At 40.2% G+C, this 121896-nt stretch overlaps 2 protein-coding genes across 7 annotated transcripts; one reads left to right on the top strand and one right to left on the bottom strand.

The window, feature by feature from the left end:
• Nucleotides 1–17266: 17266 nt before the first annotated feature.
• LOC119857343 (ras-related protein R-Ras-like) lies at nucleotides 17267–19554 on the bottom strand. The gene is given in 5 exon segments (XM_038406109.2): nucleotides 17267–17625; nucleotides 17628–17707; nucleotides 17822–17934; nucleotides 19146–19343; nucleotides 19456–19554. Coding segments are annotated over 5 exon segments (849 nt in total).
• On the top strand, nucleotides 18751–71411 carry PPM1A (protein phosphatase, Mg2+/Mn2+ dependent 1A). Of its 6 annotated transcripts, XM_038404665.2 has the most exons (7): nucleotides 18751–19217; nucleotides 48553–48573; nucleotides 49117–49970; nucleotides 52363–52480; nucleotides 57840–57948; nucleotides 63196–63253; nucleotides 66374–71411. In XM_038404665.2, exons 3-7 carry the CDS (start codon nucleotides 49137–49139, stop codon nucleotides 66419–66421), a joined length of 1167 nt encoding a protein of 388 aa, XP_038260593.1. In that variant the 5' UTR covers nucleotides 18751–19217; nucleotides 48553–48573; nucleotides 49117–49136; the 3' UTR covers nucleotides 66422–71411. The 6 variants fall into 6 exon arrangements, with proteins under 6 accessions (XP_038260593.1, XP_038260596.1, XP_038260599.1 ...); XM_038404668.2 differs by lacking the exon at nucleotides 48553–48573 and having other exon boundaries at nucleotides 18752–19217; XM_038404671.2 differs by lacking the exon at nucleotides 48553–48573 and having other exon boundaries at nucleotides 19095–19217; nucleotides 66449–71411.
• The last annotated feature ends 50485 nt before the right edge of the window (nucleotides 71412–121896 follow it).

The following is a 121896-nucleotide window of genomic DNA, read 5'->3' as shown; positions in this document are numbered from 1 at the left end:
GAAACAAAAAGGTAAAAAAAACAAAAAACAATTTCTTCTCTTTCTAAGAAGATGAGTTCTGAGACCCTTTATTTAGCTAGAATGGAACTTCTGGATGCATTTGCAAGTGCTAATATACTACTGGAAAAACTTGATCACTCAAAGCTGCATGAATTCATTCATCAGAATGTACAATATGCTGGTTGCTAACCAAGTGTGAATATGACAGGACTATCTTCCAAAGGTTTTGCAACACATTTTGAGGAGATGAGGTCTCTAACTCATGTGAATCTTTTGCAATTATTTCTGCTGAGTCCACTGATGAGCAAGACAACTATGTACTACATGTTCTGCTTGATTTTATTTCTGACCAGGCCAAAGATGTACAAACAGGAAAGATAACAACAGTGCCTGTCAACTGTATTTACCTGGATGCTGTTAACTCCACTACAGTTTCTCAAGTGATAATTAAAACTGTTTCAAAATACGGTGCAGACTTTGACAAAGTATCTGCTTTCACAAGCGAGGATGCAACTTACGTGACGAAATCTTTCAAATCAGTTCTCCAAGGTCTAATGCCAAATGCTCTCAATATTACGTGTAATGCACATATAATTTCTCTGGTCAATAAGGTATGGAGATGTGAGTTTGGTGAAGTTGATAAATTGGTCACTATATTAAAAAGATCTTTAAACACTGCCCTAGCCGCAAACTTCAATAGAGGCAGTACATTGCAAACGCAACTGAAACTAGAGAACAAAAAATTACACTTCCCCCAAAGCCAGTAATTACTCATTAGAATTCTTGGTTTTGAGCTGTACAATACCAAGCAGCTCACCTGACGTACTGCTGAGAGTTCATCTCAGAAGAGCTCACACTGACTCCGAAAACACAGGTTTTAACAGAACTTTCAACCCTTCTAAACAATGCTCAGCTGAATGAGGAAGTTCAGTTCATTGCCAAGAATGCCACAGGACTGATGGACTTAATCACTTGGTTTGAATCTTGACATGTCATAATCCATGAAGCTTACAACCAAGTAATGGATGTACTGTTCTGGACTGACGCTCGGTCAAATGAGAATCACTCTGACAACGCTGAGTTAAATGCCAGTCCTCAGCAAGTGTTTTCTTGCACGGACAATACTACTGCTATGGGGAAGAGTCAAGTGATGTAGCAAAAATGGCTCAAAAGTTTCAACAACCTGCAGTAGGGTTCCTAAAAGCTGTGCATATTTTTGACCCTGCATAAATGCACCTGTTCATGGGAGATTTAATCTCATTTAATGCAATTCCTGACTTTGACAAAAATTGTAGGTGCTTACAGAAATATCACAAAATCAGCAGACTGAACTTTGCCTGTGCTACAGTTTTGGATCTCAGTGGGAGGCAGAATCCCCCACCTTGCAAGGCTTGCTCAGCGCTGTCTGACAATTCCAATGTACTCCATGGGTGGAGAGAAAGCTGTGTTTAAACATGGACAGGTGTTTTCAGCACAGAGACAGGGAATGAAGAAAGACACAGTTGCAGGATGCTCCATGCTCACATTCAACTAATGACATTTGAAACCAGAACTTCTTTTTTCCTCACCTGCTTTTGTTAACTTAAGGGCTTTACATGATTATATTTTTGCTCTCTTTAAATACATAGGTTTCAGAGTAGCAGCCGTGTTGGTCTGTATCCGCAAAAAAAAAAGGAGTACTTGTGGCACCTTAGAGACTAACAAATTTATTTGAGCATAAGCAAGCTTATGCTCAAATAAATTTGTTAGTCTCTAAGGTGCCACAAGTACTCCTTTTCTCTTTAAATACATAGTCATGCTTTGTTACAACACTGTGAACTTTAAGATTTAAATATCTGAAACTGTGAAATTCAAGATTTTTAAATTGCTATTACTATGAAATTTACAAAAATGGACCATGAATTTGATAGGGCCATGCACATAAGGGTACACTTAACTATTAGCATGTGGTTAAGTCCCATTGGCTTCAATGGGACATGAACATGTACTTACTGTGAAGCATATGCTTAAATGCTTTACTGAATAAGAGCCTATAATTGTAATTCTGGGGAAGCTTTTTCAAATTAAGACTTAGTTTTGCTAGTAATAAGTTGTACATGGTTCTCAAGTACCAGGTGACTTTAGCAGAGTTCTATAGTCATAATATTAAGCCATAATTAGAAGTTGATTATAGTTTTGGAATTATAAAGAAATAACTTTTGACGGCTTTCCTATGATTGACTAAATTAGTTTTTATACCTCTTTTCTTGATCCACTGTTAACTTTTTCACACTTTCCTAAGGCTGTCTCTAGACATTTTAATATCTTCAGACAATGGCATCTTTGAATGCCTTAAGCAATCCTGGCTTGCTATGGTAACGGAAGTGATTCCTTTTGGGTAATGCCTTGCTAAGTAAACAAAAAGGACAGAGTCTTCAAACCTGGATGCCTAGAGTAAGGCTACTTAATGCACATTTAAGCACCTAAGTTAAAGTGGTCTGATTTTCAGAGGAGCAGAGCCATCCATATTCTGTTCTACTCTGATTTTTATAATATGCCAATCACCATTTCATTGAAGGCACCTGTCATTGTTTCACTGTAACTGGATCACTTTCTTTGTACAACAGATTATTACAATTCCAGACTTACGAAGGATGTTGCCCCAAGACCTTCTGACAGACGAGCAGGGCAGAATGTCCTTAATTTTGTTGGTTTATGAAATATTTTGCTATTAAATAGCACTTTCCATCTGAAGATCTCAAAGCACCTGACAAATGTTAATTAAACCTCACAACACCAATGCAAGGTAGGTAAGTATCTCTCTGCCTTCTTGTGTCTTGGCCTTTGCTAATTATTTTCAGGTTTCCTCTGGAATCCTTGTAACCCTGAATTGTTTTCCAGGGCTAGGACATTCCTTCAAATATGTTTGCTCCTTTGTTCAATCAGGAATGACCTTAAGTGCCACCAAGCTTTACTGCCCTGGGATATCCTGAGTTCCCAAGAGTGCTTCAATGGAAGTAAGTGTGATGCTGGCAGACCAGATGCCAACGCCCCAGCCCTCATCTGAACACTGACAAATGCATAGCTGGAAACCAGTCTGGCTCACCTGTGTGTTATTATTGGTAAAATAGTACTAGAGTTATAAAAATGTGTTTAGGCTTTGCGAAATGCTCGTAAATTGCTGCATGTATTAATCTCACTTCTAATATATGTATCCCAGGTTATAAGGTTATCTTAAGTGTTTGCATTGTAAACCTTTGTAATTGTGTAACTCACCAGCAGTCAGGAGGGAAGCATTACCTAGTGCACACGTTCTGTAGACACTCTTATTTCAGTTTAGCTTAAACCTGTTCCCAGTCAAGTTAAGCTACACCAATAAATAAATAAATACATAAATAAATAGACTCTTATCCCAAAATAAGTGTGTCCGCACAGAGGTTTGCACAGATTTAATTAATCCCACCTGTAATTAAACTGGTACAACTTTGTATGTAGATCAGGCCTTTTATGTTTTATCCTGGAGATAAATGTTAAATAGAAAAAGGAAAATAAAAAGATCTTGACAATCAACAAGATATAAAACAAGCATACAAAAATCAATAGAAAATATACAAATAATGATATATGTGCTAAATAGGCAGCCATGGATACTATAATGATAAATGCTTTATAAATGTCTATGGACACGTACAGAGAAACACCTGCTGCTTATTCGCTTGCTTTTTATTGCATTCCTTCTCCCATTTTTTGCCTGTATGTTGTATCATTAGCTTGTAAGCTGCTTAGGGCAGGGACCTTGTCTTTATTCTTGTGTGTGGAGAGTGCCTGGCATGCTTTTGATGTTATATAACTCATACTCTACAATTATTATTTCTATTATACAATGAGCTCATCTGGTTCACTCATTGAAGAGTGAAATTAACTCCCATGCAGAGGAACCAAACAAGGCTTATATACTGCTCCAGTCTGCCTTAAACCCTATTTTGAGGGCTTAAGTGGGACTCATGTAGTGCACGAGTATGCTTTGTGCAGGCCCTCTGCACAAGGGTGAATTTCACCTCGAGGTGAAGTTTAAAGCTCAGGCTCTTTTGACTCGCTAGCCTATGCTTATTTCTCCAGACTCCAGTGCCTTCTACTTTGTTCCTAGTTTGACATTCCATAAACTCTTGCCCTTGGTTATGAAAAAAATAACAATGCCTAGGAAAAGTCCAAGCATTTTTACAAGGGATGGATAATTTATGTAAAGATTAGGTTTGTTTAGGATACATAAGAGTGATGGAAACCAGGAGTTCTAAAGTTATATCATGCATTTGCTTGTCATAACATACTGTCATCAGTTTACATAAGGCTCTGACTAAACCATCTGTGTTTATATAAATGCTAAAAATACAGAACATATTCAGTTTATTGTGTAAAACTCCACCTGATTCTGATAGCATTTTGCTTGTGTCACAATATGGCAATATAATTGTTTATGATTCCGTCAATAAAATATTTAAATAGGTCAAGATACAAAAGTGTGATGGGCTTTTTCTTAATATGAGAATTGTCCCTTTTTTTCTCATGGGTATAACTAAAAGAAATTAGACTAGACCATATCTGGAATGATGGGAGAAAACAATATTTGCCCTCCTCTCATAAAACGTTCTTGTTTTCTAGGTCTGGGAGAGTTGTGTTGTATAAATAATAATAATCAAAAACTGGGAATTAAGATTTGTATATTTGATTCCCAGGACTGATGAGGAAATGCTCTGTGACTTTGGGCAAATTGTTATGGGCCTGATCCAAAGCCCAGTGAAGTCAGTGGAAAGTCTTTCTTGTACATCAATTTTCCTATCCACAAAATGGATATAACAATGATTAACGCAGCTCAAAGTTAATCATAAAATTCAGAAGGCACACTGACTGGAGTTCTCACCAGCTCTCCTAATCTTGCCCATTTTATAAGTATTGAGGAGGATACTGTTATGCAATTTGATTCTGAGTATGCATATGGTTAAAGGAACAATATCTGATAGTGCCAAGATTGTCAATAATTTCTCAAGGGAAATTTCTCAAGTTGAAGCCTCCTCTTGAGACATTTTAAACTAAATCGCATGAAATGATACTTTAGGGGACCAATCCCGTACTGGGTAGGGAGTCATGGCTGGAATTAGATGACTCAAAATGTCTTTCTCAACCCTAACATGTATTATACTTTTATGTATTATATATTTAAATCTTCATTGTTAGCAATGCCCTTCTGAAAGCCTATTAAAAATGTCTCTCGTGCCCAGTTTTTTTCCTTTAGTTTTCAATTATATATTCCCTTTTGTTTCTACTGGAACACTAAATTAAAGAGGCTTTCCTGTGTACTTCCTTTTTTGTGAACCAGTATCGTCAAGAATGCCAGCATAAATCTGGGTATATGGTTTGTTAGTTAACTTGTGCACCCTCTGCTGGCTCTTCCATCACAGAGCACAAAGCATCATAGATCCTTCATATATAGTGATAATAATGTGATTGGATTTTAACAGAAAAATCCATATTTTGAATCTACAAGAGTTTCACCACCAGATTATGAATTATAAGGAAGATCAAATTTGAGGTCTGAACTGGCCTTTTAAAAATAATACTTAATGGTGTAATGAACTCAGAAAATAATTATTTGGTCCTACATGTGAGCTTGTTGACGTTTGAGACAAGACATCAAAGAATGGATATAGTCTGAAAAGCTGAATGGGCTCTTAACAGAGTTCTAGAACTGTCATTTTAATGAAGAGGTCTGAATGAAACTCCAGAAGCATATATTGTAGGGATTCTTTTTCACGTTATCAAAGATTGCTGTTTTTCTCTGTATATCCCAACTAAAAACAGTAGTATGCGTAGGATGGGTAGACCAATATAAATCCCAGTAAGTACTTTGAAGGTGATAGACAAGAAAGGAAACTCTGATATGATGGAGAGATATTAGCAATCATTCCAGCTCCATAAAAAAGCAGAAAGTTGGCTTAAATAGCCAGCTGGAGAAATCCCTGAATGGCATGGAACAGGCATAGAGAGTGGTACAACATGTGCTCTTGGCCCCTCTGAAGTATGGAATGTGTGAGGATGGGAGGGTGTGGCTGGAGTACCTGGCATACAAGCATTCTTGCGGGTAGCATGGCCTGTCGGGAGCCATTCCAACTGACACAAGTTAAAGCAACCCTGAGGCTGTTATAACTTGCACCAGGGGCCATACTGGCTCCCTATTTCCTGAGGATCAATGGAGAGAAAGATGGCAGAGTCAGGTATGCCCTTCTTCTCAGGTGTGCTAAGCACAGATTAAGTGGATCTGAGGTTTTGACCCATCACCTGCAGTGACAGAGTCCCAGATTGTGAGCCCAATCCTGCAAGTATTCCACCTGTACAACTCCAGTTGACTTTATGGAGTACTTAGTGTTGGGATGGATTATTGTTGTTATTGGGAACCATTACAAGCAGCCCAGCGATCTACTTCATTACTATCAACTTTGTGTCTACAACTGCCTGTGTCATAACCTCTATGGGTTCAGTAAAGTTGCACAAAAGAATAAGGTTTTGCTTTGTATGACTTGAGCAGATCTGTTAGCGTTTTCTAATGATGTGAAAAAGCAGTTTATTCATTTCACAAAAAAATAAGAGTTTAATCATACTAGTCCCAAGTGTTTAAATAAAAACTTAATTTAGTCAGTATCCTGTTATCACTTGCTAATTATCTACATGATCATCCTACAAGTGACCCAGGCTATAGTGATGAAAGTCACCTTGTCACTTCTGCTGTTTTCCCTAAGCTAGTATGAAATATAGGCCTGATCCAACTCCAGTGAAGTCAACAGGAGTCTTTGATTCCAGCAGATGTGGATCATGCCCTTTAGGAATGGCTTTCAAAAGAGAAAATGAAATCTTCTTTTTCTAGCCTGCATTATTAAAATGTATTAGGTTTTTTTCCTCGTGTAATTCTCAGGTTACTTTTGCAGTCAGAACACAAAATGGAAGCTCTCCATTAACAATATCTCTAACTTTTCATGGTGTCAAGTATCAAGGGGTAGTTGTGTTAGTCTGTATCCACAAAAACTAAATTTTCACAAACTTTAACTAAACAGTAACTGACATAATGGTGTAAGAGTCTGCTTCATGTTTCAAGGATATGAATTACTTTGCTGTTATGGGTGCACATCTATTAAAATGTCCATTATTTTCTATCCGTTATCAGTAAGGAACCTTTCATCTCTAGACTGGGTCCCAGATCAACTTCAAGTCCAGACATTGTCTGTAATAAGCAAAAATTGTACCATCCAATGACAGTTTTATGACCTCCATGAAATGACTTAATAATGGTTTCAGTCCAGTTATCATGGATGGATGTCCACTTTACCACCTCACTTTTCTAAAGTAATTGTTTGTTTGTTTTCCCCACATATTATAGGGCAGAACTATATTTTTCTAATTTTTTTCTTTTAAAAAAAGATTATGTTCTTGGTTTTGAACACAGAATAAAACATTACAAAGGGGCAGTTAGAATACAGCATGACAAGTGTCGGGTATCAGTAAACAAAGTTACATTGAGGTACCATGCAAAGTAAAAAGGTAGAGGTATGCAAAAGAGAAATAAACATGGTATGTATATAAAGGAAGTAAGGATTGATAAACCTTATTTAATAAACATAAGAGTGGTAAATAATAAACTAATGAAAGGAGACAAAGAAAATACATTTTTAAATCCTTAGAGAAGCCATAGTCCCAAGCCTCTCTGGGTTTTTTGGTCTCTGTGTGTATGGGACTAACTGACATTTTTATTTTCTTGACGAGCGCCAGCCACTATCGGTTCTGTATGGAGAATCAGATTATTTCTCAGGGTGAGGATAGTTCTCTTGGCTACAAACAAACAGGGTCTGTGGTGGGTTTTTTTTTTTTGCTGTGATACAGAGCTGCACTACATTATAACTTGTCTGTGTTTGTGAAATGTGAAATGTTTTGACTCAGGTACAAGAATAGCATGTCCTGGGATATGAGGGTTTCCTCTTCTGATAGGTCACCTGCTCCTGGTATACTGAGTTTATACAGCTGTCTTAAGCACTTTCTCTTAATAATAGCCCTTATGCCTGGCTAATGTTTTGTTTCACTCCATCCGTAAAGAAACACATACTGATGTGGGTTACATAGCATATTTATTACTTAGAAAAACAGAGAGAAGCATAAAAATGCTAAGAACCCAAATTCCTGGCAACTGCAGTTCAATTTGATCCCAAAGCCATTTTCTGTCCACAATCCTCTTCTGCCCAGCAGGCATTAACAATGTTTTTATTTTTGGCAGCAGTCACACCACACCAGCACAAAAATAATTAGACTAAATTTAACCTCAGCAGTGTTGTCACTAGAGAAGGGCTTAGATGGCAAAAATCCAGTGGAATATTATTAACACCCCTCAATCCAAGACTATTAAGGAGTTTTGGTAAAGTCCCTTGTAAACACAGGGGCTGTTTGCAAAATATTGATCTAGGTTCAGATTTCAAATATCTCCAAATATTGAGTGTTTGAATCCAACATTTTGATTCCAGCTCATCTCTAGTTGTAACTGTTAATTTATGCAAAAAATGTCTTATTAGCTGTGTTGTAGCTCAGAGGCTTGCTAAACGAGAGCAGTGATTGATTAGATTTACATTAATGAATATGGCAAAAAATAAGTGTTTGAATGTACAAAGATGTGAACCAGATTCAGGTACTTAAAGGAGAAAACTAGTCATACAAGAGGCTTAACTTTAGTAAGCAGAAATCTCACCCTCTAGTCTGAACTAATCTGCTGCACTTTTGTGAATTCTTATCTTTATAAAATTTTGAAGTTTCTTGCTTTAATATTAACTTATCTCCAAAATACCTGAGAAGTTTGCAAGGCTCTTAATGACTCAATCTGAAGTATCTTCATGGGCCAGCAGGTTTATACAGCTATGATTGAACTAGAATCTGAGTTACTTTAGGCTAAATAAAATCCCTTGAAACAATCCTATGACGGGTTATAAAACTGGTTGGGACTACAGACATTTTACATCCTCAGATATCTTAGTGACTATGGACTTGATACTGTACCATTGAAAGCAATGGACACTTTTTTACTGAGTGTAGGATCCAGGCCTCCATGCACAGACTGCTGATAGCAGACAGTAAACAAAAATCAGTGGCTTATATAAACCCTCATTTCGATGACAGAAACACTATCAGATAAATTAAGTAAAGACTAAAGCTCTAATTGATAAAACATGTGAGTTGTTCCGTGGTGCACAACTCTTCTTGGGAAGTGGAATAATCTTCTGACCAGAATAAAACTTCTAGCAATTGTACATCCAGGCATTACAAATGCTCATCAATGAGAGTTCAGCATTCTGACAATTCTGGAAAATAGTATACATCCCTTTGTATCTGAATGAGAATCAGAAAGACAGCAGGTCAAAAAAGTAGTGTCACGCACTGAGTTTATCCCAGCCTTTATGGAAAAGTACTTCTAAATCCACCTAAACTGTTGAATAGTGTTGCTTTAAGATGTTAGATAGCTGCCATGCTTCACCCCATTGGTGGAACATGTCATGCAGATTTCCCACATGAGATCCAACTAAAAACAGTAAAAACCCATGTTATTGAGTATTTTGTATATGCCACATATCTCACAGAAAAAAAAAGATTTGAGAAATGTTTTTGGTGCTATTTTTGATATTCCTTTATATTTAGGGGAAAGAAACAAATATTTCTGGACATTCAGCTCTTTTATTACTATCAAAAGGAACCCTCTGAATAGACGGTGTTTTGCAGATGTTGGTGAACTGTCAAAACGCTGTTGTCAAACGGTATTCACCCTGTCTGAATTTGAGCCATATTATCTGTGCCTCTTGGGTTCAGCTGTAGAATTCTTACCTGGAAAACTGAATGGGAAGAAGACAGCACTTTTTCTCCTCTAGATCACCTGGTGCAGGCTAATAGTGACCAAAAGTCATCGCCATTTGACAGCTATTTAGTGTGGCTGCTCTGAAATAAATTGTAATTCTCTGTCCTTTTCCTACACAAGACCCAATCACACCAAAAAAAATCCCACAGCAAGGGTTCTTTATTGTTAGAAAATAATTCAAATGCTCCACAGACTGAACTAGCTGCCACCTTGCCCACAAAGGGGGAGGTTTCAGTGTTGGGTTTGCCCAGGCTCTAGCCCATGTGTTTCACTTTAACCCTTTCCCAACCACACAAAAAAACCTCTACCCTGAGCTTGAGAGTGCTTTAAGCCTGAGCTAGCAGGCATGGCTGAGGGTATAGGCTCGAACTTGGGTTTCGCTTCAGCCTGAGCAGGCAACCCACCAACTTTGCTGTGTGAACGCAAGCTAATCAAGCTGGGGTGCTGTTAGTCCTCCTGTCCTATTCCACAATTCCACCTGGGCTGTATTTCTTGTCTAACTCCTCCCTTATTCTGCACTATGTTTTAAACCTACATTTGCCTGCTCCATTTCTGTTGTACTTCCACAGCCGTTACAGAGATGCCATTCAATAAATCCCTCTCCTGTGCTGTCAGTTGGCCAGAAGCTGACACCAACCATGTGGTAAAACTGTGGCGTGACATCAGTAAGACCCACAAGAGCACTTCCCCAGGAACCCAAGAAGGACAGACAAGTTGTCCCCTGACACACTGCGAATGAATACACAGAGTGGCCCAATTAAATGTACTACTAAGAACTGTGAGTCATTCTGCTAGAAATCCAGCCCAGCAAGTTCAGCACCATTGTAGACACAATCACATGGCTCTGGCACAGGTAGGGCTTTGCAGTGGGGATGCTCCACTCATGCTAGGCTAGCCCAAGCTAACACTGCAGTGAAGACATACTCTAAAAGTGGCCCCTCCAGAATATAGTAAAAGCTCATTGGCAGAGCAGTGTGGGGAAGCTTGCCCCTCCTGTACCTTTTCTAGGACTTTCATTTCCAGAGCTATCAATCCAGCATCTTTACCAAGTATCATCTTAATTTTCAAAAAAGGAAAATGATGTTCTAGTTTTGCTATCACTACCTCCCTTTTGAATCTGATGTTCCTGAGCAGTTGCCAAATACTGGCTAATAACAATTGTGAGTTTGGAAAATGGGATCTAGAGTTAGCACATACCAAATCTGAATTCTGATTCCCTATAGCTTTAAACAAAGATCCCCTATCAAAGACAGTATTGGATGCATGAAGAACATCCAAGATGTTCTTACTATACTTTACTGCTTCTCATTTAGATATATGAATGTGAGTGATAAAGATGGTAAGTAATGGTTATTAACAACTGAAAAACCTACATATAAAATATAAATATTGTGAGGAATAAAACCAAACCAAACAACCCCCCCTCACCATCGCCACCATTCTAGCATAAACCCTCTGCTGGTACAAGTCTTCAAAGTAAAGGGTTTTCCATCCTTTTGAAATGTAGGTGCTTACTACATTTCAATTTTCTTGATTTTTTGAACTGTTGCTTACTTCCAGCAGAAAATTTTCACTAGAGAAATTCAAACATTGATAATTACTTTCTCTCATTCACAACTAAAGATAAAATAGGAAAATTGCTTTGTGAACCTCCTACTGAATTTGTGCATAATTAGTCAGACTTAAAGAGTCTTAGGTTAGTGACTGCTATTCTTAAAAAAAAAGTCACTACCACTCTGCACAACAAGGTATTTGTTTTATACGCAAAATACGCAAAAAATACTAGTAAAACACAAAGCTTGACCCAGAGTGGCCAGAGTGTGAGGTTGTGTGTAGTGTTTCTTAAAAAACTATATCGGGAAGACAAATTGTAATGGAGCTGGTACATTTCAAGAATGAAGAAAATGCATACCCAAGCTTTCCTCAAAAGGCCAAGCTCTTTATGAAATGCTTAAAGGAGAATCAGTTTGGGTGTGGATAAAGCACAGGCATGCAATCTAAACCATCTAATGACTTCTTCTTCACTACTGGCATTTTATGAAGTTTCCAAGTGTACAGCTGTTTCAGCAGATGCCTGCAGATATAAACTTGCCCGGGTGTTACTGAATTTACACTGAGATGATTGGAAGCATGTAGCATTTTGTTCCAGATGGCTTTTAGATTCCAAGACTAGGTATTCCCCTATAGAGAATATTTTGCAGTCTTATGGGCATGACGGCTTCACAAGATATTTGTAGGGTCTTAGCAATGTCAAGATCATGAGATCGCAAGCCCTGGGTATCATCAATAAAAAGTTTTAGACATGTTATCCCTGAAGCGCCAAGCGATTACTCATGTTTGATGAGATTTATACTTACAGCAGAGTATGGGCAATTTTTAGTGGTGGTTGACATCTTACCAAGAACCCTGTTAATCATTCATGTTTTCTAGAAGCTTAAGATGATCTAGAAGCACACCTGGGTGCCATTTTTAGTGGCCTTCCAGCCTCATCCTAAAAATCAGAACTGGTTAAAATGATCACCAGTGATGGTACACAACTGCAAAATGCATCTCAATTTATAACATAGCACAATTACTTAGCAGTAAGTCTCACATCCAGTCTGTGACTTCCATGCAATGATAGGGCAAAGCTCCAAAACTAGAGGACTGATTGCCATAAATATATTATACTGTAGTCCCACAAAGATGACATTGAAAAGGATACATAAGGGACACTTTTCAGAGTAGCAGCCGTGTTAGTCTGTATTCGCAAAAAGAAAAGGAGTGCTTGTGGCACCTTAGAGACTAACAAATTTATTAGAGCATAAGCTTTCGTGAGCTACAGCTCACTTTATCGGATGCATTTGGTGGAAAAAAACTTTTTTTTCCACCAAATGCATCCGATGAAGTGAGCTGTAGCTCACGAAAGCTTATGCTCTAATAAATTTGTTAGTCTCTAAGGTGTCACAAGTACTCCTTTTCTTTATAAGGGACACTGTGGCCTCACCAAGTGTCAAGAATCCAAATTGCAGTGTGGCAGAATGACCAGAAAGACACATTCTAAAAACCTCTCATGCCCAAAGCATTACCCTTGGAAAAGAAGCGCACTAGGTCTGTCTAAAGAAAGGAATATACTTAATTACTAGCCATTAACTATTTTTCTTATAAAAATATATATTCTAGTTCTCACTAGAACCAACAGCTCACAGGGAAATTAAAATATATCTTGTCTCATTCTGGCACCCAGAATGAATAGTCACTGACTACAGATCAGAGTTTGTCATCTTTTAATTTTAAGCTTTTGGGATATGGTGTAATTTCAAGCATATTACTTCCAGTTCCCATCATCCACTACTGGCAGATTGGAAGAGGTACCAATACAGATTACTAAGAGAAATCTACAACAAAAAGACTGTTTATTTGATTTGCTGACCTGTAGTCACTGGAGTAAATCCAGCTTAGCTACTTTTGGATCAATATATCAGAATGATGCCAATGTTATAGGTAAATTTCGCCCTCCTTAAGTAACATGAAACCAAATTTAAGAGATCTCAGGTTTTCTTCTTAACAATTGGAATGCAGCCCAAAATTTACCCATACTTTGACCAGGACCCCAAATCTAGCTAAGACTGGATGAGAGAAAATACTGGAAACCACCAACACACACAGATTCTACCTGATTAACACTGATCAAAATAGTCATTACAAAGGAAAGAAGTGGAATCTCCTGCTGGTTCCAAAACCCAGCTGAATTGCTACATGATCCTAGTATCGATGGTATTCAAACACACTCTTCATGAAGGGAGATAGTCTTGTTGAGAAAAATCCTAAACCTAATCAACATGTTTTTCCACCATTGCAATCTGAAAATCCAAGTGAATCAACTGGACAAAACCCACCTCATTGCTAATAGATAATTCATTGTGGAATGATGATGAAGCTGACAACTTGTCTTGAACTTTAAAATTTATTAAATATTCTTGTTAAATATGATGTATAGAAGATAGTTCCTTTAAAACTTTAGCAGGAAGCTAGGCAGGAGTAGGACTAGCAAAGGCTCTAAGGAGAAATTCTACAATGAAGCAGAGAGACAGACAGATATAGCAGCTTTAGGGATGTTTTCCTTTTTCCTTGTTCAGTGCCATGGAACAGTACTCATTCTGAATTCACTTTTGTCATATGACACATAGTACTGTGGAAGTTCTACAATGAAGCCTGGGCTGTCCTCCTTAATGTGGAGGTTCTGCCTCCAAAGACTATAGGTCCCCCCAGTCAATAGCTTATCTTGTTCTGAGCCTACATAGAGAATTGTGTGCTGGGAGCTGTAGTTTCTTCAGGCTACAAATATGTAGTAAAGAAGAGTGTAGCTACATAGCTCTATTTTATTCAAATTATTTGTGGTCCTTGAGTTTCTGGTAAACTGTTGCCAATGCCAATAAACTAGGTCTGACAAACTCAAAGTTACCCTTTAAGAATGTACTTTGGTTATTTGACTCTATCCCATTTGCAGATAAAAACATATAAATAGAAAATGACAACAGCAAAACTCTGTACCCATGCATTCCTGCAGCTTAAACCTAGGGCAGCACTGAAAAAGCTAAACCATACTTTTATTCAGCTTCTTAACATTTGCCGTCACATTTTAAAAAAATACAACCAAAAGCAGTAAATAATACTAATTCAAATCTAAACATTCATCATGATGATATATAATTCGAGGAATTAAAACAGATTCAGCAAAGTATTGTGTGTGTTCATGAGAGGAATTGAGGCCAAAGAATTTTCTGTGTGTTGATTTGGAGCCTTCGTTTGGAGAAATGTGTGTGTAGTTTTAGGGCCAATGTTTCTACAGATATGCATAAGCTCTCCCTTTTGAAAACATGATCCCACTGGCAGGGGTTCACAGCAATACACTTTTTCAACATCCTTTTTAAGGTCTGATAAAACCATTCAACCAGATCTTCAATTTGCAGACGATAGACATACATAGACAGTATTTTTATTTTTAATAGATCACAAACCTCCTTCAACAGATGAGATATGAAGTTGGTGCCTTGAATGGTGATGATCGTCATAGGTACCCCAACTCTGGAAATGATCTTTAGCAGTTCCGTTGCAATAATCTTTGCATGAGTGGGAGTGTAGCAGGATTGCCTCCAGATACTTGAAGGCCTAATCACTATTACTAATATGTACTCTTTTCTAAGGATCCAACTAGATCCATCCCCATTATTTCAAATGGGACACTTACCTCAGGGAGTGGAACTAGAGGGGCTTTGCCCAACCCTTAAGGTCCTATGAGTTGGCACTCAGGACACGGGCTGCAGAAGTCTTTGCCCTCTTGGTAAATCCTGATCCAGTAGAAGTGGTCCAGAATCTTGGCCAAGGTCTTCTCATGGCCACAGAAGGGAAAGCGTGGTCAGGCTGATGAAGCCAGGGAACAAGGACTTGCAATCAAGTTTCAACCATCCAACAATCTTTCTCCAGATGGTACAATTGCTCTGCCTGAAGCTCAAACTGAGGGTATTGCTCTGCTTGATGTGGGCCTATTACGTCACTGTTGACCACTGAGAGAGGGTCATAGGCTCATCTTAGGGTTTTGCCCTCCCTCTGATCCCTCATGAAGTCAGTCCCTTTAGTTATGATGCCCTCCCCCTTCAGGGTCCAATAGGGGTATCCAATATTGTTTCATCATTAGGGTGAACCTCTGTGGGAGATTCTGCTGGGCTGGACCCCAGTCTTCAGGGTCCAGCTCCTCACCTATACCTGCCAATATCCAGGCTCCACTTCCCAGAGTCTCCTCAGTTTACCCCTCTGAGGGCTTAAATTCTCCCAGTACCTCTGAGAAATGCTCCCAATCCCATCTCAAGATAATGGTGTAGGCTAGCATCTGGGGCAGCTCCACTATAAGGGACTTCATGTTTGCTGTCAATTGCATGTGAGCACTGGGATAACATTTAAAGTTCCCATGAATACATTGCAGAAAGATGGTCCCAAACCTCATAGCCCTGAGGGAAACTAAAGCATCCCAAATCAGGGTTTGATCACACCCAGAATCCACCAGGCCTTTCATCTCTGTCCCGTTTATCCAAATAGGGATAGTTAGTTTTGCCAGGGTCTGCTTATGGGCTTGACTTTCCATCATCTACATCTGTCCATAACCACACTCCATATGTGGCCAAGAGCGAGACAAGTGTCCTGTGTGCCCACACAAGAAGCAAACTCCCACAGCTGACATGCTGAGCTCCAGCCTTGTGCCTAATATTCAAGGTGACCCCTTCCTTTGTGACTTGTCTGCTCCCACCCCTTGTTTTCCTGAAGAAGAGACTGGGGTAGTCCCAGAAGCCTTTGTCTGGGCTGGGGCCCAGGGTGACAGGGTTTTCCACAGGGAGCCAATTCAGGGCCCTGTGGCCTGCTGTGTCCCCTAGGGATTGGCACTTCTGTGCCCAACACTGAACCATCAGGCTCTAAATTGCCCCAACTAGGTTCTCCTTTGAATAGAGGGACCGCAGTGGCTTCAGGTGGTCTCTGGTATGACACAGCAAAAGCCACTTCAGTAGCCAGATAGTTTTCCATAAGACAGACTACATTCGCTAGTGTCTCAGGACAGTGTCTGAGTACCGATCTCTACCCCCAGCCAGGAGTATGTGGGCAAAATGCTCCACCAAGATGAGTTTGGACACCTCGACTCCAGTCTGAGTCTCGGGCTGGGCTTTCAGTCATCAACTTCAGAAAATGCTCTAGGTCCATGTAGCCATTGTCTTACCAAACCAAACACTTAGGCCTTGGTTGTTCCCCATTTGGGTCAATCAGTCCTCCCACTTCTCCAGGGGTGGGAAAGTCATGCCCGCAGTGTCTACCATTTTGTCACTGATGTTTCTAAACACTAGGGCACCCGTAGGTCCTAAACCAGGCCCCAGAACTCATTTAGGCCTCTGCTCTGCAGTGACCAAGTGTTTCAGCACACCAGTCCAATCCTAAGAGGCTTAGCCCTCTGGCTGAGCCCAGATAGTCCACCCCTTCCAGAATGCTTCCCCCTGTTCCCCCAGAGTACTTCTGTAAAGCTGTGGGCCCAACTAGGTTACCTAGCTAAGATCAAGGTGCAGTTCCAATATAAGTTGATTCATCCTCCCTCCAGGGTTACTGTGCATCAATTGGCTGAGGAATCCTTGTCTTGCTTCATCCCAAAATATTAGCCGGGCTCCCATCATCTGCCTCCCCATAATATAGCTATTTGTAAATATATACACACACAGCTATAGAATATTTCACACCTCTCCCATTGGCCCCCCAGCCACCAGGAGAATTCAGGGTGGGCTTCTCTCTTCCTCCACAGTGTTGGGGTAAAGTGGTTGTGGGGGAGGAGCACCCCTCTCAGTAGAGGATGAAGCAGGGGCAGCTCTCAGACTTTTTATTTGGAGGGGTGCACTGTGTGAACAGGGGGTTCTCCAGCTCCTGAGAGCTCCTGAGGGCTCTGATGACCTTGTGGAAGGACTCATTCATGTTGAGGCAGTACCTTCCGTGTATGGGGATGCAATTCTCTTGGGCGAAGGCCAATGCCTCCTCTTTGGGCACCTGCTGCTGTAGGTCCAAGCTGACCTTGTTGCCCACAAGGATCATGGGAAACTAATCCTGATCTTTGATCTGCAGGGTTTGGGTGTGGAACTTGCTGATCTCATTGAAGCTGCTGTGGTCACTGATGGCACAAATGAGCAGGAAACCTTCCCTGGGCACATGTACTGCTTCCGCAGGCCCTGAAACTCCTCCTGCCCTGTCACGTCCAGGAAGTTTAGCTGGGTCGGGGTCCCATCAATGCTGCAAATCTTCACAAAAATAAAACAACGAAGAGTCCTTGTGGCACCTTTGAGACTTAGACACCATAAGGACTCCTCATGGTTTTTCCATGATACAGACTAACATGGCTACCACGTGAAGCAAATCTTCATGAACAAGTCCTCAGTTGTGGGATCATAGTCAGAGACAAAATAGAACTGGATGAACTCAGGACCTACTCTCCTCACTAGTTGGAGCTGAATTTCTCCCTTTTAAGCTCCTCCCTGCAATTCTGACATCTCTCACATGAGCCTTGGTGTAGGGCCACCTGAGCCCATATTAGCTTGTTAGCTCTGTTGGGGATTGTATATTTTATCTCAGGGAGATGTTACTGTGAGCAATGTGGGGGAGGGGGGAAAGGTGTTACTGGGAGTGGGGTGCTTGTGTACAGGGGTTGTTATTGAGCATGGTGTGCACGTGTGTGTGCATGTATCATTTCTGTGCACGTTACAGAGTACCTTCCCTGTGGGGATGGTGTATGTATCGAGCAGGATGTAGATTTTGCTGTGTGGTACAGTCTTTTTTTCCCCTCTGGGGACTGAGAAACGGTTTCCCCATGCATGTTACACTCAGTCCCCAGCCGCAGCCTCAAAGCAGGCGAGTATCGTGATCACATCAGTCTGAGCTGGCTACACCACACAGCAGCATAGGTCACTGATCCCCTGAGGGGCAGCATGTGTGTGTGTGGGGGGGGCGCTGTACAGTGTCTCTCCCCCATTTCCCGCCTGAGAGCATGCTGGTGGGAGGGGTTCTGTGTCCTGGCTGGCTGCTCCACACCGGCTAGAGCTGCTGTCTCCCCCGCCCAATGAGGGGGGCGGGTCTACCGCCCATCCCCCCACGCCCAGCGTCTCTCGCGCGCGCTCGCGCTCTCTCTCTCTCACACACACACACACCACCCTCCCCGCCAGAACCCCGGGCAGCACATGCGCAGTAGGGAGCCGGGGGGGGGGGTGATGTAATAGCTCAACAGTCTGTTCCCCCTCCCTTGCCGTTCTCCGAGCTCAACCAACATCCGGGCTCTTTACGCGGCGGCGGCAGCCGCAGCAGCAGCAGTCCTGAGCCCAGGCTTTAGAGAGGAGGAAGGAGCCGCGTGCACGCTGGCGAAGGGACGGCGGGGAGCGCGCGCCGCACACAGCGGGGTGGAAGGAGAGAGAGAGCGCGCGGCGGCGGCAGTAGTTCGGGAGCGCGCGTGTGCCGCTCAGGGAGGGGAGCGGGGTCTGCGCGAGTCGGCGGCGGGCGGCGCTGGGTTCGCCGCCGGGAGCGAGCGAGCGAGCGGGGTGGGGGCGGGAGCGGGAGCGGGAGGAGGGGATGAGCGCTTGGTTCCCCCTGGCCAGAGAGCCGCTCTCCGCAGCTGCCTGTGAATGAACTGAAGCGAGGCCGCCGGCCCGCCGGCCCAGCCCCGCCGCGGATCCCTCCCTACCCCGGCCCGCCCGGAGCGCGGGCCCTGCCCACTCCCCGGAGAGCCGGTGCCTTTGGCCGCCGCCGCCGCGGGGTAAGTAAGTGCTGCTGCGCAGTGCGGGGCTCGAGTGGGGAGGCGGGCCAGGCGGGCCGAGCGGGAGGCGGCGGGGCGGAGTACGCTAGGGCGCTGAGGGCCGCGCCGCCGCCTGGGCCCCGGGGCCTGTAAACAAGCGGAGGCGGCCCGCGCGGGGTTACGGAGGGAGGCGGGCGGGGTGTGTGACATCCCCCCTTCCGCCCCTCGCGGAGTTGCCATCGCGGGCAACAGCCGGTACCGAGGCGGGCTCTGCGAGCGAGTCTGCCCCTGCCTGGGATGCTGCATTTAAGGGGGTGAAGGTGACCAGGGGCTTGTCCCCAGGGCGCCAGCCCCGCATTGCGGAGTGGGGGGTAGCGGGGTGACACCCCCCCCCTTCCGCTCCCCTGGGTGAGAGCGGCCCCGGGCCTGCTGCAAGTAACCACCCAGCAGCGCTCCTAGCCAGCCGAGCTCCATTAATAATGGTTGGACACACACACGCATCCCCCCCCAGCCGCCGCACAGCACTTGGGGCAGGGCACCATTAAGAAACACATCTATTTATAAAGCACCCCACCCCACCAAGGGTCACTGCATAAACACTCCCAGACAGTGATTTCTTATTTTTATATTAGCCGCCGCCTCCTCCACGCTCGCCTCCCAAGGCAAACCGTTGAAACTCATTTCAAGTTAGAGTTACACCTTAAGGTCTTTAAAAACAATGTTGAGACCAAAGCATAGGTTACATAGATGAAGCATATGCTGTCTCATTTCCCATGTTAAGAGTGGGTGGGAGAGATTAGGCCCCTTGTAAAACTATTGCCCATTGACGTACTTGGTAATCTTGGCTGGTTTTGGTTTTTTAAATGTCAGAGATGTGGGCTGAGAATCTTTTTTTTTTTTTTTTTTTTTTTTTTTTTTTCCCTGCAACCAACATGAACTGTACTAGCCAGAGAGATGTTTAGGATGTGCTGCAAATTAATAGTTTTGAAAAAACTGATCTGATGAGCATTTCTTTGACATACATCCTGGTGAACAATAAGGGCTCCTCAACTTTGCTGTCTTGCTTATGAGGGACTAGTTTTACGGTTGGTATGTCCTTTGACAAGTTAGAAAGCCTGTTGCTTGCTGAGAATCACTATTGTGATAACATTACGGTTTAGGGCCCAGTATTGCCCACAAAGGAGTTATTCTTTGAAGCAGATGCCTATCTTAAAAGGAAAGACCGTTGAGGGCAGTAAGGCTTCAAGCTCCACACACCATTCACCAGTGATGAGGGGAAAGATTTCCCCAACATGGGGCCTAAGTCATCAGTGTCTTCAAAATTTAAGCTTTCATTTATAAAATAAGGTTTTATAATCTTATGACTGAGAAAGGGCCTTCCAAATGTGGACCCGTGCAGTATTTTTTGATGTCTTCAGAAAGATTGTTCCAATGCCTGTGCTGCTGCTGATCCAGGCTTTGCCAAGCCTTAGTAATGTGAAATTAACAAGGTTCGCTGCTGTTGAAACCTGTGGGAAGCAACTATCAAGAATTGTCGGTTTCACATTCCTCCTCCTGCTTGGGAAAGCTATGAACAGCAACAGAAGCAAGAACTGGAGAGTTATTCAGAGAAAAGAGGAGTGAGAAAATTGGGGTTGGGGGAGACATGAAGTAGCAGAGACCCTTCTTTAAGCTCCTGCTCCCTTCCAGCAGTTGGGGTGAGGAGGGATAGGAGCTTCGTGTTTAGTATCTGATTCTTCCTGTCAGCATCCATAAAGATGGAGCCCTTGAAGAAGAAAAACATTTTGGTAGAAATTTCAGCATCCTTCCCTGCAATAGGGATTAGGCATCTCACAAGTGTTTTGTCCCTGAATCTCGCTTGCTTTATGGGGTCTCCTCTAACCTGCCCCCTTGTTTCTTGTATCCAAGTCCTAGTGTACACTCAGTTTTGCTGGCATAGCTAGTGGACTGGAAAAAATCATGCCTTTAGCCAACACAGTTTTGCTGGCAAAAGCCCTAGGATAGATGCAGTTAGACTAGGGGAAAAAAGTCCTTTTGCTAGTATAACTTATTTTGTTGTTGTTTTTGTTGGGAACACTTTTGCTGGTATAAGATGCTTCTGGTATATACAGCTATACTGGCAAACCCTTTCTAATGTAGACAAGGCCTAACTCTTGCTAATAGGCTTAGTCCTCTGGAAAGTAGTTATCTGGTAAATCTTAGCTTTTTGTGGTCAGTATTCAGTGCTTTTATTCTTTTTTTAAAAGTAAATATATGGAAAACATAAGTATTTACTGGGCTTTCTGTGGCAAGGTTTGTAGAGATGTTTCAGTGGAAAACTCGGAAGAGGAGGATGGAGATATCAAGGGATTGGTGAGAGTTGGTTGAAGTTAACATGTCTGAACAGGCATTCACTTGATAGTTTGATGCAAATTCTATCACAAGCAGTATATTATACATAGCCCCCCCTCTCCCCCTGTGAAATCAAGCTGGTTGTTTCTTACCTAGAGTATAGTTTAAACACAGTTAAACTGAGTCACATTCTTGCTGAGACCAGCCTTTTAAAGCTGGCCCCAAAATACTTCTTAAAGATTTCAGTTGGGCGTGGTTTAATTTGTAAACTTATGCAATTTATATGTTTTAGACCGCAGCTGTCGATAAAAGGGAGATCTTATTACACTTTGCCCCTTTAGTGGAATTCAGATTATTAAGCATCTGCTTCCCAAAGATGAATTAAATACAAACTTTATATAACTATAATAACCATGATTGATTAAAAGTTAAAATCAGGCCTATTCTAATGTCATAAGATTTTTTTTGAGTTTATCGGTTCAGCAAAAGTTGTGTAAGAATTGGGTAAAACAAAGGTGTATCCATAACTTTTATTTAATTAGTTTATCACATTTTAAATGCCTTCTAACATCTTGGGAAGTACAGTCTTATTGCAACTGAATATACAGTATTTGTAACAAATGTTCATTCTTTTTATAAAATGAATCTGACTATTGTTTAAGTCAGGGGTTTACTGCCCTAGGTTTTTACTTGTGGAAATCTGCGTTCAAATTTGGGTCACAAATGAGAATAAGTTTACTTCCATCCTTGATGCTAGTGTCTGTTGATCCACACCATAAAAATGTTCACTTTGGCATGAGTTGCTGTTTTATAGAGACCAATTACTTGAATAACAAAGATGCCTTAGGTCAAGATGCTAGTGCCTTGGCAGAGCTGTGTAGGGAAGCTTGTGCAGCTCCTGCCATGTTATGAGTGGCCCTGGCAATTTAGTCCTCGGTTCACTGAAATCATCAGTGCTTTAAATGGAGACAGTCAACTTGAAATCTGGTTTATTTTTCATATGCAAAAGTCCCTCCGTTTTCTTGCAGATTTTTGTGGTTTTATGATCACATCTTCACATTTTTAAAAATGTTTTTCCTCCAACATCTTTCAGATATAATAATATAATATTATAAGTAAAAAAATCTCACATCTGTCAAGTTTAAGTTGACTGTCCCTTCAGTAAAGTGCCCATCACTGTAATAATTCCAGGGTACAAAGTGTAAAGCCTCCTTAAATATAGTATAGTGCCTGAAAGGATGTTGGTGGACTGAGAATGTTGGTTGGTTTGTTTGGCTGTAGGTCCATGAAATGCAGTTCACCAAGTGTTGCTGTATTTCATGATACCTAGACAATGCGTGTCACAGCTTCATAGGGAGATCGTCTTTCCATGGCTTCTCTGAGTAACGTGGTATAGATAGGATGGGATTTCATAAGCATTCATGATAAGGGGGCGAATTCTTGAATTCGTAAGACTAGCAAGAACATTTAAAAGGAGAGGGAACCAAAATGCGGGGAAGGGTGAGAAGTGCTATTGCACAACTGTACTGCCAAGTTGGAAGAGTCTCTGTCCCAAATAGTATACAGTCCAAAAATAATTCTAAAATTTCTGATCCAGTAAACTGGTAATGTAGATCGCTGTTTCAGCAGAAATTTGTAACTTATTTAACATATATTTTATCAGGTCCCTTATTGGTGTTTTTTTCAGTTGTTGGTGAATAGAAACCTGTTTTATAAAGTCTTCATTAAAAAGGATGTTTTCTGGCCTTGTTTTTTGGTTGATATATGAACAGTAGTTTTTAACGGGTATTTAAATTGATTGTTGAAATCTTCAGGGGAAAAGGACTATGCAAGTTCTCTCTAGTAGTAGGAAAGGGAAACTCGGGTTTTGTAAAAATAAAGTTTTGCCAAAACTAAACTTAGAGTCAAATTTGACCAAAGACAATAGAAGTGTTTTCTTGAAAGATGAGAGAATAATAATTCTAATGGGAGTTTTTAATCAAATAAGTACTCCCCTGTGTTTACAGTAAACATTTCAGTGGGGCTACTGAAAGGAGCACTCAAGGACAATAAGGCCATTGCGGAGAAACTAAATTAATTCTTTGCATCGTTTTTCACGATTTAGGATATGAGGGAGATTCCCAAACCTGAGCCATTCTTTTTAGGTGACAGGTCTGAGGAACTGTCCCAGATTAAGGTGTCATTACAGGAGGTTTTTGAACAAATTGATAAACTAAACAGTAATAAGACACCAGGACTTGATGGTATACATCCAAGAGTTCTGAAGGAATTGAAATATGAAATTGCAGGACTACTAACTGTAGTCTATAACCTATCATTTAAATTAGTTTCTGTACCAAATGACTGGAGGATGGCTAACGTGACGCCAATTTTTAAAAAGGGCTTCAATGGTGACCCTGGCAATTACAGGCTGGTAAGCCTCACTTCAGTGTCAGGTAAACTGGTTGAAACTATAGTAAAGAACAAAATTGTCAGAGACATAGATGAACATAATTTGATTGGGAATAGTCAACATGGTTTTTGTAAAGGGAAATCATGCCTCCCTAATCTATTAGAATTCTTTGAGGGGGGTCAACAAACGTGGACAAAGGGTTCCAGCGGATATACTGAATTTAGATTTTCAGAAAGCCTTTGACAGATGCCCTCAGTAAAGGCTTTTAAGCAAAGTAAGTGGTCCATGAGAGTAACGTCCCTCTTATCCCATGATCAGTAACTGGTTAAAAGATAGGAAACACGGTAGGAATAAATGGTCAGTTCTCAGAATGGAGAGAGGTGAATAATGGTGTCCATCGGGGTCTGTACTGGGCCTACTCCTATTCAGTATATTCATAAATGATCTGGAAAAAGGGGTAAACAGTGAGGTGGCAAAATTTGCAGCTAGCTAAGTCCCAGGCAGACTGCAAAGAGCTACAAAAGTATCTCTCAGAACTGGGTGACTAGGCAACAAAATGGCAGATGAAATTCAGTGTAGATAAATGGAAAGTAATGCACATTGGAAAACATAATCCCAACTATACATATCAAATGATGGGGTCTAAATTAGCTGTTACGACTCAGAAAAGAGATCTTGGAGTCATTGTGGATACTTCTCTGAAAACATCCACTCAGTGTGCAGTGGCAGTCAAAAAAGCAAACAATGTTGGGAATTATTAAGAAAGGAATAGATAAGACAGAAAATATCATATTGCCTTTATATAAATCCATGGTACACCCACATCTTGACTATTGCATGCAGATGTGGTTGCCCCATCTCAAAAAATATATATTGGAATTGGAAAAGGTACAGAAAAGGGCAACAAAAATTATTAGGGATATGGAATGGGTGCCATATGAGGAGAGATTAATAAGACTGGGACTTTTCAGCTTGGAAAAAAGATGACTGGTATGGAGAAAGTAAAGAAGGAAGTGTTGTTTACTCCTTCTCGTAACACAAGAACTAGGGGGTCACTAAATGGGTCACTAAATGAAATTAATAGGCAGCAGGTTTAAAACAAACAAAAGGAAGTATTTCTTCACACAACACACAATCAGTCTGTGGAACTCTTTGCCAGAGGATGTTGTGAAGGCCAAGATTATATAACAGGGTTGAAGAAGGAACTCAATAAATTCATGGAGGCTAGGTCCATCAATGGCTATTAGCCAGGATGGGCAGGTATGGTGTCCCTAGCCTCTGTTTACCAGAAACTGGGAATGGGTGATGAGATGGATCACTTGATGATTACCTGTTCTGTTCATTCCCTCTGGGGCACCTGGCATAGGCCACTGTTGGAAGACAGGATACCGGGCTAGATGGACCTTTGGTCTGATCCAGTATGACCATCCTTATGTTCCTTATGGTTTTAGTAATGAAAGGGTATCTGAAAATGAAATTGAATCAGATCTTAATATAAACAAAAGGAACAGTGACTAGTCTAGTTTCAGTGTTGGAGTTTAGAGAAATGCCAAAGTATGCAAAAATAGTAAAAAGTAAATTTGATTCTTAATTCTCAGTTTTACTAATTAAAGATGTTTACAATATCGGTAAGGAGGTCTTGATTTCTAAAAATGAATTTTAACCTGTTAAAATGCAGTTTTCATTATAAAACCCAGGAAGTTCAAATGTAAAGTGTCATTACATTCTGATAAGCAATTATGGCCTCTGTCCAGTAAAGCACGTAAGCATGTGCTTAATTTTAATCATGTGAGAAATCCAGTTGACTTCTGTTGGACTATTCACAGTCATAAAATTACTTATGTGCTTAAGTGCTTTACTGTATTGGGACCTAGAAGATGACATATGTATGCTTCCATGTTTCTGTGTCAGAAAGGAAAGATGGCCTTTTTATTAATTTGATGACCCTGCAAATTCAACCTGGAATCTATAGGTCAAATTGCTTTTCTGCCACATGAATCATGACTAATATATTAACTAAGCTCTGTGAAGATTATCTGTGTACTTGTGAAACAGAAAAGAAACTAGCTCACGTTTCTGTAGTTGAATTGGCTGTACAGTGCTAACAGGAGTGAAAAGTAAGTTGACTCTGAATATGTACAAGGAGAAGTTTATAGCTACTTTTTTGTACTCATTCTTGTAGACTTTACTGTTCTGGGCACTAAGTGTGGACATGGGCTCACAAGTCTGTCTTTTCAGTGCTGGACCAGTATCTAGCTTTTAGAGTATACAACTCTGTTCTCAGAAGATGTTGTTCTTGAGGATATGGAGTAAAAAAAAAAAAAGTTAGAAGTGTTTGATGTCAGTATTTTAAATTTAGTTAATGTAAAGTCTAAAGATGTAAACAAAGTTTAAAGATGATCTGTAAAGGTTTTTTAAAAGGCTTTTAAGGGTAACTTTTCTGATTTATACAGCAGTCCTGAAAAACTTTTTTTAATGGTTTTCTTTATGCTTGTCTTTTTTTACTTTAGAAATATCAGAAACAGTTCATTCTTCCCCAGTTTTGCCAGCTGGATTGTAGGTGTCAGAGATTTTGGGATATATAAACACTCACACATTAATTGAAGAGAACAGGGGTTAGTAATCTTTAACAGAAATGTTATTTCTCCAAAAGATTAGTCATTGCACTTAAACAGTCTTCATCTCTCAATTGGCTGAACTTTCACTCCTAGTTCTTGTGTTGTCTTCCAGGTTAGACATGCCCTGAGTTTCTAATGTAAAAAACAAACAGAATATAATGAAAGCCTTCTTTAGACATTGTAACAAAACAAAAAAGGGCACATATCCAATTATTTTCCTTCTGTAGGTCACCTTTAAAAAGATAATGTAACTTGAATTTGTTTGGTTTTTTTTACATCAAGATCGTTACATCTCAGAAGTATGCCAGTGATGCTTTCCCAAGATCTGTGGCTCATTGATGAGTTTTTCAGTGCCATAACAATATGTCCTAGCAAAACAGTATGCTCTACTGCTCCAAATATGTGTTTGAAGGTTAAAAAGCAAGGTCATGAATTGAAAATCCTTAGGCTTTGTTATGAAAATACAATAGAACCTCAGAGTTATGAACACCTCGGGAATGGAGGTTGTTCGTAATTCTGAACAAAATGTTATGGTGGTTCTTTCAAAAGTTTACAATTGAACATTGACTTAATACAGCTTTGAAACTTTACTAAGCAGAAGAAAAATAATGCTTTCTTTTTATTTTTTAGTAATTTGTTTAACACCGTATTGTACCGTTTGCCGTTTTTTTTTAAAATATCTTTGCTGCTGCCTGACTGCATACTTCCAGTTCCAAATGAGGTGTGTGGTTGACTGGTCAGTTTGTAACTCTGGTGTTCCTAACTCTGAAGTTGTACTGTAACTGCAGCTCACCTGTGGGAGTGTTTGTAAGCTTGAGACTTAAAAAAAACAAGCCCCAAATGGTGATATTTAAGTTAAATACTTAATCAGTTTTTTTCAAGTGGAAATGGACTTCTCTGTGAGTCCACTCTTCCCATTTTTTATCCCACTGCCACTTTCCGGATGGTTCCACTTCAGATGTCCAAACCTGGAACTGAACAGAAACCAAAGGGGAGTCCCGTCAACATTATCACTCAATTGAAAGTGCCACTGTTCAGCTATGCAGTGTTCTTTATTGCACTACCATTAGGCCACATGAACCAATCCCTATTATGGAATAATTACTGTGAACATATATAAAAACTAATCAAAGCAGTTGTTACTGCATCAGGAAAAGCTACCTGAAAGCAGAAAACGTTGTACTTGTATAGAAGGGGGAGGAGACAGTGGTTGCACTATCCTCTAATTCTGATTATAATCCCAAAGTATCTGTTAATATCAATGAAAGAGTTAAATATTGGTAACTGAATTTTCTTCATTTGGCCTCATTGTCAATATGCTACTGAAAGTAATAAACAGGTTTCAGAGTAGTAGCCGTGTTAGTCTGTATCCGCAAAAAGAAAAGGAGTACTGTTAGTCTCTAAGATGCCACAAGTACTCCTTTTCTTTTCTTGAAAGTAATAGAGCACAGTTCACACCTGGTGATGTTTCAGTCTATCTCTGCGGAATCTGGAAGATAGCATTACATCTGTCAGAGTCAGGTGATCTTTTGCAGCCATAAAGGCTAGAAATAGTTTTCATTGTAATGAAAGATTAAATTATTCAGAAATTGATAAGATCACCAACAAGAGTAGTTACTAATCAATAATTGTGGGTGGGAGGGGTGTTGAATGTTATCTATACACAATTCATATATGTGGGATATTCTCTGCCCTCCCCCCCATGCATGATCATCTTGTAGGTTATCCCTCTCAGATGCTGTTGCTCCTCTTGGTGGCACCTTATTGGGGTCCTGTATCTCATAGGAGCTCTGATCTGCGTGAAGGAGTTCATCTGGTATGTAAATGAGAAGTTCATTCATAATATACACAACTTGATTGAGCAGGAAGTTCAGACCCATGTATAAAGAAATCAGTCCCTCTGGTCATCGTCCATGCTTTTAATTTTGAAAAAGTAGGACAAAGATGGACTGAATTATATCACTTAATAATACTAGGGATGTGTATTTAGTCTGTGGTTATACCTTTTTAAATGTCTGCAAGAAGAAATAGATTTATAATCCATATAATGATTATATATTATAATTATATTTTATATTATTTATTATATATTATTATTTATTATTATATATTATAATTGTACTTCAAACAAAGTATTTTTTTACCCTATATTTTATTTCAGAATTCCTTCTTGTTCAGAGACCTTTTTGGGAGAAGTTTAGCTTATAATTGAAACCTAACAAACTATCAACTAATTATGTCATTGATGCAATGTTTATTTACACATATGTAACACAATTGTGCAACTGTTCAATGGGGTGTTATAGTATGATTTGATCACATTTTATTGTATATGCAATTACCTTTGCAAAAAACTTGCATGAAAAAGATGGATGAAAGATGAAGGAAAGGGATATAGCTTCCAAGAAAAGTTATCAATGGTAATAGGAATACATTTTTGCTTTTTTTTGTTTTGTTTAGACTAATCACACTACATCTCCTGCCTCTACCCCATCTACTCCCCACAAAAAGCTTCTGCGCTACTGAACTTGCATCCTTTCCACCCAATAGTTTGCCCCTTCCTGCAACATAAAAGGGAGAGAGGACAGTCATAAGATTAGTGAGAAATAATAGATGACTTCCTTGATGCTTACAAAAAAGCAATTAAGATGTGGGACTTCTGAGAGTTAAATGAGGAAAGGTTATTTGTTTTGCTTAGCAGCTGAGGAAGGTTTTTTCACATATAACCCTTGATGTGGTTGTAAAGAAATAGACAATTGGGGTGCAGAAGCTGGCACCATTAGCAGAATGGGTAGAGGTGTAGTCTGATAAAAACAATAAATTCAGCAGATAAGAGTTCTTACAGATTGTATCTCTTGAGTCATACTACGTTATATGGTTAGTGTTATGAGGCTTTTTTTTTTTTTTTTTTTTTTGCTGGAAACGTGCTTCATCAGTGTTTGAGGCACTTTGATACCATGCAGATTAATACCATAAATAAGTATCATATAAATAAGTTCTGTTGGTGCTTAGGCACATACCAAGAAATTACCCACCCTAACTTTTCTTTAATCAGTGAGGACAAGGGAAAATTGAATGAAAGCATCATTTAAACCGTGCAACAAACCACTTACTTCACAGAAGGTCCTCCATGGTACAGAAAGCTTTTGTATTGCAAGATAACAGATCCCGTTAACATTACTGTTTGTTCACATCCATGCTAAAACCAAACCATATTTTAGCCATGTCAAAGGCTACCATATTGTAACTGGGACCAACAACATGGCAAATTTTTGAACCTCCACCAATAAATGAGCGACTGGAAGTATTGTTTCACCTTCTTTAAGGTAAAGTTCTATAAGGGAGGCTGTATTATTGCTCTTAGCATTCTTAACTTCCAGCCATACCCAACTCTGAGGCTATTTCTCCTGCAAATAGAGTCTTACTCCAAATGCCAGTGTGTAATTTAAGACTATTTCACTGAAATGTTGAGGTGGACAGATCAGCAGGAGCTAGATCCTTAAAAAGGTCCATAGGAAAATTATTTTGTATATCAGCCAGGAAATTAAACTAGAGTTATATTTTGAAAAGAGGAACTATAAAAATACATGTGGGATCCCATGTTTCTCTCAGTTAATTCTGTATCAAATTAAATAAGTTCCTAAATAAATAAAAATGTCTTTTCTAACTGCCAGTGCTGCAAACCCAGCCATGGATCTGAAAATCAGTCTCTGTACTTCTGGCTTGTGTACCGATAATAAAACTACTTTGAATTAGAACTTGGCTAACAACTCTGAATGAGCCAGAAAAGAATCCAGCTCACTGTCCCAGAGTCAAAAATAGACAAAACGTGTAGTTGTCAGTGAAGTAAGCACGTAGACTTTGAATGTGCACAAGCAACAGATTTGTGGAGTGTGAAACTTTTTTCATCACTTTTATAATTGCTTCACCTGGGAGGAGGGGAGACTGCATCCTTCCTTCTGAATAAGGTTTGGGTGAAAAATAGCTTTAAAATAAAAAATGAATAAAAAAGCAAACAATTTCTACAATTTTAAAATGAAAATGGAAGAGTCAGGGTGGAGTGGTCTTTAAGAAGGTGCTGAAGAACTGAAATCTGCCACTTCCAACCAGGATAACCAAGATGTTGTTTCCTTAATAGTCTTTTGACTCAATAGTTACTGTTGAAATTCAAGAAGCTAGCACTGCAGGGATGGAAAGCCATATAAACAGAAGAATAACGATCTTCTGGGTTAGGATGCGGTATCTATGTTCAATTCTTGGGCTTTGTCACAGGCTTCATGTGGAGCTTTGGACACTTAGGCCAGGTCTATGGTAAGAGCACTTTGCCTGCATAGCTATACCTGTACACTATTCCAGCAAAGAGCTCAGTGTGGCTGCAGTTTATTGTGGCAAAACTGCACTTGTGCTGGTATAGCTCTTTCTGCACCACTCCTATCCCACCGCTCTTCACTAAGGGCTTTTGCTGACATGGCTTTATCGATCAGGGATCATACTTCTTCACACTTCTGACCAACGTAGCTATGCTGAAAAAGTTTGTAGAATTGGTCTTAATCTGGCTATACCAGATTAAAATGGGGAGAATACTTCCTTTTTCCCAAATGCTATCTGTCTTGTCTACTTTAGATTGTAAGTTCTTTATGGCATGCTCTGTCTTTTACTACAATGCCTAGTATAATAGGGCCCTGATTTTGGTTGTAGCCAGAAGATGCCCACCATAATGCTTCTACTAATTCCCATAACTACATTTAAGAAGTGTGTATTCTTCTTCATTTCAACTTTTAATACTTTTGAAAGAGTAAGAAAAATAAATAAAGGAAACTAACCAGCAAAGTGATGCAGCATTATAAGGTAAGACAAGTCAGTTTGGTAATGTTGCACACTTGTTCAATTTTCAAACAAGCACTTTCATGCTTTCTCCCATGCTGCCCACTGTAAAGATCCACAAAGCAACCTCATCATGCTTCAAAACCCTCTTTAAAAATCTTCTTTTCTGTGATGCCTTCAAGAATGTTGTTAAGAGTTAGGCTACTGGTGTACTACGGACTATCATGCTGACCAATATTGTCTCACTGTTTCCTTATATTACCCCTATCTTTCTGTCTATCCATCTGTTCTCTTGTAATTTTGTTTTGTTTGTACAGCACCTAACAAAATGGGATCCTGGTTCATGAATAGGTCTAGGTACTACAGTGATACAAATAGTAACTAATAATATCCTCTCCTAAAGTCAGTAGAGCAGTTGCTTGTTTGACCAAGGTTATAGTGATCTCAGAAGGAGACAATTACTTTCTGCTATTGAACAGCTAGTAAAATGAAAGGAACTTCACAAAGTAATGTTGAAGTTACATCATCCTGTCTTCAAACTGCTGCAGTGACTACTTGCTTTGCTAGGGTAACACTACAGATTTCCATGTCTAGGGCGTCTTTTAAGAAAGTCAGATCAGCTGTATTTTTTCATTGAGTGCTGATCTGTGCATTAATGTAGAAACAGCATTTGTTGTCTATATGGAAAGTAGATAACCACTTGCAACAAATTCAACTAAGTTAATTTAAAAAAAAGGGTTTTTTTGGAGGAAGAAATTGAAGTTTTTTTTTCTGTGATTTTTACTAAGAAATGTCTGTTGTTCTTTAAATCCCCAGGAGAGATTCCTAAGATTTTGGAGGATCAGATCATTCTTTTGTGGCTCCTATAACCAAAACAAGTGAAAAAGAGCTACTCGCACAGAAAAGCAGTTAAGATAAAACACAGTTCATCTCCTGATACCAGTAGGAGCCCAGCATGACTGTCAGATCTCCCTCAAAGGTCACCTCTGGGGCAGAAAGGGGGGGTGGATGGGGATCCTATGACCAAACAAGAAAATATCCTGTGGTCCAGCAACCTAGAAAAATGAAAAACCGAGCCCAGCAAAGTGAATTTTAATTTTGTCTTTGACGTACTGTTGATCTGAGTTCAGAATCCAGGATGCATTTTTATCAAAGGAATGATGATCTAGACTAGAGCTCCCTATTCTGGTAGATTTGACTGTGATATTTGAATCTTCACACTGTTAGGTAAATAGCCACATTCACTTGTTAATTACTGTGAAACAAAATAACTTGCTTAGTTGGAGGGCAGGGGAAGAAAATAAAATGTTTTTCATATACGATTTAGATCAGGGTGTATTTGATTTAAATCATGATTTAAATCACTAGTCAGGAAGGCTCGATTTAATCATGGATGTCTACATAAAAGTGCATTCTTGTTGGTTGTTATAACCTTAATACATATTCTTCACAACTCCAAGATAGATGTAGGTTTCATTTTTAGAAGGTACACACTATACATTTTTAAACAGTGATTATTTTGAAAACCTTTCATTTTCTGATATAGCTGTAAAACTAATCTGAATGATTGTTTGGTTATTTCATTTACCAAAGGTAACTGAAGCAGATAGTTCACCTCCCAATGACTTCATAAATATCTCCAATTCAACAGGTTAATCATTAATATTTGGAGGATTTTCTTGCCATGTTATATTAGGAAAACATCACCAGACAGGCATTTAAATTGTTTTATTTAACTAAAACAACAATGTTAAGTATTCTGGATTTTTTTCTTCAACAGAAAACCGATAATATTTTAACAAAAAAGCATACGTCTCTCCCTTCTCACATTTATCTCCAGACTTATTCTCCTTGTCCAGGTCTATTCTGCCACCAACAATATTCATTGAACTTTTTTGAAACTTTGCACTTTTAGAGACAGGTAAGGGATTGACTCTGTGTACACAAATTTGCAGAGGGACAATAGGGTTGAGGTCTGTTATTTTTCACTTCTCTATATAATATATTTATTTAAAAACATTTTTGCTGTTAACAAGCATGTTACCTCTGGAGAGACAAATCCACAGTTTGATAACTGCAAAACTAAGCATTTCTGATGTTGTCTTCTAGACTGAGCACTGAGTCTCATTGGGTAGATAGAAAGATTAACCTAAATAATCTATTCAGAAGCCTGTGGAACCCCATAAAATTGGGTCCCTAATCCATGAACTATTGGAACTCCTTTACTAAACTTTTCTTAAACATTACATGAATATATTGTCTCGTACTGTAAAATTAGAATTTATAATCCCTATTCCATGAGATATCTTTGAGCTATAATGCATCTTAATTAAAACCATTTTTAGATAGGTTTTTTCCTCAAAGTATTTTATCAATCTTTTTTTTTTAGTCATTGATTTTTATCCACCCTGATTTAGATGGATCAGGAAGTAGTTCATGTGTTGGTTTTTTTTGTTTTTGTTTTGTTTTTTTTATACCCTTTTCCTTCAGTGCAGTAATCATAAGCTTGCCTCTTCAGGTAATCAATTCTATCCCTTTCTCAATTCCTGTTTTTATTGACTTTTTGTTTTGCCCTATCCTTTATTCACTTTCCTGTTCTTGATCGTGCTTTTCCCATGCCTAACCCTGCTTCCTGTGGCCTTTGTTCCCTGACTACGTTGTTACTGCTACTGACTTTCTTCATTCCTCTGCTTTCCTGTCCATCTTCCCACCTCTTCCCATTCCTCCTGCCACAGATCCTTCTGATTCTGGCATTTTATTCCTTTCCCTATTAGAGGGGCATTATCACAAACATTCTTGCTGTTTTGAATATCGGTAGAAAGGAATGATTGAATGGACATCATAGCCAAGCTGATGCTGAAAAGGAAAACCAGTTCCTTGTTTGTTTCCTTGTAAATGCTCCAGAAAAGTAGAAGAAACAAATGATTTGCTTATCCCACCTGTTACTTTGTGAGGTTTATGCTCTGGCTTATATAATTGATTTGCAGCACATACTACTGTTCAGGGTAGAGATGATAGGACTAATCATGTATGCACACTCCAACACTGGGCATAATTCCACTTGGTGAAATTTTCAAGGAAACTGGCATAAGGACAGTTTTAGTTTAAGCATTGAGTCACACATGTCAGTCAGCACCTGGAACTTAAGTGCAGCTCAGATAAGAAGCTTGTCCTAGAAAGCGGAACAGAACTCAGTGTTTAAAAAGACTAAATATAATTTCCTGTTTGGACAACCAGATAGGAGTTTCAGGTTTTCTTTGGACAAGACTTACTCTTAGCCTGTGACTGAATTTCTTCAGACAAGTGGGCCTCCTCTGACAGGAATACATAGGGATACTTGGTTGAATTTATAAGAGTGCCTCATGGCTTCATATGTACATCCTCTATCAACTGATAGTACAAAGAGCAATACAATCAATTTCCTGTCTCATGGACAAGGAGGCAATAGAGCTTTGCTGTTTGCTTGACTGGCAAGATTTAGGGAAACACATGATTGGGCAAAGGAATCTTATGAATTCTTCTGAGGTATCCATGGCTGTCCATGGTCCAAATTAGTAACAACCCTGTTTTTCTGTGCCAGTTTTTTGTGAGCACCATTGCATCCTGCCTTAGGTCATCACTTCACAGTTGGCACTATGGCTTGTTAGATATTTTGCTGGCTTTTCTAGCCTTTTATAATATTCTCTGCAGTTCCGTGCACTGCCTGCACATTGCAACTTGAATTTTGTACACTTTTTTTCAGTTGTAGGATATTGTCCTCTCAATTGACTTTAGGAATGAATGAAGGAAACAAAGTACTTTAGTCATGGATGAGCGCAATAGCTTCATCTTCTTCCTTGGAGAAGACCAGCATATTCATGCAGCTCAGGTATCTCTCAAAATGTTGCCCATAATTGTTACATTTTATATAAAGCACCTCAGATCCTTCCTGGAATGACTGCAGGAAGCTTCCTCATGAAGAAGGACCTAAATGGAAGTTAGAGGCTGAGATGGTGACAAGGGAAGCTCCACCCGAGTTAGAATTAGAACTTAGTTTTATAGACACTATGTAAAATACACATTTTTTGAGTTTGTCATCTATTTATGGCAACATTATCAATTTATCCTCTTTGTCAATAAATACAGCATTTCTGTAGCAAGAACATTACAAAGAAATGTTTTGGAACTAGATAGCGTCCAAGGAAAAATTGTGCATGTTGCACATTTCACTCTTCCATTGGTCTCGGGGCAATGACATCTTCCTTCCGTTCAAAGCCTGCCAAAATAAATTGGACATTAGAAGGGTCCTGATCTACATAACCAGAGTTCACTACTTCTTTCCTAATTGTAGGAGAAGTAGCAGGGATCCATCAGTCTTCATTAGCAATTTTGGATACTATAGTAGGATGTGTTGACCATCTTGAGGTAGGCAGGGAAGAGGTTAATACTCAGTGAATCAGAGAGGACTGCATTTTCTGGCTGTCAGTGTAGGGTAGTAAGGCTGGGTCAGGGTGGAGAAATAATCCTGCAAGCAACTATATAAGAGCACTGTGGTGTGGAGAGTCGGGGGCTATGTGGCAGTGAGTCAGGGAGGAATCACATCTAGGAAGGTGACTGAAGAGAAAGGAGGGTCCTCTTTCTCTGGAACTTGACTGAATTGAACCATGTTTTTTGACCTTACTTTGAAGTAAGCCATATTATGCTTTTACTTAGCACTTTGGCAGATGGAAGCCGCCTTATATTTTTCTCTTTTCTTTTTAAAGATCAGGATGGATTAAAAATAGACTTTTTTTTAATGTAAACCCTCACCCCCTAGATTTTTTAAAAATTTATATTAAATACAGGTTTATTAAAAAAATAAATCTGAAATTGACAGCTTATATTATGGCCTAAACTACTCATAATATATTTGTCATTTAAGTTAAATACAAAAATATTAAGCAATAAATGTTTTCTGCAAATGCTAAATCAGCTTTAGACAGCAGTAGCCACTTCCACAGGTGCAGAGAGAATATTTTTTTCATTCCAATGTATTCAATGATTAGTCTATTCAAAGTTGAGAAACCAATTTGGGGTTGAAAAATCAGGAAAGCTTGTTTTCTTCTAATCTATGAATAAAAACAAGGTGTGAGAGTGAAATCTACTAGTTCTGCAGTCTTGAATGTTTCTGGTCACCATGTCAATCAGTTCAGTTCACTGACTGCAGATAATGCTTCCTTTGTTTAATAAAACAGTTTTAAATGCATAATGTTTTGATAAACTTTTTTTTGTGTATCCATTTTAAGGTCTATTTAATACAAAAAATTAAATACTATGTTTGAATTTTAATTTAATTTGAATTTCTGAATAGATTAACACAAGTCATAAGTAAAGATTAATCATTATGTAATATACATCATTCTCGATTTTTACATTTTTTATGGTTACAAAATGGTGAATCTGAATAAATGTACATTAAGCTATATAATTCTTTAAATAAATGTATAGACGTTGTGTATCCTCCTGGTTAGCAATAAAGGACCACCAAATTTAATGTAAAGGCTATATTTAGTTGCAAATCAACATGTTTTAGCGGTTACCAACTAATGAGAATCAAATTTTCTTTAGGAAAATAATCAAAAAGTACAAAAGCAAAATATGATTAAAACTAATTATTTAAATTAAGATTTCCTGCTGACTGACTTAAATCATGATTAAAATGAAGTATATAAATTAATTTGTTTCAAATCAACCTATCCTGTGTAGGTACTGAAAAAATTAAACATATTGCAAAGATATTTAAATTCTTCTTTGAGTGCTGTCCCTGTAGGTGCTCCACTTCAGGGGTGTGCATGTCCTGGTGCCGTTGATCAGCGATTTATGGTGGCGGTGTCTGCATGGGTCACACATGAGCAGTAGGTATCTCATGCTGCCTTAGGTGCTGCATCTGGTACATGCACACGCACAACCCAAACCCTCCAGTTCTTTTTCAATCGTCCTCTACTGCCGATGGAGCTCAGGGGCAGTATTCGTTTCTCTCGCCAAACCGTTAAAAAAGAAATAGCAGTTTAAATAGTCTTTAAAAGTTATAATTAGTTTTTGTAAGTGTTAGTGATTAGTTGTTTTTTTTGGGGGGGGGGGGAAGAGTTTACTTTTCCAGTTTATCCTCCCTGTGCTGAGGTTGCTTAACTGTCAGAGATGCCCGATTCCCCAGGCTTTAAGTGATGCAAAGCAGTGCTCATTTCTGACAGGCACTCTGTGTGTCCGGTGTCTTGGGGAGATGCATAGCCTGCATAAATGCACCCATTGCAGTAATCTGAAAGTGAGAGCCTAGTGTGACCGAGATCTCCACTTGAGAATGATACTGATGAGGAAATCTCTTGAACCTGAGCCAGACCTACTGACTGCCTATCTGAGCACCCCTCCCCCCCAGGAGACCTGCCTTCCCCTAAAGATGGAGGAAGAGGACACAGAAAGCACCACAGAAACATAGGCGGTCTCCTGCAGATCACTACTCGTGATGCCAACATGTGCTCGGGTGAGCACCTGCAATACTCGGGGCACCTCCAGCACTGCCGAGTCCTGAGTGAAGGAGATGGGGTCGAGGCACAGATGGCAACCTGTCTCCTCCATGCCACTGAATTCACTTGTAAGGGACCCAGTACTGAGCCATCTTCTCAAGCACCATGCCTCCACCCCTGGCACTGGCATCGCAGTTGGCACCAGCTGAGAAAACCAAGTTGGCACTGACTGTACTGACTAAATCAACACCTCACCTTTGATGGCACAGATGAGAGTGTCCCCATTGGTGCCAATGGCACTGACGTAGAATCTACTTCAACAGGGAGACTTGACTGTGTCATAGGCACCACTGTCCCCCCTACTCAATACTGAGGGCTGTCCTGTAAGTTAGAGGAGATTCCCATACTTCTCATGGCGCAGTAGACTCCTCCAGTGATGACGATGATGTGCAGGAACCATGCACTTTCTCGCCACACCACTCATCACCGAAAGACTCATGACCACCCTGGAGCCAGATGGGTCCTAAATAACCTTATAACCAGCCAGCTCAACCGTGGGATGGACCACCTTGGATGTATGCACTGACGGCCTTCCCAGTGCAATGGGTATATTGGGAACCCTGGGAAATTTACCGGGGAACCCAGACCAGGCCACCCATGACTCATGGAGGTGATCTGAGGTCTAGTCCCACGTTTCCCACCCTTCAGCCAACGGAGGCTCAGGATGTTGGGGATGATGCAGAAACAGCCACTGATCAGGAAGCGACATCTCCTGCTCCGAATACCACCTCCTCCCCACTGTCGCCTACCTCGGCGGATGACTTCAGACAGTTCCAGTAACAGTTTAAGCAGTTGCCTAAAGCCAGGACATCCCATTGGAGGAAGTGCAGATAAACCAACACAAGCTGGTATAAATCTTATACCCTGCATCTACTTCCAAAATTGCCCTGCCCATCCATCAACGATGTGATCTTGGAACCAGCAGACATCCTGGCAGTCACCAGCCTCAATTCCACTGACATGCAAAAGGGCGGATAGAAAGTATTATATTCCTGTCAAAGGGGTGGACTTCCTCTTTTTGCACCTGCCTCTCAACTCCTTGGTGATGGATGCCGCTAACCAATGTGACAAATAACTACAGTTTCGATCGATCCCACAAGACAACACGAGGCTCAATCTCTTAGAATGAAAAAGTCACTTCTCAGTGACATTACAATTCTGAGTTGCCAACTATTTAGCCTTGCTGGCTAAATATGATGATGATGATGATTATGGGAAACTCAGTTCATTGACAGTTGAGTTCCCAGACGAGAGAGGATCACAATTCCGGGTCATTGTAAATGAGGGTTAACTTGTAGCTAAAAAAGCCCTCCAAGCATCTTTGGACGTCACAGACACGGCAGCCAGAATTATGGCCTTGGCCGTAGTCCTGCACTGGGTATCCTGGTTATAATCCTCTGGCATACCTAAAGAACTCCAAACCAAGGTGGAGGACCTACCTTTTGACCAAGAGAAGCTATTTTCGAACAAGACACACAGGTGCTCCACTCAGTGAAGGATTCACGAGCTGCACTTTGGGGATCTACACACCACTTGCGAAGAGAAGATTATACCAGCCTTAGCAGAGGAACAGGGATTCCTCTTCCAAGCGACAGCAACAACAGTGGAATATGAGAACAAAAATATCACCAGTGGTCACAGCAACAGAGCATCTCAAGCTCAACTGTCAACTTCAGTTGCTCTGTCTAAGCCGCAATTCTGAAATTTTGGTTGAGGGTCCGGATGACCACCTTCACCAGGCAGTGCTTTCACCCAGCCTGTCCCCATGCTTTGGACACTGCCTTCATCCATTCTACCACAGCTGAGCATCCAATTACAACGGACCAATGGATGTTAGAGATCGTACAATCAGGATATACCATCCCCTTTACCTCCTGACCACTTACCATTAACCCCACCCTCCTTCTCATGAGCACCTGTTATAAAGCACCTGTTATCAAGAAGTTGATCATCTTCTACAACTAGGTGCCGTGGAATGAGTACTTTTTGCAATACCGGGTGAAGAGGTTCTACTCCCACTACTTGACCCGGAAGAATGGGGGATGAAGACCTAGCCAGGATCTCATGAAACTCAAGTTCGTATGCATTCAAAAGGTCAAAATGGTGACACTGGGCATGATACGTCCAGCACTGGAAAAGGGGGACTGGTTTGCAGTCCTCGACCTACAAGATGCTTATTTTCATATTACCATATACCTGCTCACAGGAGATTCCTGCGTTTCACAGTAGGACACGAATACTTGAAGTACAGAGTACTACCATTTGGCCTATCCACTGCACCAAGAGTTTTCTCCAAAACCCTAGCGGAGGGTCTACGCAAACAAGGAATAATGATTTTCCCTTACCTAGATGATTGCCTTCTTAAAGGCCCAATTCAATAAGAAGCACTAGACTCAGTACAGACAATAACTCTTTTCAGAGATCTAGGACTACAGATGAACAAAAATGCGCTCTAATCCCTGTCCAACAACTGGACTTCATCGGGGCACATTTCAGCGCCACAGAAGCCAAGGCATCATTGCCTTTGAACAGATTCACAACTCTGACAAACCTTCTCAGAGGTAAGAGTCAGCCCCCAAATACTGGCTCAAACTGTCCTGCAACTGCTAGGACACACAGCAGTCACAACATTTGTAGTACAACACACAAGACTATATGTGCACTGCCTACAGAGCTGGTTGAGCTCACTTTACATATCCAGCAAGCACAGCCTTCACAAACGACTTACAGTACCACCCCGTGTCCTGTACTCCCTACATTGGTGGACAAGACCAGAAAATTTATGCATGGGCAGCCCATCCCAACAGGAACCCCCATCAATTAGTAATCATGACAGACGCCTCGCTGATAGCTGGGGTGCTCACATGCATCAGCATACGGTTCACAAATAGTCTCTTGTGGAGACTCAGCTACATATCAATCTATCAGAGTTACGCGTGGGCCTGCAATACCTGCAGACACTTCCTACTTCACGTAAATAACGAATCCATTCACACCATGACTGACAACATTGGTTTAAAACGTGGGCAGTCAACAAGGGGGGGCTCGATCTCTCGCTGTGCACCGAAACCATGAAATTTGAGCACGACGTTCCACCACAACATAAACTTTTTGGCCTCCTACCTTTCCAGCTGTTAGAACGCGATGGCAAACATGCTAAGTAGGTACTTCTCTCGAGACCATGAAAGGGAAATTAATGGGAGAGTCTTGCTCTCCATTTTCCACAGGTGGGGTACTCCCCTCATGGACTTGTTCACATCCCCAACGAACTGCAAATATGCAATATTCTGCTTGAGAGCAGGGATGGGACCTCGGTCACTGCGGGATACCTTTCTCATCACATAGTATGCACAACTCGTGTACGCTTTCCCACCGATTCCAATGATATCATGCGTGATATACAAGATGCAAACAGACAAGGCCAAGAGTATTCTCATAGTTCCGACATGGCCCAGACAAGCATGGTACCCTTACCTGATTTCGCATGGCGATATGTGCCTCTTGAGCTCGCCCTTGTTCTGAGACAGCAGGTACACTCTTCACCTGAATCTAGATAAACTTCACATACAAGCGTGGCTTCTGCATGGTTCCATCATGGCGAACCAGTCTGCTCAGAACAAGTTAAGCGTATAACTAAACAGCAAGAAGGTGATCACGCGTAGTACTTACCTTCAAAAATGGAAGATATTATTCTCCTGGCGTCAAGAAAAACACCTGATTGCCTCCTCAGCACCACTACAATTAGTGTTGGAATACCTACTGGAGCTTGGATTTAGCAACGAGCTCGATCAAAGTCCATCTTGTGGCCATTACTGCGTTCCATCATGAGATTGACATTTTGGGATGTATAATTAGGGGCATTGCCAGCAGATCGAGGGACGTGATTGTTCCCCTCTATTCGACATTGGTGAGGCCTCATCTGGAGTACTATGTCCAGTTTTGGGCTCCACACTACAAGAAGGATGTGGAAAAATTGGAAAGTGTCCAGTGGAGGGCAACAAAAATGATTAGGGAACTGGAACACATGATTTATGAGGGGAGGCTGAGGGAACTGGGATTGTTTAGTCTGCAGAAGAGAAGAATGAGGGGGGATTTGATGGCTGTTTCAACTACCTGAAAGGGGGTTCCAAAGAAGATGGATCTAGGCAGTTCTCAGTGGTAGCGGATGACTGAACGAGGAGCAATGGTCTCAAGTTGCAGTGGGGGAGGTTTAGGTTGGATATTAGGAAAAACTTTTTCACTAGGAGGGTGGTGAAACACTGGAATGGGTTACCTAGGGAGGTGGTGGAATCTCCTTCCATAGAAGTTTAAGGTCAGGCTTGACAAAGCCCTGGCTTGGATGATTTAGTTGGGGATTGGTCCTGCTTTGAGCAAGGGGTTGGACTAGATGACCTCTTGAGGTCCCTTCCAACCCTGACATTCTATGATTCTATGAACTCAATCTTTGCGCACCCAAATACTAAATGCTTCCTCCCGGGTCTCCAGAACATTAACCCAGAAGTTCACCAACCTACCCCGGCCTCAGACCTTAATCTGGTGTTGAAACGCCTCATCAGACCGCCATTTGAACCCCTTAGTCACCTGTTCCCTGCTGCATTTATCCATGAAAGTGACCTTTCAGGTTGACGTTACTTCTGCCAGATGGATGAGTGAGATCGGGGCACTCGTGACCAATCCTCCTTACGCAATATTCTTAAAAGACAAGGTCATGCTGCATCTGCACCCAAAATTCCTACCGAAGATAACAGCCTACAAAATAAACCAACCAATCCATCTTCTCACATTCTATCCCAGGCCTTATGGCTCTCCAACAGAGGCTGTTTTGCATACACTGGACATTATTTGGGTGTTATCGTTTTACCTGGAAAGGACCAAATTTCAGGAAATCTTAGACTTTTTGTTTCTATTACCAAGCGTTCAAAAGGCTGTGCAATATCCACTTGGAGATTGTCTAAATGGATCTCCACATGCATTCAACAGTGCTATCGTATTCGGAATACTGACCCTCCTACGCATATCGGAGCACATTCCACGTGATCTGTTTCTATCTCGATAGAATTCCTCAATTTTCTGATTAGAGATTTGTAGGGCGGCCACTTGGGCCTCTGTGTACACGTTCACTGAGCACTGTGCAATCACTCAAGACTCCAGGGCTAACACCATAGTTGGCCTAACCGTACGTACTTCTACGATGCAAATGAACCCGAAGTCCCTCCTGCCCTCTGAGGGGCACTGCTCCATAGTCATCTGATGTGGAGCACCTACAGAGACAGCACTTAAAGAAGAGAAGGTTACTCACCTTGTGAAGTAACTGAGGTTTTTTGAGATATGTCCCCTGTGGATGCTCCACTATCCACCACTTCAGAGTTCACTGCTAGGAGTCTACAGTAGAGATGGAACTGGAGGGCTGGGGTTGTGCATGTGCTAGACGCAGCACAAACGGCACTGCGAGATCCTACTATGCATGCCCGACTTAAGCAGACTCTGCTGCCATAAATCTCTGATCAGCGCCATGAGGCACCGAAACCTAAAGTGGAGCATCCCCAGGGACACACATCTCGAAGAGCTTCTCTTACTGCACAAAGTGAAAAGAAAAGGAGTACCTGTGGCACTTTAGAGACTAACAAATTTATTTGAGCATAAGCTTTCATGAGCTACAGCTCACTTCAAAGTGAGTAACCTTCTCTTTTGACTCAAACTTCTGTCACAGCTGTGTTGTTGTATAAAGGACTCATGATCTCACTTAGACTATTGGATCTACATAGAAAGTTGTACCAGTCCAATTAAAGGTATAACTTTATAACAATTTAGTTAAACCAGTGCAACTTCTATGTTAAGGTAAGCCCTTAAAACTCTATGAATGAGTGAAAGATGTATCAGGGACTTAACTGGCTAGAGACTGATATTTTGAATGATTAGTGGGATATGTTGGGAAACTATATGGGTGGTGGAAACAGCAAAGTGTGCACAATATTCTGGTGAGAAAATTGCAGTTTTCTTTCTTAGCACCTCCCTTTCTCCTCCCTCTTCCTCCCCCCCCCCCCCCCACCAGGCCGTTTGATCTTTTTATGATCTCTGCTTTTTGGATTGTTTTCTTCTATGCTAGCTCTCTGTAAATAGCTCATCTGCCTTTGTTACTATTCATAAAACTTCCTAAATCAATCAAATGAAACTAACGTGATTTGTTGTTCTACTGTTTTCCCACAAGGTTCTGGGTAGCAGTAGTCATACTGACCAGAGTCCTGTATATTTCAGCCTACTGCACTGTGTGGGGAAACTAGGAATGACAGCAGAGGCACTGTAGCTTTGTTTTCAGACTCGGAAAGACAGTGCTTTGGCTGAATCTAAAGCTATTTTTGCAACATGAGGCCTAGAAATTTAATTTTTTTTAAATGAAAGCTGAAATTCTGCAGAAACTGAAGGCTTAGTAGCTTGCTCCTAGGTGAAAGTTTTCTAGGTGCAAATCTCTCTCTAAATAAAATAACTAAAATTTTTAAAGCCCAGCTTGGAGCAGAAGTGAAGAACTTCCCTGTTGACTAAAATTTTATGTAGAGTAACGTTGTCATTAATCATAATTTTACAAAAGCATTATAAACCTTTGTCTAATGCTTTCTTCAGACAGCTTTATGCTTTAATGCTGTAGGCTCTGAAAAATTAAATTTCCTAGGATGAGTTCCACAACCACATTGTGGTTATCCTCCGGTCTGATTATATTCACTGCTACATTAGATTTTAAAAATAATTAACACATGCAAACATCTCACCTTTAAATTCTAGTCTAGATAAGATAGCAAGAGCTTTGACCTACTCTCATATTGGTGACGAAACTAACTTGACTGGAGTGGGGATAGATGCACTACTCCGAAAATTAACTGAATGGTTTTCCACTGAGGATTGCTAAAGTTGTATATGGTCAATCTGTCTTAATAAAAGGTCTCATAGTCAAAGATATTGTCCTTTTTAAAAATGTATACAAAAAATTTAATGAAAAGGGAAACACCAACTTAAAAAGCACAGCTCTGAATATTTTGTTGCTATTTCTTTTAAAAGTGAACTCCTAAAACCCTTGTAATGTAAAGATTAGAGGGGAAAAAATCTAGTTTGTGTAGTTTGCATTTGACAAGCGCTTTGTGTATAGTCAGTTTTACTGTATTCTCTGTATATTCACTTTCCCTTTTTTGTGCAAATGGTTTACACAGTAGCAAGGGGTAAGAAATACTTTACAAAACATGAACTTATTTATACTCACATTTTCAAGTTCTGAATTAAAATTTGAAATTATTGAATTGATTAAATTCCATTGTTACTTTTTATACTATTGAAGTTCATTCCAAAACATTCAAGGAATGTTATAGTGGAATAAATGAGCTGTAGTTTTCTAGGAAATAATTCCATTTTTGATTTATTGTAACACTATAAAAGAGTGGGGGTTAGGTCAGTATATGATTTCAGTGGGATGTTATAGCTGGAGAGAGAAATCCACCAACCGTGGATGGACTGTGCAGACACAAGGATCGTTGTATGAATATGCACAAGCAATGTAATTACATTGGTTTGATTCAGTGTAACTGAAGTCAACTTAATTCTGTAATGTAGATATGGCTGTATACAGTATTTTGTTCATAGGCAGCATATGCAGATATTTAAATATACTGTCACTTTCAGATCAAATGTAAATATTCTAAGAACATAAGAATGACCATATTTGGTCAGACCAATGGTCCATTTAGCCAAGCATCCTGTCTTCCAACAATGGCAAATGCCAGGTGCTTCAGAGGGAATGAACTTGAACAGGCAATCATTGAGTGATTCATCCTCTCCCAGCTTCTGACAATTGGAGGCTAAGGACACCCAGGGCACTGATGGACCTATTCTCCATGAACTTGTTTAATTCTTTTTGAACCTTATTATATTTTTGACCCTCACAACATCCCCTGGAAATGAGTTCCACAGGTTGACATTGCATTATGTGAAGAAGTACATTCTTCTGTTTGTTTTGAACCTGTTGCCTATTAATGTTATTGGGTGACCGCTGGTTCTTGTGTTCACATGAAGGCATAAATAACACTTCCTTATTCATTTTTTCCACACCATTCATGATTTTATAGACCTCTGTCTTTCCCCCTTAGGTGTCTCTTCCAAGCTGAAAAGTCCCAGTCTTTTTAACATCTCCTGATGCTGAAGCTGTTCCATACCCTTACTCATTTTTGCTGCCCTTCTGTACCTTTTCCCATTTTAATACCTTTTTTGAGATGGAGTGACCAGAACTGCACGTAGTGTTCAGAGTGTACCATGGATTTAGGCATTTATATTTTTGTGGCATTTATATTTTTCTGTCGTGTTATCTATCCCTTTCCTAGTGGTTCCTAACGCTGTTAGCTTTTGACTGCTATTGCATATTGAGTAGATGTTTTCAGAGAACTACCCACAATGACTCCAAAATCTTTCTTGAGTGATAACAGCTAATTTAGATCCCATCTCTATTTTGTATGTATAGTTTGGATTATGTGCATTACTTTGCACTTATCAACATTGAATTTCATCTCCTATTTTGTTGCCCAGACACCCAGTTTTGTGCAATCCCTTTGTAACTCTTCACAGTTTTCTTTGGACTTATCTTGAGTAATTTTGTATCGTCGGCAAAATGTGCCACTTCACTGTTTTATTCCTTTTTCCCCTCAGGCTGTGTGCGCTAGAGTATGCACATTTCACTTCCGATGGAGATGGGGTGGGGGAGGAAGAAAATATCTGGAAAGCTACCAGGATTAATTTGTTCCTTAGAGGTATTTAATGTTCTGCTGGAATAAAGTGTTGCTGTCATCTTTAAGACAGTGTGGATCAGTTCCTTTATATGCATAATGACAGGTTTCAGAGTAGCAGCAGTGTTAGTCTGTATCCGCAAAAAGAAAAGGAGGACTTGTGGCACCTTAGAGACGAACAAATTTATTTGAACATAAGCTTTCGTGAGCTACAGCTCACTTCATCGGATGCATTCCGATGAAGTGAGCTGTAGCTCACAAAAGCTTATGCTCAAATAAATTTGTTAGTCTCCAAGGTGCCACAAGTCCTCCAAGGTGCCACAAGTCCTCTTTTTCTTTATATGTATGTTTACCCCTTGAAAACAACACATAAGTGAAATGTTCTGCCAACATAACAGCCTCATTTGGGCCTGTGGCACACTGAAGTTGGGGACTCTTTCCTGGTCAATTTTATCCGTAGCCTATCAATCATCAGATGGAATAGGACTTTGCCAGCTTTTCTTTATCTTGTGTTGCATCACGATAGGTTGCACAGTCCAAATGATGCAAAACTTCTGAGCATGTAAAATTTGAGCTGATTTGAGTGATTTAATGACACTGTAATTAAACTGGTAGAGATTAAAAGGGCAAGATGAATGGCTAGGGTGCGAGAGTACAGTAACTTCTTGCTTAATGTTTTAGTTATGTTCCTGAAAAATGCGACTTTAAGTGAAATGATGTTAAGCGAATCCAATTTCCCCATAAGAATTAATGTAAATGGGGGGTGAGGGGGTTAGGTTCCAGGGAAATTTTTTTCACCAGACAAAAAACTATATTATACTTACACACACAATATAAGTTTTAAAACAAACAATTTAATACTGTACACAGCAATGATGATTGTGAAGCTTGGTTGAGGTGGTGAAGTTAGAGGTGGGATATTTCCCAGGGAATGCCTTACTGCTAAATGATGAACTAGCACTCAGCTGAGTCTCAAGGGTTAACTTGTTGTTAATGTAGCCTCACACTCTACAAGGCAGCAGGAATGGAGGGAGGGGAGACAGCATGGCAGAGACACACAGAGTGTGTGTGTGTGTGTGTGTGTGTGTGTGTGTGTGTGTGTGTGTGTGTGTGAGAGAGAGAGATGCGCATTGCCCCTTTAAGTAGGCTGACCCCACTCTGAGTACATTACCTTTTTAAATATATCAGGAAGTTGAGAGAACAGCTATGGCCAGCAAGCTCCTTCTGTCCTGAGCCCTGTCCTGTGTCCCCCCTGCTCTATGGAGATGGGGTAAATAGGGGGCAGGAGCACAGGGGAGGGGGGGACATCCTGCACCCTGACATTAGCTGCCCTCTCCCCCTCACCCGCACAGCAAGCAGGAGGCTCTGGGGAGAAGCTCCAAGGTAGAGGGCAGGAGCAGCACATGGCAGTGGGAGGAGGGACAGCTGAACTGCCCGCAATTGATAGTCTGCTGGGCGGCTGCTGCACAGGGAACATAGGGGAGCGGGGAGCTGATAGGGGGGCTGCTGGCCCACCCTGGTTCCAAGCTCTCCCCCCCCATCCCCCAGCTAGCTGCAACAGGCTGCTCTTCCTGCAAGCAGTGGACAAAGCAGGCAGCTGCCAAACAACGTTATAAGGGAGCATTGCACAACTTTAAACAAGCATGTTCCCTAATTGATCAGCAGCGAAACAACATTAACCGGGATGACTTTAAGTGAGGAGTTACTGTACAGAGCAGTCAAAATAGACCAGTCGATTTAAAGTATTTAAAACCATAGTAGTGTTTCTTGGGTACAAATATGTGCTTGGTTCTCTGCACCCACATAAGAGTGAATAAAGAAAATATTAAAATATTTGCTTACTGTATATATGAAATGTGAATTTCTAATACTTGTAATTTTATTTCCAAACAGATTTCTGCAAACATGTCAAAGGTAGTTTTTCCTCCTTGAATTATAAGCACAAAGAACGTTTTAAGTTTTAAACACATCTGGACCACAAAACAGACATCTGAGAAGTTAGTTGCTGTTAAAAAAAACAAAACAAAAAAACAAGTCTAAGTTGTCTCTGCTAGTTAAAATAGTTTTGAATGGTGGTTTTTGTTATACTTATTTTCACTACAAGTGTGTTGATGAAAACCACAGACGCTAAACTAGTGTAAACCTTCTTCATGCATGGTTACAGCTTAAATATTTACAAAAACATACAGAGTATGCTCAATTAGTAGTGAGGTCCTTACTTAAATCAACAAAAGCAAAACAAGGCAGTTCAGAGTTAAGGCTGAAATTTTAGTTTACTCATTATTATGTAAAATATTGAGTTAAGGACCAAAAGTCAGCCATAAATTTTAACTTCCCATCTTCATTTGCTTACCTTAATATTATTTAAGTAACTTTTTCTATATTTATAGTTTCTAGTAACATGCTTAAATGGTTACTTGTTTTGTAGAAATAACAATAATATTCTCTTTTCCTTAGAACTGAAGGAACAAGTCATCATGGGAGCATTTTTAGACAAGCCAAAGATGGAGAAGCATAATGCCCAAGGGCAGGGTAATGGGCTACGTTATGGGCTAAGTAGTATGCAAGGTTGGCGAGTTGAGATGGAGGATGCACATACAGCTGTTGTTGGTTTGCCAAATGGACTTGATGGATGGTCATTTTTTGCTGTATATGATGGGCATGCTGGATCCCAGGTTGCCAAATACTGCTGTGAGCATTTATTAGATCACATCACAAGCAACCAGGATTTTAAAGGGTCCGATGGACCACCTTCTGTGGAAAGTGTAAAGAATGGAATCAGAACAGGTTTTCTGCAAATTGATGAACATATGAGAGTAATCTCTGAGAAGAAACATGGTGCAGATAGAAGTGGGTCAACAGCGGTGGGTGTCATGATTTCTCCTCAACATACTTACTTCATCAACTGTGGAGACTCGAGAGGTTTACTTTGTAGAAACAGGAAGGTTCACTTCTTCACACAAGATCACAAACCAAGTAATCCACTGGAGAAAGAGCGTATACAGAATGCAGGTGGTTCTGTAATGATTCAACGTGTGAATGGCTCTCTTGCTGTGTCTAGAGCTCTTGGGGACTTTGATTACAAATGTGTCCATGGGAAAGGCCCTACAGAGCAGCTTGTCTCACCTGAGCCTGAAGTTTACGAAATTGAGAGATCAGAAGAAGATGATCAGTTTATCATACTGGCTTGTGATGGTATCTGGGATGTTATGGGAAATGAAGAGCTCTGTGACTTTGTAAGATCCAGACTCGAAGTTACTGACGACCTTGAGAAAGTTTGCAATGAGATAGTCGACACCTGCTTGTACAAGGTAGCCAGAATTTTAAGAGGAGAAACCTATTATGTTTTCAGTACAGTAGTAGGAGTTTCTCTGTTGTCAACTAGATGAAAATAAATTTCAATTCAGATCTATAGAATAGCTGAAGTTTAGTTTCTGTACAATTTTGTAACAATAACTATATGATGCAATCATTCCACTGTTGAGCCACTTAGTATAATGCCATTGGGGATATAACTAGGAGCAGCAAATAGTAAGGGCACGTGGACTTCAATAATGAGTCTCCTTATTTGTTTAGAAGTTTAAATCATGTAAAGATATGTTGTGCTCTATGGCAAACTAGTTAGCACTTTTAAAAATGACCAATGGAAATAACAGTCCCCTTTTTGTTGCTTCACAGTGCAATAAAAATGGATTTAAAAACATTTGATAGAAATATCAGGTCTTGTATCACATTTCGTATAGAGACTGAATTACTTGAGAATTGGTGGTATTGGCATGAGTGGAAAATTTAGTAGCTGAGGAGAAATGATTCTTTCTAAGATTAAAGAAAGGAAATGGAAAAAATATATAAGCAGCTTTTATACCTTCCAAAGAAGTAAATAAAGGGCACAAATAATTTATTTTTTCCTCTTCTGTCACTGGGGAAATGTAGCGTTTCTGGCTGAATCATGCCAAAACCATACAAAATGACCGAACTTTGGTTTCTAAAATTAAGAACTTCAATTAACTACTGAAATCTTTGATCTGATTTTTTTAAATTGTTCCTTTTGTAATTTTACTTCTGCATAAAAAAAATCTCCTCTTGTACAGTTACTTAGATTATTTAGTATAGCTTTTAGATGTCCAAGAGTCCAACTAATTATATCTGCTCAAGAAGACAGGCACAATTTTTACTTAATGAATACAGATTTTGTGATTGGACTCCTTGCATATAAAAACCAAATTTGTATGTTTCTATAAACAAAATTAAAGGTTGTTCTGTTGCTCAATAGGATAGACTGAACATTGTTAAAAATTTCATAGTTTGTTTTAACTTTCCCTAGACAAACATTTAATCCTATTTATAAAACTGAGCTCTGATATGCAAGCTGTAAATAAAGGCAAGATCGCATCATTAGTATTGGCACCATATCTCTAAAGAGGTGTGAAACAACGACCCTGTTAACTATGTAATAGTTTTCTAGAGACAAGTGGGTGAGGTAATGTCTTTTATTGGACCAACTTCTATTGGCGAGAGAGATCGGAAGAAGAGCTCCACAGAATTCTGTTATCTCTCACCAACAGAAGTTGGTCCTATAAAAGATATTGCCTCACCCACCTTGTCTCTCTAATATCCTGGGACAAACGTAGCTACAACAACATTGCATAAATAGTTTTCTATCATTTTAAAAAGTTAAACTTCATTCACTGCCAATTTTTCATTTATAATTTTAGCTGCGCTAGTACGGGAAATGTAAATGCCACAGGACAATTCTGCTTGGTTTAGGCACCAATCTTGCAAAGACTTGCATCCATGCTTACCATTATTCACATGAGTAGTCTCATGGCTTCAATAGGACTACTTGTGTTTAAAGTTCAGCATCTGTGTAAGTGTTTGCAGAATAGGGCCCTTAACAGTTCGAAAATCATTTGAATCAATATTTAGCACTTCTTTCTGCAAAGCATAGTTGTACAGTACTGCATTCAAGTATTTTATTAAAGTTGTGCTTATTTTGCTCACTTGTGTTCTAAAAGTTTACATAGTGAGAAATATTTCTCTGTGCAAATGAAAATGTGTATGTCACATACACTACTTCTTAATGACTGGCCCTTAGGCCTACTGTAGGGAACTGTTTATGGAAAATGCACATTTGACGCTAGCAATATTTTTAGGTGTCTAAGTTTGGGGTTTTTTTATTTGCTTTATAACTGGCTTCAGATACCTTAAATTTTCCTATTTAAGCGTTTAATATATCTACAGCTAATGTAATCTTTCCCTCCAAACAATATTAATATTTAAGCAGGATGGAAACAAGTTTACAAATCTCAATAATAAATCTCCCATGTTTAGTTTTGCAAATAATTTCAGCATTCAGCAAGACGGGAGTCATTAACTGTAGGGTCATTGTAAACATCAATCATGAAGAAAAAAGTTAACAAAGTATACTTAAAAGCTTGTTTGTACTGAATGATACTCAACATGCAGACTTCTTGAACAGTTATTTGTAAATGATATCATTTTTTATTTAATGGTATGATGGAAGAAAGTGTTCTAATTTCACATGATGAGCAAAATATTTTAATTTAAAATTTTATTTTTTATTTAAATTATTTTAAATAATTTTATAAACTGCTTTGATATGGCCTTGGGATAAAATCAGTGTGTATTACTCACTGGATACAGGATATTGTCTCATCTGTTTTTGTTTTTTTCCACTACCAGGGAAGTCGAGACAACATGAGTGTGATTTTGATCTGTTTTCCAAGTGCACCAAAGGTATTGCCAGAGGCGGTGAAGAGAGAGGCAGAGTTGGACAAGTACCTGGAAAGCAGAGTAGAAGGTGGATCATTTAAAAAAAAATAAGTAGCTTTGTTTCTAAACAATCCCCCAAACAACTAAACTCTAACACGTGTAGGGTTTTTTTATTAAACCTTTAAGTGCCGTTGGACATTTAGGCTGTCTGCACTTGGAGCTAGGAGGTGTGATTTCTAGTTTGCATAGATGTACTCATACTGGCTCTAAAAATAGTAGCGTAGCCGTGGTAGCGTGATCTGCATTGGACAGTGGCACAAGCTAGGTACGCCAACTACAAACGCTCCTGGACCCTGAGATATACAGGCAGGACGGATAGGCTTTGCTGCTGCTCACCGCTGCCCTTGCCACTGTGGCAACGTTACTATTTTTGGAGCTTACAAGAGTGTGTCTACATGAATTGGGAATTGCACCTCTAGCTCCAGGTGTAGATGTAGCCTGCATATACATCTATGAAAAAGGCACTCCTGTGTTCCGTTGGATGTATGCTGTGTGTCATGACAAAATGCTACTAAAACAGAAACTGCAGAAGCTTATGGCCCTGGAGATTCTATTTAGGATGGCAGAGGAAAGTAATCTACTTGTGCTCAAATTTCTTGATGAGTCCATTGGCATCACTAACGTCAGGCCAGTAAATTCTGATTCCTGGCATGTGCATTTGAATGAAATCTGGCAGCATATTTTTGAAGATGGTCATTTGAGTGCCATTTTTCTGTAAAGCTATGTACAATTACATGGCCCTAATAAGTATATTGTATGATAATTTAAGGGTCACAGCAATGTTACTGTTAACATAATAGCACTTGCTAATATGATTATATTTAAGAGTAAAAGCCTATCAACATTTGTGTTATAGCTAAACCTTAAACATTCATATTGAACTGAAGCTGGGCATATAATGTACAATCCTGCCAGTAACTTTTTTAAAAGTAAATTTTATTTTCATTTGTGTTTTTTTTATATTTTAAAAGGGAAAGAGAAGGAACTGTTGTTTCAGGCACTTTGTGCCATATAACTAGAAATTTGTTGACTTAAAACATAATTTAATTTTGTAATCTGGACTGTAATTCCTTTGGGTATTAAAAACTGAAGCAGAGATTGTGGTTTAAGAAGCAGCTGCCACTGATGTGCTCAGATCTCCTAAATATTAAATTTCCTAAATATCTGAAACGCTTACTGTACACATTCAGTTTAGTATATAGATGAAATTAATATTTTTCAAATGGAAACATTGAGGATATAGATTTTAATTAATCGGTTACTATGATTGTATCATGTTAATAATACCTAGGGTAAGAGTCCTTAATAACATGCATTGGCGTGATATACACAGCTCTTATGGTTTGTCATATCAGTGACTGATGAATTGTAATAATGCCCCATGAACTTTTTCCCTTTTAACTGTTAACAAAAAAATCTTGGAGATTGGAGATTTGACTCAACTCTAAGGCCAAAGTATACTTAAGTTAAGGTTGCATCTCCATTAACTCATCCCATTGGCCTATGTGTATTAGAGTAGATGGAATGGGAACATCACGTCCAGATATTGCTGAATGAAGATCCTAAGTATTAGAACTGCATAAGGTTGTGCTGTAGGGAACAATGCATTTGTTTGGTTGCTGAGTTTCTTGCATTTTTAGAAATAACATATTTCAGGGACAAGTGAAACTTCATTTTTGTCTGTGTGAATGGGGAAAATTTACATGATATAAAGCACTTTAATCCTAATTTGGTGGACACATTTAGAAAAATATATTGCTGCTACCCCTTTAGAGTCCACACTTTGTTTTAAAGTTATTTTCCTTGGACTTAAACATCTTTTCCCTTTGATAATGCACACAGAAATAGTATTTACACTTTTTATTATAAGCAAAAAATGCAACCATACAGCAATTTATAACATAGTTACAGAACTTAGTCTTCACTAGCATGAGTAAAAAGAAAAGGAGTACCCGTGGCACCTTAGAGACTAACAAATTTATTAGAGCATAAGCTTTCGTGAGCTACAGCTCACTTCATCGGATGCATTTGGTGGAAAAAGCCTTTTTCCACCAAATGCATCCGATGAAGTGAGCTGTAGCTCACGAAAGCTTATGCTCTAATAAATTTGTTAGTCTCTAAGGTGCCACGGGTACTCCTTTTCTTTTTGCGAATACAGACTAACACGGCTGCTACTCTGAAACTAGTATGAGTGAAATTTTTGGGTCTTTATGTGAGAAAAGTAAACTCAAGTCACAATGTCACTTTATTACATTAAACTTAAATATTTATGCAATTAAAATAAGATTGTTTCATGCTGGAAACTTAATATACAGTATTGTCTACTGAGGTGGGACTAATATGGCCATTGCTGAAACTTTCAACACTGTGCTGAATAATCTTGCTACTGTTATCTTGAAATGCCTTAGTAATAATGCAGTTTTTAAGATTTTAAAAGCTTCAATTTCAGTTGAAGAAATTGGTAAATGTAAAGAAATTCTGAAAGTAGTTTTTACCAGTCTGTAATGTCTAAATTAGAAAATTAAAATACAATAAAATGGAAATTTTGTGAATGAGCACTGCAGTACATAGCAGTTATATAACAAACTAGGTGTTTGACCAGCAAACATAGTCCAAGTAATGAGGTTAGATTATATTTTAATATAAATTTTCTTGATCAATTACATAAAAGCATTTTTCATCCCATAATGTGCAGTTAAATCTTATTTTAATATTTTCTTATTAAAGTTTGTTGTACTTACTGCTGTAAAGAAGGCCCTATATTGATGGCCATCTTGAACAACAAACGGGAATAAAAAAACCTGGCTGATACAAGGTTTCTGCTCTCCCCCTTACACCTGACTGACCTTCACTCCTTTAACCTACATTCTTGCATCAATGTTGGATACTTCTGTGGCTCACATTTAGAGCTGAAAATGTCTAACAGGAGGTGAAGTAAGAGTGACAAAACATCTTTGTGCCATCCCTTTCCAGTAAATCAGTGTTGCTTCTAAAAGGTTTTGAAGACTTGCTGTCTGAAAAAGATTAATCAATCGTTCCCAGATGTATTACTCTAGTTGCACTATTACTCCAGTTACTGAGCTGGTTTGACTCTTTTTTTTTTTAATTTAAAATTAACATTCCTTAAGCTTTTTGACCCATTCTTTAAAACACATTTTGTATCATATACATACTTAATATAGTAACAAATCTGGTTATTAGATACATGTAATCCATGGAATTAATTGAAATTGATAGTTTTAAATTGGCCATTTTTCAGCAAAACCTGAAATGTTAGATTTTTAAGAATTTTATATGAAATTTCCATTCAAAACAGGAAATAGATACATTTTGAATTTTTTATTTTTAGTAAGTACATTTTTTCCCCACTGTCTTAAATGGGGAAAACATTTAGAAGGGTTAAATTAGGTCAAAGAGAAAGGGATGCAAGATGCATTGAAACAAAAGATAATTTAATAATTATTTTTTTTAAAAAAGAAGAATGGATTGGTTCCATTTGTTGTCATCAGTGTTATTTCAGACTGTATCTATAGTTCTATCAGAGTATAAATGTATTCATTTAGTGGTGACTGTATGTTAAATGTACTGCAGCTTTAGGTTGTGAAACTGTGTAGTTTAGGCAAACTATAAATCCCTTTATTTTTGTACAGCAGAACTTTAGCTTTAGAATGATGTAGAATATACTAGATGTTGAAGATTACACAATAAAGGAACTTGGCAAACCAAATCTGAGATCTTTGCTTTTTATTCAGATTTAAGAGTGTTAGAATTCTCTTTACTAAATGCTAGACGGTAAAATATGAATTTTGGCCATAGTTCTTGAGAAAGTGGCACATTTGAGTTTTGAGATGTTTGCCTAATGTGTAGTGTCACATGTTGGATTTCTTTCCTACTTAAAATGTAGAACTAAATAGCTAATACTTTGTACTGCAAATGTTGACATTTTGGTTATTTTACTGCAAGTAAGGGTATGTCAGTGTTTCCAGTGTCAATTACTTGCATAGAATCTGGCTGCAAATTGGGCTAAAACTTTTTGCATGGAAGGTTGCATCCCAGAAAACCTGTTCCGTGCACACAAATCAGTTCATGAATTTGTACTATTTTTTTTTATTTAAAAGGAAAGTGTACTGGTTTTAGATACTTTAGTGCAACATTAACTCACCAATATGAGTTTAAAATGGTATATTGTACATCTTTTTTTTCAGTATTGGGATAAAAAGATAAATTGTCAAAATATTTAAATTGAAAGTGGGTTCTCCGTGTGTTCAAACTACTTTTTTCAAATACATTTTGGAAAGATTTTACTACATAAAGAATATTTAACTGTGCATGTGCATTTTTGTACACTTGCCATGACATCCACTTGGAGATCAGCAACTCCAAGCTGATTGATTGATAAAATATCCTTCTTAAATAATGTTTTTGAAGGAGTTTCTAGTGTATTGAGAAATGTATAGACATTTAAATGTCATGGGATAGTAGACAATTCTCATTTACCTTGTTAAAAAAAAAAAAAAATTTTTTTTAATGGATTTCACAAAACTGGAAGAAGTCTGATTCCCCTCCCCCCCTCCCCCCCAAAAGGTGATGACTAACTTAAATTCAGCTGCAGATGTGAGTGTTCAACACTTCAGAAGATAAGGCTTAAGAAATGTAGCTATCTGTAACTTTATTCTTGGTACACTTTGCTGTAACTACTGTAGAGAGTCGTCTCTCTTGCTTACCTGATGAAGAGGTGGATTGTGTGTTGTATGTAAAATCACCTGCTGTTGAAATATCCCTTTGAGTTAAGGACAGAGTTGTATCTTAACTCTGACATTCTTGGCTCTTGTTTGTTTATGCATGATGACTTTTAATGTTTTTGTGTTAATAATCTGCAATCTGGTATAACTATATGAAGCATATTTTAAACAAAACACCTAATTTCTTGTTTCTTCAAAATATTATATTTTCTACCATGGCAATAACCTTTTAACATCCATTCATATAAAAAAAATGGACATTAAAACCCAGCTTTTTCACAGGATGTTTCTTTGGCAAAATACAATAATTATGTTCTAATGAAGCCTATTTAGAACTACCTAGTTTGTTTACCTGTTAAGATACCCTTTGTTATGTGATATACTAATCAAAATGATTAAAATTTTGGAAGTATAGAACTATGTGAAGAACAGAACATAGTTGGTATTTTTTTTTAATCAAATATACAATAGCTTTTTACAGGTACACTGGCTTTTTTGTTGTGGCACCAAAGATTACAGACAGTGTCCAACATGGTAAATGCTGTCTTTTAAAATGTTAAACTGCTTTTTGATAAAACTGAGTGTTTCAATCTTTTCAAGTTAAATTTGGACTGCACTTACAAAAAAAGTACTTCTGATTCCCAGAGATCATAAAGAAGCAGGGTGAAGGAGTACCAGACTTAGTCCACGTGATGCGTACGTTAGCAACTGAGAGCATCCCAAACCTCCCGCCAGGGGGTGAATTGGCAAGCAAGTGAGTCTATGTTAGTGTAAATGTGCTTTTGGTCTAAATTAACAGAAACTTTTTGTGAGGCCACTCTTAAAAATAAATAAATTGAAATAAGGTTTATGGGGACAAAAGGGCATCATCCATTCTCAACTAATATCTTTCACATTTTGATCTGTTTTAAATTCGGAAAGAAATCCATGCACTAGACCGTGGTTGACTGTGGATGATAGTTTCTAAAATTAAAAATATGTGAATGTTAAACTATAGTTGCAGAAAGAATGGATTACTTTTAAGGGTGGCCTTTTCTGTTAATTGTAGCTTTAAAATGTTTACTGCTTTTACTTTTTAAGATGTAAGGGAAATGTAATGCATATAATGGCTCATTTTGAAAAGTAGTTTATGTACTTAGTTAACAAATAGCGATTACTCAGTGCATTTAATGCTTCATTTGGCAGCTTTCTTTGCTCTTGCTTTTTTGTTAAATTTATATCTCTTTTCTAGAATTATAAATGATCTGTTCAGCTAATTATCCCTTTCAAGGAAATTACTGCTTCACCCGGGCTAAGCAGGGGATTGAATTTTAAAGCTTTATACAGATTCATTTTGATTGTTGTCTTGAAGAAATAGTCTGAAACAGACTTACTAATTTTATACATTAGCATTAAACCATCAAAGAATTCAAATCTCAAGCTCCTCTGTCCAGTAAACCAAGCAATTTTAGTACAGATTGCTCACAAACCAATATTTTTCTATTTAAAATGTATGTAATATGAATACATTATAAATCATCTATTTCAAATGTTGTTTTCATAGTGTGGTGTTTGCTTAAGCATGATAGCTTTCTTTTAGTTGTCTTTGTAATAAATTATCTCTGTTAGTGATGTCAGAGTTATGACTTTCAGTGAGCAATAAACAACTAGATTCCAGAGCAGATGAGCTTCTAAAGAAACCCTTGTTTTCATGCTAATGTTTCAGTGTTTTTAAAAAAAAAAAAGAGAGAGAGAGAGAACTGACCAGGCATTGAGATGTCAGAACGGTATCTATTTTTAGAATATATTTTTCTTTGAAGCATCATTGAGTGAGTTCTTGTTGATACGTTTGGCAAATCTAAATATTGTAACATTAAATTGGAATGTATATCATTCTTTTGACTCATCTTTCTAGCTCTGTTTTTTTTGGTTTTTGTTTTTTTCCCCTTCTATTGGGCTTGTGAGCAAATCTCTTCTGCTGCACCTGACTTAAGAGTAATTTTTATGATGCTAGTGAAAGTGGTGAAAACAAACACCTTTTTATGGGAGACTGTTACCTGTGTTGCAGCAGAGCTACATAACTCTGAGATGTTAGATCTGTTCTGTTTGTTATTAATCTGTTTATAAGACACAGTATATGTTACCCAATTGCACTACCTGGTTGATTTAAATAACCTAGACTGCAGCTAATTTTAAAGTAGACCTGTCAGTGTTGAGACTAAAAATTGACTTCTTTTTACTCCCATCCCGTATTGGTGTTTCTGATGTCAGGATTCTTTCCTGGGTGTTTGTGTGTGATGATTTTGCAAACCAGTTGTTCTGGCTTATTGGTTTTGGTTTAAAGAAATATCTGCGATACCTGAAATCAACTGTGTAACTGAGCATACGCTGATTTGTTTAGTCTGAGATGCAGGCATTTAGCTAGTTAGTGAACAAATGAAATAGCATCTTAGGCCCAGATTCAAGAAACCATTCCCTGTTCAGGGACAGCACTTAAAGAATCTGCTCAAATCGCAGTGAAATCAATGGGGATTTAAGAATGTTTTTAACTTTTAAATAAAAACAATGAGGAGTCCTTGTGGCACCTTAGAGACTAATAAATTTATTTGGGCATAAGCTTTCGTGGGCTATAACTCACTTGTTCGTCAGATGCATGGAGTGAAAAATACAGTAGGCAGGTATAAGTATACAGCACATGAAAAGACTGGAGTTGTCTTATCAAGTTGGGGGTCAGTGCTAACAAGGCCAATTCAATTAGAGTGGATGTGGCCCATTCCCAACAGTTGACAAGAACAGTGAGAGTATCAACAGAGGGAAAATTACTTTTTGTAGTGACCCAGCTGCTCCCAGTCTTTATTCAGACCTAATTTGATGGTGTCAAGTTTGCAAATTAATTCCAGCTCTGTAGTTTCTTGTTGAAGTCTGTTTTTGAAGGTTTTTTGTTAAAGAATGGCCACTTTAAGTCTAACAAATTTATTTGAGCATAAGCTTTCGTGAGCTACAGCTCACTTCATCGAAAGCATCCGATGAAGTGAGCTGTAGCTCACGAAAGCTTGTGCTCAAATAAATTTGTTAGTCTCGAAGGTGCCACAAGTACTCCTTTTCTTTTTGCGAATACAGACTAACACGGCTGCTACTCTGAAACCTGTCACTTTAAGTCTGTTATTGAGTGCAGGGAGATTGAAGTGCTCTCCTTCTGGTTTTTGAATGTTACAATTCTTGATGTCTGACCCAGGAACCAACCCCTGCAACAAACCCCGTTGCCAGCTCTGTCTGCATATTTATTCAAGGGACACCATCGTAGGACCTAACCGCATCAGCCACACCATCAGGGGCTCGTTCACCTGCACATCTACCAATGTGATATATGTGCCAGCAATGCCCCTTTGCCATGTGCGTTGGCCAAACCGGACAGTCTCTACGCGAAAGAATAAATGGACACAAATCAGACATCCAAATAAATTTGGATCCAAATTATGCCCAAATAAATTTGCTAGTTTCTCAGGTGCCGCAAGGACTCCTTGTCGTTTTTGCTGATACAGACTAACACAGCTACCCCTCTGAAACCTTTAACTTTTAAATGTGTGTTAATTAAGTTACTGAATTGGGCCTTAATGTAACTCAAAGGGATGCTGTCGATTTGAAAATCACATTTATCTGAAAATTGTCTACTTATAACACCTGAGATGATGATGTCTAAAAGATTAGAGAGAGGTCTGTTTTTCAGTTTGTACATGGAATATCACTTTTTGATGCTCAGTTTTGCTGTTTCCCTTGTTTATCTAGGACTTTTCAAACAGCAAGGGGGTGGAGGGGAGGAAAAGACTTTTTTTAAAAAAAAAAAAAAGAGAAATGTTACGGTAAACTCACACATTTTTCAAGGGAAATCAAGGACAGTGGTAGTACCTGAAACTCTTTATAAAACTTTTATAAAAATTGACTAGATGCCAAAATGATGGGGTTCTGAAAAAGTCCTGGGTGGTATTTGATTTGTTGTACTGCCATGCTCTGTTAAAAGAAATAATTTTCTCAGTTATTTTAATTATAAACACTTTTTTTTTTAGAATGAGTAATTTAGAGTATTTTACTGATTAAATTTCAGGTTTGACATGATTGCATAGCTAGCTGCTTCGTCTTTTGAGAATTTTTTCACAGAGACAGCATTATTATTGGAACGTTTTCATCATGCTGAAGTTAATTATTAAAATTAGAAGCAAAAAGTTTAGTTTAAAAAGCTAAAGCTGAAATTTTTTCAATGGAGTCCAGCAATACCCTAAAACAATATTACTTTCTCTTCAAAAATTGTACACCTTTTGGAACTCTAGACAATGGGATGTCTGGAAATGAGCAGGTAATCCAGATTGTTACCCATGGCCTTATCAATCCCTACCTTGTTTACTCTGTCCTCAAGTTACTAAGTGATTCTTGGAAGTGGATGTGCGGATTAGGATCTTCCTCGTTCCCTTGTCCCGTTTGCTGTTCTCTGCCTATCATGGATCTCCCTGCTTATTCCTCACCCAAAGTCCCTCATTCCAAAACTAGATACACCAACCCACATCCTTGCTAACATGCTACCAACATGGCCCCTCCAGGATACTGACCCCTTTACATTTTCCTGTATTTCCTACACTATCCCTGAACATAGGCCTGGAATCCGTAATAGGTCAGTTTATAAGTATTGGGGAAAAAAAATTAAAATCGCTCATTCTGAGTGTAGCCCAGTCTGCAATCACGACTAACAGACAAGGGGAAGGGCTACATTCTGCCACTTTAAGGCATGAAGATGTGTGCAGAGCACTTCTCCACCTGACCCTATTGTACAAAGTAAGAACCGAGGCATTCTTCAGCTTTGTCCCCCATTCCCCCCTCCCCCTCAGAAAAAACTCCTGTCATCCAGGAAAAAAGTCTTTAAAATCTTACTTGTATTAGACCTTCATTTTCCTAGTTATATCATGCTTGCTGAGGAAGGCAAGTACTTCCTCTTTCCCTTAGCATTCCACTGTTTTTTAGTATTGTTGCTCTAACGAACTCCTTGTTAATCTCTTTCCTTACAGTTAGGTAAGCAGGGATCACAAGCTATTTTTATGTTTTATTATATAGCTTTGTAATTAATCCTCTACTCTGCATCCCCCCCCAAAGTGCAATCAGCAAGGTACAAAAAAGGGGAGGGGAGGAGTACCAAAGCCAAGATGTTTTGTGAGAGATTACAAAAATTTAAAGTTCAGATGTGAGCAAAAGGTAAATTTCCACACTATAAACTCATTTGCTGATTTTTACCAAATTCCCCAAGAATATATCTGTTACAGGGTGAGATATGCTATACAAAATTTCTGTTTTAAGTTAAAATTGTTTTCTTTTGGAGGATAATTGTAAAAGGAAATTGAAAATTGGCATGCAATGGGAAGCTGCTACTGCTGTATTTAAAAATAATAATAATAACCTAACAAGATTTATAATGGAAATTAACTTAAACCAAACTAAGAATGCAGCGTTTTCATTAAGGGGTGCACAAAAAATTGTATTCAGAAAATACAAATACAGTGTTCTCTTGTGAAAAATATTATCTTCGTACATCAATGGTGTATTATTTACTGCCACCATACCCGCAAGTGCACAAATGCATATTGTTTATGCTGCTCATCACTCTGTAACCTCCTTGTCTTATTACTTCGAAGACAAAATGTGGGCATGCCCCTGACAGTATATCAGGAGCAGACAGTCTAATTGAAAAGTCTCATATGCAAATACGTAATTTTCCGTTTTCTTGGCAAAACCCTTAGGAGTGTTTTACCTTTTTAAACTCTCTTCCTGAATCCAAAAGAGAGCACTGCATAAATTATATGGAAACATAGCTTTACTTGCAAAAAAAAAAACAACAAAAACCCAAAACTTAAGTTCTGTACATTTTGAATCTTTTTACCATTTTTAAAGTTTTGTGTTTTAGTACGTCATGACTGCATTTAGGAAATGTGACACTTCATTTAAAAAAATCCTTAACATTTTGTTTTCTGCTTTGGTTTAGACGGAGTGTGATTGAAGCTGTTTATAATAGACTGAACCCCTATAGAAATGATGATGCTGTAAGTACTTTCATTCTCCCATCATTTCTGTCCTATCCTTTGAAATCTTTCAGCTTGTTTGTTCAGATCCTACTACAACTCTTTGAAGGGGGAAGGATTTTTTTCCAAAAGTGCGTTCTGTAGACTGTGCCCTGTGAGTTCTCTTCTGCCCTTTCTCTCATCTGAACCTTCAGAACTCTCATTTGTTGTTATCCTCTATCAGTTCAAGACTTGAAAGTCTGATTGTATTCTGTCTCTTCATTTCTATACATCTGGTGCCAGATCCCACCACTAGTAGCAGATATTGTCTTGTTTTCAGATATCTAATTTTATTTGGTTCATCCCTGATACCACAGAGATAGTGGGAAATCTGTGTTAAAATATTTTTTATTAAGGTATCATTTTGTGAAATTTTAATTCCCCGAATTACAGGCAAAAGTATTCTTTTTGTAACTTTCTTCTGGATGCTTAGTTGTTTAATAGTTGCTATGATTAGCATATTTACATTTCTAGTTTAGTTAACATAATATTCTGATAATTGGATTATATTATGCTATATTATTATTCACTAATACAATTTTCACAGTGAACATTCAATAAAAACAATTTTAAAATGGGAACAGTAACTCCATTTACAACTGAATTTAGTTTTAAATTCTTGAGTACTTTGTCTCAGAAAGAAAGCAATTACTTTTTAATGTCTCTGGCAACTAATACCATTAATATGATTTTTTTTAATTAACAAAAAATTATATAAGTGAAATGCAGTTTGCAAATGTTTTGGCATAACAGAAGCTGTACAGTTGGTCTTAAACTTTATTTGCTGCAGTTTACAGTGAGCCTCTTCTATTTTTGTCTCCTCCCACATCTAAGAAATTGATCCAGATCTATAACTGAAATGGAATTATCCCTGCATGGGGATGATATGCAGTCATTCATTGTATAACTCTTCTGCAAATGTACAGTATGCAAATCTAAGTGTCATTGGTAGTTCTAGTATAGAAATTTGCATAGTATGTAGTCAGTAAGTAAATTTCTGCACTTTGACTTGGTGCTGACTTAATTCTTTATCCATGTTCTCTGACAAACATGGCCACATCAGATTCTCTCTGCCTATCCTAGTCCTTTCTAACTTCTGCTTTCTACTACTTGTAGTCCCAAAGGAAGGCTTAGATATTACTCTTAGAAATCATAATTTTTTAAAAGTGAATAATTAATTTTACTTCTCATGACCAGTCTTCTCTCTCAGGTCCTGCAGAGAGAGAAAATCCGATTAATCCTATTAAATTCTACTTAACAGCTGAATAAGGAGTACAGGGCTCCACATCAGCTCCACCAATCTAAAGTAGCGAGAGATGGCATTGCTCAGACATACTCTAAACCGCAGCCTCTTTCCTCTTAAAGTGATGCCTCTAACTGTATAAACACAATCTTGCTAACAACTTCTGATCAGTAAAACTGATGGGCAGTCCAGTATTCCTCATTCAACTTTTTTCTGTTAAATTCTTTGTGCAGAGGGGAAAGAGGATGAAAAAATAAGTATGAGGAGAGAAAGACAAATAGAGCATAATTTATTCTAAGGACATTCCAAGACACACAAAACTATGTTAAAATGGAGTTAAGGCTGATAGTTTAATAATTGAAGGTAAAAGTGTTACAGGGATGTTGTAATTATCCAAGAACCAAATATTGCAAATTCAGATCATTCAGAGTTAAGGCTACACTTAAAACAAACCCAAACATATTAAAGTATAGAAATGTACAATTAAGATACCCATACAACCTTAACTCTTCCCTGTAGTGATACCATATGGCCATTTTAGGGTTCATGGTTCCGGATTAAACTGATCTTTAACAGTTTTTGCAATATTTTCCCCTTTGTATCATTACAAGAGAAGAATTTAGGTTGCTTTGAGTGCGCTGTGTATTTTCCATATCTTAACATGTTTAAATTTCTTTTAAATTTAATCTTAACTCTCAATCAATTACTTACGGTGTGACTTAGATTCTAAGCCTTTCTTACTGCAAGAGGGTTGAGAATAGGGTTGCCAGGTGTCTGGTTTTCAACCGGAACCACCCAGTCGAAAAGGGACCCTGATGGCTCCGGTTAGCACCACTAAAAGGCCGATTGGCAGTGCAGTGAGGCTAAGGCAGGCTCCTTGCCTGCCCTGGCTCCGTGTGGCTCCTGGAAACAACCAGAATGTCCCTGCAGCCCCTAGGCGCAGGTGCGACCAGGGAATCCCTGCATGCTGTCTGTGCGCCTGTGCCGAGGAGCTGGACATGCAGGCTGCTTTCAGGAGTTGCAGGGAGCCTGCCTTAGCCCTGCTGCATCTCGGACTGGGAGTCGCCTGGGGTAAGCGCCAGCTGGCTGGAGCCTGAGCCCCAACCCCAGCCCTGATCCCCCTCCTGCATCCAACTGCCCTCCCATACCCCAACCTCCTGTCCCAACCCAGAGCCTGCTCCCACACTCCAAACCTCTTCGCCCCAGTCTGAAGCTCCCTTCTGCACCTTAAACCATTCATCCTAGGCCCCAGCTTGGAGCCTGCACCCCCAGCTGGAGCCCTCACCCCTCCTGCACCCCTGCCCCAGCCTGGAGCTTGCTCCTGCACCTGAACCCCTCATTTCTGGCCCCACCCTGAAGCCTGCAGCCCCATCCCAATGAAAGTGAGTGAGGGTAGGGGGGATGGAGTGAGGGGTGGGGCCTCAGGGCAAGGGTGTTCAGTTTTGTGTGATTAGAAAGTTGGCTACCCTAGTTGAGAAGGCAGAGTAGGTAGATCATAATTAAGAATAACAGGAAATATGCTCCCTGTGAACTTAGCACAGCTAAAAGAAATTGTCCAAATAGATACATTTACTGTACTGTACATTTTAGGTTATACTGGTAATGTTTTTGAATGTGCTGGTTTTGAAGTTAACAATTATTTAGAGCAGCTTTAAACATTTAGAAAACATTAAAGTATAGCACACTTTAGACCAGGTGTTAAAAAACTGCTTTAGTGCTAGCTAATACTTACTGAATTAAATGGTTTAATTAATATACATTTTTGCATGTTAGGAATAGTGTTTTACAAGTATCTAGTATGAAACCCTTCATTAAAAGGGAAAGACTCCTACAATTATCCATATTTTTACCCTTTTCAGTCTGGATTATCCAGAAACTGCTGTCATTTTGGGCACTCCAGACTTTAAAGGGTTCCTTCTTTTCTCTCTATTAAGGACTCTGCATCAACTGATGATATGTGGTAAAAGTGCCCATCTAGCTGTGGAGTTTACATTCATCCTCCAGTTGAAAGTGCGGCCCAACCTCAGTGACCCTTCTTAACGTCCATCCTCAACTTTATTTAAAGAAGGGATTATGATGTGTTGGTGAGAGTGACTACACCAGAAAACTACAGCAGTACGACATCTAGCCCAGGAACTGATGTGTGCTTTTTTTTTTTTTTTTTTTTTTTTTTTTGTAAAACAGACTTCTGTAAACGTGATTTCAAACCATAATTCATGTTGTAAATCAGACTCCAGCAATTTATGTTGTATGATTTTGTTTTTGTAAAGTGCAATTGTCCTTGTACAAAATGCTCATATTTAATTAAGAATTGCTTTAAATCACTATAAAGGTTAGAAGAAATGTTTGGCTTGTTGTGTGATGCAACAAATATATAGCCCTTTAAATTTATGTTGTGGTTTTGGATTGCAAGGAGCAGCAGCCTAGCCAGCTAGATGCTCAAGAGGTGCACAAAACTGTAAGATTACTTTTTATTTTATATATAAAGATGAACATTTGGACAATTTATCCCAACTGTGTATATGAATTTGCTTGGCAGTGGGGAAAGATAACTAACATACTACTCGTTCTCCAACAAACCTATCTGTTTTCTATTGCTATTTACTATGGTCCCAGTCCTGCTCCCACTTTAAATCAGTGAGGGTTTTGGCTGTAACTTCAGTGGAAGCAGGATCATGCTGTATAATACAGATCAATCATAAGTACATGAATTGTGAGGTTAGAATGCCTTGATTCTTTGCACCTCTTTTTTACAAACCCTTAGCCAAAATTACTAATCAGTTGAGCAAGAGGGAGCAACTTTCTACATACAGTAGGAGTCTGCAGCATTTTTATTATCCTGATTGGCTGAGTCTGCTGCTGTTCCAAGTAAAATATTCTGAATTCCATTTTATCAATAAAGCTTGATTTAACAAACAAACGAAATTTAATCTTATATGTGTAATTCCTTTTTTCCTGCCTTTTGAAATTGTGCCATTGTAAATGAAATTTCACATGTGAAAAAATATTTTTAATAATTGATAGCCCATTTTTAAAATGGGGAGAACTTTGACTGTTGCCCAAGGCATAGACAGACACTGGAGGATATAGTGGGTTTAATCTGTTACTCTATTTTACATGGATTTATTTCAGGCTTTTTGTTTTTCACTGAGATGAGCATCAGTTTGAATTTGCCTACTGTTTAATGAAAATACATTTGTCAAAGCCTGACAATCTTAACATTTTATGGCATGTGTGTTTTTAATTGACCCACTTATTTAGAATGAGAAACTAGTGGTTAAACAGTATTTGTGATTTGAAATATAGCATGTTGACAATATGTAACCGTTGGTCATTAAAGTTAAATTCTAAATTAAAAATTTATAAGGGTAATAAACATAAACTAAATTGACTTAAGCTTAACTTTCTCCCATTGAACATACAAAAAGTAAGTTTTCAAATCAGTTGTGTTTGCAAAACTACTGTTTTGTGCACCTTGTATTCTTGTCGTCTTCAGTTAAGGATATTGTGTGTGTTGTTAATATTTAGTTTACTTTAATCATTCAGTAGGCAGAGTCCCCAAAAGGAAAATCAGTAAAAAATATAAGTAGCTTGTAACACTTAACACAACTAAACAAAAAATCAAAACTTGGTGTAAAATTACTTTTTGATAGGAAAATGTAGTACAATGCGTTTTGCTATATTTGTCTTTTCCCTAACATTGAATATACATATTTGTATATATAGCCTTAAAACTAATGCAGAGTTAGGGAACTTTGAACAGTGAAAAAATAACTTATAGTATCTCAGAATTAAGTACAGTATATACAAGCAAAATCTTTCTTTTATCCCTCTTGTTTATGTGGGGTGCTTAAACGTAACTTCATTGTATTCAGTTTGTAATCTGTTCAAGCATGAATGAAGAAACCATAAGCACTATTTGTATTTATAAATTTATAGCAATTTTTGGTTAAAGAACGAATTCCTTACCTACCTACAAATAAATGCTTAAAATGTCTAATTTTGTTGTAGAGTGCAAAACTATAATAATGTCATAAGTTATAGCTTCGCAAGCACCTAATTAACAAATGTATTTAATACTACACAGTATACTAGTACAGAAAGCTAAACTTATTTTTAGGATTAGGCAGATAAAGTTCTGTTCTTTACTTTTCTACATAGACTAAAGTTTAGTTCTGGAAACTGCAAAACCTTGAACTGGACTGTGGAAACTTTGAGACCTAAAATCTTTAAAAATCACAAGCAAAGTTGTGGTAGAAAGCCATACTTCAAATATAATCACTTAAAATGTGTCATAATGACATACTGTGTACTAAAAGCATTTTCATACGAGTGGCCCTTCCTAAAAATATAAAGAACATAATTCTTCTGCTATTGCTACTAGTGCTGTAACTAGGTTTGGAGGTAAAGGAGGAATGTCTATTACAATCCTTTCTTTTTCTGCCTTATGTTCAGCGCTTTTGTGTGGTCAGAGCACTGAATCTATTATATGTGCATAAACACTGCCATTCTCGGTACAGATTTTGATTACAAAATACATGTATTAAGTACATAAAACATTTTTGCAAAGGAGTAGCTGGTCTTTTCATGAATCTGCAAAAAAAACAAACAAACAAAAAACCAACAACTTAAAAAGGCACTTTTGCACCTTTGTGCATTTCCTTTTTGCACCAGTTAAACTTTTTTTAATGCTAAAAACATTAGCACCTCAGGGGCAAGGCAGCAGAATTTTTGAAGTATTGTGTGCTATTTATTTCCCTCGGGGAAAAGATTCCTGTGTGACAAAAATGCAAACAATGTGCTGTTCAAAAATGTATTTTGAATAGATGTTCAAAAAGGATGGTCCCAATTTGCTTGTTTTTTAAAAGAAATGACATTTTGTAAAGCTATTTTGCTTCATATGCCATGCAAGTTTGTGTTTTTCTTTATATTTGACAGCTTCACTGTTTTCAGTTTCTGTGAATATTGTTATAGTCGGATTAAATGTTTCACTGATCATTTTGGGAAAATATTGTACTGCTTTATAGATAACACTGTTTCAAATAATCTTAAACTACTCACTAATTCAGCTTTGGGGAGGTATTTTATTCAAGGTAGAATTTTAAAATGTATAACTTTTTTTAAAACCAGTGTCAAACTTATTAAATGCAATTTCATTTTTAATAAATGGGGCACTAGATTTGCAATTTGAAGTGCGTGGGAGACCCCTGCATTCATACAGAGTCCTGAAAAGTCTGGGTGCAGGACTCTTGTCATGCATTGTAAATTGCAAATCTAGGTCTTTTACAGTTGGCTTGCTGTGGTGCTAGTCCATCAGTACCGCTATAGAGAGCTTGTCACTTTGCCATCGTTCAATTTCATCCTTCGGCGGAAGTCAGAATCGGAGAAGAATTTCATCTGCATGTTTTTATAGTGTGCTGAATTGGGGTAATCCCAGGACAGTCAACCATTACAGCAAGATGTCTGAAGAATATTAGCCTGTAGTTCAGTAACTACAACACTCTCTCTTGATGATGATTATTTTTCTAACCTATAGCACTTAACATCTTGTAATTATGGATATTGACTGACTTTTGAACATCAGAACTATCTACTGCAAAGTTAATGCATCCTCAGTTGCATAGGATAAAATATGAATAAAAAAGTTACTGGTCATTTGCTCAGTCCAAGAATTTGAAAATTCATAAGGTAATTCAACAAATTGAAATAAGGAATATAGCATTTATTGCAATTATTTTTCTCCTGCTAGTGCCATCTTAACTAAACTAAACTTTTGACTGTTACATTATGAATAGGATGGACAACAAGGCAACCTTGTGGCTGAACACTGTAGTTAATCATTTAAAAAAAATATTTTGGAACTAAATCCTTTAGCAGCTCCTTGTAAGGGAGTGTAAAGGTCTTTGCCTGAATATCTCCTTATAGAATTGATTTAAAATGTAAGCATTTTGCTTTAGTATTAAACATTCATTTTTTGTTAAACCACTATTGAATAGAAGTTTCTTTAGCCTTACACAGGAGTGTCACACTGAAAAAAAATTGGGTTATTTTGCCTCTGGTAGCTCTGTACAAACAAATTATGAAGGCATAATTCCTCTCCTGAAGGGCTGACAAGATGGTTGCTACCATCTGCTGACTAATAAGTATCAGCTGTAATTGAACTTTATTCCCAAATATATCAGCATTCATTCATGCTGACCAATGCTTCTTACTTTAAGAACCTTTTTACTATAAATATTTTTTGCTGATGAGTTGCTTCATGGGAAATAGAAAATGTACTATATGTAGGTAAAGAGAACTGCAGTTGACAAATTTAGTGTAATGGAGTGGTCCAATTTGCTGCCAGGCTTCACTTCACTTACATGTGAAAATGATTTTTTTAGCCCCCATTGTTAGTGTCTAAAAATACATGTTCATAAATTGTTGTTTGGTCTTCATAGTGTTGGCTCAAATTAGGTCACTTTTGATTAGATGGACTCTAAACACTTCAAAAATTGATGTTGTGAGAAATGCTCAAACCGTGTGAATTTTCTGAATGCTGTGCTGAGCAAAATGAATGCCATCTCTTATGTGAACTGCAAAGCAAACATGGAAATTGAGTGAAGCTTAGAAGTGTGTGCTGACCAGACTACAGAAGAATTCAACTCAGAAATCAGACCTTGCAATAAACTGCATGATTGGTCCCCTGAACTGATCTGGAGCATTTCTGAAGTTGATGGGTCTCTGTGCAGGCACAGAAATATACCTGCTGTGGTTCTTTGCTGGGCTGCTTAGGTCTGCTTAAATGAAATTGCTTTGCTATATTGTCAGTGTGCGGTAATGGTGATTTCAGAGTCGTGTGCCATGGCAATTGCTGTCATAGCAACTCTTGTAAGAAGCCGTAGTAATTTTTTTTTTTTTAAATTCCCCTCCCTGTCCCTGTCATTCAGGTTCCCTGGAAATGCCAGAATGCCCCCTTTTTTGTGATATGTCAAGGGTGCTGTACTTATACTGTCCCACTTCAAAAGCACACTTTTTCAGTGAAGTCTATCAACCTGGTCAACTGATTATTGAAAAATAAACTAAAAATTGCACTGCCCTGTGATCTTCTGATCACCTCTTTTTTTGTTTACTTAGATTATAAACTTGAGAACATGGTCCATTTTTTCTCTTTCCTTTGAGTAGCACTGAGTATATTGGAGCTTGACAAATGTTTGTGATATGACTTGTATTAAAGCGAGATTGGGGAAAATTAAACTAAAACTAAATGTAATTATCTGTTGAAGTAGTTCACAATTTGTTATTGGGGGAGGTCTCCAGCATATTTCTGGGTTTAACTTAATTTTGTTTTAGCTTTGCAGTACACTTAATACCCCATAAAGTGTTTATTCTTCATATGTGGTCATTGTTTTAAGACCCTTAGTATCCCAACCTAAAGGACTCATGCTGTTTTTCTCATGTTTTAGTTTTTCTCAACCTTAATGTTTAAAGAGATTGGATTTTATAATTTTTTTTTATGGGGACGTGAGGTCAGTAATTCACTTTAAAATATGGTTCTACGCTGAAAAGTTACTTTAAAAAAAATTGACAGGTTTCAGAGTAGCAGCCGTGTTAGTCTGGATTCGCAAAAAGAAAAGGAGTACTTGTGGCACCTTCGAGACGAACAAATTTATTTGAGCATAAGCTTTCGTGAGCTACCCGATGAAGTGAGCTGTAGCTCATGAAAGCTTATGCTCAAATTTGTTCGTCTCGAAGGTGCCACAAGTACTCCTTTTCTTTTTAAAAAAAATTGTGATACTAATATTGATTTACCTTTGTTATCACATCCAAGGATCATATCCATTCAGTTTACAAGTAAAAATGTTTGAGTTCTATGCCTGCAAATTCTTAAAGTACCTGAATCTGAAAGTCAGGCTGGGTTCTTTCTGTGCCATTCCTCTCCAACGATAAAGATTCTGCCTTCAGAACGTTGGGTCTAATCTTTCAAGCACTACTAGATGTCAGAGTTTTTAAAATTATTTAGTTTTGTAATGGGATTTTCAAAAGCACTTAAGTGTCTAACTCCCCTTGAAATCAGTGGGATTAAGATGCCTATCTGCATCTTTAGGTGCCTACGTATCTTTGAAAATATGGCCCATAATGCTTACCCCTACAGCTGACCACTACTATTCATGCTAGCAAGAACTATGCTGGGTAATAAACTTTTTTTTTTTTTTTTTTAAAGTACTGGGTCTCTACTTCTCAACTCTGTTGACTATGCACAAGCCAGGTTACAAGTCATAGCTATTGGGCTTTAAAGAGCTAACAGGAGTAGGGTGGGTTTTGTTTTTAACTGTAGTCAACAAAGTAAATAGGCAGGACTCTGAATATACACAGGGAGCAGGTCAACTGAGTGCCCAGTCACTTTTCAGAGCAGAAGCATGATTTAAAGAAAATTACAAGGCTTCCCATTTAATTTAAAGGAGCACTGCCAGGTTAAAAATCATGTTACATTTGGTAACCTGTGTCAACAGTTTTTGATTAAATTTAAACCTGAATATCTTAATTTTGCTATTAATGCTGAATTTACTTTTTGCATTTCAACTCAGTTTGTACAATGAAAATAAAGTAGTCATTTAATTTTCACTTTCTGATTCTCCAGCACTAACACTATATTGCAATATTTCACTTGCAGAAACTGCAAAGGAAAGTTTAAATGCTATGGCGCCAATCTGCGAAGATTTGTGCATGTACAGTATTGACCTTTAGGCCCTGCAAGTAGTCCCATTGAAGCTGAACTATAATGGCAGCATGTAAAGTTAAGTGTGTGTACACCTTTGTGGCATTGGAGCCTCAACTGTTCTATTTTCACCGGAATTAACAACAAAAGTAATTTTATTCATCTTTGGTTTTGAAAAACATTTTAAAGTGTAAATAGCCTCAGTGTTCTTTTAAAGGGAACAAAGATGATGGTGTTAAAATAGGATGTTTTCATAGAAAATTAAGGATAGCAATTTCTTATTACACAACTTTCAAACTTCTAATTCAGCTATTTTTCTTCAAAACGTCGAATGAGCAGTTTTAAGAAATTTCTTCTCTACTTATTATGTAGCTTTTCTTTTTATGAAAGCTTGGAGAAGGGGTGAAACCAGGTATAAATTTCTGGGAGGGATTTAGTTACTCCAGTCCTATAATATCTGAACCAGTTTCTTATGTGGTGGGAGTTGGAGTTAACACAATTTCCATGTCCGGTAATGGACCTACTGAATGCTCTGATGCTGAGGGAAACTGTTATAAGGAAATAAGCATTCCCGCTGACAAGATTCAATCCACTGCAATTTGGAGCTTGCAGAATATTAAATTGGAAAATCATCTTTTACAATAGAGACAGGAGTATATCCAGTGTTGCTGTAAGTGAAATGTTACCACACATCTTGTTGGCAAGTATTTACCACCACAGTATAACCACTTGATTCTGGAAGTCAGGATTTCCTAGCTTACGTTTCATTGCTAGTATGGGGGTTCATTGGGACCTTGGGTACCAATTTGGATTTATTAACCTGATCTGTTGATGACCCACTTTAATTTTTTGGTGCCAGGAATCTAGTGCTTACTGTAAGTGCTAAATCTAGCAAATTGACTATAGTGCAAAATGTCCAGTAGTTCAGTGAGTGGAAATCCCAACCACCAGTGCCAAAGGGTTAATGCAAGAGATGGCCTTCTCCAAAAATTTGGGCTCCCTTATCTAGGGCAAACTGAAAGCAATTTATTTTCAAGAGGAAGTCTTTAGTCTGGTTTCTGGAACTGGCTGGCTGATAAATCATTTAGACCAGAGTTTTTGCATCTGTCTTGGTGCTAAGGCCATGTAGAAACATACTGAATTAAAGAGTTTTTCCCCATCCTCCTTACACAAGTGAATCCACATTGTATCAGAAAACAAAATTTCATTTGTAGTGACATGCTGTGCCTGTCTTTTTAGAAAGCTCAATCTACTCTTTATATACATATATATATTTTGTGGAAGTGTAACTTTTTCATTGATAACCTGTATAAATGTGTGTTGTGAATGGAGAGATTTAAGCTTGAAAAGCATGTTTGCAGAATACACAGCCTCATTATGAAATTTATAAATTTAACAGAGTAATATACAAGAGCAAAACTATTTTCCTTAAGTAAAATGTATAACAATATATAATAAATTATCCAGTAATTCACCCTATTTACAGTTTTACGCAATTCAAACTGTTTACAGAAAGTTCAATAAATGTATATTTTGTACTATGTACAGATTCCTGGTCCCAAAGAAAATGTGTGAATTTAGTTTCTAACTTTGTATTTTTTTTGAGTCGGTTGAACAAATTGCATCAAGCTTGTTAATGGTGGAGAATTGTAGTTGGGGGATGAAAATTAGAAATATTTCTAAATGGTGCCACTAAATAAACAGGCAATTACATAATGTGTGTGTATTTGACTGGTATGGTATAAAACCTCCTCACCTCTACATTTTTTGTTACTAAATTAGAAAAGCCTACATGAGACCTCAATTAAATGTAACAATTCAAGTCTCTTTTATTAAAATGGAATACTGTGCATTTTTTTGCTTACTCGTTGATACTAAAACAAATACTGACCCTCCAGTTTATGGGTTTTCTCTCCCTGTGTACAGTTGTTTTTGGGTAAAACAGTTTGTACTTGACTGTGACTGTAGTGTTGACTCAATAAGAATACCTGGATTTTCAAAAGAGCCTTTGGATTTGGATGCCTGACTCCCTTAGTCTCTTCTGAAACTCTCAACCCTGATAATTAGGACCGCTGGAAATGTGGCATGGAAATTCTGCTGCATTTTAGCATGAATTTAAGTGTATCATTATTTTATTGAAATAGGTCTTAAAGCGGGGGCAATCAATTATTTTTTTTTTTTGTCAAGATCCAGGTTTCTTGGTCAAGGTCCAGACTCCAGAGAAATAATAAAAATAAGTAAATAAGATTTGGGGTCCATTCAAAAGCATCTGGCGGCTTGAATTTGGGCTGCAGTCCACTTATTAACTAACCTTGATTTAGAGGTTCCAACTGAGATTAGGGCCCCGTTTTGTTTGGCTCTGTACATACTCAGAGTGAGAGTGTCCTTGCCTGAAAGAACTTTGTCTAATGCCCTGATTCTGTAAATGTTTAGGCATGTGCTGAATTTTAGGCATGTGTGTAAATCTTTGCAAGCACTGAGGTCTAAATCATCATGATAGAGTGAAAGAAAGGAAGTAGAATTGGGGACCTGAGGTGCAGAGAGATTGCAATTTGGCTGAGGTTACCTAGGAGTTAAATCTAAATATCCTGAGTCCTAATTCAATGCCTTAAGAATTTAGAGATGACCTGAAAGGAGGAAAATGAGTTTCACCTACTTTGATTTAAAAAAACCTTGTTTCTTACATTAACAGTTCAGATGATGTCTTCCCTGGAAGTACTTACGAACAAGTGGAGAACTGGTATGGTTCTAACATCAAGTCCCTTATAAATTAAAACAAATTAAATGGTGGATGTTTGATTTGTTATCTTCTGATTAACTTAAATGCCTGGGATCAAAGCTGGCTTCTTTAAAGATTCAAAAACCCCCTTTCTCCCACCTTCCGCCTGGTTAAGGGTTGAGAATGCTTTCTGTTCCCAGCTAAGACCACTGAGTTGTCTAGCAAAACAATTAAGTATTATTACTAAGCAGTTTTTAAAAATTATTTTATGGGTTGAGGGTGTGGTGGTCAAGCTCCCTTTATGCATTAAAGTGGAGGGGGGGGTAGGAAAAACGCACATTTTTCCTTTTGCTAGTTAGTTCTTTTTGTTTTGTCTATGGCCTTCTTGGTTGGGAAGATCTTTCTGAATCACTGTGTTCTTCCTCAGACTGTAGAACTACTGAAACAATATCTGGGTAGCACCTCAAAGGAGTGTATTAATTCTTGAAACATAATATTGATCTGAATGGCAACTTCACTTTTTATTGCTGATCATTTTATGGGAAATATTCAGCTGATGTGCATTGTCTAATATGGCTGGATTCGATTGAAAAAACATTTACATAGGCTAATTTAAAAGATGCAAATGGTTAAATGTTCTGCCAAATATTTAATCGGCTTGACCCAGGATGAAAATATTCGCGTACGTGAGATTAGTCTATAGTAAGGCTGGAAGATTTGGGGTATGACAGGAACTTTCTAAAGACTGACATTTAAAAAAAATCTACTTGTATACATAATTTTAGGCTACAATTCTGCAAACGTTCATGTGAGGAGCCGGTTGAACTCAATGGGACAGCTCACATATGTCTGCAGGATCAGGAGCTTACTAAAAACCATTTTACTAGCATTCACATTTGAGTGAATTTATTTGTATTAAAAATGTTGATTTTTCTTGAAGACTTCCCAAAATTTTTACTGGAATCAGGAGGAAGACTTGCCAGAACTTGGCAAAATTCTCCACAAATGTCTACTGGCTTACTGCTAACTCATGAATCTCAGAGCTTTTGCAAGAATGATAGGTTTTCCTTCCTGAAGAATGGGCCACTCTTTTGTTTATACCCTTATTTTTAAGAACAGCTGTCTGCTATGCATTCAAATTTTATAGGTAAAGCTTTGTTTTGAGTCAACACTTCAGGACCTGACCACTTGAGAGTTCTAGAAGTTTGCTAGAATATATATATATAAATCAATGAATGTTGGGGGCTTTTAAAAAATAAGTGGCTATAAGTTTCCCCTCTCTTCTTTAGCAGTGGAGGTGATACAGGTGTTCAAACTTGTCTCTCTCTGCCTTTATGGAATGGACCCTTTCTAGGCTTCATGCTAAGGAAGTCTTGTCTCACCAAAGCTATGACTGGAGGTGGTGTTCCCAAAATAAGGACCTCCAGGTTTTTAACCGTTCCCTTTATTCTGGAACGCTTTATTTCAAGATTCATTACTGGCTCACCAACAGCAGCCATAACTATTGTTCTTGGCAAGAACAATAATCTCTTCTGAGTTGGAAATACTGCCCTATAACCAGCCACTAATGATTCTAAAAAAACAGGTTTCAGAGTAGCAGCCGTGTTAGTCTATATCAGCAAAAAGAACAGGAGTACTTGTGGCACCTTAGAGACTAACACATTTATTTGGGCATAAGCTTTTGTGGGCTATAGCCGACTTCATCGGATGCATAGAATGTAATATATAGTAAGAAGATATACGTACAGAGAAAATGAAAAGGTGGAAGTACCCATACCAACTGTAAGAGGCTAATTATTTAAGAGGAGCTATTATCAGCAGGGGCAAAAAAACTTCTGAAGTGAAAATCAAGATGGCCCATTTTGGACAGTTGACACGAAGGTGTGAGGATACTTAACATGGGGAAATAGATTCAATTAGTGTAATGACAGAGCCATTCCCAGTCTTTGTTCAAATCTAGTTTGCATATTAATTCCAGTTCAGCAGCTTCTCCTTGGAGTCTGTTTTTGAAGCTTTTCTGTTGCAAAATTGCCATCTTTAAATTTGTCACTGAGTGATTAAAGAGGTTGAAGTGTTCTTCTGGTTTTTGAATGTTATGATTCCTGATGTCAGATTTGTGTCCGTTTTATTCTTTTGCGTAGAGACTGGCCAGTTTGGCTAATGTACATGGCAGAGGGGCACTGCTGGCATATGATGGCATATATCACATTGGTAGATGTGCAGGTGAACGAGCCCCTGATGGTGTGGCTGATGTGATAATAGCCGCTGCTAATAGCTCCTCTTAATTAATTAGCCTCTTACAGTTGCTATGAGTAGTTCCTCCTTTTCATGTTCTCTATATGTATAAATATCTTGTTACTAATGTTCCATTCTATGTATCCGATGAAGTGGGCTGCAGCCCACGAAAGCTTATGCTCAAATAAATGTTAGTCTCTAAAGTGCCACAAGTACTCCTGTTCTTTTTTAAAAAATGTATATTTTACTTTTGCACAGTCTCTAATTTACAGCAGTGTGGCATTTATCTTGCACAAATACAGTCACTTGCATTTTAAAGGTATTTAGATGGTGTTGCAATCCACTTTCCAATGTGTGACTGATTTAGGATCCTAAATTTCCTTTTTGCAAAAGGATTTAGGTATTTAGGAGTCTCAATTCCATTAACAGTTGGTGGGCAAACACAGCAATGCTTTAAAATGTGGTTCTGAAAACAAATATAAAATATATGTGGGCCTTTTAAAAAAAAATAATAGAAATATTGACTATTTTTATGTACCTACATTTCTATTGAGGGAAGGCCTAGAATCTCTTTGAAAAGTAAGTGTTTGGACTTGGGCTCATCTCCAAGTTTTTCTTAATCGCATTTCATGTATTTCCAAGTTTGAATAGATTACTTGAAATTCAACTGCAGTGATTTTTGTAAAAGCCCAGCAGAAATTAAATAACCCCTTAAAGTAGTGACATTTCCTCCCACTGTGTCCTCTTATCATTAATAAGAACTACTAAAGATTAGGTAGGTTACTCTTGTGTGAAGAATTTAAAGAGACACAATCACCTTGAAAATCACACTTTGATCTGAAAATGTCTTACCCACAATTACAAGTATAACCTAAGATTACAATTGAAAGAATATTTTTTATATTTTTGTTTACTTTGTGCATTTGATATTTTCACTGTTTCCACACATTAGGCTCAACTGCTACAAGTGTGCACATGCTTAATTATAAGCATTTGATTTGTCCAATTGACATCTGTGGGACTTCTCAAGTGCTTAAAATTAAGCACATGTATAAATTTTCAGTTTTTGCCATAGTCAGTTTCCCCCTATAGTTTCTATGGGTCTTCCCCCCCCCCCCCCAAAAGAACAGGGAAGATAAACAACAGAAAAATGTGATTGTATGTTCATGGGCTGGGGTCCACAAGAGCAAGTGTAGTTATTCCAGTATATGTCCCTATGGGTTCTCCATATAGGATGTGTGCAGGTCTGTGCGCGCTCGGCCAGAGCCTGTAAAAGTGTCCATAGGCCTATGCCTATACAGAGCAGGAGCAGCTGCTTGTGCTCCTATATGAGGGCATAGAAGGAGACGTGGACCCATTGCCACACAGTTTCTTCTCAACCACCAGCATTTTTGAGTTCTGTGGTTCTCAGCTTCCCACCTTTTCTTGTGTAAATCTTATTTTTTTTATTTAGTTTTTATTTCATTTATTTCTTAATTTCAGCACATTTGTGCTTTGAAAGGAGGGTTCTGGCTGCCTTATTTTAGGGCTTTGGTACATCTGTGTTGTGCTGAAAAACCTGGGTTCAAGCTCTGCCAGACCTGCCGCAGGTCTTTTCCTGTAGCTGTTTCTGATGTCTTGCAGACACCCACATCCTGTGGAAGTGCAAGGTCTTCATGAGGTTCTAGGGCAGGTCTCAAAAGGATGGAGAGGCTAGGCTGAACGCTTCCTAGCTCCAGCAATGTCAACACTCCTCTCTCTGCCACTCAGACATCAGCCTCAGTGTCTCAGGCTGCTCCAGTGACTGCTGGAGCCCCAGCAGCAGCTCCGGAGATGAGGATATCGGAGAGAAGCCTTTTTCCCCTACTAGGAAATCTGAGAAAAGGGGTAAGTCTCCCTATAAATGAGACTCCCAGGAGACCTTGTGTCCCTCAAGTGGCATTGCTGAGGCCCCAGCTGAAATTGGTACCAAGATGTCAGTATCATTTAAAATGCCTAGATTAGATAAGTCTTCTACCAGGCAACACAGGGAAGCACCTACCTGGGTACCACTCAGTATCTCTTGGCACCAAGATGTACCAAGGACTTCTACTCACATGCTGGTTTCATTGTCTTCATAACTACAGCACTCTGAGCTCAGAGATATTGTCCCACCGACTCTCCAGTACCTTGTGCAGAGTCTCCAGCTCTACACCAGTCCCTGTTGTAGGCCCCAGCACCGATGCAGGCTACTATAGCTCTCCATCACCCTCTAGATTTCTGTCGTCCCTCTCCTAAGGAGTTCTGCAATAGCCCCTTTCCCAATACTTCTCTGACAGCTGCAGCCTGAACGCTCCAGCATCAGCCCAAGATCAGATCCCCCAGTCCTTGATACAGGCACCAATACCAGAAGATCCACCCCTTAATGATCTGGAAAAAAAGGGTGAACAATGAGGTGGCCAAGTTTGAAGACAATACAAAATTACTCAAGATAGTTAAGCCCAAAGCAAACTGCAAAGAGTTGCAAAGTGATCTCACAAACCAAGAATTTTTGCAGTGAACTGGGGACTTACTAATTGGAAGTGACAGAGAAGGACAAAGACATGGGTGTATTGGTTGATGACAGGATGACTATGAGCCACCAATGTGATATGGCTTTAAAAAAGGCTAATGCAATCCTAGGATGCATCAGGAGAGGTATTTCCAATAAAGAGAGGGAAGTGTTATTACCATTCTACAAAACGCTGGAATAGTGTGTGCAATTCTGGTCTCCCATGTTTAAGAAAGATGAAGTCAAACTGGAACAAGTACAGGGAAAGGCTACTAGAATGATCAGAAGAATGAAGACCCTGCCTTGCTAGAAGAGACTTAAGGAGCTTGGCTTGTTTAGCCGAACAAAACAAAGCCTGAGGGGAGATGTGATTGCTCTCTGTAAATACATCAGAGGGTTAAACACCAGGGAGAGAGAGGAGTTATTTAAGGGCCCATTTTGGTTCAAGAACAAAGGGATATAATAAAATGGCCAGCAATAAATTTAGGCTTGAAATTAGACAAACCATCAGAGGAGTGAAGTTCTGGAATAGCCTTCCAATGGGAATACTGGGGAGGAAAAAGCTGTTTCAAGACTGAGTTTGATAAATTTATGGAAGGGATTGTATACTGAGATTGCCTACAATGGCATATAGCCCATCTGCAGCTGCTATTAGCAAATATCTCCAATAGGTAGTGATGGGACACTAGATGGGGAGGGCTCTGAGTTACTACTGAGAATTTTTTGCCAAGTGTCTGACTGGTGGGTCACGCCCACATGCTCTGGGTCTAACTGATTGCCATATTTAGGGGTGGGAAGGAATCCTCCCATCTCCCAGTCAGATTGGCAGAGACTCTGTGGGGTTTTCACCTGCCTTTACACAATAGGGCATGGGTCACTTGCTAGTTTGAAGTAGAGTAAATGATGGTTTCTCTGCAATTTGAAGTCTTTAAATCATAATTTGAGGACTTCAGTAACTCAGCCAGACATTATGGACCTAGCAGGAGTGGGTAAGGTTCTGGGGCTTTTGATGTGCAGGAGGTGAGACCAGATGAACATGATGGTACTTTCTGACCTTAACGTCTATGAGTCTATGATCCTCCACATGCTAGATGCCAGGCAGGCACTTGCCTTCTACTTTGACAGAACTAAGACCTTTAGGGTCTCTCCCAGATGGTTTGTATCATTGGCATAAAGGATGAAGAGACAGCTATTTTCCACTCAAAGACTGTCAAAGTAGGTTGCCGGTTGTATGTTGACCTGTTCTGAAGCTGCTGGAATACAGCCTTCTCATGGGGTGAGCACACTCAATTAGGGCTCCGTCCATTTCTGTAGCCCTCCTGCAGGTTGTTCCCATTCAGAGCTCTTCAGCTCAGTAACTTGGTCCTCTGTTCACGTTTGCCAAGCATTTTGCCATCTGACCTGCTTCCAGGGCTGACACTGCCTTTGGTGATGCAGTCCTCCAACCTATCTTTGATCTGCCTCATCAGTACCCACTTCCACATTTATACTGCCTGGGCTTCTCCTACGTTGGAGTACCCGTAGGGACATAAAAGAAAGAGAAAAGGAGTACTTGTAGCACCTTAGAGACTAACAAATTTATTAGAGCATAAGCTTTCGTGAGCTACAGCTCACTTCACACGAAAGCTTATGCTCTAATAAATTTGTTAGTCTCTAAGGTGCCACAAGTACTCCTTTTCTTTTTGCGAATACAAACTAACACGGCTGCTACTCTGAAAAGAAACAGAGTATTACTTACTGTATAGTAATGTGAATTCTTTGAGATGGGTTCTTTGAGATCTCCATCATTGGAGACTTTTAAGAGCAGGTTAGACAAACATCTGTCAGGGATGGTCTAGATAATACTTAGCCCTGCCATGAGTGCAGGGGACTTGACAAGATGACTTCTCGAGGTCCCTTCCAGTCCTGTAGTTCTATGAGTCTATGATTTTATGCTTTGTCCCTATAGGGTGCTCCACCTCCTACTTTCCTTTCCCTCTGCCGTGGTGTCTCTGGTGTTGCGGTTGAGTCTGCGCCTCCTTACGTGGCCTTGTATGGGAGCACTAGATGCTGCTCTGCACAAGCATGGGCCCATAACACTGCTTTTACTCCAGTTTAGAGTGCACAGGCATGCATACATTCTATGGTGGAGCACCCTTAGGGACAAAACATTTCAAAGACACAAGAACAAATGGGTATAAACTGGCCACCAGGAAGTTTAGACTTGAAATTAGACAAAGGTTTCTAACCATCAGAAGAGTGAAGTTTTGGAATAGCCTTCCAAGGGAAGAAGTGGGGGGACAGATCTATCTGGCTTTAAGATTCTGCTCGATAAGTTTATGGAGGAGATGGTATGATGTGATTTTGGAAATTAATTGATCTTTAAATATTCAGGGTAAATAGGCCTAATCCCCTGAGATGGGATATTAGATGGATGGGATCTGAGTTACCCAGGAAAGAATTTTCTGTAATATCTGGCTGGTGAATCTAGCTCATATGCTCAGGGTTTAGCTAATCGCCATATTTGGGGTCGGGAAGGAATTTTCCTCCAGGGCAGATTGGAAGAGGCCCTGGAGGTTTTTCGCCTTCCTCTGTAGCATGGGGCACGGGTCACTTGAGGGAGGATTCTCTGCTCCTTGAGGTCTTTGAACCATGATTTGAGGACTTCAATAGCTCAGACATAGGTGAGGTTTTTCATAGGAGTGGGTGGGTGAGATTCTGTGGCCTGCATTGTGCAGGAGGTCGGACTAGATGATTAGAATGATCCCTTCTGACCTTAGTATCTATGAATCTATGATTCAAAGAACTCAAGTTATTGTACGGGCAACTAACTTCTCCTTCCTGGGACTAATTTTGACTAATTTTTTTAAGGATCTAGTTTTCAAGTTGGCTATGAGTCTTTAAGGTCCTTACTAAGGCTACGTCCACAAGGCTATGTTAGTGCAAACTAGGAACATTTCATTTCATGCCTGCAGCGTCCACATGGTGGAGTTAAAACGAAACACACTAGTGTGCACTGCTGTTCACACCCCTGTAGTCCAAACTGCAGAGCCACATAGACAAGCCCTAAAAGTCACTTGACCATATGTTGGGCAATTTTAGGGTGTGATCAGAAACCTAATATTTCTTCTTTGCTGAGTCTTGGTACTCCCCCCTCATATTCATACAACCTCCTCAGCCAAAAAAATCCTTCCCAACATATTTTAACTCAATTATTCATAAATGAGAGTCTCTTCATTTAAAATAGCTTTGCATTATTGTCTGAAAAACATGGCAGTTCAAAAAACTAAGCACTGGTTTGTTGTATATTTTTTGAGCAAAGTTGTGAATATAGCCTTTAAGATAGAAATTCCTGAAAGTTTGAAAGCCTTTAGCAGCTTTCTGCATTATTACCCATTCTTTCATCTTTACCACAAGTGACTTTTTAAAAGAAACAAGATTTTTTTGTATGTTTCAATCCTAGAAAAACCATAGCACTTTGATATCCTAGTACCTAAAATGCTAGTCTTCCCCTATAATAGTTTAGTGTTACACTGCCTCACAGAGCTAGCAAACTCAGCAAATGACTGGGCAGTAAGAACTGGGGAGTTCTTCTGAGTCTGTTACTCTGGTTGGATTTGTTGTCTCAAACAACTCTGGCTGGTGTTTTTTTTTCCCCCCATTTGTAAAGTACTAGGGATAATACTTATATCTGCCAAGGTGTTGAGTCTTAATTAATGTCTGTATTAAGGTAGGGTGAAAAGTATTGGAGAATGACACATTGCAGACAAATTAAAGTCCTTTCCCAACATCTCCTCTGCCATCAAAATTAGCCTCCGTAACATTTGATGGTTCTCTTCTGCACTGAACACCTGGATCAACCGTCATTTGAAATGAGCAAATAACTTTGTTTTCATGCTGTGGTTATGCCACGTGTATTCTAACCATAAAATCTTCAACTGAACTAGATGCATGTATATTTAAGCTGCTTGTTTTTAAAGATACATACACACAAGGGCAAGATCATAAGGCTAATTGGATGCTTGGTCTGAAAAAGAAAATAAATATTCATGCCATTTCACAATTACTAGTTTGTTGTTTATCCCTTGTACTTCTAGTCAAAGAAGACCTTAAGATAAAATATACCACGCAGTCCAGCCCTTTAGGCCAGCTGTCTGTTTTGTCATATATTTCAGTAAGTGGTTGTAGATCCTGAAGCATACATGCCTTGTTTTTAATAGTGTGATCTACCACACAGTTGGAAATACATTTTTAAAAAGCATCATCTTTAGGCTGATCTTATGACAATCAGCTCCTGAAGAGAACAAAGCTCATCTTTTCATTTCTGTGCCTGATCTGAGGAAGAACAGTTTACTGGGTGGTACTGGTTCCATTGGACCTCCTTCTTGCTAGCCACTGCAAGAGATCTCAGGACAGAAATTCTTACAATTACCAACTCAATCAGAGAAGTTTTGGCTGTTGTCTGTTTGATACATGTAGATAGGGTCATTGACTATGATCAGCTGTAGGGCTTCTTTAATCAATTTTCAAAGCAGTCTGAGGTCATTGCCTTCCACGCCCTTAGGCATTCTAAGGATTTGTAGATTGTGTGCTCTGACCTGAATTATCTCCCCTTTCCTCGCCCCGCATCCCAATATTTTGAGATAGCGCTGCAGTGCCTTGTCCTTTTGCAAGTGGTTAGACTGCTGTATAGATCTCATTTATTTTGTATATGATTTCATGGTAGATTCCACACATTCAGTCCATGAGTCCTGCACTTCCACTGTCAGACCTGTCATATCACTTACCTGACTCACAGGCGTGAAGAAATTTGGCATCCCAGAGAGGTAATTTGATGCCTCTATGTGATCTGACCTTGCATTTAGGGCAATGACTTATTGATAGAAGTACCAATGATCAGACCCTTCGTTTCTATTAGTGATGGAATTGAAATGTCCTAAGTAGAGCTCATTGCCTCATGCTATGATAAAAGGAGATGATGTACAGTTTAATATATTTCCCCCTTCCAACACCTCAAGAGTGTATTTGTTTATTACACTGTTGCATAGACTCTAGGATTTAAACATTCCGTTTTAATTCTACATACTTCTGTTGATAAAATGTTTATATAAGGCCATGGGTGTGCTTGGTGCTTTACAGACATACAAGAATGGAAGGTCCCAATTCAGAGCTTTTTTGCAATCTAATTTAGATTTAACAGCCAGAGATTACAACAAATAATGCGAAAAGGGAACTGTTGCCTGGAAAAGAGGTTTATAACAAGGAAAGCTTAGGTGAGTTGCTTGCTATTTGCAAAGCATGTTAATTCCTCTTTGGATTTTTTTTAAACATTAGCATAGTAAATTAACACTTGCAGAAAGTGTCCAGAATGATGGTTTAGGTGGAGGTCAGAAATTGAAATGTTAATTTTTAAAATACTGAATTTGGCAGATTGGCTGATTCAGGTGAACATGTCAGGTGTGAGCTTTGTATAAAAATTGCTTTGGGGATTGAACTGAAATTGTGGCCCAGGTTATGAATGTTCATTTGAATTTCAAAGTCATGAAATTTCGAAGACAAAGTCCCAACGGTGGCAGACAATAGAGTCAAAGGCTGTATGTCTAGGATGCTCAACCCCATTTGCACTGAACCCCATCACACCATTTCTAGACTTGTTTATCAGAGTGAAACCACACTTTAAAGGGGAACCAGCTCTCCTCTGAACTATCTTATTCACAGTATGAAAATTCTGGGAATCAGCATAGCCACCAAGCATTGTGCTTACCTCTCTTCTGGAGGGTCTGTACCATAGGCAGTTGTTGAAACCTTGAAAATTGACTAGTGACACTGGCTCTTGGTCATTTTGGAAACCATGGATAGATGCAATGAAAACTAGCTTGTTATCTGGGGCTTGCTATTCCTTTTAGTCTCTTGTCCAATGGCTCATGTTGCTTTAATTGGTCCTTCTCTGACACTGCTACTCAAAGCTTTAGTGGCTCAAGATTTCTCCCTAAAGTTCCATTCTGAACCAGGAATATACTGTAGCATCCAATTATCTAATATGTTGATCATGGAAGCATGTGTTCCAGCTTGACGCTTAAAAGGATGTCATTTTTAATCTCTTCCAGCAGAAGGAAACTGATAGACCTTTAGAGAAGGATCCTAGTGTCATGTACACCTCATTTGGTAGGTTGCAGCATTGGTACTAGCAGGTCAGACTCCAGTACCAGATATGGACTGGCTACATAGCCTCCTTCTCAGAGACATACACCAGAGATGTGTTTTCCATAAGATCTTTTGATATAATACTGAATCTGGCTGAGATTAGGTATGGAAAGGAGTACTTGTGGCACCTTAGAGACTAACAAATTTATTTGAGCATAAGCTTCCGTGAGCTACAGCTCACTTCATCGGATGCATACAGTGACAAATACAGTGGGGAGATTTATATACACAGAGAACATGAAACAATGGGTGTTACCATAAACACTGTAACGAGAGTGATCAGCTAAGGTGAGCTATTACCAGCAGGAGAGTGGGGGAGGGGAACCCTTTTGTAGTGATGATCAAGGTGGGCCATTTCCAGCAGTTGATAAAAACATCTGAGGAACAGTGGGGGGGGGGGGAGGTGATGGCTAGTGGCGTTCTGTTATTTTCTTTGTTGGGCCTGTCCTGTAGTAGGTGACTTCTGGGTACTCTTCAGGCTCTGTCAATCTGTTTCTTCACTTCAGCAGGTGGGTATTGTTTCATGTTTTCTGAGTATATAAATCTCCCCACTGTATTTTCCACAGAATGCATCCGATGAAGTGAGTTGTAGCTCACGAAAGCTTATGCTCAAATAAATTTGTTAGTCTCTAAGGTGCCACAAGTACTCCTTTTCTTTTTGCGAATACAGACTAACACGGCTGCTACTCTGAAACCTGTAAGTAAGATATGTTGCACACAGCTCCACCTAGTGGCTGAACAGTAAAATACAGTTTAGCGTTCCATTACACCTCCCCCTTTAAGTTCTACTCTCCTACTATTTACAAAATTGACACTATTACACTATCTTTAAAGTTCAGTACAGACCAGTCTGTCAAGTGTCTCTGAACTGTATAGGTTTTCTAATTACATGACCTGAAAGCGTAACAACTTGGTCATCAGGCTGTCCATTAGTTGCAACGACTGTTTCTGTGTGGTTTGGAATCTTTTTGAGAAGCCGTCTTCTTATTCTGCATCCAACATCTGTAGAGTTTGCTCTGTTGATTGTTCTTTCTGAGAAACAAACTGTCAACAGTTTCTGTTCAACTCTTCACTGTCAGTCCCAATCACATATGATCTGGGTGCAGAATTCTTTTTCTTTACGACATCTAGAATTATCCATCCTTTTTCTCCATCCAGTTTGATACAAACATGGTCACCAGGTTCTTGACCCAGCAGTTCTTTAACTGAGTGAAGTCTTTTATAAAAGCATTTGTAAGCTCTTTTTGCCTTTTTATCTGAGTTGGCTATTATTTTCATATCTGGCCACTTTGAAGATAAATTCTTTTCCAAAATTGGAATAGTTCTGAGATGTCTTTCTATCGGGATTTGTACTGGTATGTAGCTCAGAAGAGCAAGGCATGGATCTTCTTGCTGTAGGATTTTCTTGGCTGTCTCCATTCGCTTGTGGGTAATGTGGCTGCTAGTAATGCGATCAACATCATATTTCATTTGGAGTGTTTTAAATTCTGCTGCAGTGAATTGTGGTTCATTGTCCATCTCTAATTGTTCTGGGATACAGAATTCCATTCTATGCATCCGATGAAGTGGGCTGTAGCCCACGAAAGCTTATGCTCTAATAAATCTGTTAGTCTCTAAGGTGCCACAAGTACTCCTGTTCTTTTTGTGGATACAGACTAACACGGTTGCTATTCTGAAACCAGAAATGAGCAAAAGTGCACTTCAGTATCTCTGTAACATTGCAACGTTATGTCTTTCAAGTACATTATTTCTATATACCTGGAAAAACAGTCCTCTGAATTCACATAAATCTGCAGCTAGTCACTTCCAAGTTCTGTCTGGTCGAGGTGTTTGTACACTGCATGATTCTGCATTGTCTCTAAAGTTTATTTGTACTGGATCTCCTTTCAAAAGTCCAATATCATCAAATACTCCTTTGAGTTCTTCCACCCTTTTCCCTAGGTTCATCATGGCTGCCATGCTGCAGCTGAGAAGGTTGTTGGTCTTTGATCCTTTGGTCACATGCATTCTGAATGCATAGCTTTTGTCTTTGTAAGTTGTTTCTGGAGTGAATGGCCGATGCTATTGAGAATACCTCCAGAGCTAATCAGAGCTGTATCAGATGATATCAGCTCTGGCAGGGTTGAAGGTTATTGTAATTCCCTTCTGAGATGACTGTGATGTCAGCTCCTGAGTCAATTTTAAAGCCAGTAGTCTTACTATGAATATTCAGTTTCACTCTCCAGGCAGGATCTGTCACGTGATAGATGCCAGAAACAACGGCTCTTGATTGTCTGTACTATTAGTTAGCTCTCTCTGTGCCCAAGTGCAGCAAATAGCTACAAAATGTCCATAGTTTGTGCATTTATTACATATTGTACATTTAGCTAGACACACATGTCTAGCTATGAAATTTTCCACATCTTGTACATTTATTCTAAAAGGTTTTGTGGTTTTCCTGGAATTTCCTCATAGCCTCAAGACTTTTATGGTAATGACTTCTAGTACTCAGGCTGCATCTGTTTACAACTTCTAGTTTCAGGTTTTTCCGGTTTGCAACTTGTTCTAGGTTTTGCGGTTTTACTGACTCGTACTGCTTTGCTATTGGAATAGCTGTGTGTAGAGTTAAGTGTGTTTTTAACTTTAGGTGCTGTGAGAGTTTCTTGTCTGTTAAACCCAATAACCAGCCTTTCTCTTTTATATTTTTGTTTAGAAGTCCCAGAATCACAGTTTTTCAGACAATTTATGAAAAGCTCATATAAAACATTCAACATTTTCTCTTGGTTCCTGAATTCTCTGGTGAAAACATGCTCTTTCATAAACCACATTTCTCTGTGGTATGAAGTATGCATCAAACATAGCCAGAACCATTTCATAGTCATCTTTGTGATCGTTTTCAGTAAAGTCAAAGGATTTAAAGATATACTCTGCCTACTTCCCCGAGCATAAATTGAAGATGATACCTGAATATCTCCAGTTTCCTTATGGAGTTTTGTAGCAATTTGAAAATACTGCTTCCAGTCTGACAATTGTGAAGTTTAGTAAAAGGTGAAGTTCTCTGGGGCATTGAAGAGTGGCATGTTGATGAGATCAATCCTGCAACCTTTGTTGCTTTGTTCCTTCCGCCTGCAACCTTTGTTGCTCTTTTCCTTCTGTTTCTGCTCTCCTCTAGCATTAGTTTATTTCTGCTACCATGTCATGTACACCTTGTACACAGTAGGTTGCAGGAGCTGCTACTAGCAGATCAGGCTTCTGTACCAGGTATTGACTGGCTACAGAGCCTCCTTCTCAGAGAGGTACATCAGAGATCTGTATTTCATAAGATCCTTTAAGGTATTGCCAGGTCTGGCTGAGCTTAAATAAGGTGTGTTACACACAGCATCACCTAGTGGTTGAATGGTATAATACAGTTTAGCATTCCAATACATTCAGTATTTCTGTAAAAGCGGCAAAGAGTCCTGTGGCACCTTATAGACTAACAGATGTATTGGAGCATAAGCTTTTATGGGTGAATACCTACTTCATCAGATGCATCAGGTGCCACAGGACTCTTTGCCGCTTTTACAGATCCAGACAAACACAGCTACCCCTCTGATACTTGACACCAGTATTTCTGGAAAGCCCTGACTTGGAGTTGTCGCTTTTTAACTTATTAGCTGAGCAAGGCATCTGATGCTAATGATATTCTAATGAACCTGGAAGTTGATTCCATCTGACCTGATCAGAATCACATGATCATCCCTTGCATCTCCAGCATGCTCCAAACCAGGATTTTGCTGGGCGAAGTTCAGACATATTAGGTTGTTTCTTAATAAGAAAGAAAAAGTAGACACTAGCTAGGTCTGGTCAGGTTCTTATCAAATGAACTTTAGGAAGGAGGCCCTTTCCACACAGCTCCATTTCATCATAAAACAGGGTAACAATCTTTTATTAGAAGCACAGCAAAAAATTCCTACAATAAGTAACTTGTTAAGCAAAGTTGGCATTTCCCAAGAGAGTAAGGATGGTCCAATGTTAAAGGTCCTAGCCTGTGACTTAGAAGACCTGGGGAATCAAATCCTGGCTCTGTAACTGACTTCCTGTGTGACCTTGGGCAAGTCACTTAACCTCTCTGTGCCTCAGTTTCTGATCTGTTAAATAGGGTTAATAGCACTTCATGTGGCATGTTGTGGGGATAAATATGTTAAAAATTGCGAGGAATTCATAGCTTGGTAAAGGGAGCCATATATGTACCTAAGATAGATAGAGACCAGATTTGGGACTTATGCAACGGCTTCCCTTAAGGGATTGTTCTCAGGTTTGTCTGTGAACTTGAAACATCTACAAAGGCTAAATGCAGAATTGTTTTTCCCTCTGCACTGCTCTGTTCTTCTCTGCTGCTGGAGAAGAAGCAGGTGAAGAATGAGTAAAACAGCTGAGAGAATGTTTGTAGAATGGCCTGGGGAAGAAGACATTTAAAAACAAACAAACAAAAACCATCTGGTGGCTTAATGTTAAAGTGAGCCACAATTTCCCTGGTAGGCCAGTTTCCAACATCCATGGTATAAGAGCTATTTGGAGGAAAGCAGGACTTTTGCCTTTTAAACGTTGTGTTATATTTCTTAACAGTTTAAAAAGTCTTGTCCCTGCAAGAAATGTATATTCTAGTAGCTGTCAAATAACGTTGCTGGAATTGTTATTTCAAATGCCCTAGAAGAGAAGTTTCCCTCTCTTCATAGCCCAGATAGGGAATTGCTTCCTAAAAGGCTTGGAGTAATAATAAATACCCCACTAAAATGACAGCACGTCTGGAATCCAGCCACTAACAATAGTCTCAGTGAGTGCAAAGTGCCTCTGCACAGATGGCTGTGGTCTCTTCCAGGTGTCCTGCAATCTGTGCTGACAGCTGCAGGTTTAAGGAGGGGAGACCCTTTCTTGCTCCACAGGGGGACCCAAACTTCTCACACCTTACAAAATGTGATCTAACCTACTGCTGTGTAAGTGGCGTGGTTTACGTAGAGGCCTTATGTGTGTGGATTTGTATAGGAATTAATTTGACAGTGGCCCCTTTGATAAGTTACAGCCTATGCATGTAAAAAATATTTTTAAAATGATGTAATGTCTCTGTATGAAATACATGTACCCACTTCCTCCCCCACCCTCCAGAAGCAGAGGAAACTGGAGGTGGAACTCATGGCATTTGTTTTCCTCCTGGATCGGCTCCTGCAAATTTTTTAAAGCAAATTTCAGGTTATTTGAGCCTAGATGGCTGTCATCTCAGAGGCTGGGCCTTTCGATTATAAGTCAGGAAAGCAAAAAATGGCTTTTCTGGATGAGCGTGCTAAATGTACACTGTATACACCTAGCTTAGAAGGCATTGAAAAGCAAATGACAGAGAGAGAGAGAGAGAGAGAGAGATCTGGTTTTAATTGGGTATAATAATGAACTTTAACATAAAAACTTTCATCATCATCATATTCATCAGCTGAACTCTATGTAATATTCTATCTAAACCTTGCTATTTGATGGATAATATACCCCAGAAATAAGGTCTATATATTTCCTTGGCAAGTTGCTGTGCAGAAGTTTGATTTGCCATACTAGATCAGACCATTGGTCTATCTGGTTCAGTATCCTACCTTCAGCAATGGACTATGTCTGATTCTTCAGAGAAAAATGAACCCACCTTTTCCAAAAAGCACTGTCCAGTAGCACCATGCTGTGCAGGTGGATGGCGAAGATGATGCTTTCCTCATTCATGTGATGAATGAGTCATCAGCTGATGATTAGAAGCAGGAGATTTCATTCTTAGTGTGTATAACTGTTATCAAAGGACTCAGCCCCCTTCTCTAGGGCAGAGGGCAACTTGCAAACCATACTCTTAAAACTAAAAATCGTTCTGAATTTTTTTAACCTACTGTTTTAGAAATGACACCACAATTCCTGTAACTGAAAGAGATCAGAGGAAGATGCAGTTATCTATGTTTATACATTGGGCAGGACTTTGTACATAATCAGTTTTACTGTTTCTCTTATGCAGTAGTAGAGTCAGTTTCCCCTGTTCTTTGTGTGAGTCCTTCACAGAGAAAGGGGAGAGAAAATTCATTTAAAAATAGGGAGATGGGGGGAAGGGTGTAAAACCACAAAAACTAACAGAGGACTCAGAGGCAGGTGCTATACTGAATATTTTTAATTGACTAGCTTTCAATTTGACTGTATGCCTTTACATTGCATTCCTTTGGCTGAGTAAGATTCCTGATATTTCAAAAGAAAATAATTTTCTGATGACCTTAGCTGATTTCTCTTCCCCCTGTTTCATTGGCTGTATGGCATACTCACTCTGCTCCCAGTCAGAGAAATACATTGTGCAACATCTAACCATTGTATTCTTTCCCCCTGCAAGGATACTCCCTTGCAAGACTTGCTGTAAAATCAAATTTAATTTTATATCTACTCCTGTCTAATTACTTTTCAATAGAGACTTTATATGGCTGGTGCCGCTGGTCCCCTGGAGGAGTGAATGTTCATGGTGGATAAATGGCATCAATATAAACTTAGCCTCATTTGTGAAGCATTCAGCATGTGCCCGGTCCTGTACATGACCCAAAATAAAGACAGGCAGTGCTGCAGAGAGTTGACAATCTAAGCCCTGATGCTGCAGTAGGCAGATCCTCATGGCCCTGTGGGAGCCTCACTGACTTTAATGGGGCTGTGCACAGGGACGAGGGTCTGCCCATGCAGATTGAGACATAAAGGCTGAAGTGGTGAGAAAGGGAAACCCAGAGCAAGGATACCTTTGGAAATATCGGATGAAGGATCCTCTCTTGTGGGGCCTGCGGAAGAAGTGAGTTCTGAGGCAGGATCTGAATGCGGGGGTAGGGGAATGGCATGTCAGACTGGAAAGGGGAAAGTGTTTGATACATAGGGGCAGCGTCAGAGTGGTAAAAGGCATGGAGGCAAGAGTGGGAGAAGAAGAGCAGCTGGGCATCGACACAGCGGGTGAAATTTTCCAAAGCACCTAAGTGACTCAGGAGCCTAAGTCTCATTGAAAGTCATGTGCCTAAGGTCATGTCTACACTACAAAGTTTTGACAACTGGGATCAAGTGCTCATAATGCAATGTTGTCCATCCCATAATATCATCTCTAGCCCATAATTTTCATGCCTATTTTCAATTTTCCATGCACCTACTCTGTCCATGCTTTCCCACAGAAGCATGAAGCCTGTGTACAGCTTTGCATAGTTGTCATGAGAGTTGCAAACACAGAACATGCAATCCTCCATCATTTGCAGAGCTGCAAGAAGAACCGGGGGGAACATGGCGATTCCTTGAAGGACAGATTGCTGTGGGACACAGTGTGAACCAATTCAAGGTTGGTGGTATTCACAGAGCAGTTTCAGAAAGTGGAGCACTGCTTCTGGGCCCAAGACATGAGCACTGACTCGTGAGATTGCACGTAAGGCAAGTGTGGGATGATAAGCAGTGGCTGCAGAACTTTCGGATACACAGGGCCACATTCTTGGCTCTATGTGCCATGCTAGCCCTAGCCCTCCAACTTAGGGACACCAAACTAGGAGCTGCACTGACAGTGGAGAAGCGAGTGGGAATCAAATTGTGGAAATGTGCAACCCTGGATTGCTATCGGTCAGTAAGAAGTCATTTTTGGAGTTGGAAAATCCACAGTAGGGACTGTAGTTATGCAAGCCTGCAGGGCCATTAATCATCTCCCGATATGCAGGACATAATGGATGGATTTGCAGCAATGGGGGTTCCTGAACTGTGGTGGGGCGATGGAGGGCACACACATCCCTATTTTGGCCACAGAGCACCTTTCCACAGAGTACCTCAACAGAAAGGGCTACTTTTCCATGGTTATGCAAGCACTGGTGGATTACTGGGAACACTTCACTGACATCAATGGTAGCTGGTCGGGGAAGCTCCATGACGCTCACATCTTTAAGAACACAAGACTGTTCATAAAGGTAGAATAAGAGACAGTCTTTCCCAACCTGCAGATTATTGTTGGCAATGTTGAAATGTCAGTGAGTATACTGGGGGACCCAGCCTACTCCTTGCTCCCCTGGCTCATGAAGCTGTACACTGGCCACCTTGACAGAACCAAGGAGCAATTCAACTCCAGGCTCAGATATGGAGAATGACAGCTGAATGTGTTTTTGGTAGATTGAAAGGGCGCAGGCATTGTTTACTCACCAGATTGGATCTCCATGCAAAAAATTTCCCAATTGTTTTAGCTGCCTGCTGTGTCCTGCATGATATGTGTGAAGCAAAGAGGGAGAACTTGCTGCAGGGGTGGAGGGCAGATGTGGAGCGGCTGTGTGCAGAGTTTGAACAACCAGACACAAGGGCTGTCAGATGAGCTCAGCGAAGAGCTATAGGGAGGCTTTGAAAGAGCACTTTAATAGCGAGCCACAGCAACGTGCTGTGGTGTACTGTGCGCCACCTGGCCCTGCAGTTTGGGGGCCTGTTAGGAACTGTGTGGTGTTTGCTGCACATCTGTATCACTGCCAGCATAGCTAATAATGTTGAGGTGCTTGTTGCACATTTATGACGACTACAGTGTTTGCCACTGATCGCATAGGTTGTGGCCATTACTTTCACTGCTAGCTGGCGTTATACACCATGTGTTGTAAACTAACAACGATGAATCACTCTCAAGATAAGAGTTTCATTCAGTTAGGAAATCTGCAGAACATAATAGTAAATTGATTTTAACTTCAGAAAAATTTCAGAACTTTAATAAATAAACAAAGGAGAGGAACAGTGGCGTCCATTGTAGCTATACATACATTGGCTGTGGCTCTGACAGGTCAGTGTATGTGAAGCTACGGCTGTCCAGGCTTTCCCCCCAGTGTGCAGTGGTAGGGATAGGCAGCAGGACCTAAGGCCACGTAGAATGCTGGGAGGAGGGAGTGTCAGGAGGCTCTATGCTGCAGTTCTCCACTGACTGCAATGGCAGTCGAGCCTGGGATTGTTGAATGTGGCGGTCTACAGGAGGCTGTAGTGTCTACGTTTGTTGATGGAGAAGGCCTATTATGTCCTGGTGCATCTCCTTCTCCTTTTCGTGCTGGGCCTCCTGGGCCTTTCTCCTCTCCACTCTTTTCTTCTCCAGGCTCTCTGTGATATTCACCCTCTGGGCCCCCTGTTCAAAGTCTGATGCAGCACTGGCTTGCAGGATCTCACAGAACATGTCCTCCCACGCTCTTTTTTCTCCTCCTTATTTGGATCAGGTGTTCTTTGGGTGTGGAGGAGCTACTACTCAAGGCTGCAATGGCTGCATTTACAGATAAGACACACAGAGGTACTACTGCCGGTATAGTATGTACAGAAAGCAAAACTTTAAAATTCATAACCCCTCTTTCCCTGAGAGTAACAAAGGCACAGAGAGCACAGCTGCTGCTGGTGTCCTGAAGCCACCTCTGCCCTGTATGCCACTAGCCTGTGTATTGCAATGGGGCCTGCCAAAGTTATTAGTGACTGGCATGGGGAAGTGTCCTACCGCAAAGGAAGACAGAAGGCTGCCATCCTTAGGAACCTGTAGGGAAGGATTGCAGAATACTTCCCTGGAAGTTTCATAGAGATCTCTCAGGAGGATTCAAAGGACTTCCCTGTGTATACAAACAAATGTATCTCTGTATCTTCTACATCTTCTCGTGAGTAAATTAATGAATATTTGATGGTTATGTCCTGATAAGTTGGAGGAGTCATAACTGTCATGGGAAGTTTATTTACACACTTATCTGAGGTTCTTTCACCTGCTTCAGGCTCGCCCGTGCTCATCTGCAGGGACTGACTGGACTGTGGTGGAGACAAAAACAGGTCTTGGCTTGTGGCACAGCTGAACCCTCACAGAAGTCATAGAATATCAGGATTGGAAGGGAACTCGAGAGGTCATCTAGTCTCACCCCCTGCTCAGTGCAGGACCAATCCCCAATTTTTGCCCCAGATCCCTAAATGACCCCCTCAAGGATTGAACTCACAACCTGGAGTTTAGCAGGCCAATGCTCAAACCACTGAGCTGTCCCGCACCCCATATGCCTCCTCCTCTTCCTTGTCTACCTCCTCCTTCATGTTCGAGGCAGGGGTCTGTGTCTCAGGCTCCTTGGAGGTATCCACAGTAGTGTGCAGGGTCGTGGTGGGATCTCCACCAAGTATGGCATGCAATTCTTTGTAAAAGCAGCCAGTCTGCGGCTCTGCACCCAATTGATCGTTGGCCTCCCTGGCCTTCTGGTATGTCTGCCACCGCTGCTGGTCCCTATTGTACCCCTTCTCCTGCATCCCCCTGAGCAATCGGTTCACAGATGTCTTCCCTTTCTACAGCTGGCTTGGAACGGTGCCTGCAGGGCCTCTTCTCCCCATGGGCCCAGGAGAACCAGTATCTCCCATCTAGTCTAGGCAGGAGTGTGTTTGCAGTGTGTAGCTGGTACGGTCAGCAGGGCACTTGTATACAACAGTGGAGGGCTGTTAGGTGCGCTCGCTCAGCTGGAGAATCAGAAAAAGGCATTGCAAACATTCACAGGGTTTTAAAGGGTAGGAGTGGGGAGAGGGGGCTACGTGATCTCTGGGCAGTGGAGTTAACAACTGTGACCAGAGCAGTCAGTGTTGGGCATTGTGGTATACTGGACTGTTAGGGTTGACATAGGTAATGCCACATCTACATTTGCACTGTGTTGACCTTCATAAATTGACCATGCTCAATGCTACTCAGGGAGGTGATGTTACTAAGCTGCTGTAATGGGGCATTTATGTTGGTGGGAAACAACTTTAAGTGTAGCGCCACGCACAACTAGATCAACACAGGGCAGCTTATGTCAGCCTAACTTTGTGTAGTATAGACCAGGCCTACATCACTTTTGAAATTAGGACATAGGCTCAGCTCCTAAGTCCCTTAGGCAATTACACTAATCATTGGCATGGGGTGAGGGGACAATAGGCAGAATGATCAGAGTTGGGTCAAAGCCATTTGCGAAGATGAGGTGAGGTGAGGGTAAGATTAAACTTCACACTAAGGGTATGAGGGAGGCAGTGGTGGGATTCAATTGGGATGGGGAAGAGATATATGAATAAAGATGTGATGTGAGCTGATCTGTCTGAGCTTTCCTTCCCACTGTCTTCCAGGGAATCCTAGAAACTAGGTGTAAAAGAACTCGTACCCAGGAAGCTCATGCATTGCCAGTCATCCTTCTCTTCGTTCTGCCCCTCTCCATATTTTACCCTTTCCCATTTAGAGGTCTGACTAGGAACAATGAGTGGATATTTTCAAGAGGGAACAAGCAGGCTGAATCTCATGAGAACACTCCCTGATGACAGTGTGACATATTAATTAAGAAATGGAATATTCTCCCAAGGAAAGTGGCAGAAACCCCATTGCTTGAGATGTTCAAATCCAGGACAACGCAGTAGCAAGTGTTGTAGGGAGCCAACCCCAGATGCCCTAGCATGGTATTTTTCATCTCTAACATCTCCAGTTATTTTTACTTAGTGTATGTGTTACCTTTCTCAGTAAAGAGAAAAAACAACAATCAGAGACATTGTCTTAACTGTCCCTCTGATCTTCTTAGTTCTTTCCTTAATGTACGCGTGGCCTGTGACTTGCCAATGCACGAGAACAAATCAAAGATGGGAACTGGGAACTGGAATAACCCAACTCTCACCTCCTCCTCGGTGTCATTCTTTATTTGCCTTACAATGGTGTTTAGTGCTGGATGGGGTGCCCACTGTCTGAGTCACTGTATAAACACAGAACAAAAAGATGGTGCCTGCCCCAAATGGAAACAATAAAACAGACAGGGGCAACACAATGAGATGACTCTGGCCAGCCTGGGAAGCAATGGTTGCAGCTCACTAGATGTGTAACCATTGCCAAGAGATTCACATTCTTGTGATACTGTCACTTCAGTGCCTGATCCGGACTGGTGCTGAGGGGGCACTTGTCCTGGTGAAGTCAGTGGGAGTTGGGGTGCTCCATACTAAAGAAGAACAGGCCCCTATAATCTAAATAAAGCAGGGCTGGAGATCTTTCTTTTTTGAAAAATGCTAATCCAGTTGAATACATGCCATTGGTATTAAGGAGCCTGCTGGCTAATTTTTTTCATTGATTTCAATTTTAAATGACACCAGTTGCATTTAGCAAAAAATAGCTACACAAAACACTACAATTATAGCAATTGGCCACCGCCGTGTGTATTTGTTTTCTACTGCCGCTGCCACATTCACGGTTTTTAATATGCCACAAGCCTTCTGTCACCGGAGACCCTGCAATCAATTCTGTACAGTCACCTGGGGTTTGGAGCAGGGAGCACTAATACCCTTTGTTAGCTGGGTAAATTCTATTTCCCTTTTCATTGTCCTGCGTGCCTAGTCAGTGTAACATTACACCCACGGTAGGAGACTTTTACAAAGGAACTTTAGTGAAGGCTGGCAAATTACAATTCATGTGCTTGTGAATGGTAAAGTCCTAAGGGATGGGTGGAAGCAATGCACCTGGTGTGAATAATTACATGCTCAAAATGGGGGGAAAGGCCGAAGGCAACCTAAATGCCAGGTGATTATTCTGAATTGCAATGGAAGAACTTTTGATGCAGGAGGAACAAATGTGCTGCTCAGGAGTCTACATTTGATGGAATGATTAATCTTTTCCATTTCTTTCTCATTGTTCTTTCCTTTACATTCTTTGTCCTGGTTCCCAGATCAACACCTGGTGGCAAGGGCTGTATGAGGAATGAAACCCCACGGAGGCTTATTTCGACCAAAGTTGGATTTTGAGCAACCTGGTCCTTTGTTTCTCAAACTCATCTGTGAGCTGCAAAGCAAAACCCCTTGATGGATTGACCTAGGAATTTTAATGTACTACAAGCCATTTGAGCTGGGATTTCTAAAAACAGCATCTACTGTGTTGCAGTCACTAATGTGATGAGCTATGGTGGTGGTCCTTGACTTAAATCTTGCTTCATTCGGTTTACCTATTTTTCATGATTATTGCTGGATTCAAGCCATAAAAGAGCGCTCACCTTTCAAATTACATTCACTTGCTCATACAGCTACAGCAGAGAGTGACAAAAGCAGATCAGTTTAAAACCCTGTGTATACTTTACACAAAAATGTGCTAATCGATGTTGCAGAAGAATAACCATGACAATATTAATGAAAAAAAGACACAGTGAATTGTGACAGTGTTTTTAGGAATGTGTTGTGAGTACAACCTCATGAATGTTAGTGTTTTCTATGTGGAGTAAACCTGATTCCCATCCATATTTCTGCAGAAAGCTAGTTAACATAAGAACGGCCATACTGGCTCAGATCTAAGGTCCATCTAACCCAGTATCCTGTCTTTTGACATTGGCAAATGCCAGGGGCTTCAGAGGGAATGAACAGAACAGGTCATCACCAAGTGATCCATCCCCTGTTGCTCATTCCCAGCTTCTGGCAAACAGAGGCTAGGGACACCATCCCTGCCTATCCTGGCTAATAGTCATTCATGGGGATCTATCCTCCATGAATTTATTGAACCCTTTATAGTTCTGACCTTCACAACATCCTCTGGCAAAGAGTTCCGCATGTTGATTGTGTTGACTAGTTCAGGCATGTTACGAAATGTCACGAATTGGGCCAGAACCTCAGCTATGGCCTAGCAATATTCATCACAGCTAAGATGAAAGGAGTGTAGATGCTCTTCGTGCTCTCTCAACCCTGGGACTACTCTGCAAAATTGGTTGTAAATTAAGATTGTGAGTGAAAGACTGAAGTCAACAGTAAATTCCGACTGACTTCAATTGGGCCCAGGTTTCACCCTATGGTTTTAAATAGACTTATTGAGGATTTGCTTTGTTTTGTTTTTCAAAATTATTTGCATTAGAAAAATAAATTCCAAGATGATCTAGTTTATTTTTCAATATAATGAAGGCTGGTAGAATTTTGTATACAGCAGATATAAAAGAATCACAGGGCCAGATTCTCAGGTGTTGTAAATTGAAATCGGCAGAGCTATCCTGTTTTACAGCAGCTGATGAACTGGCACACATCTTTAACACGTCTTTTGACTTCCTATGTAAAAGGTGAACAAAATGGAATGTGTATCTCATCCAATAATTAATGTAGCCGTTATATGTGATCCACCTATACAGCCCACAATAGAACTGAAATTAAAAAATCCAATCCCTAAATTGTATGTTTTATTGCTTGAAACGGTTAATAAGTGTGGGAATCGAGACAGGTTGGTGAGAGACTGACAATTCTACCATCACGATATAATTTAATTCTTGTCATGCTTTGTTCCTTTGTGCAGCCATTAGGTCAGACTAATGCAGCCACACAGCACCTAGCATGGTTTTCCCTGGGGCTGGGGATCTAATGTCAGTAGGGTACGATCCAATTCACACTGAGATGGATATATTAAATCTTTTTACTTGGGGTCTTGTCAAGAAAAGCCGATCTGCCTGCTATCAAATGCACTGAGAGCGCCCCAGCCCATAAAAGCGGCTTTTTGTGCTCATTGATACAGAGTAGATTGTCACTAAACCTCTGAGGCACTGTTGTCAAGGTCAATACTACTGATCTTTTTAAACAATAACTGGGGGGAAAAATTATATCAAAATATGACCTTTAAAGAACCTCGTCTTTGGAGAATCAAAATATTTTTTTAGTGAAAAAAGGATGAAATATATGTTATTACCTATGGGCTTCCCCCACCCTCCCTTGCTAAGAAACTGGCAGTTTTTATGCATTGTAGTGGAAGAATAGCTCAAGAAACCATTTAGAGGTAGCAAGATAATGTTATAACCAATGACATTCAAGAGAACACTAATTTGGAGAATTTACACGAAGCCATTTATAAAATATTTAGGCTATTTGGGGCCATAAGTAAATTTTTCCAGCTGTATGATTTGCATAGTAATATTGATTCATGTATTTATTTAATTACATTACTGTAGTGCTTAGGAGCCCTACTTGTGGACCAGCACCCCACTGTGCTAGGTGCTGTACGAACACAGAGACAGTCCCTGCCCCGAAGAGCTTACAATCTATGTGTAAGACAAGAAACAACCGATGAATTCGGGCTGCTGGGGGAAGTATAAGGAAACTGTGAGACAATATGGGCAGCATGATCGGTTGTGGTCTTTTCACACCAGCAGCATTTAGATAGCATTTTTCATCCAAGACTCTCAGAGCACATAGCTAGCTCATGTCGTTGCATGATCTTATTACAGCTACCCTCATCCATCCTTTCTATCCCTCCTCCTTCCTATTGTTTGTTACCCTCACTTGTACCTGGTTTTAAATTAGATTGTAGGATCTTCGTGGCAGGGACTGCATCTACCTATCTATTTATACAGCACCTACCGCCTTAATCCTGAATGGAACCTTTGTACACTACTGCACTGTAAGTAGTTAATTATTCACACATTACATGCAATCCCAGTGAACTGCAGCTGCCTCTTGGTGCCACCTATGGGGCTCACAATGGGGGGAAAAGGACACATTAGCCCGGGAACACCAGGACAAACCCTGACTCTGAAGAAATGTGCCAGGGAACCTTGAATGGAGACAGTTCACAGCTCACCAATATGCCTCAGACCTATTCTGAGGGGGCTCTTATAAGGCGAAAGGGTCATTCAGTTGCAAATCCACTGTTTTTAGCACCTCTGCCGAGCCTGACAAAAGGATGCTAGTTTTGATAAAGACAGGTGGGCTAAACCAGAAACTCATTTCATTTAGGCCACCAAACATTGCTCGGACAGGAATGTAGGAATTGCCAGGCTGGATCAGACCCAAGGTCCATTGAGTCCTGTATCTTGCCCTTGATGGTGGCTGGTACGAGTTGCTCCAGAGGAAGGGGTAAGAATCCAGCAGTAGGAAGATGTGGGATAAGCTTCCCCCCACATAGGTCTCATTGTGGTCTTTGATAGAGATTAATTTGCATCCTGAAGCACAAGATCATTAAGAACCAGGCTCAGATCTGAACCTGTACTAATGAATGCCCCTTTCCATGCAAAATGCATGCACAACATGGCCGGGACTCCAGCAGAGACACCCACCCACTGTATACCATGGCCATCTAGGCCACAGCTTCACTGCAGTCATGCCTCGTGCTCTACGTATGGATTTTTTTTTTTTACTGCACAACCCATTAAGAAGCTTTCCCCCCCGACCAGGGAGGTAGTTCCTATGGCATGCTGAGCTATTGCAGATCTAATGAACTTGCATATATAAGAAGGGTGGTTTTTCAATGGGATAAAGGCCAGTCAAATCAAAACCCATTTTCACCAGCACACTCAAACGCACATCTCCTACATGGCAATCATCTGCCTACTACATTTCATAGAGACATTGGTTTTTAAGGATAGAAGAAATTATTATGACCAGCTAGTCTGACCTCCTACAAAATACAGAGCACAGAACCTCACCCAGCAATTTCTGTGTCAAGCCCACAATGTTTCAGCCATAGTATATATTTTAGGACATCTAGTCTTGATGTAAAGGCTTGGAGTGATGGAAAATCCACCAAACTCCTAAGTAAATTGTTCCAGTGGTTAATTACGCTTGCTGTTAAAAAAAAGTGGGGGGAGGAACTTATTTCAATTCTCTAACCCCAAATGTTACAGCCCTATAAGTGTTACAAGAGAAGGATGCATATTTTAAAAATCCTGGACAGAAGTTCATTTTTCCACCACCTTGTTCTCAGAATGAGTTGAACCATTTTAATTCAAACTCTTTTTTTTTTTTAAATCCACCCATGGACATCAACAAGGCTTGGAAAACGCCTCACTGGACGTCATTAGTTCCTGAACCTTTTCGCACCAAGATTATTTGTGAGCAAGCTCCTGCAATGTCTGAATAGCCCTGGTTTTAGTAGTGATCTCCTGGGGCATTCGGCATGCCTTCTAATTTTGAAATGGCTGCTACGTATGGATGAGGCTCCTTGAGGCGTATGGACATATAAGCACTTTAGCCCTCACATTACCAGGAGAGCATGTAAAATTAATAGTGCACAGTAGTGGCTTTTAGGGGCTGCAACCATGTGGTCCTTCCTCAGATTCCAGAGGACAGAGGGAGCCAAGGGACACAACTCTGACTGACTTCTGCATCCACAGGAGAAAAGGGGCTTGGCTGGAGGGGGTGGGGAGTGGGGAAGGGGAGACAAGTGTTCCAGTCACCTGCTGTTTCAAGCACCTGTTAAGGCAGCAAGTCGCCGATCTGTGAGCGGAATGATGGTGGTGGCTGGCTGGGGAATTACTTTGAAGGTGTACATAGGAGAAGGCAGAGTCTCTTGCCCTGCAGTATAGGCCGCAAAGTCCTCTCATTCCAGAGTCCTCCACTTCCCTCCGTGTGTACCAATAGCCCTCCCCTGCCTCTTACTTAGCATTGTATGCTGAGATTCTGCTGCTTAGTAGCCACCAGATACATGCACGATGACATATGGCTTTTTGCATACAGTTCAACCACTGGTTTCAGAGTAGCAGCCGTGTTAGTCTGTATTCGCAAAAAGAAAAGGAGTACTTGTGGCACCTTAGAGACTAACAAATTTATTAGAGCATAAGCTTTCGTGAGCTACAGCTCATGACATGGGCAAAGCAGTAAGACCGTGGCCCAGACAGCATTATAGTATCACAATAGCTACACTATATCTGAGGTTGAGGTTCTCTTCCATTCCAACCCTCCCCTCCCCCTTCTTTTAGTCACTTATAATGTCCCTTAAAAGTGGCACTGAGATTTCTCAAATTTGGCCTTTTCCCAAAAGTGAAGGAAGGCTGATCTTGTGGTTAATGCACTGGACTGGAGCTCAGGAAAGCTAAGTTAAATTCCTGGCTCTGCCATAGATTTCCTATCTTGTCTTGTGAAAAATGAGGATGATAATATTTATTTTCTCCTACTCCTTGTCTGTCTTATTGTCTAGTTAGAACTGAAGTTTTTGGGGGCAGGAGCTATCTATCAGTGCCTGTATGGACAGCACCTAAATCTAATCTCTTTAGGGCAACTGTAAGACAAACAGTATTTAATAATATTTTGAAAGTTTGGGAACTTTCAGGCTTTGTGTTTTGCCTACTTTGAGCTATATGAAAAAATGGTGTTTTTCAGTACTTGAAACTGTACTCTTCTTTCTTTCTTTCTTTCTTTCTTTGGAACACAGAAAAACCAACCACATATCTTAACCTTACAGATAAAGGTTGTTCCTGAAATCCATGCACTTTATTTGTTTAAATGTACCTATAATGACATGCCAGAGTTTAAACTGAATCAGTATGTTCTGCTGATGTCCTGAACCATGAAAGCTCTAGACATTTGTAAATGTCAGCAGGATTCCAAGATGAAATTCCAACATTGGTATTTACTTCAGGACCTTCATTACTATTTATTCCCCATGTACATGTTCAGGCATAGATTTGAAAGTATACATATGCTGAGGAAATTTCTGTGGACAGCAGAAATATGGTTTAGAATATATACATCCATGAGGCAAGAGGAACATGTAATGCACAGGAAACATTAAACAGAGGCTTTTGCTCGGAAATCATCTTTTTATATGCTCTAGTTTAGTTTATACTTCAGCCATCAGCAGCAGGGCCCATGCAGAGGTAAGGAGAAATTACATTACTTTACATTACATTTACATTATTTTTCCTGATGTATTTAGATCAGGGTGATAAATTAATCATGACTCATGGTCTGATTCACAAAAGTTTATTGCCTGGTTTACACTCCCGCATTTGCAGAATTTAAATGAACTGCACTAAAGGACACTCTGCAGATTTTCTATTCACTGAACCCATCATGTGCCAAGTGCTTTCTTCCTTTTAATGAACAGAGGACCAGTGCTAACCAGGAATGTAGTGCCCTAGGCAGAGCTCCAGAGGCAGCTCTCTCCTCTCCTGAAGATGGCCTAATGGGTAGTGCCTGCCTTGTGGTGGGAACAATGGGCATGAAACTGACTCCCTGGCTTGAACACTTGCTAATAAAAACCAGCGGAGAAAACATTCCCGCGTTCACAGAATTAAGATTCTGATCCTGCCAGGCGCTGGGAGCCTCCTGAGAGGTGCGTGGCCTCGAGGGGTGTTGAAGGCAAGCAGAATCTTTCAAGAAGATATTAGAAGCTTACAGAATCAAACTTGAAGACTATAAAAACGGCCATACTGGGTCAGACCAAAGGTCCATCTAGGCCAGTCTCCTGTCTTCTGACAAAAAGAAAAGGAGTACTTGTGGCACCTTAGAGACTAACAAATTTATTAGAGCATAAGCTTTCGTGAGCTACAGCTCACTTGAAAGCTTATGCTCTAATAAATTTGTTAGTCTCTAAGGTGCCACAAGTACTCCTTTTCTTTTTGCGAATACAGACTAACACGGCTGCTATTCTGAAACCTGTCTTCTGACAATGGCCAATTCCAGGTGCTCCCAGAGGGAATGAACAGTTCTTTTTTTATCTAGTTCTTTTTTTAGAATCTAGTTCTTTTTTTAACCCTGTTGTAGTCCTGGCCTTCACAACATCCTCTGGCAAAGAGGTCCACAGGTTGACTGTGTGTTGTGTGAAGAAATACTTCCTTTTGTTTGTTTTTAACCTGCTGCCTATTAATTTCAATTAATTATTGTTAATTTCAATTGGTGACCCCTAGATTTTGTGTTATGAGGAGTAAATAACACTTCCTTATTTACTTTCTCCACACCAGTGATGATTTTATAGACCTATATCATATCCCCCACTTAATCATCTCTTTTCCAAGATGAAAATTCCCAGTCTTATGAAGCTTTTCTCATATGGAAGCTGTTCCACATCCTTAATCATTTTTGTTGCCCTATCCTGTACCTTTTCCAATTCCAATATGTCTCTTTTGAGATGGTGCGACCACATCTTCATGTATTATTCAAGATTTGGGCGTGCCATGGATTTATATAGCGGCATTATGATATTTTCTGTTATCTATTATTTATTCTATTATCAATCCCTTTTCTAATGATTCCCAACATTCTGTTGTTGTTAAGGATTGTTAAGGGTCTTGGCATAGGCTTTTCTAAGTTTCCAAAAGAGCTAGGAGCAGAGATCTCACAGTGAGTGGGATTTGTGCACCTAATTCACTTTGGTGCTTTTGAAAATCCCACACCATCGTCTTAATAATGCTCAAATCTTGGTTCCTGCCTCAGGCTCACTTCAATATAACTGGGGGAGGAGGGATTTACCCCTTCGGGCATGACTTACACTTTCCTTAGGTAAGGATGAAATATGGTGCATTGTGGCGATGGTGAGAAGCAGAAACAGCAGTATTCTAGCACCAAAAGCAAGTCTGTACAAACCAGGGAGTGGGGATGGGGGGTGTCCATGTTTATTGAGACTTTGTCCTTTGGATGTTGTATCTGCTCAGTTTATAAATAAAAAAAGATGTTGTTTTTTTTTTAAAAAAAAAAGCCCAATCCCACCAATTTGGGATCTGAGAGCCAAGCTGGGTTCTTCCGTCTCGCATTTCATCACCTGTCCTGCCGGCCACAGTCTGCTCTGACTGGCACCTTATCCTGCCCCTGCTGATTGCTCAAATGTGCCTCATTTGCAAGTGAAGAGGTGGGTTTTTCCCTACTCGTCCTGCATATTCAGGCTGGGATCTGAAGGTGAACTGGTTTCTTTCCTTCTCATACGGCCTCATGAATAAGAAAGCTTCTCCTGGCCAAATTATTCCCTCCCTTACACCTGGGCAACTCACTAGTTTAGAGTATTCCACAGCAATAGCTATGCCACCCTATTATGGTTTTCTTCTCTTTTTTTCTCTATCCTCCTGCATCCTGGTCCACCAGTTTCCACCACTTTCTTGGTCTTGTGCTGATCTGCTCAGGATTCTGAGTGTCTTGTTGATGGATTTGGCTTCTTTTTCTCTTATTCTGGGTGACGTTTCTCTAAGTCACCCTCTCTTTCCAGGTGGTGTCCATATTATCACTTGCTGGGGAAGTTGTGTTGGTGGCATTTTTCAAGCATGTCCTAAATTTATGTTGCAAGAAACTCTTTCCAATGGACTCTGAAATTTGACTGTGGGTTTGCACAGGTGTAAATGATTGGCTCTGTAACTGGAATCTGTTGCTGATGCAGCAGAAGGAATAGGTCCAGCTCATTCCTCTTAGATGTGTTGGCTAGGAGGTGACTACAGGGATAAAACAGTCAGCAAATGTGACTCTGAATATACACGTGGTCCAGTTCTGATCAGCAGGAAGGTACTGTTCTTGCTGTTCAGAGCAGAGCTGCACTTGACAGGGGAGATACTAGTTGGAAACAGTGAGCTCAGGGGCATGGCACGCAGGTAATTGGGAGACAGCAGCATCAGAAGATGAGAGAAGGGGTCCTGAAGGGATGGAGCCCTGAAGACACATGCAAGTGAAAAAAGCTGGTAGAGAGGCAGGATTCAGACCAGAGCACTGAAGATTCTGTTTTCCTGTTCAATAAAAATAGTCATTGAATTTATAGCACCCCATCCCCATGCCAAAGTGTGTGGGATTCTGGACAGCAGAAGAGAAACAAATCCAAGATAAAAACACACACTAGACTACTGCTCTTAAAATATAAAGCACGGGGATTCGGTTCAAAAGTGGGGAGACTGGAAGGGAAGGAATATTCATCCCAAACTAGCTGTGTGTGAAACACTAAAAGAAAGCACCTAGCAGATGTTTTTAAGTGGAGAAGGGCCAAAATGAGAGGGATTTCAGAGAGGAGCACATAGTCGTCTGTCAGCTTCAGCTGTGATGGGGAGATGCTTTCACGGGGAGTGGGCAAGAGTGGGTTGCCATCAGAACAGGGTTTAAGGTTGGTTATCCCTAGAGCCAACCCCAGAACCGGCTTTGAAAACTACTACCGCTTAAAGATGTCAGGCCTGATGCTCATTTATACTAAACAGCCCCTTAAGGGCCCTTCCCCCTATTTTATACCCTCTGTAAATGGCTGAGTTTCTTACAGTAAATGTAAAGAAGGCCCAAAGGCAGGGCCTGATTCAGCCTGTGACCGTGCTTCTGCATCATGGCTCAGCCCATCCCATGGTACCCTCTTTTCCTGGAGGCAAAGGGCAGCAGGATGGGGACCCATTCACTCAGGAACATCAGCTGGTCTCTTCTTCTTCCCCATGCCTAGAAAAGTAGGAATAGCAACTTACACCCTGGCTTTCGGAGTCCCTCGGCAAGTGGCTTGGCTGACCCCTCCGCACTCTTCTCCTTCTGCCACACATACTTTTGGGATGTCGTTGGTGCGGGATATTCCCACCCGAACCGTAGATCTTGGATTTAACACCTACTGTGAATAAGAAAAGGAGTAGTATTCTGTTAAATAGCTTATGAACCCTCTAGTGATGTTCACTGTCTCCTATATTTTAGAAGCTGCCATAGTATGTACATAGCCGACTTTGCGTGTTTGTGTGCATTTAGTAAACACTGTAATTTGGAACCCAGTTGGATCAGTGTGACTTCATCTTTTTTGTTGTAAAAAGAGCAAAAGAGACAACAACATCCCGTTGAGATACCTAGGGAAGATGACACCTCACAGGGCTGTTGTTTCAGGCTGTCTGCAGACTCAGGCAAAGGTAGCATCGGTGATGTTTGGGTCATGTTTTGCAGATTTTCTTCTTAAGTATGCGGGTTAGAGTTTTGTACTTTTTCTTTAAATGAAAGCTCAATTTTTGTGTAATCATATGACCTAGGAGTTGGGGCCCTAAGCATGAACTTGTAGTGTCTATGCCTTACTTTAACCCTGCCCGAAGGAGTACTATCTGCAGGTCCCATGGAGCAAGAGAGGTGCAATGGATCCTCATGGAGATTTTTCTTCCTCTTCCTGGCAGCTGTTGCCATGGATTGGGGAGAATTGACCTAGAGAGTGTCTGAGGCTTAACTTCCCTAGAGAGGGCTGCCCTATTTGGTACCTTCAAGACACTTGAGAAGGATGATGTAACTGATAGTGTTGACAGCAATGTGGAGATTCTCTATTGATTGGCACTTGCAAAGTGAACCAGACCTGAAATCTGGATGGGGTGTAGAGAAAGGGAGTGTCAGTGATGGGTTCAATGGAGGTGGTAAAGGGGAGGAGATTGGCCTGCCGGGTACTGGGGCACATGTGGTCACTGGAGAACAAGGAGCCTGGGGTCATGGCAGCAGTGGGCTCATACATAGTTTAATTCTTCCTTTAGCTAGACATTGCAAACTCCTCCCAGGACTCAGTGAGGGGAGGGAGGGAAGAAGAGACATTCAGAGGTAGAGTAGGCATTGGGGCCACTAGCACCTTCAGCAACAAGTGAGAGGAGAAGCTGCATCTTAGCTATCATGTGTGGGGGTCAGGGAACTTGGACACTGTTACAGCCAGGCACTGGCTTCTGAGGGCATGGGAGGAGCAGAGTACTGATTCCAGTGACCACTCACCCAAGCATGTATGCACCTTTATGGCAACTCAGCGTGTTGGCCTTTACCTAGTTACATAGGGGCGAAAGGTGGGAACATAGCAAATAATACCACTGTATTTTACAGAGGCTTTTTTCCATGCACAGCGGTATTGAACCTTTCAGATACCAATACTTTCCTTTTTTTGTAGGTTTAACACATGTTTTGGGGTCCACTGAAGGACCTTTGTAGCAGTCCTAAGGACTTAGGCCTCTTTCTAATCTCACCTCTGATATAAGAGTAGCCCAGCTGAGGTGAACGGAGTTACATAAGCCTAAAACTAGTGTGAGTGCAAAATCAGGTCCCCAAGATCTAAAACAAAATTAAAAGGGTCAAATCCTCAGGTGGTGTAAGGGTGCATAGCTCCATTATCTTCATATACACCATTGATTTACACCAGTGCAATTAGGTAATGTTTTAGCCTTGTTGGTTCCAGGATATTAGAGTGACAAGGTGCTCAAAGTTGTATCTTTTATTGAACCAACTGCCGTTGGTGAAAAACAAATCTTTCAAGCTCTATGTAGCTCAAAAGCTTGTCTCTTTCACTGACAGAAGTTGGTCCAATAAAAGATATTACCTCACCCTCTTTGTCTCTCTAACTTTATAAATGCAATCTTTACATTACGAACTGGTGGCAAAGTACAATGATTACTCTAACTACCCAGCCTGGATATTACCTCTTGCCAAGGCTGCTAGTGTTTTTACACAAGACAGGCGATTATGAGCTGACCCTGGGCTTGCTGAGAATATCTTAATTCTAAGGATGCACCTAAGAGGTAAATGATGTTAACATTGTAGCAAGGCTTGCTAATAACTGGCATGAGACCTGGCAGGTTTCCACCAGGGTATAAAGTTCCCATGTTTATTTTTTATAGGGTAAATGGAAATGTATTGTAATCTGGATGTGTTAGCTTGTCTTGAATTGTAATAAGTGCAAATATATAAAATAAAGAGTTGTAAATAGGGCAGATGCATTCAGTAAAGAGATCATGGTACATCAGACATGCTACTTTATTCAAATCAGCAAGTCCCATTACAGCAATGTTTTCTGTCATACTTTTCCTTCTTTGCTTTGTTAGACTTCCACGTCTCATGCAGTGGACTGTTTCATGCGGTATTAGGAATTTGGGCTGAGTGGGAGGTACTATAAGAATCAGTTATTTCCATTTCAACTGAGCTGTTGCGATAGGCAATTGTACTACATTTTTGAACATCTGATGTGCAGTGCACTCCAGATTGTGAAAACTGAAATGCCTAAAAGTTATTTCTCCCAGCTATTACTTTCATGCTGAAACACGCAGCATAATTCTTCCTTGGATTTTATATTTAACTATGCCGAGAGGAAATGCATTGTCTCAATGAAAGTACAATCTTGTGCATAAGGTAAGAACCAGGAAGCAAAATCAAGAGAGGGCAAATGCCACCTCTTATTATATAACTATGGCCAAGATTTTCAAAAGGAACTAATGATGTGGGGTGCCTCAACTTCTCAGGCAGGTAAATTGAGACACTTTAAAGAGGCCTGATTTTCTGAGAGGGTGGAGGTCTTAGCAATTCCTGAAGGTGTCCTAAGTCTGTGCGCCCTAAAATCTGTGGTCACTTCAGCAAATCTTGGTCAAGGATTCTATGTTTTGAGGTAGAACAATATGATCTTAGGACTTGAGTCTGAGGAAAGGGAGTGGGGTAATGTGCAGTGCTAGCCTCTGGTGACATACACAACCACTGTCTTCTATTTAGGCCACTAGTGACTTTGCATTGCTAGGCTCCCGCTCCTTCTGTCAGAGGCCTTTTGCCCTTGGAAAAGCCTCCTGATTCATGAGGCTAGTCCAGCAAGGTATCCAGCTGGGAGCTGAGGGTGCCCACGGTGGAGCTCCTCTGCTTGGAGAATCAGACCCCATGTCTGTGATATGGCTTCCTTGTCCCACCTTCAAATTCCTCAATAAAACATGGTATTTTTGTACAATCTTCTGATGCTGATTTCCCCAGGGACAGTATTTTCACATGTTCATCTGCTATATAATGTTATCCCACAGATTGTGTCTCTTTGAGTTAGATAGTAAGTGTTTCAGGGCAAGGACCTTGTCCTTTTACATGTTTGTAAAGTACCATGTGCACTTATAGGTCTTTATAAACAATAATATAATAACCCCTAAATGGAACACTCCTCTAGAATGTAATAGAGAATTATAATCTTACTAGATTTTTTTAGACAACCTAAAGAATTCTACAGCAAGGATAATAAATCCTATAAGAGGTTTTTAAACAACTTATAGAAAAGATAACATTTTAAATGAAATTTGATAGGTTTTTAGAATTTCATAGAGCCCTTTAAAATGTCTGTAGAGCCCTCTTGGTTTAATCCTTATTGAACTCTATCAGACATTTCCATAAGGATGGGATGAAAACAAAATGGGAGGAAAAAGGAAGCAAATTCATTTTCGCCCAATTTGTGAAAAGCAGCATTTTTTGGTTTCACAATCAATTTTTCAGTTTTTCCAAAGAGCAGAAGGAGGCTATTTTTTTTCAGCTGCCTTTTGTCTTAGCAAACACTCCTACTAAAATTCATATCAGTCCAAAAGGCTGCTTTTGTCAGCCAAGTGCAATGGCAAAAATGGTGGCAGGGCAAAAATTATGAAAAGTCATGATAAAAAAAAATTAAACTGATGTGAATTGGGTTAAAATTCAATGAGATAGTCACAGGAATCAACGTTTTTTCTTACCTAACTTTGTGTGCAGCCCTACAATATGTGATGACTCAAAATATTCCGGGTTTTGCCTGAATTACTAAATGGAACTTGATCATGTCAAACAGCTCTGCATAGCAGGCATGGATGAAGATTGGCTTCCTCCACTACAAAGACTTAAAATATAGAAATAACAGATCCTTTTAGGCACTTTTTCTCTCATACATATAATCTGGCTAATATTGTCCTCTAATCAGATTTTTGTAAGTAAAATAGTGGCCTTCTTTGTCGTTATGATTGTACTATGCTTTGTACTGTGATAAATGAGGAACTTGTAACACTGCTGTTAAACTCATGATTTAACAGCTGAACTATAATTCAGAGCTTTATTTTTCTTGTTGAATTTTAAACTATTTGCAAAGGAGCTGCTTATCTTATTAAATCCAGTGCTACTGGAACTATCAGCTTTACACACGTGGAACTGGGATTGTTATGCTTCATCAGTGTAACAGCATTTAATAAAGGGATCTTGGCAAACCTCAGAATCAAACACTAGGGGGCTCCAGCATCTTTTCTTAGGAATACGCTTGTGTACAATAAAATAACACAGTGAAGCTGAGTGAAAAATTACCTCCTGGTACTATGCTGAAGGCCGGCTTCTCTACAAAGAACGGACTACAACTGTTGGCAGCATGTTTGATGTGTGTCTTTCTCTGATTCCTGTCCGCATAATAAAAATGAATAAATAACCACATGAATCTACTCCAATTTACCCATTGGAATGAATGGAAACACTTAGGGTGTGAAAAACGCCAAGTTTGAGGAATGAGGTTTTGCTGAATGAGTGTGAAGGTTACGTGCTTCAGCAATGAAAAATTAGGAAATGACCAAGGTAAACTTGCAGCCCGCACTTCAGCTCTGCCCTCCTCTGCGTACACATTATGCTGTTTTGCCTTCACCCTGTCCCGTCCATTGGAGTCTTGTTTTTGACCTCTAAGTGCTTGTGTAAAGTACATCTTCCAAATGGACACCAACCTTCTTTATGTCCTCCTTCCCCATCTCCAACCACCTCTTTCTAGGTCTTCCTCATGGTCTTTGGCCCCTGACTACGGGCTCTTGTATTCTCTGGCTAACATATCCCTCACCTTGTCTCATGTGACCCAGCCATCTCAGTCGATACTCCCTTAGTTTTTCTGTGATGGGGGCGGGGGGTGGGGTAGGGCTAACTGCATCGTAGCTCAAAACATTTCATTGTGTAGCCCAGGGGTAGACAACCTATGGCACGCGTGCCAAAGGCAGCATGGGAGCTGATTTTCAGTGGCACTCACACTGCCCGGGTCCTGGCCACCTGTCCCAGGGGCTCTGCTACTGGCCTGGAGTATGGGCCGCCGGCCCCCTGCCAGCTGGGGTTCCATCCACTGGCCCCGCTCAGCCCTCTCCTGGCCCTAGGTCCTGACCACCGGCACAGGGGGCTCTGCTGCCCGCCTGGGGTCCTGGCCACCAGCCTGGGGCTTTGCAGCTGCCCCCAGCTGTGGCCTACTGGCCCCAGCCTGGGGCAGTGAGGGATGCAGACAGGGGCAAGAGGAGGCACAGCTCAGCACCCCCACCTTAAAAATTGTTCCAGCGCCACTGTTCTGAAATATTTTTAAGTCCTGATTTGCTGCTTACATCACTATCACGCCACGTGGAACAGTGCACTGCGTTTCACGTTGAGATTAGAATGTACATGCAAGAACCGGAAATCAGAATTTTCTGACAGATTTCAAGATTTCCAGCGATTTGGCCCAATGCTTTCTTTGCTAATTAAACCTGAAAAGTTCGAGGAAAGCGACTTGGATTTGTCTGTATTTCAGTGGATGGGTGTTGAAGATTTCAAAATGCAGCTCACTCAGTTAAAAAGCTCAGAATTGTGGGCATCAAAGTTTGGAGATCTGCGGGGTGCACTTGAAGCTACCGAGAGAGATCATGGGGCCTCTATTCTGACCTGCTGCATGTTTCTGCCAGTGAAATTTAACTGTTTGAAGAAAATTGCGTTTGCAATTCTGTCAGCATTTGGATCCACATACCTGTTTGAATAGGTATTTTCACACATGAAATCTGTCCTCTGTCCCCCTCAGAGCTGGTTACATCTGATCACTCAGAAGCCTGTGTGCAGCTTAAAGTATCCAAATATGTGCCAGTCATCGGAAAACTCAGCAAGGAAAAGCAAGGGCAAGGATCACATTAAACTGGTAAGATATGCATTGTAATTTAATTTTAAATGAAGCTTCTTAAACATTTTAAAAATCTTATTTACTTTACATACAACAATAATTTAGTTATATATTATAGACTTATAGAAAGACACCATCTAAAAATGTTAAAATGTATTACTGGCACACGAAACCTTAAATTAGAGTGAATAGATGAAGACTCAGCACACCACTTCTGGCACACCACTTGCCGACCCCTGGCTGTAGCCTATCTGCTCTTGTCTTACCAGCATCCACCTGAGCATTCTCATTTCAGCGGTATGAAGTAGTTCTCTCTTCCTCATTGGCTCGCATTCTTACCCATAAATCATGGCTGGCCTAATGGTGCTCTTATACACTTTGCTCTTTAGTTTACTTGGCATATGCTTATCTCAGGAAGTTAACAGGAATTCTCTCAATTTACGCTAAGCACTCTTCATGCAGCTCTTAACATCTGTATCCACATGCCTATCATGGCTCAACACTGAACTGAGATATTTGCACAGACTTTAACTCTATACCATCTAGTTCTACTGGCTTCTTGTTGTTCTCTCAATGAAGCCTCACATGTATTCTGTCTTTCGTCAGCTGATTTGTAAGCCGTTTTCTTCTAATGCAGCCCTTCATCACTCTAGATCCCTTTCCAGTTCATATTTATCTTCATGGCACAATGTAATGTCATTGGTGAAAAGCATTACCCATGGATCCTCTAACCTAACCTGCTGTATCAAGGTGTTCATTACTATCACAAATAAGAATGGTCTTAAGGTAGACCTTAAGGTAGACCTTGATCCTTGAGGTAGACCTTCCCTGTGACTATAGTCAGTGAATGACTGACTATAGCCACAGCAGCTCCTTGCTATCTTTGTACTACTCTCATACATGTCCATGATAGTCTGAACATACATCTCCAACAGCTTGCATAACTCCAATCACCACCACAACAATTCTCTGGGAACTCTGTCATAAGCCTTCTTTAAATCCACAAACTCTAAATGCAATTCCTCGCATTTCTTCTGCACTATTTGGGTGGCCATCCATTGCTGACTTTCCTGGCATAAGCTTGACTTGATTGTTGCTTGGTTCATGCTCCATCTCCTCCTGAAATCTTTGCTTGATAATTCTTAAATTCTCCTGAAGACTTTTCCTGGTCGAGGTGGGTTTGAAGATGAGGTCTCACTCCCTAGAAAATGCCTCATGTGGCCAGCATAATATATCACCTGTGGCAGTTAAACTCCTATCACTTGCTTTCTTGTGACTGAGGCTGTGATCCTAAGCAGGCCTGTTTTCACATCCTACACACTGTTGTAATAATCTTTGTACAAAATAAGCCTTGTGAAATATTATCTGAGAACTAATAATTCACTCATTAATGTTCTTGCATGATGTATGTTCGCCGTGTAGACTAAGTTATGGATGTGTGCTGGAATTATTACTAAAGTATAAAGAAAAGGAGTACTTGTGGCACCTTAGAGACTAACAAATTTATTAGAGCATAAGCTTTCGTGAGCTACAGCTCACTGATAAACAAATAAATTTGTTAGTCTCTAAGGTGCCACAAGTACTCCTTTTCTTTTTGCGAAAACAGACTAACAAGGCTGTTACTCTGAAACCTAGTAAAGTATGTTTACTAACCTCCCCGGATATGCCTGGCTTAAACAGGTCTGCCCTAGACAAAGGAATGTGTGCTTCTCTGACTAGCCTGGTCATCAGGCAGAGACAGTGAAGGTCCATTTTTACATATTAGATGTAAGCAGGGTCTGAATGAGCTCTCTCCTGATATTTCATGATGCGCTGGGATAGGGGTGGGGGGAAAGATTTCAGGAACAAACCATGTTCCTGCATAGTCAAGCCTGCTTTGCATGGGTACACAGCATGGTGGAGCTGCTTTCCTAAATTCATCAATGTTTGCTGGTGTTGGGTTACAATTCACTTTAGTATTAAGTGCAGGGATAATGAAATACTGTTATCCTTATTGTATGAGTAAAGAAGAGTAGAACTGTGCCTAGCCTGCCCTGAGTGAGGAGGAGTCATTCTAAACTGAACCTCATTCACTAAGCAAGGGGTAGGAATGCCAAATTGCAGGGTGGGAGGAAAGGTGTTCTTATCTGCTGCCTAAAGAGTCCTAAACAATATTTGATTCTCCCTTCTTTGCTGTTTAGAGAAAGAGCTGAGTAAACTTGACTGAGAATCCTTGTTTTGTTTAATGATAACTATAGCTGAAGTCACTGATAACCAGGTGCTGAGCCTTAGACCTGGTGTGGGACAGTGCTGCAGTGAAAGAGAATGCACAGCCGGCATTAGCAGTGAGGTTCCCAGCTACCTGCTGAAATCATTGAGAACAGGATTAAGTGGTGGAACCTCAGAATATGACGTTGTAGCAGAGACACAGAGGTAGCAGTGGGTGGCAGCAGTGGCCAATGGTAGTGGTGGAGTGAACAGCAGCAGGCAGTGACAGCAGAATGAACGGTGGCCACTGTGAACCAGTTGCTGTGGCAGCTGCAGCCCCTGAGACATTGCTCAATGCCTTCCCCCTGCCTGCTGGGGTGGGGGGTGAACTCATGTGAATGCAACTCTGGGTCTTTGCTGACCAAGGACAGCAACTGCGAGGGGGGTGCAGTGGAGGGAGAGGGGAGTGGCGTGTTAAAGGAACACTTGTTTGTTAGATTTTCACACCTCAAGATGAGAAACTTAGGCAAGGGACACTACTCAATGTACTCTGTCTATATACAGACTCAGAGCTTGCAAGAGAGGAAGTATTGACTCTTAGAGGCATCCAGGGCTGGTGTTTAATTTTCCCAAATGACTGGGCTGGGGGCTCAAGCTGGTTCCCCAGAGCCATAACTAAGCATTTTAGCAGCTGGGGTGAACAAGCATTGTTGCACCCCAAGAGGCAATGCGTGGGGGTTGTATGCTCCCTCCCCCTGATTTCTGCCTTCAATTTAGCATAGACATCTTCAAACTGTGGAGTTCACCTCCCTAGAGGGATGCGCCCCACAGTTTGAAAACTGTCGCCTGCTGCCAGGAGCCTGGGTCAGATTTTGCTACCAATAACAGTTACTGACATCGATGGATGCTCTCTTTTGCTGCCTGTCACATTTTGATACCCCTACCTTTGTCATCCTCTGGTCCAGGAATAGCAAATTTTGACAGAGCTTCAACGGTCTGTCACAATTTGCTAATCCTAGACCCGAGGATGACAAAGGTGAAGGGTAGTAAATTGTGACAGATGGTTGATACATACCCCTGATGTACCACACTCTAAATCAACACAAGCACTCCTGGTGAATACACTCACCACCAAGACAAGGCACCAAGTAGGCATGTGCACAAGTGACATACTAACTGCAGCAACTGTGTGCTGACATACCTTGAGTTAACAGAAGTTTCTAGTGTAGATATGGCCTTAGGTCTATGAATTATTTTGGAGAGGTAACAGCAACACTATGAGGCTAGGCCAAGATTCATGAGTTGGGAAGGAGACAGCATGGCATATACAGCCAGCAGGAGAGAGACGGTTGGTCTGGGTTTTACTTTTCAAAGACTACACTGCAAAGGTTTACTGGCATATAAAGATGGGGTCGGGGGGAGGAGCTGATCCTCAGGTGATAAGCAATTGAACCAACTGGTTGTATACAATATTACCATATTATAAAAAGTGTATGGAGTGAGGTCTTTGCTGAAAACCTGTGGCACATTGGTGATTAGTATCATTGTGAAATGTATGTATTAACACTATGTGAAGAAATATGGATACCTATGCTTTAAGGGCTGTGCCCAAATAGGGAGAAACAGGTTCCCTCCCAGACAGGAGGGCAGACGGCTATCTACCAGTCTCCAATGACATTAACCAAGGTGTGACCTGAAACAATGGGAGCTCCATTTACATAGGAATCAGCAGGGGCATGAAATCCCACAGAAAGGGGGAAAACAGAATGAGGTCATCCTGACTCTTGAACCAAGGTCATTGAACTTTGGAAGACAAGTAAGGAGAGAATCCATCTTTGGCATCCATCACGAGACAGATACGAGGGAACAAAGCTCTTGGAAGCTGAAAAATATGCATCCTTCAACCAAGTGGGGGTGGGGGTGAAGTCTCTGGGATATAGGTGAGAAACCGGCTTAGGCAAAGATCCTTCACCTAGGAAGATAAGGGAAGCAGCACCTTGTACTTTTGTGGAAGATCCTGACTGAGGGAAAGTCAGCCATGGCTGGGAAAAAGAATGAGCAGTAAGAGAACCCATCTTGAACAAAGTCTGCACCTTGCTAGATTGTGTTAAACTTTTAGATGGGTGTTTTCACTTTTATTTGCTTGTAACAAACTCTACTTTTTTTCCCTTTTACTTGGCATCATTTAACCTATGTCCTATTGTTAATACATTTGTTTTATTTTTACTAGAAACCAACTCAGTGCTGTGTTTAAATGGAAGGGTGTATTTACCCCAAGTAAGTTAATAAGCTGTGATGTGTTTTTGTGTCTTTAGAGAAACAAATGAACCTTATTATTTCTCTGAACTGTTCTGGAGATGGCTGGACACACGGTTTTGGGAAAATTTGGGACTGGGAGTGTGTTGGGATCGCCTTGCTGGTTGTAATCAAGGTTGGTGGAAGCCAGAGTGTAGACAGGCTGCTCGGGTCAGTGCTGCTGAACCAGGGTTGTTTAGCACACAGACACTCAGGGTGGGACCTGCATATTTGTTGCTGACTATGAATGTCCCAGGCAAGGAGTTAACAGTAGAAAAGCATTCTAAGACAGTCAGGGTTGCGGGATGGTAAGAGGTGACACCCCAGAACCACGACACAGATATTCTTAACAGAAAGTGGGGTAGGTATCATGTCCCCTAGAACCAGATTGCAGCTGTGGCAGGCCATCCATCTAGGGGAAGGGACTCCAGTTTCAAACCAAGAACCTCTGGCGTGCCCAGCTGGTTTGTAAAAGTTGTGCCAATCACACATAGTCCATGGGTCTTCATATTCAATGAGCATATCAGTACAATGCTAAGGCATTCCCCAGAAATGATGCACAATGGCTGTGGAAAGTGGGAAAAGGCTACCACATTCCAAGTGAGTGTGGCCAAACAAGAAAGCCCAAGAACTGTTTGGTTTTCCTGAATGTGGGACCAATGATTGGAAAAATCAAAAGAAGTAGCTGAGACATTGAAAAGGAGACTGCATGTCGCCAGCATATAAGAGACAAAATGGAAGGGGCTGGAATCCACAAACATCAGAGAGTTACATTATCATAGCTGAGTAGCAAGGAAGACTATAGTAGGAATAATTGTAGCAGAAATACCTAAAGGATAAGGTAGTGAACATACAAATGAAGAGCGAATGGCTGATGAAAGGTACAGTCGCACTGAGCAGAGAAGGAATATTTCATGTTATATGCCAGCATGTGCTGCAGGTCAGTTGCATGATTTGAGGAGCAGGAGTAATTCCAGCTGGCGCTGCACCGAGTGATGAGTGAAGTACTGCAGTCTGAGTACCTGACTGCCAGAACCACTCTCACCAGACGTGGGAGAACGCAGTGAGGGTTACAATAATTGGCACCAAGGATGAGGCTTTGGAACCAGAAATGAAGCTGGTTAGGATATCTTAAAGAGCCAGAGCTCATGGTCTGATCGTTGCCAATATATAAATTTGTTAGTCTCTAAGGTGCCACAAGTACTCCTGTTCTTTTTGCAAATACAGACTAACACGGCTGCTACTGTGAAACCTTTGTAAAGAAGGAGCACTTAATTATAGACTAGAGCAGTGCCAACACGTCCCAGATAACTTCCTGGCAAGAGGAAGGGATTTTTTTTAAGACTATAAAGTGATCCCAGGAGAGCAGACTGCAAAGCAACAGAGATGGATGCATATATCCATTACAAGCATGCTACAGTTTTTAATTAGGTGATCACATACTATTTCTCAAGTCATGCAATGTGTAATGTCCTTCAGTACTACTATTACTCCAGGGGGAAGTCTGAGTCGCTATGCGTGTGCAGAATTCTTGTCCCTCTGCAGAATTTATTTGCTTCCCCACAGAAAATGGCCCCCAAACAGAGGCGAGGCATGTGGGGCCACGTGCCACTGCCCCCTCCCATTTCTGCGAGTGCAGAGCTGCTGGGCTGAAGGAGAGTGCTGCTTGGCTTCGCAGCTGGATGCTGCCTCCTGGGTCCCAGTGCCGGTTGTGCTCCCCTTCTGTGTGCTGGGAGCCATCCTGTTTTCTGTACAACAGTGAGTGCCCACTGGGTGGGGCAGGAGAAATAGGGATGAGGTGGGAGAGTAGGGGGCAAGGGGCAGTGGGGAAGGAAGGGGTGGGATAGGGCAGGGGAAAGGGGATGTGGGAGTGAGGGGAGGCAGATGGGGCAGGGGACAATGGGGAGAAAGGAGGGGATTGGGTAGGGGACAGTAGGATGGGATGGGGAAGAGTAGGGGATTGGGGAATTGTGGGGGAAGCAGGAGCCCAGCATGCAGCATCCCCTTGGCAGCAGCAGTAGCTGGGGCTCCCCCCATTAAGAAAGCCCATTGAACCTCCACCCCGACAAGCACCTGGATCATCTCAACAAGCTCCCTGCACCCAGACCCCCACCCTACTGAACCCTAACCAGCTGCACCTGGACCTCCACCCCACCAAGCCCCACTCCCACAGCTACCAGACCCCCCTTCTGAGTCCACCACACCCACACCCACCCTGCCCAGCCCCCCAGCCCCAGACCCCCTCTGCTGAGTCCCAGCCACCATCACCTGGACCCCCCTGCAGAGTTCCATTGTTCCTGC

Source organism: Dermochelys coriacea, chromosome 6 (genome assembly GCF_009764565.3).
Source record: "Dermochelys coriacea isolate rDerCor1 chromosome 6, rDerCor1.pri.v4, whole genome shotgun sequence".
Classification (NCBI taxonomy): domain Eukaryota; kingdom Metazoa; phylum Chordata; order Testudines; family Dermochelyidae; genus Dermochelys; species Dermochelys coriacea.
Note: the sequence above shows the minus strand (reverse complement) of the source record. Positions and strands in the feature narration are given on the sequence as shown.

Excerpts from the sequence above, each read along its gene's own strand:
- PPM1A (XM_038404665.2), top strand. The coding sequence starts at position 49,137 with ATGGGAGCATTTTTAGACAAGCCAAAGATGGAGAAGCATAATGCCCAA. Across the intron at positions 52,481-57,839 it reads CCTGGAAAGCAGAGTAGAAG|AGATCATAAAGAAGCAGGGT; the intron begins GTGGATCATTTA and ends TCTGATTCCCAG. Across the intron at positions 63,254-66,373 it reads CCTATAGAAATGATGATGCT|TCTGGATTATCCAGAAACTG; the intron begins GTAAGTACTTTC and ends TACCCTTTTCAG.